General features: G+C 42.0%; 3 protein-coding genes and 6 long non-coding RNA genes across 12 annotated transcripts; 6 read left to right on the top strand and 3 right to left on the bottom strand.

Annotated features, from left to right (window-relative positions):
- The first annotated feature begins 15,952 nt into the window (after window positions 1-15,952).
- LOC113010412 (immunoglobulin superfamily member 2-like) lies at window positions 15,953-22,093 on the top strand. The gene is made up of 6 exons (XM_026149431.1): window positions 15,953-16,936; window positions 17,265-17,618; window positions 18,578-18,943; window positions 19,056-19,421; window positions 20,834-21,193; window positions 21,404-22,093. Exons 1-6 carry the CDS (start codon window positions 16,603-16,605, stop codon window positions 21,511-21,513), a joined length of 1,890 nt encoding a protein of 629 aa, XP_026005216.1. The 5' UTR covers window positions 15,953-16,602; the 3' UTR covers window positions 21,514-22,093.
- A 16,294-nt stretch (window positions 22,094-38,387) lies between these two features.
- Window positions 38,388-44,050, top strand: LOC113015116 (Fc receptor-like protein 5; the record flags this gene model as incomplete). Its single annotated transcript, XM_026157053.1, has 4 exons — window positions 38,388-38,521; window positions 43,059-43,066; window positions 43,484-43,744; window positions 43,824-44,050. Coding segments are annotated over exons 1-4 (630 nt in total), but the record flags the coding sequence as incomplete, so codon positions are not given.
- A 147-nt stretch (window positions 44,051-44,197) lies between these two features.
- Window positions 44,198-46,707, top strand: LOC113011198 (uncharacterized). 2 transcript variants are annotated; one of them, XR_003270485.1, is made up of 4 exons: window positions 44,198-44,290; window positions 44,721-44,798; window positions 45,371-45,433; window positions 46,510-46,707. It is a non-coding gene; the product is annotated as an uncharacterized LOC113011198 (long non-coding RNA). The 2 variants fall into 2 exon arrangements; XR_003270484.1 differs by having other exon boundaries at window positions 44,721-44,836.
- Window positions 46,708-62,357: 15,650 nt separating this feature from the next.
- Window positions 62,358-64,688, top strand: LOC113011078 (uncharacterized). Its single transcript, XR_003270450.1, has 4 exons — window positions 62,358-62,387; window positions 62,474-62,596; window positions 63,002-63,976; window positions 64,471-64,688. It is a non-coding gene; the product is annotated as an uncharacterized LOC113011078 (long non-coding RNA).
- Window positions 64,689-69,239: 4,551 nt separating this feature from the next.
- LOC113011121 (uncharacterized) lies at window positions 69,240-72,543 on the top strand. Its single transcript, XR_003270462.1, has 4 exons — window positions 69,240-69,270; window positions 69,419-69,490; window positions 70,996-71,069; window positions 72,150-72,543. It is a non-coding gene; the product is annotated as an uncharacterized LOC113011121 (long non-coding RNA).
- A 6,396-nt stretch (window positions 72,544-78,939) lies between these two features.
- On the bottom strand, window positions 78,940-80,983 carry LOC113010487 (uncharacterized). Of its 2 annotated transcripts, XM_026149573.1 has the most exons (3): window positions 80,751-80,983; window positions 80,422-80,600; window positions 78,940-80,331 (listed from the first exon to the last, which is right to left on the bottom strand). In XM_026149573.1, exons 1-3 carry the CDS (start codon window positions 80,872-80,874, stop codon window positions 79,339-79,341), a joined length of 1,296 nt encoding a protein of 431 aa, XP_026005358.1. In that variant the 5' UTR covers window positions 80,875-80,983; the 3' UTR covers window positions 78,940-79,338. The 2 variants fall into 2 exon arrangements, with proteins under 2 accessions (XP_026005358.1, XP_026005350.1); XM_026149565.1 differs by having other exon boundaries at window positions 78,940-80,600.
- A 2,003-nt stretch (window positions 80,984-82,986) lies between these two features.
- LOC113011135 (uncharacterized) lies at window positions 82,987-83,302 on the bottom strand. Its single transcript, XR_003270466.1, has 2 exons — window positions 83,257-83,302; window positions 82,987-83,030 (listed from the first exon to the last, which is right to left on the bottom strand). It is a non-coding gene; the product is annotated as an uncharacterized LOC113011135 (long non-coding RNA).
- Window positions 83,303-85,713: 2,411 nt separating this feature from the next.
- Window positions 85,714-106,016, top strand: LOC113011232 (uncharacterized). 2 transcript variants are annotated; one of them, XR_003270493.1, is made up of 4 exons: window positions 85,714-85,887; window positions 88,178-88,246; window positions 89,703-89,781; window positions 105,869-106,016. It is a non-coding gene; the product is annotated as an uncharacterized LOC113011232 (long non-coding RNA). The 2 variants fall into 2 exon arrangements; XR_003270494.1 differs by having other exon boundaries at window positions 88,175-88,246.
- A 16,660-nt stretch (window positions 106,017-122,676) lies between these two features.
- LOC113011116 (uncharacterized) lies at window positions 122,677-123,844 on the bottom strand. Its single transcript, XR_003270461.1, has 3 exons — window positions 123,776-123,844; window positions 123,324-123,429; window positions 122,677-123,001 (listed from the first exon to the last, which is right to left on the bottom strand). It is a non-coding gene; the product is annotated as an uncharacterized LOC113011116 (long non-coding RNA).
- Window positions 123,845-144,179: the final 20,335 nt, after the last annotated feature.

Here is a 144,179-nt window from a genome sequence, read left to right as displayed (position 1 = left end):
GTGATCATGGAGGATTGTTTTCAGCAGTCCAGTGATCAACATAAAATGTATTTATTTAATTAGTTTTCTTTGAGCCACATTATGTCTTCAGTTCTGTGGTTTCAGGTACAGGTTGAGCTTGTATGGCCCAGATGTCAGGCGTGTTTTGACTTTTAGCAGTGTGGTAACTGGATATTTCATCAAAAAGCAGCTCAGATGTTTCTACTCTCTGCTTTTGGCTCACACGCCGGTTATAAACAGGATAAATTTGTTATTAATAATAATAGGCTCAGGATGGAACATATGAACAGACTAAAGGTCTTTAACTGTAGGTTTTCAGCCTGTCAAAGTGTCCCTTTAATACAATGAGTCATTTTGACTTAAACGTCTGCATCTAAAACCACAGTAGCAGCTTCCTGCTGCCTGTTGTTCAGTCGAGTTAACCACAGCTTGAATCTAAACATTCTCACCATAGTGTGTGTCTGCTTGGCTAAGAATAGTTTTTTTGAAAACATGCTTGCTTCCTGCTCTGTGGTGAAGTGTATCAGTCACCATGAAGAAACAAAATAGCAGCTTTGTGGTCATCTACCTTCGTTTATTCCCACAGAAACAACACCCAGCTCTTTGTAGTCATTTCTCAGAAGAGCTGTTAAGGAGAGGTACAAACTGTGAAATTCAGTTGCTGTTTATAGAAGTTAAGCTCCGAATAGATAAAAATACATGAATAAAAAGTTAATCAGTATAAAATGTTTCCCTGTAGTTGTAATAATATACATTCGATATACCTGGAGAAATTTACACATCTTGCAAAAAGTAACCCAGCTGCAAAATAAGATGTCACGTATGGACAAAAAAAGTCAGAGGTCCAGCTGCTCTTCATCTTTCACTGTGGGCCGATCCTGTTAAATTTGATTGGATCAGTACTTCTCTAAAGCTGGACAGGGACATATTTACCACTGTGTAAAAGGCTGTAAACATTTGGTAATGAAGGAGAGTAAGGCTGTTCCATTCATATATAAAATAATAAATAGTTAGGTAAAAAGTAGGTTTTTAGCTACTCAGTTGCCCTGCTTCATATTTTTCATTTCATGATGGAACAAGTATTTCAGGTGGTCTGGATTCTGCTTTGTAGATGCAGTTGTTGTTGTTGTTGTTGTTTTTTTGTTGTTGTTTTTTAGCAGATTAGTGTTTCAGACTTGTTTTAAGTCTAATGGATCATCCTAAGAAACTGTCTGTGTAGGTGGAGAGAGGCTCCCGAATCAATTCAATCCATGATTTGATTCAATTTGAATCGGAAGAATTTGGCCTCAGGCAGTCAGAAATATTATAATTCTGATCACTAATCAGTACATATCCATATTTTTATAACTATAAAAAGAAAGGTGACACTTGTGAGACTTTATCAAAGGTGTAAGCATCAGAGCAGATGCCTTTGTGCCAAAGTAACTGAGGATAAAACTCAGAAAAACATGAAGGAGGAGGCCTGGGATTTTAAAGCAGGTAATCTTAAAAATATTCTGCAGTAGAACAAAAACTAAAGAAAACCGTGAATCGACATATGAACATTACCTGGACTGGTGAAGTGAAGCAAAGTTACAGAGGTTTTTATTAGAGACAGCTATGCATTTCGCATAATATTAAAACGTTTCTTGTCAGAAGTCATTTAAGTAAAAAAGAAAAGAAAAAAAAAAACACAGTGGCCAACAACGCTGTAAACAACTGTAGACTGCAAGTGAATGGGAAACTGTTTTTGTACTCGGACAGAGAGAGAGCTGTGCATGAAGTGTGATTTTTATCGTTGTGGGGACAAAACTGCAAGAAGGGATTCATGACGATGTTTATGTGAAGCGTAGTTTGGATCGTCTTTTGCTGCTGGTTCAGTGAATATTGTTTGGAGAGAGATAAAACCTGCAGCTTCAGAATCAGCACAAAAAAAGACGTAAACACAAAGTGCGGAATCGCCGACGCATCAGAATGAGTAAGCTGTCGGCTTTCTAATTAATGTCTTGTTGTATCTCTGTTGTGGTCAGTGCTATCCTCTATGCTGCTGCATGCTGGGGCAGGAGGTTGAGGGTCACAGATGAAAATAGACTAAATAAAGTGATCCACTGGCTCAGGGGGTTGGAAGCTCATCTTGTAACCGGAAGGTTGCTGGTTCAATCCCCCAGCTCTGTATGTCCTGGTCGTTGTGTCTTTGTGCAAGACACTTCACCCTGCGGTAACAGCCTCGCTTCTGTCAGTCTGCCCCAGGGCAGCTGTGGCTACAACTGTGGTTTGCCTCCACCAGTGTGTGAATGAATAGTGAAATTGTCTAGAAAAGTGCTATATAAATGCAACCCATTACTAATGTTGTGGGGATGGAGCTCTGTTAGGGTGGTGTCGGAGAGGCGAATGTTGTCCAAGATAAAGACAATGTTGGATAATACTTCCCACCCACTCCATGACATGCTGATGACTGATAACAGAGACGAAGACAAGGACAGGCAGAAACAGGGCTGTGTGTGTGTGTGTGTGTGTGTGTGTGACAATAATAAGCAACCGCTTTAATTAACGAAAAGAGGTTTAGGCTGTATTTCACATGGGTTACACTCGATGCTTCATTTAAACTCTGTAGCACTCCGATTGGAGAGTCTCTCTTATGGCGGTCTAGTGTGTGCCAAAGCGCAGCGAGGAAGTGTCTCGGTGTGCAGTGCTGCAAACCAGCTGATGAAATTGTTTTTACATGTTAATGTAAAAGCTACTCTTTTAGGCCAAACTCTGACCTCAAGGGTTATAACATCTGTAGAGTGTGGAACTGTAGATAGCATTATACTGCTAGCAGGCAGGTGTAACTGCAGGAGGAAAATAATTAGTAAGAAGCAGCATTAAAGGAAAAGGCAGCGCTAACTGCTGTTTAACACATTTTGGTAATTATAGACAAAAAGCAGAACTAGGTGATGAACTTGTTGCACGTCAAGACTCTGTATATAACCACTCACACTTTATAGGGGGGTAAGACAAGTATAATGAAAGAAACAAAATCCAAGTGTAGCACCTTAAAAGGAGGGTTAAGAAAATTAAAGGAAGGAAGAGATATTTAGTTCAAAACTGTGTATGAAGGGTACAGGAACACAGAGTACTAAAAAACAGAAAAGTAGGCGCTGAATGAGGAACTTAAATAAATGTAACAGATCGAGGGACTGCAAGGCTTTTGCGCTGTGCTTATTCTCCCTTGTACATGGGACAATAAAGAAGCTGTTGAAATGAAGAAGTCTGTCGGGACAATAACTGTATTGGTAAATCTTGTTACATGCTTTTGTTTGCTACCTGCTGAGTTTAGATACTAGCTGATTAAGCTCAGAAACCTTTTAAAAAACACCAATTGGGAGCTATGAGAATGTAGGATGTTGTTTTTATTCAATTATTGTTCCTTATAGTTTATAGGTTTATGTTTGTTTTACAAATGTTACTGGTGATGGTCGGTGTGATGCCAGCTGCTCGATGTGGTTAGCCAGCCCCACAAGCCACATCACAATAGTGGGAGGTATTAAAATATAGATACTTGCTTTGGTTACAATGAAATGATTGAGTGTGAATAGAACCACGATATTTGACGTTTTAAAAAGCATTTCAAAAGCATTACATTGTGAAGCATTGTAAACTAAGTGACATTTGGTTGTCAAGAGGTAATGAGGCTTTTAGGTACGTTTCCAAAGTTGATCATCTGGACGTAGCGTTTTATAGGAGCAATCTTTCGTCACTCATCCAAGTGACTTCTTCAGTCTCAGCTGACTGCAGGTTTCCCCAATCTTATAAACAGTACATTTGCATAATGACTGAAACCAGCCCACTGAAGGAACAATGTGCTGGGAGGTCAGTTCCTTAATCTTAATTATGCAAATTCACATGACTCTCATGATTCTCAACCACTGATCAATGGCCATGATGGTGTTTGCTCTGTGTTGTAGAGTCATAATGACACCCAGTTTGTGCTCAAGTGGATGATGAGAATCAAACCTTAGATACTGATCCATATGCGTAGGTTTATGGTACACGACAGCTTTTAGATGTCCCCCATTACTGATGGAAATCTCACAGTCTAAGAGGGCTAACCTGCCACTTTTCATATCCTCCCTGGTGAATTTGATGTGTTCGTCCACCAAATTTATCTGATCCGTGAAATGGAATTGGAATTTCGTCTGTTACTGTTACTATTTTTATAATTTCTTCTTGGAGCAACTGTAACCCACATAATTTCCTTAGGGATTAATAAAGGCTTCTGATTCATTCTGACTTCAAATCATTTAACTGTAAATTATACATTTAAAATTTTTAATGAGCCGTTTACCCCGAGTCCTAAAGTCTATGTTTATCTTCTTACTCTTCTTATATTTATTGCTTGTTTACTTGCACTGCTGTAACTGGAGCCTCGTCGTCTCGTCTCTCTATATACTGGACTGTATGTAGCAGAGATGACAATAAAGTTTACTTTGACTTCAGCAAGCAGGCGCACTGAGGGCTCTCGCGCTCACTTTTCGAGTATAGAATTTTGAAAAACCATCCGTGTAAATTATAAGTCTTATATGTATTGGTGTTTTCATGTTTGTTGGTTTGTTTTTATTTTGTCTTATTTTTACATTTTTGAAACCCAGCAAAGAAGGAAATGACTACAAATACAACTCAGTGTTCCCCATATCTGATGAAAAACCACAGACTGAGCAGCTGAAACGCATTATTATAATTTTTTATAATTTTTAAATAAATTTTTTGTACATTTGTACATTTCAAGGACTCTTCGATTTTTGGAGTGTATTTTTTATGCATCTGTATTATATTATACATACACATTAAATGTGAATCTCTGTCCAAAAAAATGCACTCAATTTACTTTTTACTCACTATGAGCATCATTCATTATTCTCCCCCAGTAATTGAGGTTAGGATATGTATTTTATTCCGATCCATTCTTCTTTTGCAGCATTTAAATTACCTTTATCAGATTTGATGGTTTTGTTACAGACTTTTCAAAAAAGTGTTTTGCTTTTCTTTCACAAATGTGGGGATTAAATTGTGTTAAAATGTACAAAACAGTGATGTCATGTTTTGTGACGAGGACCCAGGCACAGAGAGACTTGATGAATGATGACTGATAACAGAGACGAAGACAAGGACAGGCAGAAACAGGGCTTTGTGTGTGTGTGTGTGTGTGTGTGTGTGTGTGTGTGTGTGTGTGTGTGTGTGTGTGACAATAATAAGCAACCGCTTTAATTAACGAAAAGAGGTTTAGGCTGTATTTCACATGGGTTACACTCGATGCTTCATTTAAACTCTGTAGCACTCCGATTGGAGAGTCTCTCTTATGGCGGTCAAGTGTGTGCCAAAGCGCAGCGAGGAAGTGTCTCGGTGTGCAGTGCTGCAAACCAGCTGATGAAATTGTTTTTACATGTTAATGTAAAAGCTACTCTTTTAGGCCAAACTCTGACCTCAAGGGTTATAACATCTGTAGAGTGTGGAACTGTAGATAGCATTATACTGCTAGCAGGCAGGTGTAACTGCAGGAGGAAAATAATTAGTAAGAAGCAGCATTAAAGGAAAAGGCAGCGCTAACTGCTGTTTAACACATTTTGGTAATTATAGACAAAAAGCAGAACTAGGTGATGAACTTGTTGCACGTCAAGACTCTGTATATAACCACTCACACTTTATAGGGGGGTAAGACAAGTATAATGAAAGAAACAAAATCCAAGTGTAGCACCTTAAAAGGAGGGTTAAGAAAATTAAAGGAAGGAAGAGATATTTAGTTCAAAACTGTGTATGAAGGGTACAGGAACACAGAGTACTAAAAAACAGAAAAGTAGGCGCTGAATGAGGAACTTAAATAAATGTAACAGATCGAGGGACTGCAAGGCTTTTGCGCTGTGCTTATTCTCCCTTGTACATGGGACAATAAAGAAGCTGTTGAAATGAAGAAGTCTGTCGGGACAATAACTGTATTGGTAAATCTTGTTACATGCTTTTGTTTGCTACCTGCTGAGTTTAGATACTAGCTGATTAAGCTCAGAAACCTTTTAAAAAACACCAATTGGGAGCTATGAGAATGTAGGATGTTGTTTTTATTCAATTATTGTTTCTTATATTTTATAGGTTTATGTTTGTTTTACAAATGTTACTGGTGATGGTCGGTGTGATGCTAGCTGCTCGATGTGGTTAGCCAGCCCCGCAATATAGATACTTGCTTTGGCTACAATGAAATGATTGAGTGTGAATAGAACTACGATATTTGACGTTTTAAAAAGCATTTCAAAAGCATTACATTGTAAACTAAGTTACATTTGGTTGTCAAGAGGTAATGAGGATTTTAGGTAAGTCTCCAAAGTTGATTCTGTTCATCTGGACGTAGCGTTTTATAGGAGCAATCTTTCGTCTCTCATCCAAGTGACTTCTTCAGTCTCAGCTGACTGCAGGTTTCCCAAATCTTATAAACAGTACATTTGCATAATGACTGAAACCAGCTCACTGAAGAAACGTTGGGCTGGGAGGTCAGTTCCTTAATCTTAGGGTCTGCTCCAGTGACTGTAGAACAGTCATTGGTCTGCACAATGACATTTCCCTGACAGTATGCCTGATTCAAATTAATAATTTTCATTTCAATTTCTTATTTTGTTTTATTTTATTCTATATCTATGTATGGATGGATGAGTTGTACTGAGGCAATGAAGGTCCAAGTTGGTCACTTTCAAAACAACTCATTTTGTGAGTACACAGCAAAATCTCCAGTGTTAAATTAACACTAGAGAGTGTCTATATGGGTCCACACCTGAGTGTTAAATACAACACTGTTGAGTGTTAAATTAACACTTTTGACAGTGTTATATGTGGAATATTTCTAACATTTTGAGTTATTTTCCAGTGTTAGAAAATCAGCACTGCTCAGTGTTAGCCATTGTTAATCTTCAAAACTGACTAGGTTACTTTTAAACATATAACACTGTCAAAAGTGTTAATTTAACACTCAACAGTGTTGTATTTAACACTCAGAGGTGTGGACCCATATAGACATGCTCTAGTGTTAATTTAACACTGGAGATTTTGCTGTGTACCAAACTAGATGTCTAAGGTCTCTATTCAAATTGATATCCTACTGGTCATTTGTAAAGGTGCTACAGAAGCAAAAAAAAAGAAAAAATGTATGGAGGATTTTTTTAGAATCAAGTAACTCAAATTACTCTGTGAATCGGTGCAGCCCCACTGCACAGTTTGACCTGGGACTGTGTCATGCAGAGAGATTGGACATCTTGGAGTTCAAAGCTTGTAATCATATTTCCTGTTCTTTGAACTGTGTGTGTTTGTGTTCAGACTTTAAACCAGAACCAGATGTCGTCTACTCGTCACTGAAGTAGTCCACCAGTCCAACCACTGATGTCCAGCTGCTGGTCTCTTACTGGCCCATTCAGAACTTCAAACCAGAGGACATCCATGCATACAAATGATTACTGTGTCTGTTTGTTTTCACTTATTTGATTAAAAAAATCAGAACCTTAACCAGAGCTGTTTCAGTACTTAAAATCAACAATGATTTAAAAATAGCAAAACACATTTTAACATGTTTTATTTTGGCACTTTGTTCTTGTTCCCATGACAGTTTTACTGCATGATCAATAAACTTCTGTTCTCACTGTTTTTCTCATGCTTGTCTGTGTCAGTGGCTGTTCACAGCACACAAGGGCTTCAGTGCGACTACGATCAGCAACGTAACCATAGTTTAGAAAATTAGTTAGGATCAGAAATCTTCTCTTAACATGTCATATTAAAGGGGCAGCCCCTGTGATGCAGTCACCTCCAGAAAAGGCCACACTTCTGAAGACAAAATAGTTGCAATAGAAAACATATATTAAATAAATAATTAATAAAACTTCACTTAAAGGACAAAAAATATTAGAGTCTAAACTACCAGTTATCACTATCCATGTGACTCAACAATAAATACAATAGAAATAATAACTAATTAATAACATTGTACTCTGGAATAAACAGTGAAAGCATCACTGATGATCTGCTTGGAACTGTGTGGTAATTAAACTCAAACAGCTCCATCTAGTGGACATTCATAAAAGTTGCTATTCCAGTCAGTCATCAGCCTGTTTCTAAATGTAGTTATGTAGTTTGACCTCATAATGGCAGTGGCCAAAACTACAGACTAACATGTTTGGGAACATTAATATCAATGTTTTTAAGCACTTTAAGAATATTCTTTCTCTTCTGATAAAGATCTATTCAAAGAGTTTAATAACCATCCACACCACACAGAATTAACCTGATAAACGTGGTTTCAAAAGTCATGCAGAGATCAGTCCAGCATTGTTGATTTCTTCAGATGAGCCAATGATTACATTGGAATCTTTTGTAATCTAACCAGTCACTTACTCTGGTTTGTAATTTGAGGTCACAAATTATTAATTATCTGAGGAGGTTGAAGTGATTGAGGATAGAGATGATTACTAAGAGGGAAGAGAGCTTATTGAGAAGATGTAAGGAATATTTTGCAAAGCTCATAAATGAGAAATAGATAAATACCACTGAAGTCCCCCATCGCTAAATCCATCCAAGTTACATAAACCATGTAACTTGGATGGATTTGATGCTGGCATGACCACAGTGCACACGTCTGCTGTTGCTCACAGTGATCCAAGTTTGTATTTCTGTGAGGTGGCTCAGGGAGTTTGTGTGTTCGCTCAGACACATGAAAAATTAGAGGGAACATTGGATATCAGATGTGCTCTGGGGTGAACTTTGACCTGTAGGTATGAGAAAATGAAGCAGGTATAGCAGGAGAAACAGGTAAACAGAGTGCTCAGAGAGACATTGTTGCACTTTTCTACCATGTTAAGGTCCACATGTGAAAGGCAAAAGAGTCGCAAAATGATTACAAAGTTGCCATGAGAGATTATGTTTGTCCTGTGACAAAGTATTTGAAGAGGGGTCACTGAATAGTTGATTATGAAAATGGTGTGATCAAAAGATCAAAAGAAAAAAACAAAAAAAGGGGAAATGTTTGCATTATGTAATAGTATTTTAAATAATAAAAACCCCATTACAATACCATGAACATCTTTTGTATCCCCTCTGTCACAACAATAGAGTTTCTTCTTCTTCTACCTTTCTGTCCATAAACATTGTTCAAAGGCTAATCACACACAAAACAAATATCCAATGTCCAATATCTGTTGAAGACAACAGACCAGTGTCTTTCAAGACTAAGCAAGGTCTGCTTGCTTGTTTCATGACTTTAAAACAAAACGTGTGTGATACAGTATTATGAAGTACATACTTTGTTGGTGGAATCCATTTTCAGCACTGTGCCAAAAGTGGACAGAATCTGGCTTCGGTAATCCCTCATATTGCTGGCCTCTGCCAGCAGGAAAGTGTGGTGCAAGAGCCATGCAAAGGGAAGCTTTCTTGGAGGAAGTGGCGCCTGGAATGTGTGCCGTAAGGATGAGACGATACCCCCGGGCTCCGCAAAAGTCATTAGGAGTGTGGTGCACAGGTCCTTCCGCTGAAGGTACTCCTGCATGTGATTCTCCTGTATCTGCCGCCAAAGCTTGACCATAGTGTTTCCTTTGGTTCTGTCTCTCAGAAAGAGCACAACATTCGTATCCACACCGCGCCTGCAAGGACAGTCACAGCCAAGTTCTTGATGTTGAATTGAGTGAGTGATTGAGAACTTTTACAAAACAACAACAACAACAACAACAACAGAAACCCTACAAAAACAAACTTATAGCCTTTAAAATACAAATGAACGTGGTGATCATTTTACTCACTTGCTAGTCAGGATTGCCGGGAACATGGCTTGGTGTCCCTGAGTTGTGATAAAATTGCCGAGTCCCAGGCAAGCCACCGACCAACTTTTCCTCCTCCGCCACTTCTGCCTGCCTTTGTACATGTCCACAGCACGGGACCTCAGTAAGCATCGTGTACCAGTTGGACACGTCACAGATGTGACGTACCTGAAGTCTATAATGAAGAGAGGAAAATGACCAAAATAGGCATATGAATCAAGGATGGCAGTTTTACCATTTACATTTGAAGACTTGAGTAAAATATTTATGTGAAATTACCCTGGCGATAGCCAGACTTATATATGTGCACATTTTGTCCTTTACCCACACATTCGTCAGCTCGAGGACACTTCAGAGAGGACTTCCATACCCCAACAGGACCCCACAAAAAGACGTGGCTGCGAAGCAAAAGAGCTGTACACTGGGCACAGCAGCCCTGGCATAGCCAGGAGGTTCTGGTGGGCAAAACCACATGCAATCTGATTTAATCACCCGTCGCCTCTTTAACACACCAGTGACATCCTTGTATGTCTGAACAGGAGTAAACAGCCCTCTTTCAGTGTCCTCTTTAAGCCAGGAAATGTCAGCAGATGGGATACCATTAGGATTTTCCCAGAGACACACCGATCCCTCTAGCTCCACCTGAAACACACACATATGACATAGAATACTACAACAACACGCACGCACACACACACACTCTAACTGAAATAGTCTGATTTCAAATAAATATCACTTACAGGTGAATGACTCTCAACGGTAATTGTGTTGTATGATCATGACTGGGATGCAGATGACTTAGTGAGTCCAACAGTGTCAAGTTTTATGGACTGTGTGGCAGCCTCTGTGGACTCACAGTGTTTGGACTGCACAGTAGATTTGTTTTGTGACTGTACAGTGTTCTCAAACTCCTTGGACAGGTGAGCTGTGTCTGTGTTCCAGACGTCTGGGAGGAGGAAGCACCTCTGCTTGTCAGCTGTTGCTTTAGAGGTTGACTTGCAGATGTGGAGATGTGGACTTCAGTGAATCTATAAATGATATGAACAATTCGTTTTGTAATTATAATGACTTTGTACAAACAGTACAATGTATATTAACTCTGAATCTCACATACCTTCCACAGACTGGGATGCAGATATCAGTTCAGCATCATCACCTGGCCACAATGAAGGATCACACCTGGGGGTACTCGTCAGCCGTTGCTAAACAATACAGTTCATTGTGAGTACCGCGATCGATGGAAAAAATGCACATGCACACTTTGCCAAGATTAATCACATATCACTACCTTTAACTAAGTAATTTACTGCCCTGTTGTGCTGCACAGCACTTACTTGTTCCTGTCAGGTAGTGATCAGCTGATCACGGGGTCGGGTTTGAAAGGGAGACACCACCCACCTGTTCGCCGCTCAGACAGCGTTCTCTTCATGTCAGGAGCTCCTAATCCTTGCCCCTGTCACGATCGGGGGAAACGCACGAATTAAACACAGTAATTCGGCGTGCCTGTGTGGCGTGCTGGCTAGACCCAAACGCGGCGAAGGCTAGCGATGGGTTGGAACAGGCAAGCAGTTACTCTAGTAACGATCAGTGCACGAAGCCTGGCTTCGGAACTGGCGTTACAGACGGAGAGCGAGCGGAGCCGGGCTGAGAAAAAGGATCGAAGGGAAAAACGGTCGCTGAAGCAGGCGGAGACTGACGTCGGGAAGGATTCTCGAAGGATTTCCACAAGTTTATTACTGACTCTGTTCTCCCTAATCTTCAACTATACTATAAGGATGTTATCTTTGGCTGTTATAATTTTAAAGACACGGACAATGATGCTTTCTTCTTTATAAATTTGGTTTTATTTTTGGCAAAATTTCATATACACAAAAGCAAAGTCCTCGGCAGAAAGCCTGAACTTCTTGTATTAAAAATGGAAATTGCACAATACATAAGGACAATCTCCTCATCAAAAAACACCAAGGCCCTCGTGACTGTTAACATCTGTAACCGTTTGAAACTACTAACTTGAATTTGGCTCTTGCTAACTTTTGTTTATTTATGTTCCCCTTAATTTATTTTATTTTTTGTTCTCACTTTTGTCTCACTGTCCCTGTCACTCTCTTTGTTCCAAATTGTAATACCACAATGTCATCTTTTATGTGATTCCCGTTTAACTTGACTGTATGTCTAAAATGTGATAAATAAAGTGAAAAAACAAACAAACAAACAAAACTGTGTGCCTTCTGAATGACCTCCTTCTGCTCATCACTGAACTTCTCAGGTCTGTCCTTTTGGCTGCTGTACTGACAATATAATTCCCACATCTCTTAAAAGGTGTGATCTTCAAACCCTTTCTGACCATAGATGCATCTGTCAAAAGTTTTGTCAGAACACCGGCTTCTTCGCTGTTCCGCTGCGTGGTGTTGTTTTGGTGACGAAACTTCCATCGATTGGTCGCCTACATTGGGATTCGCCGCTCCTATTGGCACGAATCAACAGTGTTTACGCTCACCGGGCCAATAAAAAGACGTAAAGGTCTGCAGACTGCGCTACCGTAAACTCGAGTAAAGAGAAAGAGAAAGAAACACTCGTCTGTCTGGACCATCGGAAGAACAAGTTAACTGATTACTGGTATCACACTAAGAGACTTTCAGCTTTCTTTAAAAAAACATCAGATTTTAAGTTCAGGGATTTTTTAATTGTTGAAGAATACCACGATCTTTTGGACATTTATTACACTTTAAACGAAGGAGCAATGTCTGCTGTAACGTCTGCATTTATCTGCTGGACTTTACTGTCTGTCTGCCTCTCGTCTGCAGGTGAGATTAAATTTCAGATTTATAAATTATTAACACTCTTCAAGGATTCTGTTCATTGTTTTAAAGGTGTGTTTAACTGGGCTGTATGACCTGCCACATCTGCCGAAAGTTAAAGCTTAAGGACTGATCTGAGGTCTGTTTCTTTTCCAAGCAATTCTGTTAAACCAGAAATGTGGGAGGAGGAGCGCTGCGTCATTTAGCTTGTGAGCACTCTGTTTACCTGAGCTTGTCCTGTCTTCCTGCTACACCTGCTTCTTTTTCTCATACCTTTGAATTGAATTCAAAATCCTGCTCCTCACATACAAGGTCTTAAATAATCAGGCCCCATCTTATCTTAATGACCTTGTAGTACCATATCACCCTATTAGAGCACTTCGCTCTCGCTCTGCAGGCCTACTTGTTGTTCCTAGAGTATTTAAAAGTAGAATGGGAGGCAGAACCTTCAGTTTTCAGGCCCCTCTTCTGTGGAACCAGCTTCCAGTTTGGATTCGGGAGACAGACACTATCTCTACTTTTAAGATTAGGCTTAAAACTTTCCTTTTTGCTAAAGCATATAGTTAGGGCTGGACCAGGTGACCCTGAATCCTCCTTTAGTTATGCTGCAATAGATGTAGGCTGCCGGGGGATTCCCATGATGCATTGAGTTTTTCCTTTCCAGTCACCTTTCTCACTCACTATGTATTGATAGACCTCTCTGCATTGAATCATATCTGTTATTAACCTCTGTCTCTCTTCCACAGCATGTCTTTATCCTGTCTTCCTTCTCTCACCCCAACCGGTCGCAGCAGATGGCCGACCCCTCCCTGAGCCTGGTTCTGCCGGAGGTTTCTTCCTGTTAAAAGGGAGTTTTTCCTTCCCACTGTTGCCAAAGTGCTTGCTCATAGGGGGTCATATGATTGTTGGGTTTTTCTCTGTATCTATGAAGCGCCTTGAGGGGACTTTTGTTGTGATTTGGCGCTATATAAATAAAATTGAATTGAATTGAACTGAATTGAATACCTACAGGTCAAAGCTCACCCCAAAGCACATCTGATATCCAATGTTCCTAATTTTTCATGTGTCTGAGCGAACACACAAACTCCCAGAGCGGTACCTGGGACCACTGTGAGCAACAGCAGATGTGTGTACTGTGGTCACGCCAGCATCTAATCCATCCAAGTTATTTATTAAAATAATCAAATTACAGAATTTACATTTATGTTAGACTACTTTTAATTAACTGCTTTAGCCCACTTACAATGACCGGTGTAGTACGTTAACACTCTTTTATTTTATATAAATATAAAAAAAAAAAAAAAAAAAAAAAAAAAAAAATATATATATATATATATATATATATATACACACTCAACAAAAATATAAACGCAACACCTTTGTTACTGCTCCCATTCCCCATGGGATGGACGTAGAGACCTAAAATTCATTCCAGATACACAATATAACCATCCCTCCCAAACAGTGGTCACAAATCAGTCCAAATGTGTGGTAGTGGGCACATCTGCTATATTGAGATAATCCATCCCACCTCACAGGTGTGCCACATCAGGATGCTGATCTGACATCATGAGTAGTGCACAGGTGTACCTCAGACTGCCCACAACAAAAGGCCACCCTGGAATGTGCAGTTTTTTGCACTATTGGGGGTCTGGGGACCCAGAACCGGTCAGTATCTGGTGTGACCACCATTTGCCTCATGCAGTGCAACACATCGTCGCATGGAGTCTATCAGATTGTCAATTGTGGCCTGTGGAATGTTGGTCCACTCCACTTCAATGGCTGTGCGAGGTTGTTGGATATTCGTGGGAACTGGTACACGCTGTCGTATACGCCGGTCAAGCACATCCCGAACATGCTCAATGGGTGACATGTCCGGTGAGTATGCTGGCCATGCAAGAACTGGGACATTCTCAGCTGCCATCTGCCCTGAACAATGTGAACCATGATTCATCCGTGAAGCGCACACCTCTCCAACGTGCCAGACGCCATCGAATGTGAGCATTTGCCCACACAAGTCTGTTACGGCGACGAGCTGGAGTCAGGTCAAGACCCCGATGAGGACGACGGGCATGCAGTTGAGCGTCCCTGAGACGGTTTCTGACAGTTTGTGCAGAAATTGTTTGGTTGTGCAAACCAATTGTTCCAGCAGCTGTCTGGGTGGCTGGTCTCAGACGATCTTGGAGGTGAACCTGCTGGATGTGGAGGGCCTGGGCTGGTGTGGTTACACGAGGTCTGCGGTTGTGAGGCCGGTTGGATGTGCTGCCATATTCTCTGAAACGCCTGTGGAGACGGCTTATGGTTGAGAAATGAACATTCAATGCACGGGCGACAGATCTGGTTGACATTCCTGCTGTCAGCATGCCAATTGCACGCTCCCCCATTGCTTGTGGCATCTGTGGCATTTTGCTGTGAGACAAAACTGCACATTCCAGGGTGGCCTTTTGTTGTGGGCAGTCTGAGGTACACCTGTGTGTAACAGAGTCATAAATAACATTGTTATAATTACACAAAATGTGTTCTAAACCCCCAAACTTCTCCTTTTATACCTGACTTTTAGGACCTCCAAGCCTGTAGTTGTGTTCATTATCAGTTAGAGCCCCTCCTCATTCTTTTCTTCTTCTTTGGTGCAATACTATAAATACAGTGTACCCCTTTTGCCTCTCCCCTTTTTCCACAATTCCCCTGTGGGAGAGGAGCTGGAGTGGGCAAATTATTTACTTGGAGGTCTTTCTTTCTTTTACCTTTTTTATCAGGTATGCCAGATTTCATGTTGTTTTTGTTTCATCTTATGTCAAATATGTTACGTGTAAATGCATACTTTATGTTTAATGTAAAAATAAATGCCAGCCCCTTTTTCCACAATTCCCCTGTGGGAGAGGAGCTGGAGTGGGCAAATTATTTACTTGGAGGTCTTTCTTTCTTTTACCTTTTTTATCAGACACAACGCAGAATCACACCGGTTACATGTGCACTACTCATGATGTCAGATCAGCATCCTGATGTGGCACACCTGTGAGGTGGGATGGATTATCTCAATATGGCAGATGTGCCCACTACCACACATTTGGACTGATTTGTGACCACTGTTTGGGAGGGTACAAAAATACAATAACGTAAAACAAGAAAAATATAAGAATGGCTAAATCTGAGACTAATAAATATATGTACAATATATAATAGTATATGCATTACTGGATGTGTATACTAGATATGTTTTTCTATGTGTGTGTGTGTGTGTGTGTGTGTGTGTGTGTGTGTATACATATTTTACAAATTAAATAGAGTAAACAATAAAATAAAATATATAAAATATACAGAAGACAAAGCATAACAGTGTATTTATAGACTAAATAATAAGTAATTATGAAACAGTGGTGCTGTAAGTACAGTAGCCCTTCATTAAGTGAGTTCACACAATAGTCCTTCACTAGACAGTCAGTCTGTAATGTATGTTTGCACCGATTGCCGATCACGCTTCAACTGAGTCGTCCTCGGTCAGAAGGAATGGTACTCCACAGTGATGTAGTTCAAATAACTTTACTAAGGAGGTGGCAGATGACATCAACAGGATGTACAGCGTTGGTAGGGAGGCATTACAGTATTCACATGCAGGTAAAGGGGGTGTGAGTGTGTATATGGGTGTTGGGTGTGTGTGTGTGTGTGGTCATATGGTAAGCACGCACGCAGTATTAACTCACACTGAATGCAGGTAAATACATTACTCCTCCGACACACCTCTCATCTGTGCAGCACTGCGCTGAACATGTTCCCAACCGGAAGTACAGATACCGAGGTGCATCATGGGTAACGTAGTATAAAACAGCTACAGTGAACAAGCGGACTTTTAACACAGTCATTGACTGAATGTGCCCCTTGTGTTTGTCTGAAGCAATGTACAGTAAAAAGCTCCCTGATCTCCCAGTAGCTCAGGTTGTTCGTTGATCTCTTGAACCCCTCTGTTGTTTCCTCTTTCAGTAGAAGAAGTTATATTAGGTCAGACTGGAATGACCATCGCTCTGCCATGTCAAGTTCCAAGCAACAACAACCCCATTGTAGCTGTGGAGTGGAGCAGACGTGACCTGGAGCCAGAATATGTCCTTTTTTACCGGGACAATAAGCTTGTTCCAGATTACCAGCATCCATCTTTTAAGAACCGGGTGGATCTGAAGGACAGACAGATGAAGGGTGGAGACGTGTCTCTGATTCTGAAGGATGTGAAGACTGATGACTCGGGAGCATACGAGTGTTACGTCGTCCAGAAAGGAGCGAACCACAGCAAAACAACGAGTCTGGATGGTTACTACATCAGAGCCACCTACCTGACTGTTTCTCTTCAAAGTGAGTTGGTAGAGTTCAGTTTGTTAGTAGAGATGAAGCTGCTTCCTGGTTCTTGATGTCTGATGTTTCTGAGGTGAACAAAGCTTGGATCCTTGTACTTGTACCTTATACTTTAAAACTGGCTACAGCCTGTAAAAGACAGGTGCATTTGTAGACATCTGTTGTACTCAGATGGCCATAGCAACCTATACAATGTAGGTCTATTAGATCTGTCTATCTATATATATGTATAGATATTACTTTGTTTTCTTCTTTTCTGTGATTGGCTGCTGCTGTAGTGATCAGTTAGTTCTTTAACCTCTGTGCTCTATTTTGTTTCTTCTTTCAGACCACAATAACAACATAATTATTGGGGGAGACACGGCCACTCTAGAATGTCAAGCTCCAAACAGCAATGACCCCATCATAGCTGCATTTTGGATAAGACCTGACCTGGAGCCAGAATATGTCCATTTTTACCAGGATGATGAGATTGATACAGATTATCAGCATCCGTCTTTTAAGAACAGGGTGGATCTGAAGGACAGACAGATGAAGGGTGGAGACGTGTCTTTGATTTTGAAGGATGTGACAGCTGATGACTCAGGACTCTATGTGTGTTACGTTGACCAGAGAAAAACGAAACGAGCCAGTCTGTATCTTCACCCCATCAGCATCACCTACCTAACTGTTGTTCCTCCAAGTAAGTTTGAGTTTTACATGAAGGAAGGGTTCACATGAATAGGATGAGGGACCTATATAATCTTCTGTACCCGACATTTACACTGACCATGAAAAAATAGCATGCCATGCCATGATTGGTGACTCCGTGCTTTCTTCCGGTCCAGCTTTGTCGAGCTGCTGGTAGAATTTCAGGATGCCAGCCACTTCCTCTATCCGCCAGTACTACGTGCCGTGCAGGGGCCTGTTCTTCCATGATGGTTCATGGCTCCCCGTCCTTTCTTCTTTGGCTCTCTGGTACCACCAGTATTGGGGAGTAACGCAATACATGTACCGGTGTTACGAATTTAAATACAAAATATGAGTATCTGTATTCCATTACAGTTACCGTTTAAAAAGGTGATATTGAGAATACAGTTACTTTGTTGAAATAAATGGATTACACTGCGGTCTTTTCCTGTTTCATATGTTAGGCTGTGCCCTCTGTTTCTGGTAATTCCACGCCAGTGGAAACCCAAACAAAACATGCATTACAAGGCTTTAATGCCTGTGTCTCAATCTCGCGCCCCATGTCACCTCTACTTGCAGCCCACATAATGACATGAAGAAATGTTTTAAAAAATGTTTATTCCAAAAATGATTTAATGTGACGGAAACAGGCTGATTGTTGCAGGCATAGCCCTAACGAATGTAGCCTCATGGGCAGTGTAGTCCGTACTGCCGTGAGAATAGTTTGCCATACCCGCTGGGTGTCTATGAGCGAGGGAATGGGAAAAAGTAGAGTGGAAAAGTATGAGTGGATGAGTGGAAAAGTATATATATATGTATATGTGTATATATATATATATATATATATATATATATATATATATATATATGTATATATATACATATATAAAAAAATATAATTTTTTTTCTGTGACTGGCTGCTGTAGTTAGTTCTTTGATTTCTCTACTCTGTGTGTTGTTTTCCTCCTTCAGACCAGAAAAACATCACAGTTGATTCTGGGCAGAACGTAATTCTACCATGTCGAGTTCCACTCCTCGATTTAAAGTTTATCATGGTTGTAGTGTGGAAAAGAACTGACCTGGGAGAAGAATATGTCCTTTCTTACCAGAATCAGCGATTTCATCCAGAAAATCAGCATCCATCTTTTAAGAACAGGGTGGATCTGCAAGACAGACAGATGAAGAATGGAGACGTGTCTTTGATTCTGAAGGATGTGACTACTGATGACGCGGGAGCATATGAGTGTCATGTGGTCCAGAGGGAATCGTTGGGTTGGGAGATAGCCAGTCCGAAAAGTCGCCACATCAGCACCATCTATCTGAGTGTTGTTCCGTCAAGTGAGTTGGTTCAGGTTATACACACTCACATACACATATATATAAATATATATGATTGGCTGCTCTAGTGATCACTTCTCTTCTTTAACCATTCTGTGTTTTTCTCTTTCAGACAAAAAAATCATCATAGCTGTGATGGGACAGACGGTCACTCTGCCATGTCAAGCTCTAAGCAGCAACAACCCCATAATAGCTGCAGAGTGGAGCAGAGTTGACTTGGAGCCAAAATATGTCCTTTATTATCAGGACTACAAGCTTTTTCCAGATTACCACCAGCATCCATCTTTTAAGAACCGGGTGCATCTGAAGGACAGAAAGATGAAGGATAAAGACATGTCTTTGATTCTGAAGAATGTGACAATTAATGACACTGGAACATACGAGTGTTATGTGGCGCAGAGAGGAGTGAACCGCAGGAAGAGAGCCAGTCTGGATAGTTACCCCATCAGCACCACCTACCTGAGTGTTCTTCTTCAAAGTGAGTTGGTAGAGTTCAGTTAGTACTATTGTTAGTATAGATCAGGGGTAGGCAACCTTTCTGATTATGAGTGCCATCTAAAATTTCCTCAGAAGTCAATGTGCCATATGATTGCATTAGCAATAAATTTAATAACGCTTTATATGAATTATATATAAAGAATTATATATAATATAATATATAATTATATAAAAAATTATATATATATTACACACTATATAGAACCACTCTATAGGATTATTTTTGTTCGCAAATGTTGGCAGCTATCAGCGAATAGTTATCAGCTATTTTGAAACAAAACACAAGACTTTTTTTATCCATAACAGCAAATGAACTGTACAACAGAGAATGCAAATGCTTTTTATGGTCTCCTGACAACAATGATAAGAAAAATAAACTGGGCCAATATGGCATGTTTGTTAAAACAGAGATACACATGATAATGTGATCTCTGGTCTCCCAAACAGAGACACAGGTCTCCGAGTGTCCAGCATTCAGACGGCTACCTCAGGACACTTTTTGTGTCAGAGAAAATCTGCTCACACAGACATGTAGAGCCAAATACTGTCAACAAGGCCTCTGTAATGTTCTGAATACAGTTAAACTTGTCAGGTAGTGATGTCCAGCAGGTGAAAATGCAGCTCCATGAACACCACCCAGCTGTATAGAAACTCATGCTAGCTAGTACCCAGTACGAAAAAGTCAGCATAATGAAAATCAACTCCACCTAAACTTGGTTTATATCTGACCCAGATAGACTGCAGGTCATAACTTCTTACCTGAAGTTCAGTTCACCTGACACTCAGACCGGCAGCCGCCTCGCGTCTCTCTTCCTCCTGCCTCCCCTTCCCTCATCCATCTCTGGGAAGCTCTGCCATAGCCACCACCAAACAACTGAGTTATTTTTGCACCTGCCAACATCTGGCCAATCCACCATCTTTCAATTTTTATACCATTACAAAAAAAAATTAAAAATCATCGGCCCACCAAGCAAATACCCAGTGTGCCCGATGGCTACTCCAGATATGGTCGTGCCATCAGTTAAGCCTTCACATGCCCCAGGTTGCCGACCCCTGGAATACATATAGCTGCTTCTTGGTTTTTGATGTCTGATGTTTCTGAGAAGAATAAAAGTCTGAAGCTTGGATCTTTGTAGTCGTACTTTATACTTTAAAACTGGCTACAGCCTGCAGAAAAGAGGTGATTCACTTCTGTTATTCCTAAATGTTTATAGTAACTTAGACAAAGTAGGTAAAGGGCTGCACGTTGAAGAACTAGTTGAAACATGAGACATATACATATATAGCGTTGGGTCTTTTTCTTGGTTTGTATTTTTTTTGTCTGTGATTGGCTGTTGTAGTTATCAGTTAGTTCTTTAACCTCTCTGCTCTTTGTTTTTTTTTCTCTTTCAGGCCAAAAAAACATCTCAGCTGAGTCTGGACAGAACGTCACTCTGACATGTCGAGCTCCAAACACTGTCCTCATACCAGGTGTAGAGTGGAGCAGACGTGACTTGAAGGCACAATATGTCTTTTGGTACTGGGAAAAAGAGTTTGTTTCATATTATCAGCATCCATCTTTTAAGAACCGGGTGGATCTGCAGGACAGACAGATGAAGGATGGAGTCATGTCTTTGATTCTGAAGGATGTGACGACTGCTGATAGTGGAACATACGAGTGTTGCATCATCCAGGAAGTGAGAGACGGTAGAAAGATAGACATTTTAAAGACTGATCCCATCAGCATCATCCACCTAAAAGTTATTCCAAAAGGTAAGTCAGTCAAATTCATTTTGGCTTTGGACACATTCAGTTATTTTCCGAGGTGTCCGGTTGGGAGTCGAAAACTCAAGATACATAAAAAGATGTGATCAGAGCTGAAGCTTGTTTATTTTTAAAAATGTTGATGATGAGACTTTGTGTGTAGCAGCTGATCTTTGTAATGTGATCAGCTGATACCTCACAGCTGTTTCTCACCTGCAGGTCAGCCAGGGGGGCACGGAGAGGATGGGGCTGTTGGACTGAAAGTTGTTATTGTGCTTTTATTGGTTTCTTTTGCAAGTATAATCTACTACATAAAAATGACACAATAGACAGAAGGAGAAAAAAAACAGCACAACACAAATACAGCCAAGCACCAAGGTAAAACTTTCTCTTCATCTCACTCATCCCACCTTTCGTGGCAAAAAGCCAGATGCTCTGAGGACAGACATGAGTTCACAGTGATGTGAATCCAGCAGGAGGTAGTCAGCTGCAAATGTCTCACACAGCCCTTGTTTGTTTTTTAACGTCTTGGGGGGTTTTCTGGTTTTGATTGGAAATGTGTGGGGGTGGGCATATAGTCTATAAACTGTTAAAAATCAAGCAATATAAGAATATATTAAAAAGTTTTGATTACAATCATCATTATTTTCCCTTGGGGGAAGACTGAAACCTCTGTGGAGGACCCAAAACATGTTTTTAATGCAGGGAAAGTATGGGTCTTTGTGAAGGCTTTTCCATGTCATTTCCTTATCAGGTTTATTGTTTATTTCCCATGAAGGTTTAGTTGTTTAGTGCCTGAACAGAATTATTTAAATGAAAGAAGGGAAGGTTAAATTTATCATGTCTTTCATCATGTGCAGCTTCTGCTCTTTTTGGGTGTTTTCTTATCTCAATGGTTACATAACTTTCCTGTGCAAGCTTCTTTGTCATTTTTGCTTACTAATAATAAACAGTGATACTCTATTCGTGTCAAGTGTTTATTTATTTAAACTGATTTATTTAAAGTTATAGAATAATAATAGAATAAACCAGTTATAAGAACTATGGAGGACCACAAGAGTCATGAAATAAAGAATTCTGTGCTTAAATAATACATTTTAGAATAAATTCTGCATTCATAAATTCATTTTCAAATTCCAATTTAATAAACTGTTCAGCCTCAAGATTTGCACTCATCTCGACACGGATATGTGAAGAATGAAGGGACCCTGCAGTGAAACGGAGTTTACGCAGTCTGACCAACATTTGAAGGTAACGTGCTAACATATGCTAATGCTAGCATCACCGCAGGTAGCCCCGTTATTTTAAGGTCATTTTAGCTTGTGAAAGTTTTACGTCGCAGCTGTACGAGCTAGCTACGTGTTTTGTAAGCTGCTGTGCTCTTCACAAATAAAGCTGGAAGCAGCATTAGAACCAGCACTGAGGCCTGTTACATTTATACAGTGATAGAGCAACGGCTGCAGCCTACAGCCTTTAAACTAGTGATTAAAATGCTGACAGTAAACTCGTCAGTCCAGATGTTACCACATTACTTTGTGATACTTAAGAGTTAAAACAACTGTGACAGGCTGATTAAAATAACAGCTGTGAGTTCTCTCATTCCTTATACCAAGACTGGAGATCACACTACTGGTTTCAGTTCATTTAATATGTGAGTGCACAGATTCATTCTCAACTGGACATAAATGATGATCAAAGGTTGTACATATGATGAATTCATCAAATCCCAGCCTCTAACACAGTGCGCTGAATCTTTGCATTGAATTTGCAGTATATTCTAATCAGTGCAATTTAATTCAAATTAAATTTCATTCACTGAACCTACAGTGAACGCAAACCAGTGAACAAATTAAAGCAAGTACTGTTGAGAAACTATAATACATAAATTACAATTAAAATTCTCAACAACATGAACAACTGATGAAAATATAAATAATGTATAAACAACTTAAAACCCCCCAAAGCATCTAAGTCGCGTCATGTGACAGTGCAACATCTAAGCATTAGACAGGGGAGGGGGAGCAAAATGTGCCTGCTTTGCGCTGACACGGGAGCGGCAAGTCCTTTGCCCAGGCTAGTATTGATCCGATATTGATGTAGACTTGGTATCGATACAATCGATATTTGGATCAATCTGTCCACCACTAATTTCTAGGCGTAGCCAAGTGGCTTTCCCTTGGGTAGTCTCAGAAACGTGAGGAGAGGCCAGCATCCAGATGAGTGATATTACTGTGACGATGACAGAGTTTTCCAAGGAACCACTGAAGACACAAGAGAGCAGAGGTAAATACATGGACTGTGAAAAACATGAGTAAACAGGGAGTCATGCACTAACATAGGTTAGCAGACAATCTGGCACGGGCTGGTTGTGAATGCTGATCTTAAATAAAACGGGCTTAATTAGTCTTACGTGGTGATCCTGGGAGGGGTGATAAAGACTCTGCCGGGAGAAGGGGAGCAGGGGCTGTGGAAAATACTGTGACTCACCCAGACCATGACAGTTTTTGGTTGAATCAAGCCAGCTGACGCAAAGAAAGCCTGACTAAAACTTCACATCCGCCTCAGGTGGCAGAAGTATAACAGAAATGACTGCTCACTTGACAGGTTTCCAGCAGACCGTGTCCACATCCACAGCAAACAGTAATCCAGCCATTACAAAGCTTGAGCAGCATAAGACTGAAAAAGAATGAGACTAAGATCAGGTCACATATTTATTGAAGAAAACGTTACAAGCAGCATAGTTTAAACTCTATGTGCTTTTAATTCTGCTAACGCATTACCCTGAACCCTGTGATATTGAAATATGTAAATATATATTTTTTGGTTATAAAAAATGCTCACCAAAGTCACATAGACACAGGTAAACAAAAAAGAAAGAGAAAACCTTGAATATTACTGATCATGATGTGGCTTGATGTCACACAGTCCTTTACTTGAGTACAGATTTAAGTGTCGTGCTTACTGAGGAATGTTTTCTGCTTTCTGAGCACCAGTCAATTTTTACTGGTGCTGCTGTTTATTTTTTTCCTGAATATATATGAATATTGTACTATGTTTGCAATGGGCTGAAATAATAATAATAAATAATAATAATACAAACAGCTGTGTCTGGGCACAACATCACTCTGACATATTGAGCTCCAAATGAGCTGTGGAGAGGAGCAGAGCTGATCTGGAGTCAGATTATGTTCTTTTGTACTGGGACATTCAATGTGTTCCAGCCAAACAGCATCCGTCTTTTAAGAACTGGGTGGATCTGCAGGACAGATGAAGGATGGAGACGTTTCTTTAATTCTGAAGAATGTGACGATTAATGAAAATGGAACATACGACTGTGATAGTTTGACTCACATCAAAACCACTTTTGGTTTTACCTTCAGAACTGCCTTAATCCTCCAAGGCATAGATTCATTCGACTGCAGTGTTGACAAGAGTGGGAGTGATAGTTTGACTCACATCAAAACCATCTACCTGATTGTTTATCCTCCAGGTGAGTGAGTAGAGTTGAGTGTGTGTGTGATCAGAGGTGAAGCTGCTTCCTGGTTGTTGATGTTTGTTTCTAAAGATGTTGTTGATGAGACTTTGTAGAAAGCAGCTGGTCTGAGTGATGTGATCAGAGTGCAGTAGATAATGTCTGACAGCAGTTTGAAGAGGAAATGGATTCTGTTCTGTTCTTCACTCATCACCTACCTGACAGCTGACACCTCACACCTGTTTCTCACCTGCAGGTCAGACAGGAGACGACGACAAAGATGAAGGTGGAAGGAAGGAGGATGGAATAAGTAGAGGATGTGCTGGATTGCTAACAAGTGCATCAGTTTTTGGTAATCGTGTTGCTTTTAATGCTATTTTGTTGGTTTTGTGATCTAGGGAAAACATAAAGATTCATCAGGTAAGATTTCCAACAAACCTCCTGTAGACTGAAATCTCTCAGAACTCATCAAGTGTCACAGCTGGGGCGGCAGTCATGTGGCGGTGAGGAAGGAGAATCCAAAAGCAGACAGTGGAGGAGGTGCAAGCAGGTTTTATATACAGTGCACAATAACCAAGGTATGGGCAGAACTGAACATAAACCTAAACTGGAAAAGCTAATACAAAAGGAGGACGCGGAGCGGCGAGGCGAGACATTAAATACACGGCAGAAACACAGACAACGCCACGAGAAGCACAGGCAGACACAAACTATAAATACACACACCAGGTAATCAGGAAATGGCACACAGGAGGGGACACAGCTGGAACTAATGAGCATAACGAGACACAGACCTACAAAGTAAAACAGGAAACACACAGACTGTTTTACAACACTAAACTAGGAATACATGGTGTGCCATGTCATAACCAAAGACGACAAAGGATGAAGGATGAACAAACAGCTAACATGAAGGATGCAACAAAGGGCAAAAACACAGGGCTGCAAGACAGGAGGGAAACACAGCAGGGACAATTCAGGCATGATGACACAGGGGGAAACAATACTGACAACGGAAACATGGGAATTGGAATTACCAACGTAAAACAGGAAACTGAGACAAACACTATAGACACTAAAACGTGGAACATGGGAACATGAAGCAGAGATTATATGACACAGAAACCATAATCCAAGGACTAAGAATGTAATATAAGCAAAAGAATCATATGGTAATCATATGATAAAATATGGTAAATGGCCATTTACTGTATTTGTATAGTGCTTTACTTGGTCCCTATGGACCTCAAAGCACTTTACACATCCAGTCATCCACCCATCCACACACTGGTGATGGCAAACTACATTGTAGCCACAGCCACCCTAGGGCGCACTGACAGAGGCGAGGCTGCCGGACACTGGCACCTCCGGGCCCTCTGACCACCACCAGTAGGCAACGGTGAAGTGTCTTGCCCAAGGACACAACGACTGAGACTGTCCAAGCCGAAGCTCGAACCGGCAGCCTTACGATTACAAGAGAATAGTTGGAACTATTAGTTCAATAATAAACCAAAGGCACTGGGTTCATGACCCAGTACCGTGACACCGTTATTTAAAATCAAGTCATTACTTATTTATTTAGTTATTTATTTATTTTTTAAATGTATTCATTTTATATTGACTACTGTGCCAGAATGATGTTGAGAAACACATATGTGTTTTAGAAAGAATAAAATATCCCAAATTGTTTGTTTTATTTCAAATGTGGTTTTTTAACACATTTGGCCACAACTAATGGTGTGGAGGTAAACACAGGCGACACGAGAGCTCTCGATAAACACTGCTCGTTTATTGCTCATCACCACAGAACTGAACACTTTCCCTCCAAAACACAGCAACAATACTTCCTGAGAAACTGGGTGTGAGTGGAGCCCTCCAGTGGTCCACCACAATGGTGTAGTTTCAGCCTCTGGAACACTTTGGACCTTGTGTTGTGACATTTGGCAGTGCCATTACTGAGCATTAAATCCCTCAACAGAGTTGATTAGGATTTAAAATGTAAACAAGTTGTTCACATGAAGACTTCATTGTCAGTACAAGGTGTCTAAGGAGAAAAACTGACCAGGCTTAATCTACTATGATACAATACATTACTTTCACTTCTGAAACCACAAAAACAACTTCCTGTTGTTGACACTAGTTAACTGTAGTTTTACTGTGATGAGACCTCTCACCACAGTGTGTCCTGGTTTGGCTAACAGAAGTGTTCATGTTGTGAGAAAAAGTTTGCTTTGTGCTCTGTGGTGAAGCGTCTCAGTCTGCATTAAAAGAAGATGGCACCTTTGTGGTCGTCTGACTTCCATTTTCTCAGAAACACCCACTGGTCCTTTTTAATCAGATGTTTTTCAGCAGAGGTGGTAAGCTGCTTAGAAAAGTTCAGGATATCAAACTGGACATCTCTCAGAAAGGGAAAGTTTTTCTGTCATTTTAAATAATTCAAATAATGCACTTCGAAAAAAAACAATGGAAAGTAAGAGTAATAAATTTGCTGTAACATAACCTGCATTCTGTGGTCAAAAAAACCCCTTGAAACTCGTCAGTTAACAAATAATAATTATTATTTTGGATAAATAAATAAAGCTTTTTCGGTATCAAGGTGTCTTCAGGCATTCACACCTCAGCTTCGGTGCTGTTGTTCTGCACACTGGAGGCACAGCTCAATTCCCTCTCCCAGAGAATGCAGCACTCATGCCACCGACACTCTTCCTTCACCAAGCAACTCCTGGTAGGGAGTGAAAATGATTTCTTTTTTCATGTTCCTCCTGAGATGGTTAATACCAAAAACGTAAACACTCTTCAAAACCTATTAAGAACATCAAATCTAAAATCGTTTATTCCAAGGCTGCTGATTCGTTGGGCTAAAAAGACTGCTCATTCTCCTCATTTTGAGAATACGAGAATGGAGAACCTGGAGTCCCAGATTTAAACCTAGAGGGTCCCCCCACAGAGGGACAAAAGGACCCCTGAACCTTCACAGACAAGTTACATCTTAAAATTAATCTGTTAATAACATACATAAAATAATAATATTTACACGATGAAAAGTAGTATCCCACCTCTGTATTTGAATCTATAGAAAGCTGGTGCTCAGGGGAAGAGGGCGGGCTTTACTTGGTGTCAGTGAGAGAAATGAAAAGAAGCTCAAATGAGTGAGAAGGACGATGAAGGAAACATCTGTGCTGTGTCTGCTCTGTAAGTAGAATCTCTGTGTTTGTTTGAATTCTTGTACTTTGACTGTCTGCTCTCCTGATAACTGATGATGGAGGAGAAGACATGAAAAACAAATCAGGCTGAATTCAAGTTCAAAACACCACGAGGACCAACTGCAGGTCTGAACTGACTCTGTATCTTTGCTCAGGAGTCGATGAAACACAGCAGGCAGTGAAAAGATCAAATCATTCACTCATTATATCAACACAGCTGCACAGTGGACACACGACCTTGCTGTGTCATTATAAGTAGTGGATATTTTCGATGTAATCACAGTGTATTCAGTGCACATGACTGTAATCATTATGATCACTCTAAGACAGGGGTCGGGTACCTTTTTTGGCTGAGAGAGCCATGAACGCCATATTTTAAAAATGTAATTCCATGAGAGCCATACACTAGGTTTAAGCACAACAACATTTTCTACCCTTGTAAGGAGAATGTTATGGTCAACCGTATTAAAAGTAGAAGTTCGATCTAATAAAACTACAGAGCGCGCCCTGAAAACAGGATAAAGACATGTTGTGGAAGAGAGACAGAGATTAATAACAGATATGATTCAATGCAGAGAGGTCTATTAATACATAGTGAGTGAGAAAGGTGACTGGAAAGGAAAAACTCAATGCATCATGGGAATCCCCGGCAGCCTACGTCTATTGCAGCATAACTAAGGGAGGATTCCGGGTCACGTGGTCCAGCCCTAACTATATGCTTTAGCAAAAATGAAAGTTTTAAGGAATTGAGCATTAAGACCTGCAGTGTGAACGTAGCCTAAGACATTCCTGCAGTTTAACTAATTGGTGTGTGTTATCTGGCTTCATGGACAGATAGAGCTGGGTGTCATCTGCATAGCAGTGAAAATGTATGCTATGTCTTCTAATGATACTGCCTAAGGGAAGCATGTATAATGTAAACAGAATAGGTTCTAGCACTGAACCCTGTGGAACTCCATAATTAACCTCAGTGTGTGAAGAGGACTCTCCATTTACATGCACAAACTGGAGTCTATTAGATAGATATGATACAAACCACTGCAGCACAGTACCTGTAATACCTACAGCATGTTCTAATCGCTCTAATAGGATATTATGGTCAACAGTATCGAATGCTGCACTGAGGTCTAGCAGGACAAGCACAGAGATGAGTCCACTGTCAGAGGCCACAAGAAGATCATTTGTAACCTTCACTAAAGCTGTCTGTGAAGGTTCTCAGTCATCCAGGTCATCGTAGTCAAAGGAGCTTGCAAAGAAAAGCGTCTGGACTTCTTTAAGTTGCCTGAAGACGTTTCACCTCTCATCCGAGAAGCTTCTTCAGTTCTAAGGTCAAATGGTGGAGAGTCCCAGATATAAACCTAGTGGGAGTATCCCCCACAGAGGGACAAAAGGACCCCCTGATGATCCACTAATGATCCACTAATCACCCAAGCCAAGGTGTGAAATTGGGTGTGGGACCCAATCAGCCAGAGTTTCGGGTGTGTTCATTGTGAATCCTGGCCCCACCTTGTCATGCGAATTCCTGAGGTCAGATGGCCCAGGATGTGAGTGGGCGTTAAGGCGTCTGGGAAGGGATCTCAAAACTGGATTATAGATGGCAGAGAGTTGGTGTCGTAAACCCCCGCCTCTGTTCAAAGATGGTCGCTCACAGTGGACATAGATGGCTTCTTTCACTCCTCTTTCAAACCATCTGTCCTCTCTGTCCAAAATGTGAACATTGGCATCCTCGAAAGAGTGTCCTTTATCCTTAAGATGCAGATGGACTGCTGAGTCTTGTCCTGTGGAGGTGGCTCTTCTGTGTTGTGCCATGCGCTTGTGAAGTGGCTGTTTGGTCTCTCCAATGTAGAGGTCTGAGCATTCCTCGCTGCACTGTACAGCATACACCACGTTGTTAAGTTTGTGTTTTGGCGTTTTGTCTTTCGGGTGAACCAGTTTCTGTCTGAGTGTGTTGCTGGGTCTGAAATACACTGGGATGTCATGCTTGGAGAAAACTCTCCTGAGTTTTTCTGATACACCGGCTACATAGGGGATGACAATGTTGTTGCGTCTGTCCTTCTTATCCTCCTTCGCTGGTGTCTGGTCTTCTTTTCTGTGCCTCTTTGCTGACTTTAAGAACGCCCATTTAGGATAGCCGCACGTTTTGAGTGCTTCCTTTACATGTGTGTGTTCCTTCTTTTTTCCTTCAGGCTTAGAGGGAACATGTTCTGCCCGGTGGTGTAGGGTCCTAATTACTCCAAGTTTGTGTTCCAGAGGGTGATGGGAGTCGAACAGGAGGTTCCGGTAAATTTCGATGTTGAGTTTGCCGTTCTCTTCAATGTGCACGGCGCAGTCCAGGAAAGGCAAACAGTTGTCCTTTGTGTCTTCCCTGGTGAACTTGATGTTTTTATCCACAGCGTTAATGTGCGCAGTGAAGGATTCCACTTCTTGTGTCTTGATTTTGACCCAGGTGTCGTCCACATATCTGTACCAGTGGCTGGGTACTCTTCCTTTGAAAGAGCCAAGAGCCTTCCTTTCCACTTCCTCCATGTAAAGGTTGGCTACAATAGGTGACAATAGGCTCCCCCGTGTCACCTATTGTAGCCAATTGTAGTCATTTCCTTCCACATATAGCTTTGCTGTTTGTGTGGAGTTGTTCTTTATGTTCACCTCAAATCAACCTGAGTGTCATTTCTCTTTAGTTCTGATCTCACTGCTGAGCTGCACAACAAACCAAGGTCAGTAACCTTCTTCTGTCACAGTTTAAACCTGAGAAATGCTCACTGATATGACCTGATGGGGTTCATGTTTCACAATGGATTTTGAATAAAAAACTGTTGAAATGAAGCAATAATTCCAAAATTTGCAACAGCAAACAGATCATCAGTTTTTTTTTTTATTTTAACCCTCACAGCTCGTCTGACTGTGAGTCCCAGCAGATCTCAGTTCTTTAAAGGAGCCTTTGTGTCTCTGAGCTGTGAGGAGGACGACAGCTCTGCTGGATGGACTCTGAGGAGAAACACAAGCACACGACAGAGGACTCAGTGTGGAGATGGGTGGGGAAAACCTGCTGGTTCTTCCTGTAAGATCAGTAACACATATCAAGTGGACAGTGGAGTTTACTGGTGTGAGTCCAGAGAGGGTCCCATCAGTAACATGGTTAACCTGACAGTCACTGGTAAGCTGAGTGTGTGGAGTTAGTGTTGATGAAGCTGTGTGTAAATGGATGAAATGCTGTAGTTTGTCTCTGTGTTGAGGTGGATCAGTGATCCTGCAGAGTCCTGTCCTCCCTGTGATGGAGGGAGATGACGTCACTCTGCTCTGTAAAACAAAGACCACTCCCTCCAACCTCCCAGCTGCTTTCTATAAAGATGGCTCCCTCATCAGGAAGCAGCCTACAGGTCACATGACCATCCAGCATGTTTCCAGGTCTGATGAAGGCCTCTACAAGTGTGACATCAGCGGTCATGGAGAGTCTCCATCCAGCTGGATCACTGTCACAGGTGACACACTCACCTGTCTGTGTTTCTGCAGCTTTCAACATTCACAATGTGACGACAACTTAATGACTGTGTTTGCTTTATTTTAGGGAAACACACCACCACACCTCCACCTACATCCACCTGTCCTCCTGGTTCCACCTCCATCATTTTTCCTCCATCACTCTCTCCTCCTGTTCTCTCTGTGCTTTCATTTGTTGGATCAGTCTGTGTTGTGGTTCTACTGGTGTTACTGGTTCTGCTGGTGAGACGATGTGTTCACAGGAAACCTGAAGGTGAGACTCAGACTTCCTGATCTTTCATGTCTGAGTTTGTTTAGTAGAATAAAGTTCACATTCATGATGATCACAGTAACAACTTGATTAAATGTAATCTCTGTTTAGATATTTAATTTGAAATATTTTTCATTTTGGAAAATTTCAGCAGATCAACAAGCTGGAGAAGATGACATCATCACACGTGTCATGTACCGTGCTGTCAAAATACAAAGTAGAGGTATCGCTGTGTTTCCTTCACTCGGTTTTTAGTGTTTTGTGTCTGTGTGTGTTTTGGGAGTAGATGTGTGGTGTGTTTTATAATGTGAGGACATTCATAAATATTTAAGGCATACTTTGCTTGAAAGTTGTAGTAACAAACATGATGGTTGCAACGCTCCGAAAGAGCAAATCAGCAGCTTAAACACAAAGTATATGAACATCAGAAAGTTTCAGCTTCTTTTTTTCATAGTAAGGATGGAGTTCAATATACTTATGGTAACTTCCTGGATTACTGTGTGGGTAATAAATTATTTTAGGAAAGTGAATATTAGAGGAACAGCAGCTTTTTGCACTTGTTCTTTTCACCTCTGCAAGTTTCTGCTCAGTCTGTTTATTGTTCTAATCTAAGACTTATTAGAAAATCCTTACTAGAAGACCAGCTCACACATAAAGAGTAGAAGTATAACTTGTGTGGTTTACTTATTTATTTTCAATGACAAATTCATCAAACCATTGAATCAAGTTTTATCAGATGGTGTCTGGTGATTCTGCATCTGTCCTTGTTGTTTCACTTTCATTTAGGCAGAGGTTATAAAATAACTTCACATTTCTGCTCAGACCCAATATAAGACTGCTGCTGAGTGTTTGACTGGAGGTAGAATTAGATTTAGTCCATGAAGACTGTTTATGACTTTGGTGATATGATGAATTTTGAGGACATTATGAAGCAATGAGGGATGATCAGAATTGTAGAAATGCAGATTATTGTAACAGTAAAACTATTTTTGATCAAAAGCCTGAAATCATAACAATTAAGTTCACACCTTTATTATAATCGGTGTCCTTTGATTAAACATTGGCTAACTTAGACGAATGTTACCATGTGTGTTTCACACTGTACTTACTGAGTTGCTCACTGTGAGCTGGACTGTGTGTTTGTGGTCTGTGGTTAACTGAGGCTAACAGCTCTGCAGTCGTCCAGCATCCTGTTTCTGATAGAAAGAAAACACTTCAGCTGCAGCTGTTTCAACACAGAGCTGCTCATTCTAAACACAGAAAGGAACGTGGAGACATCATTTGGAAACTCTGCACACAAAGGATACATTCATTTGATTAAGATCTTCTTTTAACATTCACTATTTATTTCGAATTTAGCCTTTGAGTTTTTTAAATGACAATAGCATTTTAAATCATATCTACATCAGTATATATATTTGCATTCTGAGTGTCACCTTAACAACATTAATATTTTGCTAGTGTCTTTGACACACTAATATGTAAAACAGATCCATTCATATTGATATTGATTCTAGTTAAATATAGTCTTAAGCTGCTTCTCACTGCAGTGCATTGTTATTTGGCCAATCATAATTCAGTTCATTTCAGATTTATTTATATAGCACCAAATCAGAAAAACAGTTGCCTCAATGCACTTAAAGTGGTCGTGCTGTGAGAAGATTTTTGCTCTTTGCTCTGTGGTAAAGAGCGTCGGTCTGCAATGGAAGAAGAAGGTGTGTTTGTGGTTGTCCACCTTGTTATTCTCAGAAACTCTCCCCAGTTCTTTGTGGTGGTCTGTGTTTCTCAGCAGAGCTGTTAAAAAAATGGAAACTTTACAAAGGTTTTAATCTTTATAAAGAGTTGTCAGTTAAACTTTTCATGATGCAACTTTACAAAAAATATGATAATACTACAAGTAACAGTAAACTTTTTGCTCTAGTGTGATAATATCACAATGCTGTAGCTGTTGTACCTGCAGTCATTTAAATGTGTTTTATTTTACATCCAGCTGCAGTCCATTCAGCAGTGAAAACGTACCAACCAGAAACCATCTGAACAAAGAAGGCCCAGGTACAACTGCTCTTGACTTTTAACTTTGAATAAAGGCTACTCTGTTTCCAGACATCCTCCTAACCTAAGCTAACACAACCACATCATGACTCAATTTCAGATCTCAGATTTGTGAAGGATATCACACTCACACTTCTTATCTCTGAACAAGCACACAAACCTGTTCCTGTTAAATGAGACATGGACAGCTAAACATTAGATCAGAGATAAAAGAGCCTCCCCCCTTCTCTTGGAACAATACTTAAGAGTTTTATGTCACATAACATGTAATTCAAGTGATTCTGTAATTCTAAATGGATGACTACAAACAAAAATCAGCCTCCTGATAGACACACCTGTGGTATCACTTTCATTATCCTTTGTCACATTGAGCTCAATTTATTGCATTTACAGATTTTCAGAAAACTTGACTTCTGACCTTGAGGTCAATGATACTGAGATTTGAACTTGTCGGAGATTTTTAGTAGATGAGCTTGGTATCATTTTGAAACTCTGTCCCCTAGATCTCAAGTTGTCATATTCATCAATGCAGGTGTCCATGCTGTCCGTCAGCATGCCAGCTGGGGTGATGACAATGCCTCATCAGCTTTTAAGGGGCATTTTGCACAGCAGAAAGAGGAGATTCTGAGGGCCGCCAGGTCCCGTTTCTACTATAAGCTAACAATGATTGTGCTCAGGGTTGCACAGTTTTGTGATGGTTAGCACTGTTTCCTAACAGCAAAAACGTCCTGAGTTCAAATCCAGGCTCAGGCCTTAATGTCTGGAGTTTACATGTTCTCCCTGTGGATGTGCAGGTTCTCTCCCACAGTCCAGTACATGACGGGTTTATTTTTGTTTGTGATTTCAAACTGACCCTAGGTATACATGTATGAGTTAATTTCAGCTCTTCGGGTTCCTGTTTGACTTGCTAATTTCACAGTGCTCTGATTTGTGTCTGAACTGGTTCCCAGTAAAGTCTGAACTGGGACTGTGTGTGATGCAGAGAGGTGGAGATTTGAGGTCTTTATTGAACTACAAAGTTTGTAATCATGTTTCCTGTTGTTTGAACTGTTTGTGTTTGTGTTCAGACTTTAAACCAGAGCCAGACGTCGTCTACTCTTCACTGAAGTAGTCCACCAGTCCAACCACTGACATCCAGCTGCTGGTCTCTAACTGGTCCCCCAGCACCTCAGACCAAAGGACATCCACATGTTCAAAAGACTTTCTGTGTATTTTATGTGTTTCTTTGGCTTATTTAGACTCACATACTTCAAAAATCAGATAATCTTAATTGATATAGGTATCTAAATTCAGCAATGATAATAAAAGTATGCTAATATGTTTTATGCTTACAATAAGGTCACTTTTGTAATGCTGGTAGTGGTTTAGTTTGTTTGCATCATTAATAAATGCACTTTTAGTCTGACTTTGTTACTGTGAAAGTATCACAGTAACAAAGTATCAGACGGGAAAAATATGTAGTGGTTTGGTTTTCCAGAATTGATACACGAATCTTTTTTTTTTTTAATGCATAAAACAAACAATTAGTAATAAAACCCCAAAACAAACAGTCCCAGCTTAAAGCCACCATCTTGCCAGGGTCTCTGTGTGTAGAGTTTGTGTGTTCTAACCATTTCTGTGTGGGTTCTGTCCGGGTACTCCGACTTCCTCCAACAGTCCAAAGACATGCAGTTAGTGCGATTACCATAATTGATGATTCAATAGGTGTGAATTTAAGTGTAAACGGTTATCTTTATTGCTGTGTTGGCAGAGTGGGAACATATCCTGAGTGTACCCCACCTCTCTCGCACTGTGGGAGCTACGATAGCCTCCAGTTCATGCATGACCTTGATAAGCCGAAGGGGATGGATGGATAGATTTCCAGCTAACCACGCGTGCTTCAGTCACTTCTTATATAATCCCAATTCATAACAACAGTCTGGGAATTTCCTCTCAGGGAATTTCATCACAGCTCTGGTCCGTATGTGCCTAGGCCTTTTTCAAAGTAGGGTTTCAAAGTAGCACGGTGGCACGGTGGTTAGCACTGCTGCCGCACAGCAAGAAGGTCCTGAGTTCAATTCCACCATCAGGCCGGGGTCTTTCTGTGTGGAGTTTGCATGTTCTCCCCGTGTCTGCGTGGGTTCCCTCCGGGTACTCCGGCTTCCTCCCACCGTCCAAAGACATGCAGCTTGTGGGGATAGGTTAATTGGATAATCCAAATTCACTAGGTGTGAATGTGCAAGTGAATGTGAGTGTGACTGGTTGTCTGTTCCTGTGTGTTGGCCCTGCGACAGACTGGCGACCTGTCCGGGGTGTACCCTGCCTCTCGCCCTATGACAGCTGGGATAGGCTCCAGCGCCTCCCGCGACCCTGAAAAGGATAAGCGGAAGCGAATGGATGGATGGTTTCAAAGTAAAAGTCATTTTTACAATGTTGTTTTGAAAAAAATGTTGTGGTCCTACTGTTCACTGCACATGTTAGATGTGTTCCTTGTGCTCTGGAATAAACTGTGGAAGCATCAGTGATGACCTGCGTATCTGCTTCTAAACTAAAACACCTCCCTCTAGTGGCCAAATCTGACAGGTTTGTTCCAGTCAGACTTTAAATGCAGTTATCCAGTTTGACCTGCATACTATTCTTTCTCTTCTAATGAAGATGCATCCACAAGCTCTCCAGACAGATGGGTTGTAGTTCCATCATTCATCTCTGAACTCTGACTTTTACTGATAACCTCAAAAGAAACCACTTAAGATTCTTACAAACATTTGGATTATCATGGTCCTTTCAGACCACATAGAACGCTTTTAATCTGTTGCCAGAGATGAATGGATTTAACCAAGGACCTTCTTGTTGTGAGGAAAGTGGAAAGTGGAGGGAGAGAGAAAAAGAGAGAGAGAGAGAGAGAGAGAGAGAGAGAGAGAGAGAGAGAGAGAGAGAGAGAGAGAGAGAGAGAGAGAGAGAGGGAAAGACATGGCAAAAGGCCACAAGTCGTATTCAAACCCGGGCCAGGTGCTCTCATACAGTAACCTGCTCGTCCCAGTGAGCTTAATCGGCTCCTATACATATGTTTAATACAAGAATAATAAGATGTCTTAATAAGAAGAAAACCTGTCTGTACTTTTTATGAATGCTTTGAAGAGGAGAAAAAAACTACACTGGCATGTGCAGGCCGACTTTGAAATGAAAATCATTTTGTCTATTTGAGTTTAGAGCTTGTGGAAAATTAATCAAATAATAAAACAGCCCATTTTCAAATAAATCAAACATAGCAGTGGCCCAATAATTTTAAAATAAAAACAATAATCAGGAAAACTGTATGTACTCAGCAAACAGCTCAGGGTGGAAAATATATACAAATATATATTACAAATTTGTAATAATATAAAGGTCACAAAACCATAAATACATGTGGTAAATTGCCTGATACACAGAGATCACGTTGCAGGCCCACGTGATGTTTTGAGACAAATTTAACGTTGCACTTTCACACAGATCCACAAATTTCAGCTGCATTCAAGTCATAGTGTGAAAAACAGTGGAACAATCTTTGCTTGTTGATCATCATCAACCTTTTTGACACATATTTATCTCCATACTGAAAGCATGCTTTTTCATGTTGTCAGTGTCAGAATGGCACATTTATCTTCAGATGTGCAGATCTGAACCCTAGTACAGAGACCTCTGCCGATACTTAGCTTGACTTGTAGGTCTGGAGATGGTGAACACACCTTTGTGACAATGGACCTGATGCACACAGCAGTCCAAGATCAACAGTCCTCAGTATTTATTTCCACTGTGTTATTGTGCAGTTTTTCAGCTCATGTCTCCAGCACAGAAAACTAAGCAGGTCCTGGTGTCTAACTCAAAAGGAGAAGGCATGAGGAGGCTGAGCCCCATGCTTGCACCACAACCTGAACACACTTCTTCTGAGAAATCTGCACCTGTTTGAAGCTTTTATAAAAAGCAGCACTTCAAGTGAATGTTGAATTAGGTGTACATCTTTGATAGTTCAAATCTGGCAGCATGTTAGAAATGAAAGAGTATATACATTTTAGATTTTAATAGGTCCATGTATATTTAACACTGTACATGTTGATTTGACCTCCAAGAACAGAAGCAGAACACTCACAGGTCATTTAAACAAGGTCATAGACTATTTATGAGATGCTTTTTCAGCTGCTTTAAATGCAGCCTATGATTTCTAAAGATTACAGGGAACACAGCTGTGTCCTCCAGTAGAAAAGAGACAGAAACAGAAACTACTAGCAAACCTGGAAAAACAACATTCAAGATGTTGATGAGGTCACCAGCAAGGTGTATCTCCTCCACATTCCTGAGGCTGTACTAGCAAATACAGCAAAAGGATGATAGCACATGTGGATGTGCCTTTCTGGAGAAGTTGTGTCACGGGGTGGAAAGGGACAAGTTATCTAAGTTTTTCTACTATGCATGTTTTGCTGCGTTTTACCTTTTTAATATTTTAATATTGTACACTGGTTTATTTTTATGAGTTTTACTGCATGTTTTAATGGTATTTATTTGGTGACTTGTCCTGGAAAGACTCCGCCCCTACCTGATAATAAACTGATCACACCTGCGAGAGATCCCAGAGAGGCCAATAAGAGGGCCTGGCAGACCAAAGGCAGGAGCTCGACCGAGAGGCTTGAGAGACGGGCAGGCGTAAGTGGTGCCAGGCGGCGGCACCCGCAAGCCGAAGGGGCTGGTGGAGCTGGACGTTAGGGAAGGACGATGCACGACCAGCGCGGAGACCACCAGCAGGAGGACCAGCGCGCAGAGGCACCAGCACGCAGAGAGCGACAGTACCAGCGCAGAGAGCGGAGACAGCACCAGCGGAGGCTACGAGACGGCTGTGCCGATTTCCAGTTTTAAAGAAGCGGCGGGCGGAGTTGAGAGCTCTGCCCACCCGGGGTAAGTCTCTGACTTATCCCTTTTTTATGAAGTAAACCTGTCTGGAAAGAATAGTGACTGCCGCTTCCTCTCCTTCTTCAGCATACCAGGACGTGAGTGCGAGAGGGAGGCGAGGACTCCGCTGGTTCCTTTGGTTATACCACTTGCTGGATTTCTTAGCTCCCTGGGACTTTTAGGTTGTGGCGCAGGCCACTGGACTTTTAATATTGTGTTTTATTGACTTTTATTGTGCTACCCCTTGGCCAAGGTTGTGTTAATTCATTTTGCATTTTTAACTATCCATCCATCCATCCATCTTCATCCGCTTATCCGAGGTCGGGTCGCGGGGGTAGCAGCCTAAGCAAAGAGGTCCAGACCTCCCTCTCCCCAGCCACCTCCTCCAGCTTGTCCGGGGGAATACCAAGGCGTTCCCAGGCCAGCCGAGAGATATAATCTCTCCAGCGTGTCCTGGGTCTGCCCCGGGGCCTCCTCCCGGTGGGACATGCCTGGAACACCTCACCCAGGAGGCGCCCAGGGGGCATCCTTGTCAGATGCCCGAACCACCTCAGCTGGCTCCTTTCGATGTGGAGAAGCAGCTGCTCTACTCTAAGCCCCTCCCGGATGGCCGAACTTCTCACCCTATCTCTAAGGGAGAGGCCAGCCACCCTTCGGAGGAAGCTCATTTCCGCCGCTTGTATCCGCGATCTCGTTCTTTCGGTCACTACCCACAGCTCGTGGCCATAGGTGAGGGTAGGGACGTAGATCGACCGGTAAATTGAGAGCTTCGCTTTTACACTCAGCTCCCTCTTCACCACGACTGACCGGTGCAGCGTCCGCATTACTGCAGCCGCAGCCCCAATCCGTCTGTCGATCTCCAGCTCCCTTCTCCCATCACTCGCGAACAAGACCCCGAGATACTTGAACTCCTCCACTTGGGGCAGGAACTCATCCCCGACCCGGAGTGGGCACTCCACCCTTTTCCGGCTGAGAACCATGGCCTCAGATTTGGAGGTGCTGATCCTCATTCCCGCTGTGTTACACTCGGCTGCGAACCGCTCCAGTGCGAGCTGGAGGCCCTCACCCGATGAAGCCAACAGAACCACATCATCCGCAAAAATCAGAGATGAGATTCTGAGGCCACCAAAGCGAAAGCCCTCCGCCACTTGGCTGCGCCTAGAAATCCTGTCCATAAAAATTATGAACAGAACCGGAGACAAAGGGCAGCCCTGGCGGAGCCCATCACCCACCGGGAACGAGTCCGACTTATTGCCGGCAATGCGAACCAAGCTCTTGCAACGGTTGTATAGGGATTGAATGGCCCGTAGCAATGGGCCAGACACCCCATACTCGCGCAACACCTCCCACAGGACGCCCCGAGGGACACGGTCGAATGCCTTCTCCAGGTCCACAAAACACATGTAGACTGGTTGGGCAAACTCCCATGCACCCTCAAGTATCCTCGAGAGGACAAAGAGCTGGTCCAGTGTTCCGCGACCAGGACGAAAACCGCATTGTTCCTCCTGTATCCGAGGTTCGACTAGCGGACGAACCCTCCTCTCCAGCACCCTGGCATAGACTTTCCCGGGGAGGCATTTTTAACTATTTAAATATAATAAATTATATTTTAATCATACAGTTTTTAATGTGTGCTTCCCCTTGGCGGCTCCACTGCTCAATCCGTTTGGAGGAAGGTTTCCTTCCTTCGCACAAAATCACTGTGGAAGTAAAACCAGCCTTCCGCCTCCGTTACAGTTGGACTACCTGAAAAACCTTGGTGGACTGCAGGTACTCATCTCATGAAGATATCTGATGACAAGAGGACTTATAAGAAGAAAAACTACACTACATTCTTAAAGTATGGTAATAAACCATTGGCCCTTGGAGGTTGTCTTGTGATTGCAGCACTTTCTTTTGTTCCAAAACAGGTGAAAATGACAAACAATACTTTCCTATTGAGCAGACTGACATTGATGAAGTTTAACTAGCTTTGTCTAACTCCGATAGTCAAGTGATGTTTCAGGGTTTTAAGCAAAGGATGTCAAATCAAAATCAAATCAAATCACTTTTGTCACATCACATGTGCAGGTACATTGGTACAGTACATGTGAGTGAAATTCTTGTGTTCGAGCTTCACAAGCAACAGTTGTGCAAAGTACAATAACGTAAACAAGCAAAATACAAGAATGGCTAAATCTGAAACTAATAAATATATGTACAATATATAATAGTATATGCATTGTTCACTGTGTTCTGGAATTACTGTTCTTCATTTTACATTCAAGGAATTAAGGCATGATCAGGAAGAACAGGCACGGTCTTATTCATCTTTATTCAAAATTATTTAAAACTCTACCATTATATTAGGAGCAGAACATGCTGAGCATGTTAGTGTTTAAAGTCCAACATCTCCCTCTAGTGGCCATATATAAACATGTGTGAGGATGGTGTTAATGTAAAATGTGAATCATAGTGTTCCAGTCAGTCATCAGTGTGTCTCTGCACAGCTGTAATTAAAATGTGTTCAGAGGGCCTCAGTGTCTGAATGGTTCCAGTTCAGCTCCATAACAGCAGCGTCCCTGGTTTGATTCCTGTGTTTCAGCTGCGTTTGATACAGTGGATCATGCCATTTTACTCTCTCATTTGGAAAATTGGGTGGGCATTAGGGGAACAGGACTGGAGTGGTTCAGGTCTTAAATGGCAGGGTGAACTTGGGAAGCGCATCGGTAATTACAGGATGCTGTAAACGGACCAAACTTCAGTCAGGAGAACAACTGAGATAATCCATCCACAATACAAGGTTAGTCATTAATATACTGCAGCAACATGGGAAGAGAGCAGCTGCGAGAGAATTCAACATTAATGGATCAATGGTACAGAAGTGGAGGAAGCAAGAAGAATTAGTTGAGTAAAATTTGACTTATCTCACTTTTTGTTTTTTGCGCTTTACACTCTGGTGACCTTATGATCCAAAAAATACGGTACTGTTACGTTCCCCTAAAAGGGCCCAGGCAGTGAGAGGGAAGTAACAAAAAGTGTCCGGGTCAGAAAAAGGAGTCAAGGAGGCAAAAGGGTTAAATTAAAGACTTTTATTAAAGTAGCTCAACTAAAAGAGACGGACAAGCCGCTATCACCATTTAAGGAAAACAAACAAAACTCAAGCGTTGGTCAATAAAGTAAAAAGTAAGTCAAAAAGAGAGCAGCTCACTAGCTGCAACCACACAGCTCACTAGCTGCAAACACACTAATGGCAATCTGGCCCAGAGCTCACCTTTCCCTGGGCTTAAATACTTTTAATTACTGATGAGAGTCAGCTGCACAAAAGGGAAAGGTGGCACCTCAGGTAGAAGAGGTGGTGGGACACGCCCACACAGGCACCTTCAGGAGGAGGCCCTGCTAGGGCCGTAACAGGTACTCATCTACAGAGGGTGCAAAATGCTGCAGCTCGTCTTTTAAATGGAACTCGAAAGTTTGAACACATTTTCCGTGTTTTAGCTTCACTTCACTGGCTACCCATTTCTTTTAGGATTCATTTTAAAATTATTTTATTTGCAGCCTTATACACCGGGTATCTCAGGTCAGCTGATCAGCTTTTCCTGAATGTACCCAAGACTGAGCGTAAACTTAGAGGCGATTGTGCTTTTGCTGTAGCTGCTCCAAAGCTGTGGAATGATTTCCCTTTAGAGATTAGACAGGCCTCTTCTCTGCCTGTTTTTAAATCACTTCTGAAAACCAATCTCTTTACCTTGGCCTTTGACAACGTATGAGATGTTGGTTTTAGTTTATTTTTATTTTTGTAATTTTTGCTGATTCTGTGTTGTAATATCTTGTTTTTTTCAAATACAGGGCTGTTTTAATTTGTATGTATTATTTGTTTTATTTTTTAATGGTTCCTTTTATGCTATAGTTCTTAATGTATTTATTGTACAGCAGTTTGGGCCTGTGCTGGCTACACACACACACACTGACCACTCACTATGTCTTGAACCAATAGAAAGCTGGTGCTCAGAGGAAGAGGGCGGGCTTTACTTGGTGTCAGTGAGAGAAATGAAAAAAAGCTCAAATGAGTGAGAAGGACGATGAAGGAAACATCTGTGCTGTGTCTGCTCTGTAAGTAGAATCTCTGTGTCAGATTTTAAATTTGATGTAAAATGTTAAAACATGTTCACTTAACATTTCAGGCTAATCATGGATTTGTTTTATGTGTTAACCCTGCATTGGACCAGTAACATCTGAAATGTTACTGGTCCAATGTCATGGTAAGCGAGCGACAGTTGGGCTCTGTAGACCCAAAGATCCAAATTTAGTAGAGAAGATGGATGTTCTCCTACCAGATGTTCCTTTTTTTGTTTGTTCAACTTTAAACATTGTCCTTTCTCTTTTTACGAGCGTTAATTTAAAAATGAGCAGATATATCACAGAGAGACGAGTTTGTTTGTTGTTCTTTATGTTCACCTCAAATCAACCTGAGTGTCATTTCTCTTTAGTTCTGATCTCACTGCTGAGCTGCACAACAAACCAAGGTCAGTAACCTTCTTCTGTCACAGTTTAAACCTGAGAAATGCTCACTGATATGACCTGATTGGGTTCATATATTCACAGTGGAGCTCACATCTGAAACTGATGAAATAGAATAGAACAGAATGCCTTTATTGTCACTATGTACAATCAGATATTGAGCATCTCCTATTCAGTGTAAACATGTAGGGGGAGGGGGATGCACAGTTCTGCATCACTGTATACAGATGAACAGTATCAACTGAAGAAATTATATAAATTGTACAAATATGCAATCTGGTGTAAACAAAAACTAAATATACAAATAAAAAGTGTTTTGTATACACAGTTTGAGTTATTGCACAGTGCAGTGAGGGAATAATTATGCCATTGTTCTCACAAAAGTATAAGTAACCATCCGTTTTTAAATTTAACCCTCATAGCTCGTCTGACTGTGAGTCCCAGCAGCTCTCAGTTCTTTGAAGATCGATCTGTGTATCTGACCTGTGAGGAGGACGACAGCTCTGCTGGATGGACTCTGAGGAGAAACACAAGCAAACAACAGAGGACTCAGTGTGGAGATGGGTGGGGAACATCAGCTGCTCCTACCTGTAACATTGTTGTATTCCCATATGACAGTGGAGTTTACTGGTGTGAGTCCAGAGAGGGTCCCATCAGTAACATGGTTAACCTGACAGTCACTGGTAAGCTGAGTGTGTGGAGTTAGTGTTGATGAAGCTGTGTGTAAATGGATGAAATGCTGTAGTTTGTCTCTGTGTTGAGGTGGATCAGTGATCCTGCAGAGTCCTGTCCTCCCTGTGATGGAGGGAGATGATGTCACTCTGCTCTGTAAAACAAAGACCACTCCCTCCAACCTCCCAGCTGCTTTCTATAAAGATGGCTCCCTCATCAGGAAGCAGCCTACAGGTCACATGACCATCCAGCATGTTTCCAGGTCTGATGAAGGCCTCTACAAGTGTGACATCAGCGGTCATGGAGAGTCTCCATCCAGCTGGATCACTGTCACAGGTGACACACTCACCTGTCTGTGTTTCTGCAGCTTTCAACATTCACAATGTGACGACAACTTAATGACTGTGTTTGCTTTATTTTAGGGGAACACACCACCACACCTCCACCTACATCCACCTCTCCTGCTGTTCTCTCTGTGTTGTCATGTGTTGGATCAGTCTGTGTTGTGGTTCTACTGGTGGTACTGGTGAGACGATATGCTCACAAACATCTTAAAGGTGAGACCTAGGATATCTAGATTTCAAATGCATGCTTTTGGTTTGGTGAAAAATCAAAACATTTATTAAGTGGAAATGTCTTATTGCTTGCATGTCTTGATGCTGATTGTTAGAAATGACAAATATAGATTTTTTTTGACATTTTTATCTGAACTTTGGTGTTAAATTTGGATCATTAGCGCAGCTCAAAACAAAGATTCAGAAAATAATGTCACAGACAACATCATGTAGAGCAACAACACATCACATAGTGAAAAACAGCCGATTAAAAATCGTACTGGTAATATTGTGAGACACTAGCTGTTTTGCCATTAGTGTAGATGTTGGGTATCGAAGGGTCCACATTTTCCTCATGCTCTTCATGTTACACCTTCCACTGGGGCCAACAGTGGCCTCTTCTCATCCCTTTTTCTGTGCCTTCCTATTCCAGTAGTCAGCTTCTCATCAGTGTGTCCTGGTTTCTCGACACCTGACACAGCTCTTGGTAATGCGGGTGACGCCCAAGCTGGTATGGCTTCTGTTATCTGTCTCTTGTTCATACCTCAGGTAGGTTCGGTTAGCATGGGGGGAACTATCATAGGGAACCTTACTGGAAACAGACACCCTGGTGTGTGTGTGTGTGTGTGTGTGTGTGTGTGTATATATATATATATAATATTTACTTTTGACTTCTTTCTGTGAAACCACTGAAGCAACTTCTTTTTGTTGACACCAGTTAACTGTAGTCTGAGACTGATCAGACATCTCACCACAGTGTGTCCTGGTTTGGCTAACAGACGTGTTCATGTTGTGAGAACACGTTTGCTTTGTGCTCTGTGGTGAAGCATCTCAGTCTGTATTAAAAGAAAACGGCAGCTTTGTGGTCATCTGCCTCCTATTCTCACCACTTCTGTCTGGTAAGATGTTTTTCAGCAGAGGTGGTAAGAAGTGGAAAAAAACAACAACTGTGAAAACCCACATCTGTGTATAATTTTAATTTCTGCATAACCCAAAATAAAACCGTACTGTTACAGCTATAGTGTAATAATAAAACAATACTGTCATCATTGTACATGCAATAATTTTTGTTTGTTTGTGCAGTGAGTGATTCAACTGTAATCTACTCATCAGTGAGGACAAAAGCCACACCAAAGAGGACCAGAGGTACAGCGCCTCCTTATTTTTAACACAGCCGAGTGAGCTGCTTGTTTCCAGACTATTTTCAGTCTTTTTTCCTGCCATTTCAAACAATTCCTCTAAAGTTTTTCAATCACAGAAGTAAGCATTATAAATATGCGTTAAGAAATATCTTGCACTATGCAAGTGAAACTGAAAGCTCTCAGGTTTTTATTAACATGTAGCTAAAAAGTAATAATAATTTTTTAATAAATACGAATTTGTTGAGGTAAAAAATAAATAAATAAGTAAAGTTCTTAGGGGCGACCGTGGCTCAGTGGGTTGGGAAGCGCATCTATAACTGGAAGGTCGCCACAGGGCAGCTGTGGCTACAACTGTAGCCTTCCTCCACCAGTGTGTAAATGTGAGAGTGAATGAATAGTGGTATTGTAATGCGCTTTGGGTGCCTTGAAAAGCGCTATATAAATGCAATCCATTATTTTTTTTATTTTTTTTTTTTGTTGTTAAAGTCAATACCTGTTCTTCTGGTGAATGCTCAAATTAAACATTAACATTAATTGTTTTGAGTTAAGTAATGACTCCCAAAGAAATGAATTTGTTACACTAGTTACTGTACAATGCTTCTATTACTGTAGCATTTCTCTGTAACATGGTGATAAGATGTACTTTCACATAGTTACCAGCTCTTTATATAAACTTGATCCTTCATAGTTGCCCTCACATCCTTGTTACTAATCCCCTGCACTTCCTGAGACAATAACGGCCCTCTATCTGACCTAATTTGCCATTTTCTTGATTTTTGAATCAATAGATGACAACACAGTATTTTGGACAATCAATGAAAATGATTGAAAATGTGGAAACAGTGACTATATGGCTTTTTAATGTCATTTAATGCTTTTCATAAGCTAATTGCTACAGATCTGTTCGTTTCAGGTTTGTTCTTTGCACATTTTAATCTTTTATAAAGCAGCTGGTTCCCTGTAAAGTCTGAACTGGGACTGTGGATGATGCAGTGAGGTGGCGATTGGAGATCTTGACTGAACTACAAAGTGTGTAATCATGTTTTCTGTTGTTTGAACTGTGTGTGTGTTTGTGTTCAGACATTGAACTAGAGCCAGACGTCGTCTACTCTGTACTACCAGTCCAGCAGTAGTAGTCTAACAGTCCAACCACTGACGTCCAGCTGCTGGTCTTTAACTGGTCCCCCCAGCACATCAGACCAAAGGAGATCCACATGTTACAAAGAATTATATGTATTATGCATTCTATATCTTCTTTTTCCAATTATTTAGCCACTTCAAATAAGATGTATTTTTAGCAGAGTTTTAAACCTAGTTTCTCTGTGAGATTAATAAAACTTTTTTTCCATTTTGTTTTCTCCATGTGATTCTGTGGGTTTCACCAAAGTGTCATATGGAAAATTGGGCTTCTCCCAATGTAGTTGTGGCTAACAAATACACGCCTTTCACTGGAGAAAAGAAAGCATAAGCATGTAACTGGAATGGCAGCAAAATTCTGTGAATGTAACCTAAAAAGATGAGGTTAGTACGAGGGATGGGTATCGTTTAGGTTATATCCAATATCATTGCCAAAACGGTACTTTTGAAATAGTGCCGGTGCTTAAACAGTGCTCGAACCGGTGCTTAAAGAATAGAATAGAATAGAATTCAACTTTATTGTCATTGCACATGCACAGGTACAGGGCAACGAAATGCAGTGTGCATCCATCCAGAAGTGCTTTAGTGATATAGATATATTACAATATATATTAGCAATAATATAGATGTGTAAGTATATTACAGAAATGGGTCTATTATGGTATGTTATAATGTACACGGTATGAAGTATGTTATGAATATGCTATAACTACAAGTATGTACAGGCTGTAGTGAGTACAAGCTATGTACAGGCTATGAACAGGATATAAATATGAAAAACTATACAGAATATCAAATAAAAACTATACAGAAATATGAGATATACAGTTATACAGAAATGTGAACTATGCAAGTTATGAACAGTTGTAGGATTAATGTGAGGTCTCGCAGCAAGCTATCAAATACGATGCATTTGTCAGCTTTTAAAAAATGCTATGTGTCGCCAGGTTTGTCATCAGATTCGAGGTGTTACCTCCTTTGCACAGTATCGCAGTATTAGCTTAAAGCACTTGTTGCAGGCTGCTGAGTTTGCATCTTTTGCTGTGAAGTACAGCCAGACTTTTGAACACTTTGCCTTGGGCATTTTTAATCTGTAGATCTACTCTAAAAGAATGTACATACCTCGGCCCGCCTACTATCCTTGCAAAGGTAAAATGATTGGCTAGAATCCAAAGTGTATGGCATCTCAGGAAAAAAAAAAGCACAGAAATAAAGCACCGAAATGTGCACTGCTTTTCGGTCTGGTTACTACTGTTTATGGCAACCTGATACCGGTAACCATCACTAGTTAGTACTAAGAGTATGTGACTGAGGAAATAAATGTCATAATTTTTCTGTGTCACTAAGAAATTAGCTGATAAACTCTCATTGTACTGTGTATCGTTAATTGTATTTTTTTCTCTTAATTTTAGGCAGATGAGAGAAACAAAACAGAACTCTGGTAGCAGCTTCAAAGATATGAATCCTTGCATCTCCACATTTTTTAAATATATTGATTGTAATTGATATAAACTAAAGTAATCTTTACATGTTAGGTTGGACGTTTATAAACTATTTTGAGTTGTGCTTGAGCATAATAAAATATAGACAGAGAGAGCTTAGTGTTTATTGATAAGTAACAAACTCATGAACATGTGACCCAGAGTGGATCTCCTGAACCAGCACGGAGCTCAGACAAGTTTGAAACGGTCACAAATCCTATTTTGAAGTGTGCTGCAACCTTTTGGTAAAACAGGTTACAGCAGAGCTACTGCTTTATAACAAAAGTTTTGACATTTTGAGATCCACGAGTTAGACTATAAAACCAATGTAACCTATGTATAGGTTTAGGTTACATTTTACATTCATGCTAAAGAAAGATTAAGTGGAATGAATAGAAGGGTATCATGAAATAACAGCAAGATATGTGCTATTTTATCATTATTAGTTTTTAATTTTTAATTTCATTTTTCTTAATTAAAAATTATTCATGTGGGGAAGGGGTTTGTGTGTCCCAGGGATCCCAGGGGCTATGTTATCTGGGGGCTTTGCCCCCTGGTAAGGTCTCCAATGGCAAATTAGTCCTGGGTGAGGAACCAGACAAAGAGCGATTCAGAAGACTCCTATGATAAGACTATCGAGGGAATAGTTCACCCTTCCCGGGATAGGGTTACCGGGCCCCACCCTGGAGCCAGGCCCAGGGTAGGGTGCTTGAGGGTGAGCGTCTGGTGGCCGGGCCTTAGTCAATGGGGACAGGCCGGGCACAGCCCGAAAAAGGGACATGAGCCCATCTTTCTGCAGGCCCACCACCTGCAGGAGGCACTGTAGGGGTCGGGTGCATTGTGAGCCAGGCGGCAGCCAGGAGCAGATGTCTTGGCGGACTGATCCCCGGCTACCAAGACTGGCAATTGGGACATGGAATGTCACCTCTCTGGTGGGGAAAGAGCCTGAGTTAGTGAGTAAGGTTGAGAGGTACTGGCTAGATATAATTGGGCTCACCTCAATGCATGGCTTGGGCTCTGGAACCAGCCTCCTGGAGAGGGGCTGGACTTTGTCTCAGTCTGGAGTTGTCCCTGGTGAGAGGCAACGGGCTGGGGTGGGTATTTTGGTATCCCCTCGGATTGCTGCTGTATGTTGGGGTTTCTGTGACTGGGAGGAACGGCCTCCCAGATCTGAACCCGAGCAGCGTTTTGTTATTGGACCTCTGTGCAAACCACAGTTTGGCTATAAAGAACACCATATTCGAACATAAGAGTGTCCATAAGTGCCCATGGCACCAGGACACTCTAGGCCACAGGTCGATGATCGATTTTGTAATCGTATCACCAGACCTAAGGTCATATGTTTTGGACACTCAGGTAAAGAGAGGGGATGACTTGTCAACTGGTCACCACCTGGTGGTGAGTTGGATCAGGTAGCGGGGGAGAACGCTGGACAGACCTGGCGCAGAGAGCTTAGTGTGAAAGCAAAGCTCTCAGTTTTCCGGTCAATCTATGTCCCTACCCTCACCTATGGTCACGAGCTGTGGGTAGTGACCGACAGAACAAGATTGCGGTCGGGCTTCGTCCGAAGGGTGACTGGCCTCTCTCTTAGAGATAGGGTGAAAAGTTTGGCCATTTGGAAGGGGCTCAGAGCAGAGCCGCTGCTCCTCCACATCGAAAGGAGCCAGTGTAGGTGGTTCGGGCATCTGACAAGGATGCCTTCTGGGTGAGGTGTTCCGGGCCAGTCCCACGGGAGGAGGCCCCGGGCCAGACCCAGGACACGCTTGAGAGATTATATCTCCACCCGTCGACCCGGCCCCAGGTAAGCGGAAGAAAATGGATCGATGGATGTTTATATTAGAAGTATTACAGCCTAATCTAGAAGCTTCTGAAACTCAAGATTTTCACAGACTGTTTCAACAACATCCTGGCAAAATCTTTTCATTAAGTCAATCTTTATGTACAGTTAAACATAAAATTGTCAATACACATGTATAAACATCTCCCTCTAGTGGCCAAATATAAACCATGTGTGAGGATGGCGTTAATGTAAAATGTGAATCATAGAGTTCCAGTCAGTCATCAGTGTGTCTCTGCACAGCTGTAATTAAAATGTGTTCAGAGGGCCTCAGTGTCTGAATGGTTCCAGTTCAGCTCCATAACAGCAGCGTCCCTGGTTTGATTCCTGTGTTTCAGCTCATGTCTGCCAAGAGGCAGACATGAGCTGGTTATGGTTATGAGCTGGTTTTAAACTAAAGTCTAAAATACTTAGTTAAATTTAACATTATATAGTTCACATATAAAACTATGAATTGTAATTTTAAATGGTTTAAAAGCATGTAGAATAGCATATGTAGGGACGTAATGTAACACAGGCTAAAATAGTTAAAAGAGTTCATGACTATGTTCAACCGGATAATAATCCTTAATGTGACTACAACCTGTGTAACATTCAATCTGTGATCTACTTGTCGAGCCTGGGAAATAATCCATGTGATTTAGTGATCATGATTGATTAGTTATGCCTGCTGTTGCCGGAAGGGGGAGCTCTGGCCACGATGCCTCATTCGCAATGAAGCTGCTGAAAGAGAAGCATCGTGTCTGAGCGTCGTCATTGACTTATCCCCTTTTCAGGTAATAATTGTGCAATTCTGCTGTTGGACTTTACAAATATGTATGTTGAGTTGTACTGACCGTGTTTCCAAATGTACCAAGAGGTTACTAGGAATACTTAGATGACCTGTGTTAACTGTGATGTTAGGATAAGCTATAAGCAGCAAGCTAAGCTAAGCGCTCTGTTGGTGGCTAGCATGAAGCATTATCGTGCCAGACTGTGTATGAAACATACATTGTGTGCATTTTGCATTTGATCTGGACGAAGAACATGTTTATTTTGTATGAAGAGACAAATGCCTATTAGTGTTTTTTTGAATATTTTTTTATTTCTGTACATTTCAGTTTAATGATCTGTTTGTCTTTGTTCATCCTGTTTTGTATTCTTACTTCTTTAATCTGTAATATAGAAAAGGAAGAAAACAGTCTTGATATATTGTCTTACAACTAACAGAGACTGTACATCGTTGTTAGGATGTTTAATACTTTGTATGTATGTTTATATTTTGAATCATTCCTGAAGCTGCTGAAAGAGAAGCATCGTGTCTGAGCTCTCATTGACTTATCCCTTTTCAGCCCTTTTCAGGGTGTAACGTAGGCAAGTATATTTCTCCTTTTTTATCAAGAAGCAAAGACAAAAAGGGGGAAAAAAGAAACAGGGCAGGGTTTGTTGGTTGAATCATCCGTCCCTACCAAAGCCAAAACCAAATCTACGCCTGTCAGGCGTTGTGTGGAGGCGAGGAGGAAGGAACCCAAACGCAGGACTCGCAGGTAGGTGAAGACTGGTGAAGGTTTATTATAAGGAGTGGATGAACAGAACAGAGGTAGAAAATGGCTGGCTGGCTGGACGACTGAATGGCTGGCTGACTGAACTGAACTGAACACACGACAGGAACGACATCATCACATGTACATCAATGACACGACAAAGAACTGGTGAAACAGAGGAACTAAATACACAGGTTGAATGATGACAGTGATTGGAAACAGGCGAGTACAGGGCTGAACATAATCTGACTAATGACACGGGGGACAAGCTGACACGGGGAAAAGACAGGAAGTGAGAACATTAATGTGGCGAACTAAACTGAACATGAACAAACTGAAATCACTGGGTCAACGACCCAGGAACCCTGACAACGCCCTTGGTTATAATGCTTCTATATACTGAAAAAGTCTTTCTGCATGGTGGGCTAACTCTCCCTGTTGCTGGTATTTTGCCAAAAAGAGACTTGAACGAATTCCGACTGTTGATAAAGAGAGGACATTCTTGACGACAGACCTGGTTTTCAGTATGTTTATTTCAGTCTGTGTTAGGGTTGGGCAATATGTAAAAATTTTCCAACCAACAATCTTCAGTCCAATAATCGACGATGGGCAATATATTCATGCATGCGCAGACTGATTTATGCATTTACAACACAGAAATCCAAACATGGACGAACTATTCCCCCCCTAAAAAAAAATAGGGCAGTGCTAATCACTTTAATACGGAGTTAACGCGGGTATCATGATTAACGTCGTTATTCGCAGAAACTCCCTGACTGAGATTTTGACTGTGTCTGCACTCCAGGTGGGTTAATTGTTAATCGTGTTACGATGTGTTCACACCGAACGCGATAGACGCGGCGTACCAAACGCCCCTAATTTGATGCATGCACATTCGCACCTCAACGCGTGTCCAAGAAAAATCCATCGCGCCTCAAAATTGCATATTTTGACACGCGTGAACCGGAAATGTGAGAGGAATGTGGGAGGAAGTTGTGCCAGACGGTATCTTTGCAAGATGGCAGCTGTCGAGCTAGCATTTGAAGAGAGAGTCTCCCTTCTCTATCTACTGTGGAGAGCAGAGCAGCGGCGTAAAGGACGCCCTCACCGTACCTGGGTCCATCAGGTCCTCCAGAGGTGTGAGCAGTTTGGTGAGTTTCACCACTTGCTCCAGGAGCTACGCCTGGATGACGGCGATGACAGCGATACCACCATCTTTCCCTCGCCCAGTTTGAGGATCTGCTGTCCCGCGTTGGTCCAAGCATCGCCCGCCTAGACACCAACTACAGGCGCTCAATCCCACCTGCAGAGCGCCTGGCCATCTGCCTGAGGTTAGTAAAAGTGTTTAATACGTAGTCCTTTATTGATACCTGTGCTAATATATGCTAAACTATCCATTTATACACTGCTAACATGGATGTGCTATGCTATCAATGAATGCCGTCGGTGTTTACTGTTAGCAAACTGTGGTATGGAGACGACTGTTTATAATATTTCTAGTGATAATCAAAAGGTCTCATCAAGTCCCGATTTAATTCAATTTATGCTGTTATCAGTGTTTGCGATGATAGCATGGCTGTGGTGTCATAGGTATGCTCTCGGTGTTTGCTGATATCAAACTGGTACGAGGACCACTGTGGGTTAATCTTTGTTGTGATACTCACTCCTTTTTTTTATTCAGACCTGGTTTAATGCTGGTATAGATGAATATTTGTATATAATTCCTGCAGCTGTCAGACTCTATAACAGGGGTCACCAGCCTTTCTTAAAACTGAGAGCTAGATAAAACTGAACAGTTTGGTTCATCTTTAGTTATATGGGTCTATCTAGCATATTCTATCTTGATATGCTGTCCTATTACAGGTTAATCTTTCAAAAATATTAACAATGAATTAAGCAAGGAAAGGGCTACATGTCAACATACAACTCTTTATTCCTATTAATCTCTTACTTCATTCCTACCTGATTGACATGTTTAGGAATTATGAGTGATTGGCTTACTGTAGTTGTAAAAGTTGTTACCGATCAAATTATATGTTAAAGTTAAAACAAAACACAACTGATTGTTTTATATTATATCTAATATATATTATGTAATTATCCTTATAAAATGTTTTATGTAAGATTTAAGTTTTGTGATTTAAATCTGACATCACAAAAGTATTTTGGAATTTGAATAATGTATTTTGTAACTGCAGTACACATAATATTAATTTTGAACAATTTTGTCCAGGTTCCTTGTCACCGGGGACTCCTTCACGACCAAGCGTTCAGCTTCAGAGTCGGTGTGTCCACGGTGAGCCAGATCACCCCCCAGGTAGCGACGGCCATCTGGGACTGTGTAGTGGACGACTTCATGGCTGTGCCTTCACCTGGAGACTGGCGGTCCATCACAGAGGGATTCCAGGAGCGCTGGAACTTTCCTCTCTGCTGTGGAGCTCTGGATGGGAAGCACGTCCAGACAAAGGCACCCCATATATCATATAGGAGACACACACATTGATATACACTGAATATTCATTTCATTTCTTTTTTGTGGTGCCCAAATTTATGCACCTGCTTGATTTTGTTTAAATAATTATTGCACACTTTTTGTAAATCCAGTAAACTTCTTTTCACTTCTCAAATATCACTGTGTGTGTCTCCTGTATGATATTTAACTGACATTTTTTATTGTAACAACCAACGATTTATACAGGAAAATAATGTCTATTAACAAGGTTGCCCAAACTTTTGTATCCCACTGTATTAGTATATTTTGTCATTAGTATAATATGAAATAAATTCTACATGTGTCAAGTCGTGTGCCAACATTTGCTGTGTAGTAGAACTGAGACATTAGTCATTATAAAAATGTATTTGAAATAATATTAAAATTCTCAAACAGAAAAACATTAAACATAAATATATAAAATATAAGAATTTACAGAGAGAGAGGAATAAAAAGGACCAGCTGCTCTCCAGAGCAGGAACAAGGCTGAGGAGGAAATGCTCCATTGGAGACTGGTGTGGACTCTTCACGGACACCAGGGTGGCCAGCTCCACCACCGATGGACCGTCCTGGGACCCGTGCCTCATCTGCCTCGAAGCCGTCCTCCTCTGTGGGCCTGTAAAACAGCACAAAACACAAAGAAATGAGAAGGCTGCTACTGGATTTTAATTTCAACATTGAAAAGAAAAAAAAAAAAAAAACAGGATATAATCAGATTGGTTGTAGATTTTTTAGTCAAGCTGATCACAAGGCAATCCCACCGAGTAAAAAGCTATCAGTGCTTGCTGTACCTGTGGGACTGGGAAGCCAGGAGAAGCAACAGGGGATGCTCTGCTGCAGAATCAGTTGGTTCTATCAAGACAATATTAAATGTTAACAGGTTTAATTGTCACGGTCTGGAGGGCAGACCGTGGGGATGTGGGGAAAGGAGGACCCAAAACGCAGACTCTGCGATGCAAACAGTGCTCTTTATTTACAGTGGAAAGCTGTAAACACAATAACTCCCCGTTGCTCCCTCGAACCCCATGTGCGTGCTTCCCTCTGACGTCTGTGCTCGTGCTCCCCGCTGTTGTGTTACTGCACACCCTGTGCGTGCTGCCCTTCTGGTCCCTCGTTTCACCTGCAGGACAATACAGAAGCAGCCGTTAAACACTGAACCCGCAGCTGACGGTATGGACACACACACACAGACACACACACACAGACACACACACACACACACACACACACACACGCCGCACTTCCTAATGCTACACACTGACTTGGAGTCTTAGCTTAATGATCCCGCGCCGGTGGGAGCTCCAACTCTCTCATAAGTAGCTCCCCCGACGAGCCCTGATCACCAACAGGTGTGGCATGAACTTCAGGTGTGGCCAGTCCTTCCACAGGGCCACACCCCTCAGGCCTGCAGGTGGCTGAGCTCCATCCTCCAGCCACACCCGCAGACATACACACCCATACCCTGCCTATACATATGAGTGGGACACAGACTAACACAGCACAGTGCAGAAAAACACACACATCACCAAAATAATAATAACAACAATATCAACAGTCAAAACTGCTCACGGACCCCGAGTCCTCCAGAGCTGGGTCCGTGACATTAATACAATAATCATAGAGAAAGTATATACAGTGGTCCCTCATTTATTGCAGCAGGGGTTCTCAGAATAACTAGCCCCTGGCCACGCACTTTATACACTTTTTTCCACACACACACATGAACATTACTCACAGTTCTCACAAGTTGATTCTCAAAGTGCAAACCTTTGTAGATTGCAAAACGTAAAAGTATTATTATGCCGCGGTTTGTCTTCATCTGCATCTTTCGTGCGCCTTTTTCCCTCGCGGTGCAGGTGTCTATTTCCGAACGAGGGTCATAGTTATGGGTGTTTTTGTGCTGTTTTTTTTCTATTGGACGTGATGGTTATCAAAACCAAACGTGATAAATTTGGCAAGCGCAGGAGACACGGAGGAGATTTGTCAATCAGCCTGCAGAATGCAATGCTGTACTGTGCAAAAAAAAAAAATCAGCGAAAAAGCGAAGCAGTGACGGATGAGCGGGACCACTGTGTGCTGTTTATTAATAAACAATAAAATATATTCCTAAATGATAACATGCCTAAAAGCAGAACGGTATTTGTACATCAGTGGGAAAATAGCGGTGGCTTACTAGCTTTTGTGCGGCTTCCCCGGGTCAGTGAAAACTTTCAAAAGAGAAATAAATTAACTTACCAGGTTGCCCGATCTCTTCACATATCATCCTCCAAGCTCGTCCTTTATATTCCTGTCTCGATACAGAAAGCAGCTCCAGGTTGTTTGCTACAGCGTTGATTAGCCTTCCCTCCATTGAAGAATAAAGGGCTTTGGCTGGATCTGCGCCTTTGACCTAGGTCACAGCCACGTCACCAGGCTCCTGATTGGTTGTCGCGGCGCGATTTGACGCTGGAGTTCAGATTTTTCCAACTCGAGCACAAGACGCGAAACACACGTATGCACAAAATGCAACACAAAAACTCATGCGCTGGGTTTTTTTTGCGAGTCAAACGCGCCAGATGCGCTACACTGACGCGCGTTTCATGCGTTTTGGCATTTTCGCGACGCAAATCAGCTTCCGAATTTTCGCGGGACCCGCAATCGCGTGTCATCCTGCTTTTGCATTGACTTTACATGTAAACCTGATGCTCTGGCCGCCTCTATCGCGTTCGGTGTGAACACAGTCGTGATGACGGCACGTTAACGCTGACATCACAAAAGCATAGTTGCCAATATGGGATTTCTTTAGCTTTAAACCAGATGAAAGAAGTAAACCTAACGATGTACCCAAAGCAGTGTTCCACTTCTGAAGATGAACGTGTAGGTATCCCCCATCCATCTGAGTATGCTAGGCTTTTACCAGCTCCATAAACAAGCATTTGGGCTCTGAGGAGGTGCATTTGCTCACAGATAAAAGAGGGTGCCTGTAGAGCAGCGTTATTATTATTTTTTCTGTTGACTACTCTCTGTGGGGCGATCGTGGCTCAAGAGTTGGCAGTTTGTCGTGTAATCGGAAGGTTGCGGGTTCGAGCCCTGACTCGGAAAATCTCGGTCGCTGTGTCCTTGAGTAAGACACTTCACCTACTGGTATTGGCAAGAGGGGCCGATGGACACAATATGACAGCCTGGCTTCTGTCAGTCTGCTTCCACCAGTGTGTGAGAATGAATGAATAGTGCGCTTTGAGGGTCTTGAAACTTGCTATATAAATGCAATCCATTATTATTATTCTATTGGCTCCATCGTTATTAGCAAACTTACTCATGGGCAAATAAATGAATAAATCGCTCTTGTAAAAACAATCAACGATGGGCTCAGCCTATCATCAAGAGTATATATATTTGTCCAATCTATGAACAACATGTGGTCCTCAACGTCACATGTTGTTCATAGGATTCAAATTGCTTACAACTGATATGGAAAAGCACTCTGTTCCAGGACATATGTTACATTTCACATACAGATGCTTGCCTTTTATCTCTTTGAGAGAAAAAAATAATATCTGTACCTCCACTTAACTTTTTGGTGAAAGAGGTTACAGCAGAGCTACTGCTTTATAACAACAGTTAAATAGTTTAAGATCCACTAGTAAGACCATGAAACCAATTAACTGTAGGTTTAGGTTACATTTTACCTACATGCTGAAGAAAAATTAAATGGAATGAATAGGAGGGTATCATGAAATAACAGCAACCTACGTGTTATTTTATCATCGGCAGTGTTAATTTAAGTAAGTTTTTTTTAAGAAAAATAATTCTTCCATTGTTTATATTAGAAGTATGACACCATTTCCACAGTCTGTTTCATCACATCAGGCTTTACCAGGAACTGCACATGTGTGAGGACAGTGTTATTGTAAAATGTGAATCATACTGTTCCAGTCAGTCATCAGCAATTTTCCCTCTAAGCGTGTGTGTGCATGTGAGCAATCGCGCACTGCTGACATGGACTCCCCACACAGAAAATCTGCGCTGCGCACAAAAACAAAATCCAGCCTGAATTGGAATTAAAGTAAACACATGTATTTATTTTATGTCGCTGATTTTCTGTGCGTGGAGTGTCAGCAGTGCGATTGCTCACTCGCTCAGCTTAGAGGGAACAGTGGTCATCAGTGTGTCTCTGCACAGCTGTAATTAAAATGTGTTCAGAGGGCCTCAGTGTCTGAATGGTTCCAGTTCAGCTCCATAACAGCAGCGTCCCTGGTTTGATTCCTGTGTTTCAGCTCATATCTGCCTCTCTCACTGAGGGGGACGTCCACTACATGGAAATGGATTTGTTCATCAACCAAACTACAGATCACTGAGAGCAGAGGAAACTTGAGTTTGTTATGTGTGTGCATATATGACTGTATAAAGGCAGGTTGGATACATATTCTGCTGTCTTTTTAAAACACTGCTTATTTTTTATATTGCACGGGTTTTTATGTCTGCTGGTCATTATGTTTAACACATCTTAGTTATGAGACAGGCAAACTGACAGGCAGATTTTAAAAGCTGTCTACCGATATAAGGTGAAATAATGTTAGCATTTGTACCTTTACATGAAAACAAAGGTGAGTCTCCTACCACTGTTGGGGACTCATTATTTCTTGTGCCAATAAGAACAAACCACAGACTCAGAGGAAGAGGGCGGGCTTTACTTGGTGTCAGTGACAGAAATGAAAAAAAGCTGAAATGAGTGAGAAGGACGATGAAGGAAACATCTGTGCTGTGTCTGCTCTGTAAGTAGAATCTCTGTGTTTGTTTGAATTCTTGTACTTTGACTGTCTGCTCTCCTGATAACTGATGATGGAGGAGAAGACATGAAAAACAAATCAGGCTGATTTCAAGTTCAAAACACCACGAGGACCAACTGCAGGTCTGAACTGACTCTTTATCTTTGCTCAGGAGTCGAGGAAACACAGCAGGCAGTGAAAAGATCAAATCATTTTATTTTTCTTACACAATTTCCTTTTTTTTTTTTTTTACGTCTAAACCTCTTCCTGCGGGAAGGAAGTATGTAATCAGTTCTGTTAATTTCTGTTGTCTGTCTGTCTTTGTTAGCAAATTAGCATTCACGATTTTTCAACAAAATTTTTCAAGATAATATTTACAAATTATTTACCAAAATTTACCAAAATTATTTACCAAAATTTACAAAAACATTTACAAAAACATGTAATGATAGAGACCAATAACAGCTCAAGCTGATTTCATTTTAGTAAAAATTGCTCTCAAGGTCACACTGATATATATATATATATATATATATATATATATATATATATATATATATATATATATATATATATATATGTGTGTGTGTGTGTGTATGTGTATATATATGTATGTATATTAGGGGTGGGGAGGGAAAAAAATCGATACTGTGTAGTATCGTGATATTTTGTTTGCTAATAATGTATCGATACAGGGACAGCAGAATTCAATATTTTGTTACAAAAAAGGTTTTTGTGCTCTGACTTCAGAGCACGTTGATCAGCTCCTTTTTCTGAGCAAGAATCCTGACATTCCTTCACTGTCCAAATGTGTTTAACTTTTTTTGGCAGCAATAAACATGACAGTTTACTTATTTTAATTTAAGACATGTTTTATTTTAATTAAGTTTAAAACTTTTTTATCTAATGTAAAATTATATTTTGTTTTAATTTACTTTCAAATTCTTCAGTTGCTGAATGGGCTGCATAGTTTTCATAAATTGCATAGTTCAGAATAGCTATAATTGTACCAGATGGTTGCATTCAATTAAGTTGGACTAGACTGTAATACAAACCGTTCAGTTTGTCAACAATAAAACTGACTGAAATGAAAGAATGACTGAGTGCGAGACTTTGATATTAGATAAAATGAATATTGATGAAGTGTACCTTTATGTACAGAATCTGAATATCGCAAAATATTTTAAAAAAATTGCAATAATATCGTATCGTGGGATATATGGTGATTCTCACCTCTAATGTATATATATATAAATATTTGCCAAGGCTCACCAGACATTTGATTTTAATTGTTAGCGCCCAATGTCAAAGTCATGATTGCTGATTATTTTTAAAATATGAAAGAGCATGGAGGAAGTTTTACAACACAATTAACACTTTGATTTGATTTGATATACCTTTATTAGTCCCACAAGGGGAAATTTCATAAGGCTGCCGACCTATTGCACGCAATGGCGGCGCCATCTTACCCTCCGACCATACATACATTACACAAACATCACATGGGGAAGACAGGTCAGAGAGGTATAACAATGGAAAATGCACCACATGAGGAAAGATAAGGAGAAAAAAATAACTCCCCCCAGACTGAGCTCCAACAGGGAGATCAGTTTGAGAACAGAAAAAAACACCTCTGCACAAAGCACATGAAAAAACTCTTAATACACCAAAGAAACACATGACAAGCAACAGGGGTGGGTAAAGGGTGCAGCATCGGAAGGGAATAAGCGTCGAAGGCGTTTGGAAAGGGAGGGGGGATGAGTGTGTGCATATCAGTGTATGTGTGCGTGTCCATAGTTCAGCTGAGACAGTGTCCTTCGCCCTGCCAGGCTAAGTAAACAGTCTTCCCGCCAACCCAGGTGGCCTTGCATGGAATGGGAAGGAACAGACTAAACACAGTCGTTATCAGGGTGTTGTTGTTCAGCTCCAGCCTTGCAGCTGGCGCCAAAGGGGGTATCTGCATAAGTGATGGTATTTTTTACTTTAGTGTGAACAGCTCATATGAATTTCAAAGCAGTTCTACAGTCTAACACTAGCTTTGCCATGCTTGCGTTCTATGATGTTGTCATTTCTTGTGCTCAAGGAGCTGATTTCTGAGAACTCACGGCAGTGTGCCTCCCCGAGATGTCATCCAATTTGCGCCCAGAGATGTTATTCCGAGCTAGCCCTTCCGAGATGTATCCAGTCTGCAGTCAGAGATCTTATTCTGAGTATTCAAAGCAGCCGTAGCCTCTCCAAGGTCTTATCTGTACTGACTCAATGAGCCCATTTTGAGAAACTCACGCCTCTTCCCATCGTTCCAATCCCAGCGAGCAGCCTTGTGGGGGTTTGAACAGCCGGTTCCGCTTCCTTAATTCTTCGATAAGTCAGGGCCAAGCCAGCTCCGATCAGCCAGAACCCTGTTACCATGGTTCAGAATAGGTAGATATCTTCAGCACTCAGGCTCACCCAAGCCCAGACTTCTCGTTGAGAAAGGGGTGTCAATTGCATTTAGGGACCAGTTGATCAAATCCACAATTCCTCTTTTAGGTTTTAGAGAACAGACTCTGAGAGAGTGTTCCAGGGAAAATACAAAAAAAAAAACCATGAGACTAGACAAGGACATAAGAGGCTAAGCAGGGAAGCTAAGGGAGAGGAGAAAAGTTATGAGTACAATACCCTATGACGTCACAAAGACACCAAAAAATTTCACAAACTCATTTTTTTTACAGATTATTTTACAGAAAATGTCTTATAACATCAACATTTTAGTTTAGCCCAATCTCTCAGAGGTGAGTTATTGACAATTTGCAGGCATCAAAACAGAAAATGAGCAGATACGTGAGAGAGATGAGTTTGTGTGTTTGTCAGCTGTTTGTGTGGAGTTGTTCTTTATGTTCACCTCAAATCAACCTGAGTGTCATTTCTCTTTAGTTCTGATCTCACTGCTCAGCTGCACAACAAACCAAGGTCAGTAACCTTCTTCTGTCACAGTTTAAACCTGAGAAATGCTCACTGATATGACCTGATTGGGTTCATGTTTCACAATGGAGCTCACATATAAAACTGAAAAAAAAAAAGTTTGATGAGATAAATCTTCCTGCAAAATACCATTTTAAAATGGTTTTGACAAAAATCTCACAGTGATCATCAGTTTTTCATTGTAACCCTCACAGCTCGTCTGACTGTGAGTCCCAGCAGCTCTCAGTTCTTTGAAGGAGACTTTGTGTCTCTGAGCTGTGAGGAGGACGACAGCTCTGCTGGATGGACTCTGAGGAGAAACACAAGCAGACGACAAAGGACTCAGTGTGGAGATGGGTGGGGAAATCCTGCTGGTTTGACCTGTAACATCACTGTTTTCTCTCAGGACAGTGGAGTTTACTGGTGTGAGTCCAGAGAGGGTCCCATCAGTAACATGGTTAACCTGACAGTCACTGGTAAGCTGAGTGTGTGGAGTTAGTGTTGATGAAGCTGTGTGTAAATGGATGAAATGCTGTAGTTTGTCTCTGTGTTGAGGTGGATCAGTGATCCTGCAGAGTCCTGTCCTCCCTGTGATGGAGGGAGATGACGTCACTCTGCTCTGTAAAACAAAGACCACTCCCTCCAACCTCCCAGCTGCTTTCTATAAAGATGGCTCCCTCATCAGGAAGCAGCCTACAGGTCACATGACCATCCAGCATGTTTCCAGGTCTGATGAAGGCCTCTACAAGTGTGACATCAGCGGTCATGGAGAGTCTCCATCCAGCTGGATCACTGTCACAGGTGACACACTCACCTGTCTGTGTTTCTGCAGCTTTCAACATTCACAATGTGACGACAACTTAATGACTGTGTTTGCTTTATTTTAGGGGAACACACCACCTCTCCTACTGTTCTCTCTGTGTTGTCATCTGTTCGATCAGTCTGTGTTCTGGTTCTACTGGTGTTACTGGTTCTGCTGGTGAGACGATATGTTCACAAGAAACCCGAAGGTGAGATATTAAATATGTGCTTTAACCGAAGCATTTATTATCACTACATGTCTTAAATACACAATGGTTAGAATATATAAATATGGGAAATTTTTCTCACATTACATTTTTTTCTAAAAATTTAAATTTAATCTAAAAGATTAAAACAAAGATTCAGAGAATAATGTCACAGACAACATCATGTAGAGCAACAACACATCAAATAGTGAAAAACAGCCAATTTAAAACAGTACCACAGTAATACTGTGAGACGCTAGCTGTTTTGCCATTAGTGTAGATGTTGGGTATCCAAGAGTCCACATTTCCCACATGCTCTTTATGTTACACCTTCCACTCGAGTTACTTATGTTGTAGCATTGAACAGAGGCCTCTTCTCATCCCTTGTCCTGTGCCTTCCTATTACAGTAGCCAACCTCTCATCAGTGTGTCCTGGTTTCTCAACACCTGACACAGCTCTTGGTAATGCGGGTGACGCCCAAGCTGGTATGGCTTCTGTTATCTGTCTCTTGTTCATACCTCAGGTAGGTTCGGTTAGCATGGGGGGAACTATCATAGGGAACCTTACTGGAAACAGACACCCTGGTCGGGAGTCTGAAACTTCAAAGGCGAGTTGTGTTAACAGTACACTATCCAGCTGCATATATACATATATACACAAATGTGTTTTAGGAAGAATAAAATATCTCAGACCTGTTTAGTTCAACTGTTGCAGATCTACAGGTTTTGTGACTTTTGACGGAGCCATAATTGAGCATTAAATCTCTCAGCAGAGTTGACTATTATTTAGTTCGTATCAGGTAGACTTTACTATCACCACGATGTCTAAAGAAACAGACTCTTCACAGTTAATCATTCATTGATACAATGAAGTATTTTTACTTCTTTCTGTATGAGAAACCACAGAAATGACTTCCTTTTGTTGACACCAGTTAACTGTAGTCTGAGACTGATCAGACCTCTCACCACAGTGTGTCCTGGTTTGGCTAACAGAAGTGTTCATGTTGTTAGAACAAGTTTGCTTTGTGCTCTGTGGTGAAGCGTCTCAGTCTGCATTAAAAGAAAATAGCAGCTTTGTGGTCTTTTGACTTCTATTCTCACTGCTTTCTGGCAACATGTTTTTCAGCAGAGGTGGTAAGAAAGGGGAAAAACAACTGTGAAAACCCACATCTGTGTATAAAAGCTATCATTCTGCCTAACCCGAAATAAAACCGTACTGCCGCAGCTATAGTGTAATAATAACACAATACTGTCATCATTGTACATGCAATAATTTCTGTTTGTTTCATTGTGCAGAGAGTGATTCAACTGTAATCTACTCAACAGTGAGAACACAACCCATCAATTATGAACAAGTAACGATCACAACACACAGGACCAGAGGTACAGCTACTCCTGTTTTTTAACTTTGGATGCAGCCAAGTGAGCTACTTGTGTCTGATTTCAGTCTTTATGTTAATGTAAGCTAATCTTGACCCAAGTTCACGATATCAAACTGCCCATCTCCCCGAAAGGAAACAGTTTTCTAGTTTTTTAGAACAATTGAGTTGGTCGGTTTACAAGTCTGAAGTGACACCACTCAATCAGCCAGTGAACAGAGCAAAGAGAAAGAGAGACAGAAAAGGTGGAATTATATGGCTTTTGTCATTTAATGTCATTTAATGCTGTTTATAAGCTAATTGCTACAGATCTGTGGGATTCAGGTTTGACCTTTGTGAATTGCTTCAACCTTTTATGAAGCAGTCGTAAATGAGCTGGTTCCCGGTAACGTCTGAAGTGGGACTGTGTGATGCAGAAAGGTGGTGATTGGAGGTCTTGATTTAACTGCAAAGCTTGTAACAATGTTTCCTGTTTGTACTGTTTCTGTTTGTGTTCAGACTTTAAACCAGAGCCAGACGTCATCTACTCTTTACTACCATTCCAGCAGAAGTAGTCCACCAGTCCAACCACTGATGTCCAGCTGCTGGTCTCTAACTGGTCCCCGCAGTACCTCAAACCAGAAGACATCCACATGTTACCTGTATCTTCTTTTTCCAATTATTTCGCCATTTCAAATTGGATGTATTCTGAGCAGAGTTTTAAACGTGGACTTAAAATCACCAATAATAATATAATGGTTTCTGTTGCTCTCATAGTAGTGATCTGTTTTCTATGTTAGATTAATAAAACGTTTTTCTAATTTGTTTTCTTCGTGTGGTTCTGTGGGTTTTACTGAGACCTCATATGGAAAATTGGACTTATCCCAGTTTAGTTGTGGCTAACACTCAGTTTATTTAAATCCAGGTTGAAGACCCACCTATTCTCAGCTGCATTTGAATAAAACACTAAATACACACTTTTAAGCTTAAATTACAAAACTTACATTTAACTACTGATTTTATCTACTGTTCTGATTTTATCTACTGTTTTTTTTTTTAATAAATTTTAAGTCATGCTTTTTATTTTTTTAAATGTCTCTGTAAGGCACTTTGAATCACCTTCTTGTTGAATTGTGCTATATAAATACATTTTCCTTGCCTTTCCTTGCCTACTATCCTTGGAAAGGTAAAATGATTGGCTAGAATCCAAAGTGTATGACGTCTTAGGGACAAAAAAGTATAATGTGCGCTGCTTTTCGGTCTGGTTACCCTTTATATCAGAACCATGATGCCATAATGGCACCGGATACCGGTTCACATCCCTAGTGCTGATGCAGCAGATCAGGAGGGTGACCACGTGGAAAGTGTCATGGTCCTGGGCCATGTTGGCCCAGTATTCTTAGTTTTCTTGTATTTTTGTATTTTGTTCCTTAGGCCATGTTTCCTGAGTTGCCCTGTTGTGTTGTTCCCTAAGTGTTTCCCCTTCATGGCTTTTACCCCCTGTGTGCCCCTCTGTGTATCTGTGAGCCCTCGTCTCTCCTTATGTTTTATTCCATGTTTCCCCTGCCCATTATGTCTGTGTTTTCCCCTTGCTCTCTCTCCTCCTGTCTGAACCTCTGTACTTCCTGTTTGACTCTGCCCATCTCCCGTCAGTGTTATGTTCACCCCGCCCTGTCTCGTTATGGTTATCTGTGTCAGCTGTGTTCCCCGTGTGTTCCCACTTTCCTCGTTAACCCTCTGTGTATTTCTGTCTGCGTCTCCCTCTGTTCGGCATCGCATTCTCCCTCATGCTGCGTGGATTTCCCTGTGTCTCTCTCCCCGAGTGTTAGTTTACTTTTCCCAGTTTAGTTTTGTATTTTCCTACGTTCTGCCTCTTCAGCAATAAAGCTGTTTTTTGAGTTCATCCCCTGAGTCTGTGAGTTTTGCGATTGGGTCCTCATCCTGCCTGCCACACAGCGACCATGACATAAAGAGGCAGTGGCAATGGAATGACTGGTCACACTTGGACTGCTTGGTTAGCGGCTGGCGGCGACATGGGTGGGTACGAAGACCGTCAGTTGGCTTGGCTGGCAGTGTTAATGTGACCTCTCGTGGGTTTCTGTGGACGGGCTGTCTTGACAGGCCCCAGATGAAGTCCTGCCAGACGTGGACGTGGTTTGGCTGTAGGACCATACAAGGCAGGACCAGATGGCGGCGTGGCAGCCGCAGACAAAAGCATGGAAGCTGCTGGTGGTGGCTGAACGGACTCCCCAGAGCTATCAGCGGACATGGGGAGGTGCTGGACAAGCTCTCCAGAAACCCCAGCTGACAAGGCATGAAGATTGTGTTTGTCTTTCTTTACTTTATTTCCTTAAAACATCTTACAGCCTATAAGGTCTGTGTGGTCTCCCACTTCCTTGTCAAATCCTTAGAGCTGGGTAGTGACATTCTGTACATATAACAGGTCTAAAATAAAAACTTTTGTTCAAAGGAAAAATAGACAGGCATTTTGAAAGGTTTTTACAGAGACAAAGTTAAATAATGTTTCTCTACACGTGTTTCTTTACATTACAAAAAAAGTGGGTCCCTCACCCCTGTGGTGTATTCATTATGTCTTGTACCAATAACAAGAAACCACAGACTCAGAGGAAGAGGGCGGGCTTTACTTGGTGTCAGTGACAGAAAAAAAGCTCAAATGAGTGAGAAGGACGATGAAGGAAACATCTGTGCTGTGTCTGCTCTGTAAGTAGAATCTCTGTGTTTGTTTGAATTCTTGTACTTTGACTGTCTGCTCTCCTGATAACTGATGATGGAGGAGAAGACATGAAAAACAAATCAGGCTGAATTCAAGTTCAAAACACCATGAGGACCAACTGCAGGTCTGAACTGACTATATTTTTAATCACTGATTTCCAGAAATCAGTGATTACAAGCATATTGCGATTCCCTGACTTACTCTTCTTAACGGGTCCAACAAAATCCATTCCGAGGCGCTCAAATGGGGTACCAATAATAGGCAGTGGTTGGAGTGGAGCTTTGGAAGGGACTTTGGAGGATGTCATTTGGCACTGAGGACAGCTCTTACAGAAGTAGGCTACATCTCTGTGGAGGCCAGGCCAGAAAAAATGTTGTTTAATGCGAGCTGTGGTTTTGTGCTTACCAAGGTGGCCAGCCCAGGGAAAAGACTGTCCCAAATTAAGCACTGTCTCTCTAACTTCTTGGGGGACCACTAGCTTCAGAAGTGAGCCCACCTGATGGTAAAGTATGCCATTTTGCAAGACACAGTCACTTTTGTTAATGCCTGCCTCCTCTACTTTGTCTTTGTCTATCGCTCGCTGAAAAAAGAAAGCTAAACTAGGATCAGTTTTTTGCAACTCTATTAAATTGACAGGAATTTGAAGTCACAAAGCACTTCAAATTCCTTCAATGCACGGGCGACAGATCTGGTTGACATTCCTGCTGTCAGCATGCCAATTGCACGCTCCCTCATTGCTTGTGGCATCTGTGGCATTTTGCTGTGAGACAAAACTGCACATTCCAGGGTGGCCTTTTGTTGTGGGCAGTCTGAGGTACACCTGTGCACTACTCATGATGTCAGATCAGCATCCTGATGTGGCACACCTGTGAGGTGGGATGGATTATCTCAATATAGCAGATGTGCCCACTACCACACATTTGGACTGATTTGTGACCACTGTTTGGGAGGGATGGTTATATTGTGTATCTGGAATGAATTTTAGGTCTCTACGTCCATCCCATGGGGAATGGGAGCAGTAACAAAGGTGTTGCGTTTATATTTTTGTTGAGTGTACTTAGCAGGCCAAAAAAAAGAGGTCAACTTAATATAACTCTACGGAAAGTAATTTCCAGAAACTTAAACAAAACAAAGTGACCTGATTACAAAGACAAACGAGGGTAGCTTTTATAATGATTTGGCCAAAACATTTACACACAATAGGGGGAAAAACAAAAAAAACACAATATTAACTAAGCACAGAATAATTTAACTAAACCATTTATCAGCTGGTGATAAATGTTTTCTACTGGCCACTCAAATACTTTTATTCTCCCTCATGGTGAAGTCTTTAAGAGGATGGATGTGGATGGACCTTCCACCATTTAAACACTTTTTTTTTTTTTTTTTTTTTTTTTTTAATTCAAACTTGGCATCAAATAGAAAATGAGCAGATATATAAGAGAGATGAGTTTGTGTGTTTGTCAGCTGTTTGTGTGGAGTTTTTCTTTATGTTCACCTCAAATCAACCTGAGTGTCATTTCTCTTTAGTTCTGATCTCACTGCTGAGCTGCACAACAAACCAAGGTCAGTAACCTTCTTCTGTCACAGTTTAAACCTGAGAAATGCTCAATGATATGACCTGATTGGGTTCATGTTTCACAATGGAGCTCACATATAAAACTGGTGAAATGAACAATTAAAAAATGTTCCTTGAACATTTCTTACAGCATGTAGCATGATCAGTTTATAATTTTAACCCCCACCGCTCGTATGACTGAGTCTCAGCAGCTCTCAGTTCTTTAAAGGAGACTTTGTGTCTGAGCTGTGAGGAGGACGACAGCTCTGCTGGATGGACTCTGAGGAGAAACACAAGCAGACGACAAAGGACTCAGTGTGGAGATGGATGGGAACATCTGCTAAGTCTTCCTGTAACATCAGTATAACAGCACCACATGACAGTGGAGTTTACTGGTGTGAGTCCAGAGAGGGTCCCATCAGTAACATGGTTAACCTGACAGTCACTGGTAAGCTGAGTGTGTGGAGTTAGTGTTGATGAAGCTGTGTGTAAATGGATGAAATGCTGTAGTTTGTCTCTGTGTTGAGGTGGATCAGTGATCCTGCAGAGTCCTGTCCTCCCTGTGATGGAGGGAGATGACGTCACTCTGCTCTGTAAAACAAAGACCCCTCCCTCCAACCTCCCAGCTGCTTTCTATAAAGATGGCTCCCTCATCAGGAAGCAGCCTACAGGTCACATGACCATCCAGCATGTTTCCAGGTCTGATGAAGGCCTCTACAAGTGTGACATCAGCGGTCATGGAGAGTCTCCATCCAGCTGGATCACTGTCACAGGTGACACACTCACCTGTCTGTGTTTCTGCAGCTTTCAACATTCACAATGTGACGACAACTTAATGACTGTGTTTGCTTTATTTTAGGGGAACACAACACCACACCTCCACCTAGTTCCACCTCCATCATTCTTCCTCCATCACTCTCTCCTCCTCCTCTCTCTGTGTTTTCATTTGTTGTATCAGTGTGTGTTGTGGTTCTACTGGTGTTACTGGTTCTGCTGGTGAGACGATGTGTTCACAGGAAACCTGAAGGTGAGACTCAGACTTCCTGATCTTTCATGTCTGAGTTTGTTTAGTAGAATAAAGTTCACATTCATGATGATCACAGTAACAACTTGATTAAATGTAATCTCTGTTTAGATATTTAATTTGAAATATTTTTCATTTTGGAAAATTTCAGCAGATCAACAAGCTGGAGAAGATGACATCATCACACGTGTCATGTACCGTGCTGTCAAAATACAAAGTAGAGGTATCGCTGTGTTTCCTTCACTCGGTTTTTAGTGTTTTGTGTCTGTGTGTGTTTTGGGAGTAGATGTGTGGTATGTTTTATAATGTGAGGACATTCATAAATATTTAAGGCATATTTTGCTTGAAAGTTGTAGTAACAAACATGATGGTTGCAACGCTCTCAAAGAGCCAATCAGCAGCTTAAACACAAAGTATATGAACATCAGAAAGTTTCAGCTTCTTTTTTATCATAGTAAGGATGGATTCAATATACTTATGGTAACTTCCTGGATTACTGTGTGGGGAATAAATTTCTTTAGGAAAGTGATTATTAGAGGAACAGCAGCTTTTTTTCACTTGTTCTTTTCACCTCTGCAAGTTTCTGCTCAGTCTGTTTATTGTTCTAATCTAAGACTTATTAGAAAATCCTTACTAGAAGACCAGCTCACACATAAAGAGTAGAAGTATAACTTGTGTGGTTTACTTATTTATTTTCTATGACAAAGTCATCAAACCATTCAATCAAGTTTTATCAGATGGTGTCTGGTAACTCTGCATCTGCCCTTGTTTCCCTTTCATTTAGGCAGAGGTTATAAAATAACTTCACATTTCTGCTCAGAGTCAATATAAGACTGCTGCTGAGTGTTTGACTGGAGGTAGAATTAGATTTAGTCCATGAAGGTTGTTTATGACTTTGGTGATATGATGAATTTTGAGGACATTATGAAGCAGTGAGGGATGATCAGAAGTGTAGAAATGCAGATTATTGTAACAGAAACTATTTTTGATCAAAAGCCTGAAATCGTAACAATTAAGTTCACACCTATATATACATCTGTGTCCTTTTATTAAACATTGGCTAACTTAGACGAATGTTACCATGTGTGTTTCATACTGTACTTACTGAGTGTTGTTCACTGTGAGCTGGACTGTGTGTTTGTGGTCTGTGGTTAACTGAAGCTAACAGCTCTGCAGTCGTCCAGCATCCTGTTTCTGATAGAAAGAAAACACTTCAGCTGCAGGTGTTTCAACACAGAGCTGCTCATTTTAAACACAGGAAGGAACGTGGAGACATAACTTGGAAAAGCGTTTCTCTAAACTCTGCACACAGACCATCAACTCATTGATGATAACAATTCATTTCAATTTAATTTATATTGTGCCAAATCACAACAACAGTTGCCTCAAGGCACTTAACAATGGTCATGTTGTGAGAACATGTTTACTTTGAGCTCTGTGGTGAAGAGAGTCAATGTGCTTTGAAAGAGATGCAGCTTTGTGGTCGTCCACCTTGTTATTCTCAGAAACTCTCAGCAGTTCTTTGTGGTCAGTCTGTGTTTCTCAGCAGAGCTGTTAAAAAGAAAAAGAAACTGTACAAAGGTGCTGATTTGTTTAAAGAGATGTCAGTTAAAGTTTTCATGATGCAAGATTAAAAACATTGTACTACAAATAATAATAAAATAAAGTTAGACGTAGTAGTTGTACCTAATGTGTTTTTTTTTTTTTTTTTTTTTTTAATGTATTCAGCTGCAGTCTATTCAGAAGTGAGAACTGAAGACATCACTTACCAGCCAGGAAGCATCAGAACAAAGAAGGCCCAGGTAAAACTGCTCTTTACTTTAACTTTGGATAAAGGTCACTCTGCTTCCAGGCATCCTCCTAACCTAAGCTAACACAACCACAACACGATTCAAGTTCAGATCTCAGATTTGTGAAGGATATCACACTCACACTTCTCATCTCAAAAGCAAACACATAATATATAAAAACAAAAAACCTGTTCCTATAAAAAGAGACATGGACAGAAAAACGTTAGATCAGTGATAGAGGTGCTGTCCTTCTCTTGAAACAACAGTCAAGAGTTTGATGTTACATAACTTGTAAGATTTAAAGACATTTTGTAAATCTAATTGGATTGACTGACTGACTACAAACAAAACAGCCTCCTGATAGTCACACCTGTGGTATCCCTTTCAAAATCCTGTCACCTTGTCCTCCAGTTGTTGCATTTACAAGCAACAGCTGAAGAAAATTTGACCTCTGATCTTGACCTTGGAGGTTAATGATACTGAGATCTGAACTGATCCAAAAGTGTCAGTAGATGTGTCTATGATATCAATTTGAAGCTCATATGCCACCCTGCTCAAATTATCATATTCACAAAATTAGGTGTCCACACTGTCCACCCGCCAGGGTGACAACAATACCCCATCAGCATGTTACATCTGAGAGGTAAAAACTATTTTGCACAGCAGGAAAAGCAGATTCTGACAGCAGCCTGGTACTGTTTCTATATAAGCTAATAATGATTATCCCCCAGGGTTGCAGTTTTGTGATGCTTAGCAGTATTCCTAACAGCAGAAAGGTAACAAGTTAAAATCCATGTGCTTTTATGTGTGGATGTGCATGTTCTCTTGCATAGTCCAAAGACATCCATGGGTTTATTTTAATTTGTGATTTCAAACCGAACATAAGTGTGAATGTGAGAGTTTGTTTCAGGTCTTTGGGTTCCAGTTTGACTTTTGGGAACTTCAAAAAGCTCTGTGATCTGAGCTGGTTCCCAGTAAAATCTGAACTGGGACTGTGTGTGATGCAGATAGGTGGAGATTGGAGGTCTTGATTGAACTACAAAGCTTGTAATCATGTTTCCTGTTGTTTGAACTGTGTGTGTTTGTGTTCAGATTTTAAACCAGAACCAGACGTCGTCTACTCTTCACTGAAGTAGTCCACCAGTCCATCCACTGATGTCCAGCTACTGGTCTCTAACTGGTCTCCCAGCACCTCAGACCAGAGGACATCCACATTATATTATCTTTTTTTTTTTTCCTATTCATGGTCACTTAACTGTTTTTTTTTTTTTTTTTTTAATATTTCATTGTGTATTTCACCAGTGTATCACATGGAACATCACACTTCACTGATTATCAGTGCAGATAACAAAGAATATGCATTAAACCAGAACCACACTCAGTCATCATTCAGTGGCTGCACAGAAATGATTGAGTAGAGGATGTATGTGTTTGAGAATGACTTTGTTTCCTTTGTCACCCAGAAACCAAAAGCAGCCACTGACACGACAATGATTCCTTTTGTTAAATTTTAAAAGCAAAAATTAAATAAAACTCTCTGGTTTCAGGTTTCTAATTGTGAGTTCTTGTTTTTTTTTTTGTTTTTTTTTTTTTATGATTTCACATTCAAAATTCAGAGGAATATTGACTGTTAGTCAAATCAAATTAGGCAATTTGAACAGATGCAATTGGACTACATGGATATTTTTTCTGTTGTGATTCATCACAAACATATAATAATAGGAGTCAGTCTTTTCAATGTTAAATGTTTATCTGTCTATTTATTTCTAACATCCCTGTGAAGCATTCAGTGTCACACTCAGTAGTTCAGATTAAAAGCAGAGCTGAAGTGTTAATGGCTAATAAACAACAAACTCACGAACATGTGACTCAGGATCTCAAAATCTGAACCAGCCCAGAGCTCCTCCTACTAATCTTGTCAGTGAAGCTTGAAATGGCCATAAGTCATTTAAAGTCTGCTGCCATCTACTGGTAAACTACTAACTTAATAATTTTCATAGATAACCATTTCAAATTACTTGTCAATTTTATAAGAAGCTATAGTTCTTCATTTTTCCCAGGCAATTCCTTCATTTGTGTCCTTAGTGAGATGACAGCTTTTTAACAACATCTCTAAAGACATGAACAAAAACTCTACTAGCTCACCTGGAGGAACGCTCTGTTGATGATGTCATATATGAATGTGCCATCCTGGAAAATGTTTCCAGTCTTACTGGACTGCAAGTACCATCTTATTAATCCAGGGCTGATAAATACACAGAATAGGCAAAAAGTGAGTTTTGTTATTTTTATTTAATGGTATTCTACATATAGCACTTTATAAAATATGCTTCATATATATATACATATATACACACACATATATACATATATACAATAACAGCAGCCGTACAAGTATTAAATGGAATTGAAGAATATAATGTCCAGTGTTGTGCAATCCACATTTGTAAGTGTCTTGTGCAGTGCAAATATGCTTAAAGTGATTTAGTGATGAAGTGATTCGATTAGATGACCACGCATCTAACCGAATTAGTGTAAACAATGTCCAGAATGTCCAGTGTGTGTGTAAGAACCATATGTGTGGGTCAGTACTGTGTGGTGGTGTGATTGAGAGACCATATTGCCTGCGTGAAGAAGCTCCTCCTCAGTCTCTCTGTGTTGGTCTTCAGGGAGCGGAATCGCTTTCCTGACCTCAACAGAAAGAACAGTCTGTTGTTGGGATGGCTGAGGTCCTTCACGATCTTCCTGGCCTTGGTCCAGCACCGCCTGCTGTAGATTGAGTGCAGGTCAGGGAGCTTGGAGCGGATGGTGCGCTCAGCTGACCGCACAACCCTCTGTAGAGCTCGTCTGTCCTGCTTGGTGCTGTTCCCGAAACAGGTTGAGATGTTTCCCGTCAGGATGCTCTCTATGGTGCACGAGTAAAAGTTCCTGAGCACCTTGGAGTGCAGTCGGAAGTCTCTCAAGCGTCTGAAGTGGTAGAGACGCTGTCGGGCCTTTTTCACCACGGTGTTGATGTGACAGGACCATGACAGGTCCTGCGTGATGTGAACTCCGAGGTATTTGAAGCTGTCCACTCTCTCCACTGGGCACTCGTTGATGACGGGGGTCTGGTAGTTCCTCTCCTGCTTAGTGCTGAAGTCCACTATCAGCTCCTTTGTCTTACTGACGTTTAGAAGGAGGTTGTTCCTCTGGCACCAGTTCTCCAGATTCCTAATCTCCTTCAGGTAGGCCGTCTCGTTGTTATCAGAGATCAGGCCCACCACGACGGTATCGTCAGCAAACGTAATGATGGTGGTGGAGCTGGTAGTGGCCACACAGTCATATGTGTACAAAGAGTACAGCAGGGGGCTCAGAACACACCCCTGGGGGGCTTCAGTGCTGGGAGTGATGGAGGCTGAGACATGTCCGCCCATCCTTACTGCCTGTGGTCTTCCAGTTAGGAAGTTGGCGATCCACTGACACATAGATGGGCTGAGTCCCAGATGCTCCAGCTTGGTGGTGAGTGTGGAGGGAATTATGGTGTTAAATGCAGAGCTGTAGTCTATGAAGAGCATTTTAACATAATTCCCCCTTCTAGTGTCCAAGTGAGTGAGTGATGTGTGGAGGAGATGAGAGATGGCATCGTCTGTGGAACGATTTGGACGCTAAGCGAACTGTAGTGGGTCCAGTGTGTCTGGTAGTGAAGAAATGATGAAGTCTCTGACCAGGCGTTCAAAGCACTTCATCACTACTGAGGTGAGGGCTACAGGGCGATAGTCATTGAGAGAAGCAGGGTGGGGTTTCTTCGGGACAGGAACAATGATGGACTCTTTGAAGCATGTGGGGATCACAAACTGAGATAAAGAGATGTTGAATATCTCAGTGAACACAGGTGCTAGCTGGTCGCAGTCTCTGAGGATACGACTTGAGATGCCGTCTGGTCCTGCTGCTTTCCTGGTGTTCACACTCTTGAAGGTTCTCCTCACGTCATGCTCGGAGATGATGAGCACGTTTCCGGTGTTGGCAGTATCTTCCTGTCTGCGGCCGTTAGCGCCGCTAGCACTAGCATCGTTGGAGTCCTTAGCTGCAGCCTCGAAGCGAGCATAGAAGGTGTTCAGCTCATCTGCCAGGGTCACGTCCGCATTCGTCATACCGGTTGTTGGTGCTTTATAATCCGTTATTGTCCTTAGTCCCCACCACAGGCTCCTAGAGTCACTCTGTTGGAGTTGTGACTGTAGTTTCCTCCCATAGTGCTGCTTCGCCTCTTTCACCGCCTTCCGCACGTCATATGATGCGGCTTTGTACAGGTCTAGGACTATTTGTCAGGCCTTGAGGCATCCTGTTATATTCATGAAGGCCAAATGGGGAGGAGAATGCCGTGTATTTTTTGTCGTCCTCGTGGAGTCTGACATTGTAAAACCCCGATGTGAGATCCATTGTAGAAAAAAAAAAACCATTCCCACCAAGTGCTGTGAGGGCGTCTGACTGATGAGGCAATGGATGTGCATCTTGAACTGTTCTTGCATTTAACCATCTAAAGTCATTGCATATGCGCAGGTCACCATTTGGCTTAACAACTAAGACAAGGGGGGATGAGAATTCACTCTGGGACTTACGGATTATCCCTGACTCCTCCATCTCATCTAGGGCAGTGCGAAGCTTCTCGTAATGGCATGGTGGGACCCGTCTGTATGGCAGTCTGAAGGGCTTGTCATCCACCAGGCGGATTCTGTGGAAAAAGTCAGCAGCCTCACCGCAGTCCATTTTGTGCCTTGAAAAGATGGACTCATACTGCTCAACACTTAGAGCCCCCGAGAGCAGCCATTTGGCTTTTCTACCTTTAAAACCCGCCTTCCAGCCAAATGGCTGGTAGGCTTTTAGCTAGGCTTTAGCTTCAGCCAAGTGGAAGCTAAATTGTCTAGTCATTCATATGTAAATTAGGTTGTTATCTGGGAATTCTGGAGGGGAGTGGGGGGTGTGTGAATGAGGGGGTGGGGGAGCTGCTAAAAGCTGTGAACTTCCTTTTGTGTTCGTCTTGATGCATTCTCAATCATCCAGGGAAATAAATCTCCAAAATTCACCAACTTGGAGTGTTTCAGTTTCAGCAGGGAGCTTAGCCCACACTAAATGTTCAGACAAGGGCTGCAAGGTGACGCGTCTCTTAAGCTTTGCAGTGCCAAAACTTGGAGGCATTGCTCTGCCATCACAGTCATCAGAATAGGACAGCAAAGTTGCCAAATGAGGAAAAGCATCATCCTGGGTACCAACAGTCATTTTTAACTGTGAAATAAGCCACTTTATCGCATTTCTGCCCAGAATCATGTCATCAGCCTGGCCCGGAACCACCAGAACAGGAATCACCACCTTAAAGCCATATATTGACACTGTAAGATCATACGTAGCAGAAGGTGTAACGAGGTGACCCCCACAACCAACAATGACAACGTCTTCACCTGAATGTCTCTCAATATCAGGTATCGATTGTGAAAGTTTCTCATCAACTGTTTCACTTATGGTGCACGCCATAGATCCACTGTCCACTAATGCTTTAAGAACTTGTCCACTACTAGTAGTCACTGCAGAGTAGAATAAGCTATCAGTGTTTGAGAGCCTATGCAAGCCCTGTGCAATCAGTGTTTTATTTGGTGGGACAATGCCACTGTAAGTGGAATACAAAGTGTCATAATCATTAATATCAGTCATGTCCAAGATGGGATGCTTACTTGCTGGATCTGCGCTGTCCTCCCCTCCACGCAGATCGTTCAGTTTCCCTGATGACCACTGGAAGGAGTACACTTGCCCTCTGAGCAGTTAAGTATCGAATGACCAGGTAGGTGACACAGGAAGCACAATCTGTTTTCCCGACAGTGCGTGAGTGTGGAGTGGGAGCTATCTCTGCAGATGGAACATGGTGTGTCATCTAAGCCCGGTATTCTCGGCAGTCGGGCACTCTGTCGCCTGGCATTAGCTCAAGCATAGCCTGGGCCTTGAAGCAGCACCTTCTCTAGCATGCTGATCAACCTCTCAATAGGGCTTCGGAGTTGACGTCACGCCGCAATGCATTGTGGGAGCGCAGCTCCATTTTCGGGGTCTACGATCCAAACAAATACACTGTATTGGAACGGCGACTACGACAAGAAACATGCTTAAAAGCAGCTCGAAAGAAAACGGACGGTATAGAGATCGATTGCGTCCAGAGGCGAAGCAGCGGTATTTGAAAAAAATAGAGTGCATCGCAAATCTGGACCCATACGACATACGGCAGTGGAGTAAAGACCCAGACGACTTACCGCCACTGTCCTACCCCGATATCTTCACCTATCTTGTTTGTGGAGTAAGTGCTTACACTGCGAACCAGTTTCGTAATTACAAGTCACTGGAGGTGCATATCCAATTTACAAATGGCTGGGTGCAAGATTTGGCTATTTTCAAGCCGCCAAAATCTGAGTACGTCGTCATTCATACCAAGGTAAGTCAGCTGGAGTGCATCGAGTGACATAGCCATTTTCCACCCCCCACCATAATTAATGTTAAATCTTTATCATTGAACTGTTAAAATATCGTTATCATATTATGTGCCCATAATTGTAAAGTAGATGCAAATTAACACATTGATAATCGGGCAAATTATTAACGCCAATCAGTGTCCTCCCTGTCTCATTTCATTTATTGTCTTTACATCAACCTTGTCCTTGCATGTTACAGGTACTGCACTCCCAAAGATTGAATGAACCTGCATTACGACCATGGGTAATTGTAAGCACCACAGGGAAGGTCGAAACTGCACACTGCACCTGTATGGCCGGAGTTGCTGAGACCTGCACCCATGTCGCTGCACTTCTGTTTAAAGTGGAGGCAACAGTGAGGATACGTGGCACAAAGACAGTCACAGATGAACCAGCCTACTGGGTTTTGCCGGGGAACACAACCAAGATACAGCCAGAGGTTGGCCATAACATTGACTTTACATCTTCAGCAGCACAAAAAAAGACTCTTGATGAAAATATAAACGGACCGTCTGTGGTGAAAGGCAGAAGAAGCCGTCCTTCAAAAAGAAAGATTCCCTCTGCTACGTTTGAGGAGTTGTCACCAGTGTTAGACACACTTCAAAAACACAATAAAGCAGTGTGTTTGTCTGGATTGGAGAAATACTACACATCACACACTGTACAGTCATCCACATTACCACTGTCTCTGGCGTGTTTGCACAGCACAGGTGCACAGTCCCTTGGCCTTACCGAGCTACAACTGCACTGCGTAAAGTACATAAACACAGCTAAAGTAACTGAAGAACAGGCAGAAGCTATTGAGGAACGCACAAGACTGCAACACAAGAGCCCAGAATGGTATGTTTGGCGTGCTGGGAGGATCACAGCTTCAATGATGCACGCTGTGTTTGCCACCACTGTAGAAAAACCCGCCATTACTGTGGTTAATCGTGTTTGCTACCCTGTTAACTCTGTCTGTAATGTGCAAACAACTTGGGGACTGGAGCATGAACAGGATGCTCGACATGCCTACACCCAGGTAATGTCAGCATGTCACAAAAACCTACAGGTCCGTATGTGTGGTTTCCTTGTTAACACGGCTTTTCCTGAAGTAGGAGCATCTCCTGATGGACTAACCACGTGTGAATGTTGTGGGAAGGGGTGCCTAGAAATTAAATGTCCATTTAAATACCGATGTGACAGCATTCAGGAAGCGTTGAATGCACATGACAAAGACTTCTGCCTCGAATTGACAGCAAAAGGACTTAACTTGAAGAAGACACATCGCTTTTACTCACAAGTGCAAACACAGGTCTTTGTGGCCAACGCAAAGAACTGTGACCTCGTGGTATGGACACAAAAAGACATGGCAATTTTACGCATCTTACCAGATGTGCACTTCTGGGAATCACATTTAAAGAAAGCTCAGGAGTTCTTTCAGAAGGTGTGCCTTCCTGAACTTGTAGGAAAACATTTCTCTAAGCGAAATGCAGCCCCGTGTGGTCACAACGTTTTTTCTTCTGGTGTCTAGTTTTTTGTCAGAAGTGCATTGAAATATGTATAACTTGATTTCAAACGTGCAGCACTTACCATGTACCAATTGTCAAAGTGTGAAATAAAGAGTGCAAAGCAGTTATTTGTTATCTTGCTTTTATTATAACGTAATTTTAGTGAAACAAAGAGTCCAAAGTGATGATAAACTTTCGCTTATAGTATACAGGTACAGAAATGGTTACATAACGCAATGTCAATGTGTTCATACAGTCACACATACAAAAAACTAAAAAGGTTTTCCTTTTCTAAAAAATTATTAATTAACAAGTACAAGTCTCATGTGTGCCTGGTTTCACTACCACACTGGGGCACATGTTAACCAAAACACAACACACCCTCACAATTTTATCAAGGAAGGTAACGTCTTCACCCTCACATGGAAGAAGAGAACGGATTGGCATGGTAGTATGTAGCATTTTGAATTTGTTGCGCAAACTGCCAATTACTCGTTCAACATGGATTCTTAGGTGTGCAATGGCTCGTGTATTTTCTATGTCCTTGGCATCTAGTTGACAGAAGCCCCTTGTAAATGCTGGGATCTTTACCTCCGCACACATCATTCCCACCGCATCTCTGATGTCAAAGCCTCTGTCAGCCAAAACTACATCCCCTGGTAACAGCTTGTTAAGTATGCCACATTGCTCTGTGATGTGTTTATCTGATGCACGGCCCCCCCACCCCTTAGAAATGAATGAAATTGCACCTTGTGGAGTAATCCTGATCAGATATTTCATGGTGTGTGTACCCTTGTAGTGTGAGTACGTTTGAGCACGAGCCTTTAAATTAGATGGTCGTTCTGTACGAATTTCAAAACAGTCTACAATGATGGCTACACGATTTCCAAAAGTGTCCGTAAATTGTGGTGGCATTGTTGCTTGCAAACAGTGCCTCTCTGGCCAGTGTACAAGTATTCCAAAGCGAGCATGCAACACGTCAATTGTATCAGAAAAGACAGAAGAAAGAGTTTTGTAGGAGACATTGAATAGATAACTAAGATGCTGGACAGGAAGATCAAGTCTAAGTCGCATAAGTGTGAGTAAAAGCATTTGGAAATGCGGCAGTTTCTTTGATGCTGTTAGGAAAGCTTTTACATTCTCGAGCACGGACATAAAAATAGCAAAACAAGTAAAACCGGTGTAATATTTCACTTTTTCCGTGTCACCCTTTAAAAAGTTTTCATTCAGCTCTGTCTTGTCCAACTTTGATTTAAGCTTTCTGTTCTCCTCCAGCAGCCGGTTTATTTCTGCTCTGCTCTGTACACAGTGCACACAATCATTTGTCAGTTGTTGATCTTCTGTCTGTTTCTCTCTGATATCAATGTTTTCTGCATCAGCACCCGTTACCTCTGCTTCTACTTGTCCAGCACAAATTTGTCCCTCAGCCAAAATAACAAGGTTGTTATGGTGTTGCTCTTCGGTGGTGTCCATCTCTGGCTGCTCTTCTGTGGTAACTTCTGCTGAGGCTTCACCTTCACACTCTGCTGAGGCTTCACCTTCACACTCTGCTGCTCCATTGTCAAAGCCTGTCCAATAAAAAGAGTGCAAATACACAAGGGAACTTTTAAATGGTTTATACATTAAGGCCGTATGAATACTCAAAAATGTTTGTGTTAATTGACTAAGATCAACTTTTAAAATAAGAGACTGTGGCTGGGGGTGCGGTTGTCGTTTACCTCCAAATAGTACTTTATTTTGTTGACGTTGTGTTCGCCTCCTGTGACGGTCTGAATGTGATGTTCGGATTTCGGAGTGCCCCATGTGTAGCGTTGGTACCCAGTCTGGATTTGTTTGATCCATTTCATAGGCAGGCTTCCCTACAGTTGTGCGAAACAATTAGCGAATCGTTACATAGCACATATGTCTGCAAAGTCACTCCATTCGATGTTTGATCGCAATTTCTATAACTTCCGAGACCATCAACGGTAATATTATTCAGCTATAAAGTGTGATAAGAACATATTTAGAACTTACCGGAATGAAAATGTCGTGAGCACACCAACTGATATCTGGAGACGTAACAGAACTTGATATCAGCTCGTCTCACGGCTGCTATCCAGGCTAGACGCCTTCGTTTGGTAACATCCGATACATGAGCTCCTTCACGTTGCTTCCAGGTTGGGAAAGCATAAAAAGACAATCCAACCTTATTCCCGTGCCGGTCGTAAGATCGAACATTGCAGCCGAGCACACAGCAAGTACGAACCATGGCTATGCTATCGCTCCTAGCTTAGACCCCCAAAATGGTGAATCGGGCCAAAATCCTTTCCACGCCCACCCCCGTGACATCACGCTCCGAAGCCCTATAGCAGAGCCATCCTGACTCACAGCTGGCCTCTGCTCATGGTCAGCCAAGCAAGGAGTAGCATTTGTGCTAACCTCTGCCTTATTCACAAAGACACAGTTACCCTTCTGTGGAGGAGACTGGAACCCCTTACCCAGGTGATACTCATCCAGTACCTCCTGAACTTCACGAGATGACCATTTATCACATGTTTTGGTTCTAAAAAAAAGAGCAAAGTCTCTGCAGGGGCAGTGTCTGATGAACATGCGTGCAACCTCCACACCAGAGTTCTCAAAAGATTTCCCCTGCTCCTTAAGACAGTTGCCAACAACATCAGCAGCCTTGTTCAGCCTCAGCCAATACTCATATGGATCCTCTCGGTCCTTCGGTAGGGTGGAATAAAAGTCAGCCAGGGGCACAGACGAGCACTGGGTGGAACTAAAATGTTTGTGCAGAAGTCTGTAGATAGCTTGTGGATTATGCTGGACATCAATTCCACCATTCCTCACACCAAATTTCACAACATGTTTTGCCCTGCCTCTCAGATGCATCAAAATCTCCTCAGCTTGGTTTTCTCGAAGAATGCCACTCTTCTTTATGTAACTCTGCATGGCTTCCTGCCACTCATCAACAGACAATGAGTCCGAACTCTCCCCCCGAAACACAGGTGGGTCTTTAACCTGTCGTGGAGCCACCAGCTGGACTTGAGAGAGATCTAGTGAGCGGCTGGAGGGGAGACCTGTTGTTTCATGCGCCACCTCAAGACATGTATATGTAGCAGATGCAGGGCTCGAAGTGTGTGGCGTAGTCAGGTGTGACAGAATGCTATCAGCCAGGCGTTGCCCAATTTGTTGCACAATGTCGCTCATTTGGTCGACTAGACTCACATCAGTTATTGGGGGGTCTGAGGTAGATGACTTAGTGCACTGTACTGACTGCGACTCAGCCACCAGCTCACAAGAACTATCTGCTGCTCTATGCCCCACCCGACAGTCACCCAGTGAAAAAGGAACAGTTGTGAACCCTCTACCCCTACCCACAACAAGGGAAGTCACATTTGGGGTGTCATCAGAGTCACTTAGATCCATATCTAGCAGGATATTAATAGAGCTAAGGTGGACTTAATACAATATGGCAATATACAAAGCCAATATAAAAGTATGTCCAACAGTCCCCAAAGTTTGATTCCGTTACTCAACAGGCTAAACAATAAGGAAGCTGATGCTCCACGATGATGCTGCGATGAGAAGACACCAGCCCGATTCAGCAGCGTCACGAACAAGTCACGGCACCAATGTGACCTCTGTGTAGGGTCTTCTCTGGTCTGCATTCACAACAAAAAGGCAATGGTTAGAATGCTCTCTTTTTAATGTCGTGCGCAATCAGCACAAAATCTCGCAGGAATCCTCCATTATTCTCAGGATTACATTTCCACTTGCAGTGTGATCGTATAGTGGTTAATTTATACAACCAAAATAGAAAAACTTCAACACCATTAACATTGCATGTTAAATTTCCCAAATGAAAGGAATATAGAAATATATTTTAAAGCTGTACATGAAACAATGTAAATTCTCTAAACAGTGTGGCACAGTCACATAGCTGCATTCACAACAAAAAGGCAATGGTTAGAATGCTCTCTTTTTAATGTCGTGGGCAATCAGCACAAAATCTAAACGGGAAAACAACAACAGAGTTAGCTAACTATGCTCCCATTTTGTTTCCTCTCCTCCCAATAAATAAATCTCACATAAACGTGCACTCAGTTCAACATAAAGACTGGAGAAATGACCCGCAACAAATGATGTATAAACAACAAAAATAATCGGGTCAGACTGTATTACTTTAACAGCCTGCGATATTATTTTTCCTCCCCACGACATTTGTGCATTCCTTACCTCGCAGGAATCCTCCATTATTCTGAGAATTACCCAGAATCCCTTGCCCTTTGTGAATGTTGCAGGGTGACTTTTTCAACAGTAGGTGGGACCAATGTCCCATTTAGCGGGATTTAACTTCAACTCTAATTAACTATGTTACACATGTCCCCCGCCGCGAGTCCCGTGTTGTAGGCAGCGGTGCGGGATCTCAGAGTGTCGCGGATGGTTTTATCCACCCAACACCAATAAACTAACAACCTTCAAATTAGTAGATAACCTGTTCTTCCTCCTGAGCTACAGGCACTCCTACATGAAAGCATCAGGTTATTTGGGGCTATCTTGATGCTGCAGCACTTTTAGATGTGTCAAAACAGATAAACTTGATTCACATTAGTTTGTGGTTCCAATTCAGCACATTAATATCTAATATCGATTTAGTCGTTATCAATCTCTGGCATCCTTCCACAGCAATTCTTTTTGCCCCATCTTCTATGCCTCACCCCCAACCAATCAAGGCAGCTGTCTACCCCTCCCTGACCCTGGTTATGTTGGAGGGTTCTTCCTATTAAATTAGTTTTTCCTTACCACTGTCGCCAAGTGCTCACTCAAAGGAAAACATTTGATTGTTGGGGTCTCAGTGATTTATGTTCAGAGGCGAGTAAAGCCCGCCCTCTTCCTCCTGCTCAGAGGAAGAGGGCGGGCTTTACTTGGTGTCAGGGACAGAAAAAAAGCTCAAATGAGTGAGAAGGACGATGAAGGAAACATCTGTGCTGTGTCTGCTCTGTAAGTAGAATCTCTGTGTTTGTTTGAATTCTTGTACTTTGACTGTCTGCTCTCCTGATAACTGATGATGGAGGAGAAGACATGAAAAACAAATCAGGCTGAATTCAAGTTCAAACACCACGAGGACCAACTGCAGGTCTGAACTGACTCTTTATCTTTGCTCAGGAGTCGAGGAAACACAGCAGGCAGTGAAAAGATCAAATCATTCACTCATTATATCAACACAGCTGCACAGTGGACACATGACTTTACTGGGTTGTTATAAGTAGTGGATATTTTCTATAAAATCTGTGTATTCAGTTCACATGATTGTAATCATTATGATCACTGTAAGAACTATATTTTAGATCAAACTTGTTTAGAAAGCAGTGAAGACTCCAACCTATGCAAATACTTTAATATCCATACAGGTTTTCCAGAAAGGATTGGATTTGTTGAGAAATGTTAATGAAGCTAAGTGATCCATAAATTATATTTAACGGTACAAGTGTCACAGAGGTGTAGTGGTAGTCATTCCAAACATCAGCTGGTGATTAATGTTTTCTACTGGCCACTCAAATACTTTTATTCTCCCTCATGGTTAAGTCGTTAAGAGGATGGATGTGGATGGACCTTCCACCATTTAAACACTTTTTATCATTTTTTTCTTCAAACTTGGCATCAAATAGAAAATGAGCAGATATATCAGAGAGACAAGTTTGTGTGTTTGTCAGCTGTTTGTGTGGAGTTGTTCTTTATGTTCACCTCAAATCAACCTGAGTGTCATTTCTCTTTAGTTCTGATCTCACTGCTGAGCTGCACAACAAACCAAGGTCAGTAACCTTCTTCTGTCACAGTTTAAACCTGAGAAATGCTCACTGATATGACCTGATTGGGTTCATGTTTCACTATGGAGCTCAAATATAAAACTAAATGAAATAAGTAACCCAGAAAACACCTTTTATATTATTGTATCACATTGTCGGTTTGTTATTTTAACCCTCACAGCTCGTCTGACTGTGAGTCCCAGCAGCTCTCAGTTCTTTGAAGGAGACTTTGTGTCTCTGAGCTGTGAGGACGACAACAGCTCTGCTGGATGGACTCTGAGGAGAAAGACAAATGCAAGACAGAGGACTCAGTGTGGAGATGGGTGGGGAAAACCAGCTGGTTCTTCCTGTAACATCACTTTGATGATACCTCAAGACAGTGGAGTTTACTGGTGTGAGTCCAGAGAGGGTCCCATCAGTAACATGGTTAACCTGACAGTCACTGGTAAGCTGAGTGTGTGGAGTTAGTGTTGATGAAGCTGTGTGTAAATGGATGAAATGCTGTAGTTTGTCTCTGTGTTGAGGTGGATCAGTGATCCTGCAGAGTCCTGTCCTCCCTGTGATGGAGGGAGATGACGTCACTCTGCTCTGTAAAACAAAGACCACTCCCTCCAACCTCCCAGCTGCTTTCTATAAAGATGGCTCCCTCATCAGGAAGCAGCCTACAGGTCACATGACCATCCAGCATGTTTCCAGGTCTGATGAAGGCCTCTACAAGTGTGACATCAGCGGTCATGGAGAGTCTCCATCCAGCTGGATCACTGTCACAGGTGACACACTCACCTGTCTGTGTTTCTGCAGCTTTCAACATTCACAATGTGACGACAACTTAGTGACTGTGTTTGCTTTATTTTAGACGAACACACCACCACTCCTCCACCTACATCCACACCTCCACCTACATCCACCTCTCCTCCTGGTTCCACCTCCATCACTCTTCCTCCATCACTCTCTCCTCCTGTTCTCTATGTGTTGTCATGTGTTGGATCAGTGTGTGTTGTGGTTCTACTGGTGTTACTGGTTCTGGTGGTGAGACGATGTGTCCACAGAAAACCTGAAGGTGAGACTTCCTGATTGTACATGTGTATAGATTTTCCATTCTGTATAGATGCATAGTTTTTAAATGGTTTTTATCCTGGATTTAAAGACCACCACTGAAACTGATGTGAAAAGGGAGATCATTCCAAAGCTTAGATAATCAACAACATCAAGAACAGATTTACATAGTACATGTCACGGCCGAGGCCGAACCCGACAACCAGACTCAAATGCAGATCATACTCAGAGGCAGGGATGAGTGTAATTAACAGAACTTTATTTTCTAGGGCCTGACAAATACTGTGAGCTATGAGAAATAACATGGGACTTCAATTATGGTGGTAAACAGGAGTGATGCTAAACTATGAGAAATAGTTGATTTACAAAAGCACCAGAGGATTGTGACGAGGGGATATGTACAGGGGCACGGGGCAGGAAACATGACCTGGAGGCTCTAAACTTTTGGCAGGTGGAGGAATGGCAAAGAAGGAGTGAGTGGTCAGAGTGAGCAGTTTTGGCCCGATTGAGTACTGTGACAGGAGGGCAAGCAGGTGAGTGAATCCGAGAGGTGCTGTGACACAAAGAGCTGCCAAGCACAAACCAGCTTCAGGATGAAAGCGTGTATTGCCAGGAGATGGAGGTAGCAGACAACAGGATAATGTGGTTAGCTGAAGACCTGGCGAAGAGGAAGAGGACTGGTGAGCGCTGGTCTTAAGTACTGGCAGCTCAATTGCCAGCAGGTGTGGAGACGTGCAGGAAAGCAGCGACTCTGCCCAGGGGTGGAACTGTGACTGAGTGGAAAAACCCAAGGACTCACCCAGACCATGACAGTCCAGATGAAAGAGTAATCCATCTGAGCTGGACAACTTAGAACGACTGGATTCAAGTTGATCGAACAGTGTAGAAAAATGCTCTGCTGTATTTGAGCCGAAGCCTCAACAGCGTTGGACAGGTGCAACCTGTTTAAGAGCAGCACCAAGAGCAACAAGGAGCAAACCAGGTGCTTTTTAATGTTCCAAAGACATTTTATAAATCCAGAGCAGCGAGTGTCGGGAGGTCAGGCAGGCTCCATCCCTTGCTGTTTTCAAAACTTGTTTAAAAACATCTCTTCTCCTTGGGTTTTAACCTAATTTGGGTCGTGATCTGTGTTTAGAAATATAGTGAAAGTGATAAATAAAATGGGCACATGGTCAGAGAATGTAGCATCCTCGACATGTAAGTTACAGACAAATAACCCATTCTTGAGTGCCACCCTTAACAGATTAAATAAAATGAAAAGAGTTTATGAAGTCCATGAAGTCCTTAGCCAGGGGGCTTCCCTGGGCAACAGATGTGAATATTAAAATCACAGAGTAGCAGGATCTGGTCATATTGTGAAGCACTGTCAGCAAGAATGTCAGAGAACCGAGATAAAAAAAATATTATTATTATATTTAGGAGGCAGTTAAACCACTGCACACAGCAGCGAGTGGCCCAGTTCACACAAACAAAGTTCAAAGGTGGTGTAGCATCTTCTTGAGGATAGCTGCTTAAAGGCAAAGTGTGCTTTAAAAACAACAGCTAACCACAAACAGAAGATCTCGGAGCGCTAAAATAAGCAAAGCTAGCTGGCAGTAGTTAATAAAAGGTGCTTAACTCACCAGGTGAAGTCCAAGTTTCTGTCAGACAGAGGAAATCCAATGCATGGGAAGAAAAGACATTTTCATTTGCCACTGATCTGACATTTATTAAACCCAACCTGAGGGGAGCTGGGTCGGAGACTTCCCCTGCACCAACAACCTGAGCCACAGGTCGAATGTTGGATAAAGTCGCTCCCTACCAACGCAAATGGCGAAGAGGCAGGGATTGAAGAGGGCTCCTCTTGATAGAGCCAACAAAGGGAACCAACCAGGAGTCCGCAGGGTCCACGTCATGGCACCAGGATTCATGGAAAAGATTGATGAATGAAGTGAAGATTGTTGGGAAGGTAAGAAATCCAGAGTCTCAGCTTAGCGAGGTGACCTCCACAGGTACCCCGTTTCCTGCGTCTCTTGCGCATAGACAGCTGCCTTTTTTCAGTATCTGGCAATCGCAAGACAGTGTGGAACTGAGATGTTGTACAACGTTGGCTAAAAACAATAAAATGAGACAAATAAGAGAGAGCGGTAGATGGCGTGCCAACCACAGGTGCCATTTTGAATCACACGAATAACAACAATTATTACAATACATTAAAATGTAGGAATGTTGACAAAATGTTTTTTTTTTCCTTGAGTAAATTTCCAGTGACAATTTTTACAGTAATTGATCTTAAATTTGGTTCATTTCAGCAGAAGAAAACATGACATACTGCAACATCAAAACATCACACTGTCGAAAACATCCAATCAAGCAATGCAGAGGTAATGTTCATTCTTTTTGGGTTTTTCTTTTCTTTTTTCATGGTCTAGTTCTTGTTGTTTTGAGATCAGATCTGTCAGAAGAGAAGGGTTATTTTAGAAAATTGGAACACTGTTGGAAAGGGGTGGTTTTTGCAACCAAAAGTGAATAATTTGTATTTAGAAAAGCTTTGTTTTAAGCTAAATACATTGATATTATGTGGTCAGACACAGATGGCTGCTAACTAACCACCAAAACTGGAGCTCAGACTTTGTGAATAGTCTGGTAGTACAGTTAACTACACACCAGCCATATTATTGGCCAGAATAGAAATTGCATTAAAAAAGCTCAGACGGTACAGTAGTCCAGTGGTCCACTACGGGGGATTCCCATTAGGTAGCAGACAGCTCACAGCTACAGCCTACTGCCTGTGTCATCAGCAACCTGTCTGTCACAGAGGCCACCGCCCAGTTAATGCAAACTTTAAGAATTTTGAAAAGTTTGCATACATTTTACTACTAAACACTGAAAAAAACAAAACAAAAACCTAAAGACATAAAATGTATAACTGCTGAGTTGTTAGAATTGCTTCCTTTGGCAAAAGTCTTTCTGACTTGGTTTAAGTTTGATGCTGATTGTGATTACGGTTGATATATATATATATATATATATATATATATATATATATATATATATATATATATATATATATATATATATATATATATATATATATATATATATATATATATATATATATATATATATAATGGATGAGGACATTATGGAGTATGCGAGTGAAAAAAAATGTGTGATGTAACAAGAATTGTTTTAGTTTACATTTATCCTTTCACTTCCATTGATGCATACTTTTTTTATTTGCTTCCTTGTCCAAAATGTAACACCTTGATTATTTTAATCAGATATGATATGAGTTTGTCTTTAAAGTTTGCTGTCGCGTATTATCCGTTACCATTTCTGTACAGGACTGTGTGTTTGTGGTCTGTGGTTAACTGAAGCTAACAGCTCTGCAGTCGTCCAGCATCCTGTTTCTGATAGAAAGAAAACACTTCAGCTGCAGGTGTTTCAACACAGGGGGGTTAAAAAGACAGACAAGTTAATAATGACTCTCATGAATACGCTCATTAATTCATTTACTCTGGTATTATTCACAGTTTACCTTTGGGTGCCCTTGTTCCTTCATATTAATGTGACACCAATATTTTGAATTCAGCTTATGTCTGTGTCTATTTTCAAAATTCTGAAATGTTTGAAACGTTTATATTTTTTTAGTATCCTGACATGCTGACTCAATACACTAATCCTGATGATGAACAGTCATGTTTCCAGTGTTTTCAATTACTTTTTGTATCCAAATTGTTTCTTGTCTAAATATTTCTGCAGTAGCATTAATATATATCCTTTGCTATGAGTTGTTCTGCCTGCACTGATGTCTTCTGTGTGTCCTTTATTGTGCAGGGAGTGATCCAGCTGCTGTTTACTCAAACTGGTGAGAGCACTTATGAAGAAATCATGGTGAAAGAAAGCCAAAATAAAGGTAAGTCTGCTAGTGATTGTTTTCATCATGGTTCATGTCTACAGAGTGGCCTTACACTGTAATGATTTCCACGTTTATCTAACACGCGATAGAGTCTCAGTTTGATTCTGGGAGGAGACACAAATCCAGAGCTCCAAGTCATTATCTCTCAAAAAACATTAGACACAAGAACAACACTAAATTATTCTTTTTTGACAAATTGTCAGGCAATCTATGGATTCCAGATAATCACAGGGAACCTTCCCAATGCCTGACAGATAAAGAATTCCACAGATAATTAAGGCAGCTAAACTTCATTTCCAGGAATAGTTGTTTTCCCCATGTGAGCTGGTCATTTAGCAGTTCTATCAAAAAAACACAGGCTGAGAAAGAGGCAGAAATCTTCCACTCTACTTTACTGATCAACCAACCAACATATATGTGTAACAACTTTAACATTTTCAACTTTTTATTTATTGATTGACTCAGTTGGCTTCTATCGAAATGTAAATGAGCCCAAGTCCTAATCACACTCTAGATCTTGTGCTGACTTTTGCTGATTTCATGAAACCCCTTTTTGGTCTTCATAGCTTAAAAATTGGACAATAATGGACTACACAACTCTGCTGATAAGTCATCTCTATCCAATCAGTTTGACTACATTTAGCTGGACTTAAGCAGACAGTAGGTCTCTGAACACCTCATTCAGCTGCTTCTGTCCTGTGTCACATCATCAGTAACAAACACTTTGTTTGTTTGACACTTTGAGTCAATTGTCCCATTTTGTTTGGTCTGTTTGAAAAGAGGGTGTCACATGTTAAGGAGCTGAAACTCCTAAACCTTTCAGCCATTATTTTTATTTATTTAATCATTTTTCTTGTTATTTCTTTTTTTTTTTGTACAGCATGTATTCAAGATCAGGTTCAACTGTTACATGATAAACATATATGAAAATATATTTATATTGAAGAATATCAATATAGCATTGGTTGGTCCAAATGTGCAGTTTACTTTGGTCAATTTTGACTAATAATCTAGACCATGGTATAGGCTGACCTTGTATGGCCCAGATGTCAGGTGTGGTATGACTTTTAGAAGTGCTGTAACTAAGCAGTTAGTCTGAAAGCAGGTCAGGTGTATCTTCTAAATCTACTTTTGGCAGCAGGATGTAACCAGGATGAATTTGTTGTGAATGTGAGGCGTATAATGAGACATATGAACAGACTAAAAGTCTTTAACTGTGTGTTCAGGGTGAAAAACTGTCCCTTTAATACAATGAATCATTTTGACTTCTGCATGTAAAACCACAGCAGCAGTTTCCTGCTGTTGATTCTAGTGAACCATAGGCTGAAAACACTTTCATACTGTGTTGCTGCTTGGCTAAAAATAGTGTTGTGAGAACACACTTGCTTTGGCCTCTGTGGGGAGGGGTGCCAGTTTGCATTAACAAAAGATGACAGCTATGTGGTCGCGCAGTTTTACTCACACAAACACCCCCAGTTTGTTGTAGTCTGTTGTTGTTTCTCAGCAGGTGTTTAAAAGTGGTAAAAACTGTGAAGAGAATAATTGTTCCTGTTTCCTGTTTTTATTTTTTATTTTCATTAAAATACGTAACCAACAGCTTGGAAAATAGATTATACATTTGTATCATACTAATTATATTATGATAAATGGCCTGTATTTATATAGCGCTTTACTAGTCCCTAAGGACCCCAAAGCGCTTTACATATCCAGTCATCCACCCATTCACACACACATTCACACACTGATATTATCAATCAGTTTTCCATTCATATTTAGAATTTTATGGCAGGGTCATATGAGAAGTGCGGAAGTGAGAGGCTTGTGAAATGGGATGCTTCGTCGCACTGTTCAGGTAGCCTAGCAACCATGATACTAACCGCGAGACACGTTACATACAGCATTGTTTGACAGAAATGAAGGAGAAAAATGTTTTGTTGGTCATTCATTTTTGTCATGACATCACTTTGATTAGTTGAGTATCTGAGGCTGAGACCACGGGACTGTAAAACATGATTGTTGGGCTTCATTTCTGTGCTGAACAGTCGTTTAAGATTAGTTAGTAAATAACAATCAGTTAATGTTGTTCATGAGACCAAAGTCATCTCACTGTGATAATGTAAATATAATATGGACAATATTATAGTATTGTCAGATTATTATGATATATATATATATATATATATATATATATATATATATATATATATATATATATATATATATATATATATATATATATATATATATATATATATATATATATATATATATATATATATATATATATATATATTAGGGGTGCAACGATACACAAAATTCACGGTTCGATATTTTTTCGATACAAAAAAATGTTCATGCCTTTTTAATTTGTCATTTATTAAAATTATAAATATATATTTTAACTCAAAAGTACAGTACAGAACTGCACCCAGACCCACCTGGGTCTGGGTGCAGTTCCCCCCTCCAGGGGCAAGGGTACCTAGACCCGGTTTGTAGAGTACGCTTGGGGAGTGTGATCGTGTGTACAGCGTCTCTTTATGTCTGTCTCCACGTTGGTTGAGTGTGGAGTAAGTGCACATGAGAGCATGAGGGTGGGAATGAATGTTTGTGTCTGTGTGTGCCTGTATGTCTGTGTCTATATGTCAGGTTGGGTATCAGACGCCACCTCTCTGGGGACACCTCAGGCCCTCCAAGGTTTGGAGGCCTATCTCCACCCACCACCACTTCCCCTGCCGGTGGCGGACTCCCTCAGGTGTCGGTGCGTTGGTGGTTCTTTGTGTCTGGGGGTGGGCGTCCAGGTACACACCTTGGCGGCCGCTTATCGGGTCCTGGAGCCTGGGGCTCGCTCGGGCCCCTTCGGAGGTGGGGTGCCCCCGGCCTCTCGGCCTGGGGCTCGGTCACTCAGGCACAGCTGGGGGCCGGCGGAGCTCATGGGCGCGTCACTGCAACTCCCCCTGGCTTCTGCTCCGCAGCTGCTGAGTGAACCCTCATCTGGGACTCTCCTCAACTCTTACTGGAACAGTGGCACGGCTGCCCCTCTGTTGGTCTTCCATGGTCTCTTGTGTTCTGGGGGCCTCTGGATGTCTGGAGTTTTGATCTCCTCCATACCCGCTTCACACCCTGGAGGACGGGGCTGTGGCCCCCCCACACTCCCTAGCAGATCGTTACATGGAGAAACCTTTGGAATACAAGCGCGCTGATCCACACAGGTATGCACACGGGTGTTCACTGCTCGTAGACCCAAATTACACCTTTCTTGGCTGCTACTTCGAAGCACATCTGTCCTGCGTGCTGCACAACAACATTGAATATTTAGTATTTACTGCTGTTTACACTTAGCTAGATTAATGCGATGGTGTTGTGTTTAGTATGTTGCTTTGTTTTTTTTGCTTGTTTTCTATTTTTCTCTCAACAGGTGATCCAGGAGATTTTTATTTTTTTTCTCCCCCCCTTTCTCACTGTCCCTCTCCCCTTCTGTTTTTCCTTTCCGTCCTCTTTCTTTCTCCCTTTCCTATCCCTCACTCATGTCTGTCCCATCTGTAACATCTGAAAATAAAATATAATAAATAATAAAAACAAAGATCGACCAAATGGACCAATACGGCAATGCCACGAAGATCCATTTGGCAAAGTAAATCCATTGGGTATCCTTGTTGGTCTTCAGACAACAATCCTGATGGCTAAAGAACCAAATGGGACAGGCAAAAAAAAAAAAAAAAAAAAAAAAAGACTGCTGGGGTTGGGGGAAGGCTCTCATGCATTAACGCAGACATAAGCATGTCTACAGTACACTCAAGAGTCCCACCTCCTTGCGTGTTACACCCACGGGAGGCATCATCACTCTCAGAAGGAAACAGGCCAGTAAGTGAGCAGTCTTTCCTTCACTCACACCCCCGCCTCCTTTCCCCCAAAACAGAAAACACACTTATCTATGCTGGGGCCACCTGCCAGCGCCAGCTTGTCCTTTGTGTAGATATCTGTATAAGCCTGCGATTCTGTTACCCTGCTCCCCAGAGGGTTCAGGCTCTGCTGCAGCCAAGCTCCCCTGTGGCTGGATGCTTGAACAGTAAGACACTCGCGCAGGTCAATCACAGGTGGAAGTACACCACTTGTTATCTGTGCGTTTAGAGCTTAAATCCCTGAACACGTTCAGGCCAGCTCATCTTGCACTAGCTCATTGCCGAAGTCAACTTCTCAACAAAGACTGGATCAGATGTTGTGCACGAAGTGTGAAAACATGTTTGTGGTTTAAATTGAAGTATCATCTCCCTCTTTGCTTTCTCTTACATTTAAACATCCTTATATTTTGTAGGCATTCAACATCTGGTTTGGGATGTGGGTCAGGGTCATGGGGTGTGCTGCAGCGGCGTGTTAATCAACTCGCTTTAATTATTATTTGAATTAAGGTATCATACAATGTAATTAATCCTCCTAAAAAATGGTAGAACTTGAATCCATTAAATTCTCTTTCCCAAAATTGCTAGTGATCATGCATTAAGGTTATGTAAGCTAAGCTAGCAAGGTTAAATGCTTCATATCAAAGCAAATATAAAAATAAAAAACAGCAGCGGTGAGACTGAGTCTGAAGTTTACACCTGCTCTTTTTGAAACACTGCTGTTTCAGAGGCCTGAACTTAGCTCCATCAGTGAACCTGAACTCATTTAACTTTGGTAACTGTTACCTAACGGTATATTTGAGAAGCTGGAGAGAAAATGTTGGCCGAATGGGTAGAGCAGCTTGGCATTAAGCAGAAACATGACATTTCTCTGCCAGTATTCTGTGTATCTGAGTTAAGTTACACACTTGAGGTCTATATGCCTAAAATAATATGTTTTGGGATCTGAGTCATGCAAAAAAAGAAAAAGAAAAAAATGTGCCAGGCATGCTGGGATCTTGCTAGTGGTTATGTGCTGCTGGGCTATTCTGTGATGTTGCGGTTAATTGTGTTAACACGGTTGTTCCAGCGACTGTAAACGAACATACTCATACAGTAGTATAGATACACAGATGGAGGCAAACATGATCTTAGGTTTAATCCTCCAGACCAACTGTCAAATGTAATTGTAGGAAAGTATTTGGAGGACGGCTCTTTTTCCTTACATCAATTGAAATTATATAATCATAGGTCTCCAGCAGGAGTATATACGTAAGAAGTTTAATGACTTTTGCATGTCTGAATTAAGGAGCTCTCAGCCTCAGAGGTCTGAATTGGAATTACAGCCCATCTGCTGAACAGGGCAGCAGGGATAGAGATGATTGCACCCTGGGATCATCCATTAGTGCTGTCATCTGGAATTCACAGTGGGACCACAGTGCAGTGAACTGCTATGCCTGGACCAGTTCATTTAGCAGCACACAGCATTTACAGCAGCAGCAGTCTATCAGCAGGTCAGATGTTGCTCTGAGCAGCACAGCCCCAACTTTCTGATGAGGCATCTGTTACTTTTCTGATTGAAGCACTTTACTTCTCCTCCCAGCACTGATGCCACTGCAGCTTTTTCTGTCCCTTTTGGTTGTTCCTTGTGGTCATCATCGCTTAGCACTATTTCTGTAATTTCTTATAATTACATTAATTATAATAACAGTGGCTCAGGAGGTCTTCCGCTAATTGGAGGGTCAGTGATTCAGTCCTCTGCTGTAATGCACTTTAAGTGGTCAATAAGACTTGAAAAAGTCAGTCCATTTACCAGGAGATCATATCTGTTTCATTTAAAATGAGTCCGTTGTAATGACGACCCACTTAGACAGACACCTGAAGGCAGGAGAGAACACAGTGGATATTTTATATTTAGCAAATATATTTCAACTCCAAATTACTCCTTAAAAACAAGTGTTTGCTCGCTTGCTCTCAATAACACTTTAAGATGACATGGCACTGTCTGTAAATCTTTTGCTCATGTCATTTTTGTCCCTGTTTAAAATTTTAATACCTTCCTATAAACACAGTGAGAGTGAAAATAAAGTTATTAAAATGACAGTTTTATGTCAATATATCATACATGGCATATCTGTCAATAGATTTAAATCTTGTATATTTGATCATAAAATTGAAATGAGAGTGCCACATCTAAGGGATTGGACACCATGGCGTCTGCCTTTGACTGCCACCCAGCCCACAAAGCATCAGAACACCAAGCCTCCTCCTGCAGGTGATGGCCCCACAGGAACAAATCAAGCCTGTGGTACATGATAGCGGATCGTATCAGGAGTTTGGTTATTCAGGATTGGCTTATTGTAGAGTTGCTGCTCTCCCACATCAGAGGGAGCCAGTTAACATGGTTCAGGGATCTAACTACAGTGCCCACTGGAAGCCTCCTAAGCAAAGGTGCTTAACATACGCACATCTTATCTTGGACACTATGGAGACAGAGATAGATGGATGTTAGTGGTGTGGATGTCAAAACACAGCATGATAGAATATTATCACAATACTTCATGCATGATACAATATTAGTGCAATTTGTAATTTTGTAATATGCTGATTATCATAATAACAAGTGCAAACTGCAAATTATGTGCTCAAAGTGAAACTTTGTCGATATATGTTTTATATCTGTAATATCTGTAAGATGAATTTATCTCACTTCAGTTATTATTTTTGCTGCAAAAAGAGATCGTCTGAGTCTGCCGGCTGACAGCCTACAATTAAATGGGGTCAATTAACTATGATAAACTGTTGAAAATCATATCATATCTGTTGCTGTCTACACGAACAGAAATGTATATCATATGTATAGTCATATTCGTTGTGTTCCCACTAGTGCTTTCAGGTTAATCTCGTTGAAATGACCTTAACGCCACAACACGGCAAATCTCCATTAACGAGCTACCGTCGATCGCCCCGTGCATGGGGCTAGATGGCCAACACGTTAACGAGCTAACTGCGCTAACACACTAGTTCCCACCCATGTAATTGAGCATTGCATGGCACATCCAACATACTGTTTTACTTTAGTCCATGACTCGCTTACCTTCAGGGTCATAACTGTTAGATATTTTAGTATTATGGGAGCATGTACTGGGTACTTGTTTTTATGATATTAGACAAGAAGATTCTGTGACTCAACAAGGCTCTTTATGTTAACCGTCATTTTCTCTTGCTTTGTCAACTCAAGATTTTATGGTGTGAAAGTAGATACTAAGGTTGGAGGGAAAACACCAACAAATCACTCTTTTACTTATCACTCCCTTGCAGAAGATGTTTATGTGAAGACCATCTGGGTTGTGTCAGAACTCACGGATGTAGGAGACCTCTGTATAAGATTTATAGGCCTTGAGAGTGCATCTTACTGCAATTGTAGAACAAAGGATTCTAACTGTCTAGTGTTGAACGGACCTGTCAAAGGTGTGTTGAGATACGATTGTAGAAGGCCTCTTTCAGAGTGGGGGGGACCTTCCTTATATGGTTCTAACTTGAAACTTGTTGACACACGAACTTTCTGCCTATAAATACCGCTGCACAGAAGAATAAAACTTTGAGTTTTGGGAAAGCAACCTGAACAGTCTCTGTATCATTTTGTTCTCCTAACTGCTCCTGACGTCGTAACTAACCCGCTGACGGCATGTCGCGGCCTTTTACGTTCCAAACACCAAAAAAGTCCAAAAAAAGGCCGTGGGTGGCAACGGGAGGTTTGTTTTAGAACGCACTTCTGACTCCATTGTTTAAAAATCATATGTGGTTTATTTCGTGCAAAATTATAAACAAAAATCAACCAAATAACTTCTTTAAACTTAAAATTAAACGAAAGCTAATTTAATTTGCTTTAACAACTTCAAAAGTGGTCAAAAAATCATTTTCTAACCCTCCCGTCTTCCCATCTGACATTTGGCAAACAAAAAACGAAAACCTCTTTACCACTCCCATCCAGGGTGCTCTTAATCTCTTGATTAATGGGAGGGTCCATAAGCTAATAAACCAATCACTTTCCAAAAGCTTCTCCAATAAAATTAATTACAAATTTACATAACAAAACCAGGTCAGAATATTCTTACACCTTTAAAGAAAAAACAAAAATGAATACAAATTGCATTTTATAAACATTCAACAAAAATGGCCACAACACGGCATATCTGAGTGTTACTTGAGAATATATTGCTGAGTGTTACTTAAGAATAATTTTGAATCTTATAGGGTAAAGACGAAACTCTGGTTATAGACGCCCACGCCTCGGGGAAACCCGATCCACGGACCAGACCCGGGACGGAGTTTCTTGCAATATGTCACATGAAAACCAAAATAATTCCAAACGCCAGATCTGAATGAGGGTGGGGGAGGTCCATGTTGCAAGGAGAGCTTAACTTCTGTCTCGCTAGCTTGCCCTGCGCTCTTCCTTCTGACGATGCTGTCTGTGTTGAGCGCTCAGTGGATCTGCGCTCGACAGTGCAGCCTAGGCGGAGTAGTCGAGCGCAGATTCACTGAGCGCTCATCGGGTGGCTGTAGCTCAGGTGGCAGAGCAGGTCAGTCACTAACCAGAAGGTTGGTGGTTCGATCCCAGGCTGCCTCCTGGCTGCATGCCAAATATCCTTGGGCAAGATACTAACCCCGTGTTTGCCTACTGGTGGTGGTCAGAGGGCCCGGTGGCGCCAGTGTCCGGCAGCCTCGCCTCTGTCAGTGCGCCCCAGGGCAGCTGTGGCTACAATGTAGCTTGCCGTCACCAGTGTGTGAATGGGTGAATGACTGAATGTAGTGTAAAGCGCTTTGGGGTCCTTAGGGACTGAGTAAAGCGCTATACAAATGCAGGCCATTTACCATCGTCAGAAGGAAAGTTGATAAAATAAATTACAAATTTTGTATTGTTCGATACATAAGCGTACCGAACCGAAAGCACTGTATCGAACGGTTCAATATCGATATGAATATCGTTGCACCCCTAATATATATATATATATATATATATATATATATATATATATATATAACCTCTTTGGCCGCTCCTTTCTGCTGTATTTTGCGGCAAAATTATCCACACCCACCACCGCGCTATGAATTGTGGGATATATGGGACCACCTGTCAGACCATCCGACAGGTAAAAGGAGCCATCCTCAAAACAGAAAAATCCCACTACTTTGGAGGAGTTGTCACTGCTATTGGATACTTTGCTGGAACACAGTAAAGCTGTGGGTCGTGGGAATGAAAGGAGTTGTCACTGCTATAATGCCATAATGTTTTATCTAGGGGTCTAGATTCATGCCTGTAGTGCACTGGCGTGTAAATAATTAGCATTTACTGAATATGTACTGACTGAGTCCCACTGTTCAAAAGTTGAATAAACAAACAAACTAATTTTTGCCTCTTTTTTAAAACTTAAAACCATTTTATAGAACATCACATCAGTTACAGTGTAGAATCATGTCATTTATAGTTTACAAATGACAAAATGTTTACACAAAATCATGAGTGTTTACATGATATCACCCACTACTAACATTACTTTATTTACTCTATCTTTTGAAAAAATACAGCAATTTTAACAGCACAAGACTTTAGAATATTTAACAGGAGCAGGTTTCATTCTTCCCTGGTTTTATTATCACACTGTTCAACAAACGCAGCAAACCTTCACCATCTTATCCAGAAGGGTCACCTCTTCACCCTCACATGGAAGAAGTAATCTGATTGGCATGGTGGTTTGTTTGAAGCAGGTCCCTTGTGTAGTGCTGGAACCCAGTCCCGATGTTTCATCCATTTCATAGGCTGGTTTGCTGCAATAATGCCAAATTATTAGCAACTCTATAAATAGAAGGTAGTTCTGCAAAATCACTCAGTAGGATGTTTGTTCTAATTTGCTATGAGCTCAGAGCGCATCGAAAATAAAACTAATAGGCTATAAAGAGTGATATGAACATATTTAGAACTTACCGGAATGAAAATGTCTGGAGCACCAAAAGATATTTGGAGATGGAAGAGAGCTGCACGTCAGCTCGTCTCACAGCTGCTCTCCAGGCTAGACGCCTGAGTTTGGTAACATCGATACACGAGCTGCCTCATGTTGCTTCCAGGTTGGGAAAGAATGAAAAGATAAACAATTTTCAAGATTATTCTCTTGCCCACACAGCAAATACAAACCATGGCTGTTGTGTGTGCCTTCGCTCCCTTTTCACTTGCGCTAGACCCCCAAAATGGCGGATCGGGCCAAAATGCTTTCCACGCCCACCCCCGTGACATCACGCTCCAAAGCCCTATTGGGACACCACCACTGTGTTTCATTCAGTCTGTGTCGCGTCGTCTGTGTTCCATGCCCTATGTCATGTCAGGTTTCAAGTCTCTGTGCAGGTCATGACTCATGATGCTTATTGTTATATTTCATAGTTCCTTCATGTTCTGGCACAGTCTTGTTCATGGTCTCACTGTTCTTCCCAGTTTAGGTTCCTGTTTAGTTGTTGTCCCTGTTCAGCTCTTGTTTAGTTTAGTTCATGTACTCCAGCGTCAAATAAATGCTCGCCTTTGTTTAAAATTAATTTTGTCTGCTCATCTGTGTCCGCACCTGGGTCCTCCAAACACTCGACCACACGGTCAGCCACTGCGGACCGTGACAGTCTGACTCTTGTAACATAATTGGTTTTGTGGGTTCCAGGTTTTATTTTATGTATTTATTTATTTAGTTTTATTTCAATAAGCAGCTAAAGTGTAGGCAGTGCAGGAAGTAAAGTATTTTATATCTGAGCTCGTTCCCAGTAAAGTCTGAACTGGGACTGCACGTGATGCAGAGTGGTGGACATTTGAGGTTTTATTTAACTACACAGCTTGTAATCATGTTTTCTGTTGTTTGAACTGTGTGTGTTTGTGTTCAGACTTTAAACCAGAGCCAGACGTCGTCTACTCTTCACTGAAGTAGTCCACCAGTCCAACCACTGATGTCCAGCTGCTGGTCTCTAACTGGTTACCCAGCACCTCAGACAAGGAGACAACCACAAGTTCAAAAGATTACTCAGATTTTTTTCCACTTATTTAAACTCATATGCTTCAAAAATCACATAAGTTTAACTGGAATTATTTTAGTACTTAAAATAAACAATGATAATAAAGTCACTCTATGAGTTTGGCACTTTGTTCTGTTTCCCATACTAGTGATTTTGTTTCACTATAGGATTAATAAACCTTTGTTCACACTTTTTCTTCTCATGTGGTTCTTTTGTTTTTGACAAAATATAAAGGATAACCATTTTAATAAAGTCAAAACCAGAAATTTTAAAACCAGAAAATAATTTTATTTTGTACAGTTTCCTCCTTTTAAAGAAGCAGCTGTGTGTATAAATATGGAGGCTCAATGCTGTCTGTGTAAAATAAAGGAAAGCAAATAATAAAAATACAGAATCATTCTTACACTTAATGTGAAATTAGCCAGAGGGATAAAATTATTTACTTCATGACTCTGGCCCTAAACCAAGCAGTTATCAGCCCTCATATGAGTCCTGCATATAGTTGTCATTTAGATTCAGTGGATTAACTGATTCACTTTTATTAAAGCTTCACTTTACTATTTACAGATAAACATCATGTGGAGTTAGTGTAAATCATTTGAAACACATCATATCAAATGAATTCAATCAGTTTTATCATCTGAAGAACCAGAAGCTCTCAAACTTTATCTGAAACAATATCAAGAAGAAAATCACCTCAGTCACAAAGAGGAAATGTACTCAGTTACTCTCCTGTACTCTAATTACAGTCATGTGATTTCCAGGAAGTGCTGCAGAAGCTGCAGGTGCTCTCTCTCCCTGCAGACTATTTGCTGCTGCTCATCTTTTCCGTTTTTTTCTCTGTTTGTGTTTCTGCTGCTTCTTTGTCCTCACTGTAAACAGTTGTACTGAGAGACTCCTGCACTGATGTTTCATAGGACAGTCCAAACAGCCTCACTGGCTCTCTGTCTCGTTCATCACAGTTCTAAACACATATTTAAGTGAATATAATCTTCACCCTCAGTTAAAATAACTTTTATTAAGAACAGCACATCCTCAGTATTACTATAAAATAATTATTGATGTTCTGATGATCCATGTTAGTATTTAAAGTCACACTTCTCTCTCTAGTGGCCATATATAAACCACGTGTGAGGATAGGGTCCATTCTCCTCTACTTGTCCTTAACAGGGTCCTAGTGGACAACAGGTCAGCAGGACTAACACAGAGAGATAGATATCCATGTGCACTTAAACTTATGGGCAATTTAAAATCACCAATTAACCCAAATAACTGTTTTGGACTGTGGGAGACAGTCAGACCTGACCCATGCAAACACAGGGTGAACACTCCACACAGAAAGGCCCCAGTGAGATGGTGGAATCGATCCCAAAAGCCACTGTGTTGCCCTGGGAGGATGGTGTTCATGTAAAATTAGAATCATAGTGTTCCAGTCAGTCATCAGTGTGTCTCTGCACAGCTGTAATTAAAATGTTTTCCATACGTCATCCATCTGTGCTTGGTGCCAAGGCTGAGATAAACGAGGAGTTTTCTCATAAAGAGGAAGAAACAGTACTCCAAGAACAGACAAAGCCCAGCAGAAACCTTGAAGAGGAGCCTCGCCTGCCCCCACCCCGGAAGAGCTTCAGAAAGGAGAGACATCTGAGGCAAGAAGAGGGGTCCCTATTTGCCTCCAACTCTCTCAACAACACCAACGACCAGGACCAGGGACCACGATCTTCCCCAGTCCCCCAAACCCCTGACAGGCCATCACCCTCCTCCCCCTCCCTTTCTCCTCCCTTTCTCCCTCCTCCCCACACCTGAAATTCACTGAGGAGATGATGGAGCAGGACAATGCTGGGCTCAGATCTACCTCCCGGCCCAATCCCTTTTTGTCCCCCATAAACCCCCCACCAGAGCAGCCAAAGGTTCGCCATCGAGCCCCACCCTCAACAGAGCAATCGAAGTTACATTGCCCAGCCTCGCCCCACTTAGTTCCTCCTTACCACCTTCATGCTCTGTCTCCGCAGTCTGATGTGTGATGTGTGGAGGGTCCGGGCTGCGAGGATTATGGCAGTGGTGACTTTTCCCAGGAGAAGCTGGGACCCTGTTTACTAGAAGGTTTTAAAATCTCTGTACTCTTAGGTGACAGAAGGAGACATGTGGCCTGGTCAAAACACAGAGAGCTGCACTCTAAAAGATGTTTAAATATAGTAAACATACCTTGTGTGCCACAGACTGCTCCCAAACACGAGGGGACAAGTAATGCCTCTAAAACACTTAAGTTGGCTTTATTAAACGTTAGATCTTTAGCTGGGAAAACATTTTTAATTAATGATTTAATCACTGAGCACAGGCTTGATTTTATGTTTTTAACTGAAACTTGGTTGGACCAAAGTAACAGTGGAGCTGTTCTCATCGAGACGACCCCTCCTAACTACAGTTTTATCAGTGAGGTCAGGGCGAGCAGGAGAGGAGGAGGGGTTGCTGTCTTATTTAATGAATCATTTCAATGTAAGCAGCTATCTCCTGGAAGTTTTCAGTCTTTTGAATATGTGGCTTTACAGCTGAAGGCCCCATCCAAGGTTGTGTTTCTTAATGTTTACAGGCCTCCCAAATACTGCACAGACTTTTTTAATGACCTCGGTGAACTGCTGTCTGTGATCTGTGTTGATTTTGACTGTGTAATTATTGTTGGGGATTTTAACATCCATGTGGACAACCCTCAGGACAAAGGGACTAAAGACCTGAGTAACACTCTGGGCAACTTTGGGCTGACTCAGCATGTAACAGAGGCCACACATAATAGAGGACACACTCTTGACCTACTGATCTCCAAGAGCCTGAGCATTTCAAACATTACTGTGTCTGATGTGGGCCTGTCTGATCATTACTGTGTTTTCTTTGAAAGTAAAATTTCAGTAAAATATATCAACAGCAGTGATCACAAAACGGTGTTGATAGGTTTGTAGCTTGAACCTATTCGCTGGAACGTTGAAGGCAATATAATTACACAGCAAGCAAGACACGAAGTAGGCAAAGTTCTTCTTGTTACTCATGCATGAGGGAGACCTGCCTGGAGCCAAGTGTCGTTCCACCACTTGACCTCCGTCAGACTCTCAGCCAGGTTCCTCATAGCACTCCTCTTATTGTGGTTACATGAATATGCATAGGGTCATTAACACATGACGTCTACATACACACAAAGAGTGTGTGTGTGTGTGTGTGTGTGTGTGTGTGTGTGTGTGTGTGTGTGTGTGTGTGTGTGTGTGTGTGTGTGAGGAAGTCCAGCAGTTCATCACAGATTATAAAGAACAACAAAATAAACTACCACAGCTATGCAGATGACACACAAATATATATCACAATGTCACCGGAAGACCGAGGCCCTGTACAGGCTCTTGGTAAATGCATTGAGGAAATTAATGACTGGTTGTGCCACAATTTTCTCCAACTAAACAAAAACAAAACTGAAGTAATAGTCTTTGGCGCCAAAGAGAAACGATTACAGGTCACCAGAGAACTTCAATCTATACATCTAAAAACCACAAACCAGGCGAGAAATTTGGGTGTAGTGATGGATGCAGACCTAAACTTAGAAAAACACATTAAGACAATAACAAAATCAGCTTACTATCACCTCAAGAATATATCAAGGATAAAAGATCTGATGTCTCAACAGGACCTGGAAAAACTAGTCCATGCATTCATCTTTAGTAGGCTTGATTACTGTAACAGCATCTTTACAGGTCTACCTAAAAAATCAGTCAGACAACTACAGCTCATTCAGAACTCTGCTGCTCGAGTCCTCACTAAGACCAAAAAAGTGGACCACATCAGTCCAGCTCTGAGGTCCTTACACTGGCTGCCTGTCCGTCAGAGGATAGACTTTAAAGTTCTGATGCTGGCCTATAAAGCTCTGAATGGTTTAGGACCAAAATACATCAGTGACCTCCTGACCCAGTATGAACCTTCCAGATCCCTCAGGTCATCTGGATCCGGTCTTTTATCAGTTCCCAGAGTCAGAACCGGACACGGAGAAGCTGCATTCAGCTTTTATGCTCCTTATATCTGGAACAAACTCCCAGAAAGCCTCAGATCAGCTGAAACACTCAGTTTATTTAAATCCAGGTTGAAGACTCACCTGTTCTCAGCTGGATTTGAATAAAACACCAAATCTACACTTTTAAGTATAAATTTCAAAACTTAAATTTTAACTACTGATTTTATCTACTGTTTTTTTAATAAATTTTAAATCATGCTTTTTATTTGTTTTTGTTTTTAATGTCTCTGTAAGCACTTTGAATCACCTTGTTGTTGAATTGTGCTATATAAATAAACTTGCCTTGCCTTGCCTTACTTGGCCAAAGATCCAGGACCATGAATCATCATTATTTGTACATAATATGTTTTATAATTTGTAGATTTCTGTCTTTTAAATTCACTGTTCATGATATCTAAGAAATCTATCAAGATGAAGAGAAGAGTGTTTTGGAATTTTTCCATTAAATAAAGCCTGCAGACGAGCGGTGAGCATTAGCTAACATTCTTTAATCAAAAAACAAAGATCAGACAACCAAGCTTGTGGAGAGCCTGCATGATCTCGGGGCAAACGGTCAGCAGTCGCCCGAGTCTAGCATGGCTCTCAGTTAAATACCTTCTTCAGGAACAAAAGGCAGTACACAGCTGTTTCACACCTTAAGGTTCACACTCCCTTGCTACCTCCCAGAGTCCTCAAAGAGACAAAAGACTCTTCCTGTGGAGTTGTCTGCTTCCCCCAACTTCCTTACTACACCCCCACCATTTGTCTTACTGTATGAGTGTGAGACTTCTTAAAATCCAGTGGCACAAAGGCATTATAGGATAGAATAAATTGATTAATACATAAATAAAAGAAATTCCTATACAATTGATAGAGAAGTGTTTGACTTTTTAACTTCATCATGACAAAATAAGTCTGCTACAGTTGATGTAACCCAACACTGACCAACCACTGTGCACCAGTATGGGCTCTTTATCCCATTACAAACTACCAAGTATTTTCATGCAAAATTTGAATAAGATGAAGTTAGTATACTAAGTTTGTTTTGCAGAATGTTTCACTCCATGAAAGTAATTGATTGAACTACAAAGTTTGTAATCATGTTTCCTGTTGTTTGAACTGTGTGTGTGTTTGTGTTCAGACTTTAAACCAGAGCCAGACGTCGTCTACTCTTCACTGAAGTAGTCCACCAGTCCAACCATTGACATCCAGCTGCTGGTCTCTAACTGGACCCCCAGCACCTCAGACCAGAGCACATCCAGAGGCTTTTCTATTTATTTTTGTCTTTAATTATGTAATTTTAAAAAAACACAGGAGTTATTCTTAAGTACTTAAAACCAACCATGATAATTAAAGTATGTTAATATGTTTTATGGGCACAGTATCTTCACTGTTATTAATACTTAATCTATGCATCCGGCACTTTGTTCTTGTTCCCATGTCAGTGATTTAGTTTCACTGTTGGATTAATAAACTTTTGTTCTCACTTGTTTTTCTCATGTGATTCTTTGGGTTTCACCAAAGTCTCAGATGTAAAAATAAGAATTGTGTTGGTCAATTGATACAAAACTCTTCAGTGCAAAAATTATAATTAAAACCCAAAAACAGGAACTTGTCAGTGAATGGCACAAAAACAAGCTTCAGAGGGGAATAAAGTATGAGTAAGACTATAGCCAGGATTTAGAAACGAGTGAGGACCAGAATTCTTCTCTTGATGTATCATACTAAAAGTGCAATCCTGTCATCTATTCACCAGGATAAAATGTCACACTTATAAAGAAACAAGAGTTGGAATCAAAAACAAAAAGTTTAAAGAATTTTAATTTGTTCTATCCTTTTGCAGGAGCAGCTGTGTATGTATAAATATGGAAGATGAATGTTGTCTGTGTGAAACAAAGGAAACAAAACATTTAAAAAATGCAGATTAGATTAATTATTTTAACTTGACATGAAATTAGCCTGACTTACTTTATGCCTCTGGCCCTACTGAGCCTCTGATTCACTCCTGGTGCCTGAACCAACAAGTTAACCAGTTAATAACCTAAATATAACCCAGTGAGTGGCAGGCAGGCCAAAACTTTACAGAATTCTCTACTTTAAAAATAGTGGTTTGTGCCATTTTTCCATCTTATTCTGAAATAAAAGAAAAAAAAGAAGGTTTAAAGTCTTGACCTCAGTGATCTTATAGTTCATTCTGACCATGATTGTGTGAAATGTCTTAATGTCTTTACTACATTACTCAGCAAGAAACCATACAGAAGGAGCTGATAAGACAAAAAAAAATCTATTTTATTTACTGATTGTTTCATTTTAAGCACAATTGAACAAAATAATATTTTGCTTTCCTAGAATTAATATTAAAATTAACTAAAATAAAAATAATAATAAAAATGAAATAAAAGAAGAGGATTGAATGAATGTTGTGGTGATCAGCAGGAGAGTACAGCAGAAAGTAATTTTGACTGTTCACAATAAATATGTTCATTCGTAATAAACTGTGGAAGCGTCATTGACGATCTGCTTATATCCATGTGGTAATAAAACTATAACACCTCCCTCTAATGGCCACATGTAAAACTTGTGTGATTACGTGAAAGTTTTAAAGTTGCAGAGAATTGTTTCTCCTCTGATGAAGAGCCATTCAGAGGCTCGTTAGAGAGTTTGGTTTCAGTTATATCATTCTTGTGAACGGACCTGCTGACTATTAAAACTAGAAGATTTTCATTATTAATCTTTAAAACTGAGTGACAGATTCTTCTGAAATGTCAATATTTAGTCGTTCACATCACATAGAACACGTTTAATCTGTTAGAGATTTTGATATAAGAGTGAAATTATTTAAAGCCAATTCATAACGGTTTTTATTCATTTATTTAAACTTTAAACAATTTAAAGTTCAGCCATTTAAAGTTCAGCCATAAACTGTTCAGACTGCTTCCATCAGGAAGGAGGTTCTGCAGCATCCGGTCCCGTACCAGCAGACTGAGAGACAGCTTCTTCCATCAGGCCATCAGACTGCTGAACACGTCATAGACACCTCAGCTTCACTACTGGAACTTCAACATTATGCACTCCACACTGTATATAAATGCCACTTGTTTTGCACATATTCAACTCTGTATATTTTATATATTTTATTATTATTATTATTATTTTATTTTATTTTATTTTTTTACTATTTAATTTGTAAAAATGTGTATACACACACACACACACACACACACACACGTAGGAAAATATTTAGTATACACATCCAGAAATGCATACACTATTATAAATTGTACATATATTTATTAGTTTCAGGTTGGCCATTCTTGTATTTTGCTCGTTTGTGTTGTTGTGTTTGCACATCTCTGTTGCTTGTGGGGCTCGCACACAAGAATTTCACTCGCATGTGCTGTGCCAGTGTGCCTGCACATGTGATGTGACAATAAAAAGTGATTTGATTTGATTTGAAGTTCCCTAAATTTTAAGTGAAATGTCTTTTTGCCGAATTATATCATGTAATGTTTTACTTGAACCTCATGGTGGCAGTGTTGCTCACTGTTAGGTTACTTGGAAGACAGTGCATCACAGACATCATGTGTTTAAACATTAGGGTGCATTTACTGCAGAATCAATGTACTTTAGTGTACTTTAATCTTCATCAGTGTTGGATCACATTATATTGGACATTATTAGTTTCGTCGACTGAGAAAATTGTCGGGCGGTGGAAGGAATACTTCGAGGACCTCCTTAATTCCACTGACATGTCTTCCGAGGAGGAAGCAGAGTCTGGGGATGAGGGGAATGACCCGCCAATTTCCGGGGGCGAGGTCACTGAGGCAGTTAAACAACTCCTTGGTGGCAGAGCCCCTGGTGTTGATGAGGTCCGCCCCGAGTTCCTGAAGGCTCTGGACGTTGTAGGGCTGTCCTGGTTGACACGCCTCTGCAATGTTGCGTGGAGATCAGGGGCGGTACCTGTGGACTGGCAGACCGGGGTGGTGGTCCCCATCTTTAAGAAGGGGGACCGGAGGGTGTGTTCCAACTACAGGGGGATCACACTCCTCAGCCTCCCTGGGAAAGTCTATGCCAGGGTGCTGGAAAGGAGAGTTCGTCCGCTAGTCGAACCTCAGATACAGGAGGAACAATGCGGTTTTCGTCCTGGTCGCGGAACACTGGACCAGCTCTTTATCCTCTCAAGGATACTTGAGGGTGCATGGGAGTTTGCCCAACCAGTCTACATGTGTTTTGTGGACTTGGAGAAGGCATTCGACCGTGTCCCTCGGGGTGTCCTGTGGGAGGTGTTGTGGAAGTATGGGGTGTCTGGCCCATTGCTACGGGCCATTCGATCCCTATACAACCGTTGCAAGAGCTTGGTTCGCATTGCCGGCAATAAGTCGGACTCGTTCCCGGTGGGTGATGGGCTCCGCCAGGGCTGCCCTTTGTCTCCGGTTCTGTTCATAATTTTTTTTGGACAGAATTTCTAGGCGCAGCCAAGTGGCGGAGGGCTTTCACTTTGGTGGCCTCAGAATCTCATCTCTGATTTTTGCAGATGATGTGGTTCTGTTGGCTTCATCGGGTGAGGGCCTCCAGCTCGCACTGGAACGGTTCGCAGCCGAGTGTGAAGCAGCGGGAATGAGGATCAGCACCTCCAAATCTGAGGCCATGGTTCTCAGCCGGAAAAGGGTGGAGTGCCCACTCCGGGTCGGGGATGAGTTCCTGCCCCAAGTGGAGGAGTTCAAGTATCTCGGGGTCTTGTTTGCGAGTGATGGGAGAAGAGAGCCGGAGATCGACAGACGGATTGGGGCTGCAGCTGCAGTAATGCGGACGCCGCACCGGTCCGTCGTGGTGAAGAGGGAGCTGAGTGTAAAAGCGAAGCTCTCAATTTACCGGTCGATCTACGTCCCTACCCTCACCTATGGCCACGAGCTGTGGGTAGTGACCGAACGAACGAGATCGCGGATACAAGCGGCAGAAGTGAGCTTCCTCCGAAGGGTGGCTGGCCTCTCCCTTAGAGATAGGGTGAGAAGTTCGGTCATCCGGGAGGGGCTCAGAGTAGAGCAGCTGCTGCTCCACATCGAAAGGAGCCAGCTGAGGTGGTTCGGGCATCTGACAAGGATGCCCTCTGGGCGCCTCCTGGGTGAGGTGTTCCAGGCATGTCCCACCGGGAGGAGGCCCCGGGGCAGACCCAGGACACGCTGGAGAGATTATATCTCTCAGCTGGCCTGGGAACGCCTTGGTATTCCCCCGGATAAGCTGGAGGAGGTGGCTGGGGAGAGGGAGGTCTGGGCTATGCAGTGCTGCAACTTTTAAGCAAGCATTAAAACTCAGTGGCTGCACATTAACAGCAAAGAACAGTCTGCAGTCTGCAAAAAGAAAGCAATTTTTACTTCTGACTCTGATTATTAAATATGTTTACTGTACTGTACAGCTGATCATTCATTATTATCAGGATGTCCAAAAAACTCACTCAAAAGCCTTCAGCTAATCCAAAATGCTGCAGCAAGAGTACTGACAGGGACTAGAAAGAGAGAGCATATTTCTCCTGTTTTGGCTTCCCTTCATTGGCTTCCTGTTAAATCCAGAAATGAATTCAAAATCCTGCTCCTCACATACAAGGTCTTAAATAATTGTCAGGGTTCCTGGGTCGTTGACCCAGTGTTTTCTGTTTTGTCATGTTCAGTTTATTTTCACATCTGTTTTCCGTGCCAGCATACCGCCTGCGTATTGTGTTCCAGTTATTTCCATGTATCATTAGTCAGACTAAGTTCAGCTGCGTACTCAACGGTTTCTAATCATTCATCACCCAGCGTGTATTTAAGTCCTCAGTTCCATCCGATCGGTGTCGTGTCATTGATGATGATGTTGTTCCTGTCGTGTGTTCAGTCCAGTCAGCCAGCCATCCATCCTATCATCTGTTGTCTACTTATTCAATAAACCTCGTTCTGCACTAAGAGTCCTGCATGTGGGTCATCCCTTCCTCGCCACCGCACACAACGCCTGACAATAATCAGGCCCCATCTTATCTTAATGACCTTGTAGTACCATATCACCCTATTAGAGCACTTCGCTCTCGCTCTGCAGGCCTACTTGTTGTTCCTAGATTATTTAAAAGTAGAATGGGAGGGAGAGCCTTCAGTTTTCAGGCCCCTTTTCTGTGGAACCAGCTTCCAGTTTGGATTCGGGAGACAGACACTATCTCTACTTTTAAGATTATGTCACGGTCCTGGGTCTCCTGACCCAGCGTTTTTAGTTCTTTGTGATTTTCGTATTATTGTACTTGTGTGATTTATTCTATGGCTTCTAGTTTTGATCCCTTGCCCTTCATGTCTCCCTGTGTGCCCCTCTATGTATTTATGAGCCCTCGTCCCCCTTCGTGTTTATTCCGTGTCTCCCCTGCCTGTTATGTTGGTGTTCTACTCGTGCTCTCTCTCCTCCTGTCTGAACCTCTGTGCTCCCTGTTTCACCTCTCCCGTCAGTGTTCAGTTCACCCCGCCCTGTCTCGTTATGGTTATCAGTGTCACCTGTGTTCCCCGTGTGTTCCCACTCCCCTCGTTAACCCTCTGTGTATTTCTGTCTGCGTCTCCCTCTGTTCAGCGTGACGTCGTCCCTCATGCCGTGTGTGGATCTCCCTGTGTCTCTCTGTGAGTTCTTAGTTTGGTTTCCCAGTTTAGTTTAAGTTTGTATATTTGGTTCTGCCGGAAAATAAAGCTGAGTTTTGAGTTCATCCCCTCGTGCCTGTGAGTCCTGCATTTTGGGTCCTACTCCTGCCTGCCGCACGGCGATTCATGACAGTACGACGTCACCAGATATGGACCCAGCAGACTTACCCGGGGAGAGCGATCTGATACGTGTCCAACGCCTAGTCGAGTGGATAACTCACACTTCCAATACAAGGGCCAAGATTGTGGGGATAAATGCTATCGAAGCAATCCTCAAAGGAAATTCTCATCTCCGCCAGGTCAGTGGATGTTTGGACCTATTGGCCAATTTGAATAACGCCCGGGAGGCGGCGCGAACTCGGGAAATATCAGACTTGGCCCAGCAGCAACAGACAACAGCCACCCTGGAGCAGCCGCGTCAGTTTCACCGGCCGGATGTGGTTTTTCCCGGCCCTTTGGAGCCATCTGCGGGGAAAAAGAAACGGCATTCACGCCGCCGACGCGCCACCCCACAGCCGGACATTCAGCCTTCTAATTCACCTTCTGTGCTGCCAGAAGCTCCGTTAGCTCCCTCGCCGCCACCCGCAGCTCAGTTAGCTCCCTCGCCGCCACCCGCAGCTCAGTTAGCTCCCTCGCCGCCACCCGCAGCTCAGTCTCCTGTGTCCCCGCTAGCTCAGCCATTAACTCCACCACAAGCTCCATTTTCACCTCTACCATCGCTTCAGTCATCAGTTCGGTCTGCCACTCAGTCGCCCTTAGCTCCATCATCCACACTACCACCTGTTTCTCTTCCACCACAACCGTCACTACACCCAGCCACTCAGGCTGCTACTCAGTCAGTCATTCAACCCATAGCCCTGCCGTTAATATGCTCTGTAGCTGAGCCACTAGCCGCCCGACCCGCAGCCACTTCAGCCACTCCTCCACCCGTCACACCTCCACTACAACCATCACTGCAGTCTCTAGCGCAGTCACCTGCAGCTCTGCTTCCCCCAGTGCAGCCTCCAGTGTCCCCAGTGCAGCCTCCAGTGTCCCCAGTGCAGCCTCCAGTGTCCCCAGTGCAGCCTCCAGTGTCCCCAGTGCAGCCTCCTGCAGCCCTGCTTTCCCCAGTACAGTCTCCAGTGTCCCCAGTGCAGCCTCCTTTAGCACAGTCACCCACTCAACCACCAGCACCACAACCGTCACTACCTCTAGTTCATTCCCCTGTGAAGTCATTAACTCCACCACCGACTCCACTCTCACCACCACCGTTACTACAGACATCAGTTCAGTCCCCTGTGCAGTCATTTACTTCTCCACCGTTAGCAGCTCAGGTCCCCGTGTGTCCAGCAGCTCAGGTCCCCGTGTGTCCAGCAGCTCAGGTCCCCGTGTGTCCAGCAGCTCAGGTCCCCGTGTGTCCAGCAGCTCAGCTCGCACCTGAACCTTTGGCCCAGTTCCCCGTAGCAGTGCGGTTTTCTAGCCAGCTTAACATTGAGCCCGGGGTCCCAATCCTCTCTGGCTCTACATCGGCTCCTGCTGGAAGCTCGGATGAGCTCATCCAGGACTCCGTGGCTCCCACGCCGCCATCTACCTCGTCCGCTGGGGGTTCCAGTGAGCCCGGCCAGCACCTCCTCGTCTCCGCTGGAGGGTCCGAGAGGCCCGTTCAGCCTCTTGTCTCCGCTGGAGGGTCCGAGGGGCCCGTTCAGCCTCCTGTCTCCGCTGGAGGGTCCGAGGGGCCCGTTCAGCCTCCTGTCTCCGCTGGAGGGTCCGAGGGGCCCGTTCAGCCTCCTGTCTCCGCTGGGGGGTCCGGGGGGCCCGTTCAGCCTCCTGTCTCCGCTGGAGGGTCCGAGGGGCCCGTTCAGCCTCCTGTCTCCGCTGGAGGGTCCGAGGGGCCCGTTCAGCCTCCTGTCTCCGCTGGAGGGTCCGAGGGGCCCGTTCAGCCTCCTGTCTCCGCTGGAGGGCCCGAGGGGCCCGTTCAGCCTCACGCCGCATCAGCTGGAGGGCCCGAGGAGCCCGTCCAGCCTCACGCCGCATCAGCTAGAGGGCCCGAGGAGCCTGTCCAGCCGCCATCTGCGACCGCCTCGTCATCACCTGGCCCGGCTACATCCGCCTGTGCTTCTGCTACGCCTGGCCTGGCCTCAGCCTCTGCAACCTCGCCTGGCCCGGCCTCAGCCTCTGCAACCTCGCCTGGCCCGGCCTCAGCCTCTGCAACCTCGCCTGGCCCGGCCTCAGCCTCTGCAACCTCGCCTGGCCCGGCCTCAGCCTCTGCAACCTCGCCTGGCCCGGCCTCAGCCTCTGCAACCTCGCCTGGCCCGGCCTCCGAGTCTTCGTCTGCTGCAGCCTCTTCAGAGCCCTCGTCTGCCGCAGCCTCCTCATCAGAGCCCTCGTCTGCCGCAGCCTCCTCATCAGAGCCTTCGTCTGCCGCAGCCTCCTCATCAGAGCCTTCGTCTGCCGCAGCCTCCTCATCAGAGCCTTCGTCTGCCGCAGCCTCCTCATCAGAGCCTTCGTCTGCTCCAGCACCCTCATCAGCTGCTTCGTCTGCTCCAGCATCCTCATCAGCCGCTTCGTCTGCTCCAGCATCCTCATCAGCCGCTTCGTCTGGTCCAGCATCCTCATCAGCCGCCTCGTCTGGTCCAGCATCCTCATCAGCCGCCTCGTCTGGTCCAGCATCCTCATCAGCCGCCTCGTCTGGTCCAGCCTCCTCTTCTGCCGCCTCGTCTGGTCCAGCCTCCTCTTCTGCCGCCTCGTCTGGTCCAGCCTCCTCTTCTGCCGCCTCGTCTGGTCCAGCCTCCTCTTCTGCCGCCTCGTCTGGTCCAGCCTCCGCTTCTGCCGCCTCGTCTGGTCCAGCCTCCGCTTCTGCCGCCTCGTCTGGTCCAGCCTCCGCTTCTGCCGCCTCGTCTGGTCCAGCCTCCGCTTCTGCCGCCTCGTCTGGCCCTGCGCCCACCGGGCCATGGCCGGCACGCCTGGGACTGGAGGGCCGTCGCCGCCGCCGCTGCCTTCCGCGCGGTCGGCCTCCTGGACTGCTCCGTCGTCGCCGCCGCCGCTGCCTTCCGCGCGGTCGGCCTCCTGAACTGCTCCGTCGTCTCCTTCGCCGCCGCCGTTGCCTTCCGCGCGGTCGGCCTCCTGAACTGTTTCCGCGTCTCCGCCGTTGCCTTCCGCACGGTCGGCCCCCTGAACTGCTCTGTGTTTTGGGTTGTTTTCTTGGGCTCCGGTGTTTTCTATGCTCTTTGTTTTCTGTTCCGAGCCCTCCGTCCTGGGCCCCCGCCGCCCGCCCTGGGTTGTTTTCTGTTTGGTTTTGTTTTTCTGTGTTTGGGCTGTCTGGAGCCAGCCCTTGAGGGGGGGGTACTGTCACGGTCCTGGGTCTCCTGACCCAGCGTTTTTAGTTCTTTGTGATTTTCGTATTATTGTACTTGTGTGATTTATTCTATGGCTTCTAGTTTTGATCCCTTGCCCTTCATGTCTCCCTGTGTGCCCCTCTATGTATTTATGAGCCCTCGTCCCCCTTCGTGTTTATTCCGTGTCTCCCCTGCCTGTTATGTTGGTGTTCTACTCGTGCTCTCTCTCCTCCTGTCTGAACCTCTGTGCTCCCTGTTTCACCTCTCCCGTCAGTGTTCAGTTCACCCCGCCCTGTCTCGTTATGGTTATCAGTGTCACCTGTGTTCCCCGTGTGTTCCCACTCCCCTCGTTAACCCTCTGTGTATTTCTGTCTACGTCTCCCTCTGTTCAGCGTGACGTCGTCCCTCATGCCGTGTGTGGATCTCCCTGTGTCTCTCTGTGAGTTCTTAGTTTGGTTTCCCAGTTTAGTTTAAGTTTGTATATTTGGTTCTGCCGGAAAATAAAGCTGAGTTTTGAGTTCATCCCCTCGTGCCTGTGAGTCCTGCATTTTGGGTCCTACTCCTGCCTGCCGCACGGCGATTCATGACAGATTAGGCTTAAAACTTTCCTTTTTGCTAAAGCATATAGTTAGGGCTGGACCAGGTGACCCTGAATCCTCCCTTAGTTATGCTGCAATAGACGTAGGCTGCCGGGGATTCCCATGATGCATTGAGTTTTTCCTTTCCAGTCACCTTTCTCACTCACTATGTGTTAATAGACCTCTCTGCATTGAATCATATCTGTTATTAACCTCTGTCTCTCTTCCACAGCATGTCTTTTATCCTGTCTTCCTTCTCTCACCCCAACCGGTCACGGCAGATGCCCGCCCCTCCCTGAGCCTGGTTCTGCCAGAGGTTTCTTCCTGTTAAAAGGGAGTTTTTCCTTCCCACTATTGCCAAAGTGCTTGCTCATAGGGGGTCATATGATTGTTGGGTTTTTCTCTGTATCTATGAAGCACCTTGAGGCAACTTTTGTTGTGATTTGGCGCTATATAAATAAAATTGAATTGAATTGAAATTGAATCAGGATGTCCATACATGTTAAAAATTAGTCTGATCATCATATTTATGAACACATGTCACACAGTGGAAATTTGTGTTTTTATGTTTTATCAATCTGTGTATTGGTACATAGTGTTGATTTTATGATATTTATTTTGTGATATTTATATTGCATGTTTGTTTATTTATATTTATACGGCATGGTTTTATCCTCATATTTATATTATGTGTGTTAATGTTGTACCATGTTCCTTTAATCCACTGTGGACTAAACAGACAATTGTAGCCACCTGTGAGGTGGGGGCGTTCCCCAAGGTGGCCTATCAGCCGCCAGGTTGACCTGTTAAAGGGGATAGCGAGCGCAGAGACAAAGAGAGGAGTGACACACGAAAGGTGAGCAGGAGAAAAAGGAACGTGTGCAAGGCCGCACGTGTGTTGAAGGAACTGCTGCCTGACTGTGGGGTGCTGTTCGGCGATCCAGTCCCAACGGCAGGAACAGCAACAGTGGGTGGCGATGGCTGCAATTCACAACAGGGCATGGATGCCCTTCTGCCTGCATCTGACGGTGAGACGAGGGATGTCGTGTTCAGGTGTGGAGTGGGGCGGGACTGTGCGGCAACGCACTGTCAGGAGGAGACAGGTCTGCGATAGGAGCCTCCTCCCTGGTCTGCTGCTGGCGTGTTTTACCATCCCGGAAGAGAAGTTCCTCTCCTGTCTCTTTCAGATAAGGACCATTCGCCCATGTGTGGCTGGACTGTGGGATTATGGGACTGTGGGAGGGTAATTTTAGCATATGGAAAACATGTTTTAGCCTTGTTTTAATAGTGTATAGTTATTTCTGCCGGCAGGGTTTTTAGCGGGTTGCAACACTATTTTTATTGTATACGGGGAATTTTATCTTGTATTTGTGACTGTTTTTTTTTATTTTATGGAAATAAATGGTGTTTGAAGCCAGCTTAGTTTCTGTGCCCTGAGCGCTGACCCGCTCACTCCCCTTTCGCTTGTATGTATAAAGAGGTGGTGGTGAAGATTTAGGTCCACCAGTCTTAGCGGCATATTTAAGTAAATATATTTTTTAATAACGCGTTGAATAAAATACTGACATTTTATTAGGAACTGCACATGATCAGCTCGTTTATTCCTCAGAACAAACTGAGGAAGCATCACTGATGAGCTGCTTGTATTCATTAAAGTGTTTAAAGTCCAACATCTCCCTCTAGTGGTCATATATAAACCATGTGTGAGGACGGTGTTAATGTAAAATGTGAATCATAGTGTTCCAGTCAGTCATCAGTGTGTCTCTGCACAGCTGTAATTAAAATGTGTTCAGAGGGCCTCAGTGTCTGAATGGTTCCAGTTCAGCTCCATAACAGCAGCGTCCCTGGTTTAATTCCTGTGTTTCAGCTCATATCTGCCTCTCTCACTGAGGGGGACGTCCACTACATGGACATGGATTTGTTCATCAACCAAAATACAGATCACTGAGAGCAGAGGATAGATTGGATAGACGTTAGGTCCTCTTTAACGTTTGTGAATAAACTGTGAAGTTTCACTGAGTACAATGTGCTTTATTGATCCTCATATAAAACTTATTACTTTTTAATACATGGGCATTGCAATGTGACATATTTAAGAATAGATTCTTTAATGAAACGGCACTACTTCCGGGGCATCAGTTGTACCACCGTGTCTGTACTAAGAAAGAAACAGGACATCTTCAGAAGAAGACGGAGGACTTTACTAGGTGTGACGGTGACAGAAATATATACATGTGTTTTTTATAATGTTATCACATGTAGTGAGACACCCACAGTCTTTGTACTTATAGATAAACCACAGACTCAGAGGAAGAGGGCGGGCTTTACTTGGTGTCAGTGACAGAAATGAAAAAAAGCTCAAATGAGTGAGAAGGACGATGAAGGAAACATCTGTGCTGTGTCTGCTCTGTAAGTAGAATCTCTGTGTTTGTTTGAATTCTTGTACTTTGACTGTCTGCTCTCCTGATAACTGATGATGGAGGAGAAGACATGAAAAACAAATCAGGCTGAATTCAAGTTCAAACACCACGAGGACCAACTGCAGGTCTGAACTGACTCTTTATCTTTGCTCAGGAGTCGAGGAAACACAGCAGGCAGTGAAAAGATCAAATCATTCACTCATTATATCAACACAGCTGCACAGTGGACACATGACTTTACTGTGGTATTTTTTAAGCTAATATATTGTGTATATTCACAGTGTAGTCACGTGAACATATATATTTTTATTATTAATATATTCATATAATTTTGTTAACTTTCAGAGCTGCTATTTAAAAATGCCAAACTAGAGGTAGAAGAAAAAATTGTGAGATTTTGAATAGTTGCTTTTCAGCATCTGCTGTTGAAATGATTGTAGTATTAGAGGCATCATAACGGTCCAGTTGTTAGTGCTGTTTGTGTTGAGTTGTTCTTTATGTTCACCTAAAATCAACCTGAGTGTCATTTCTCTTTAGTTCTGATCTCACTGCTGAGCTGCACAACAAACCAAGGTCAGTAACCTTCTTCTGTCACCTGATTAATACTCACTGATTTGACCTGATCTGGTTCAAGTAGTGATAATGTCATATGTCAGCACTCGAGATGTGATGCAGAGGCAAGTTGAACTGAAGGCTTTTTATCAGCACTTTATTGAGCTGATAAAAAACAGATTTTGACAAAAGCAAACAGTGATCATCAGTTTTTCATTTTAACCCTCACAGCTCGTCTGACTGTGAGTCCCAGCAGCTCTCAGTTCTTTGAAGGAGACTTTGTGTCTCTGAGCTGTGAGGAGGACGACAGCTCTGCTGGATGGACTCTGAGGAGAAACACAAATGCAAGACAGAGGACTCAATGTGGAGATGGGTGGGGAAAACCAGCTGGTTTGACCTGTAACCTCACTGTTTTTCCATGGGACAGTGGAGTTTATTGGTGTGAGTCCAGAGAGGGTCCCATCAGTAACATGGTTAACCTGACAGTCACTGGTAAGCTGAGTGTGTGGAGTTAGTGTTGATGAAGCTGTGTGTAAATGGATGAAATGCTGTAGTTTGTCTCTGTGTTGAGGTGGATCAGTGATCCTGCAGAGTCCTGTCCTCCCTGTGATGGAGGGAGATGACGTCACTCTGCTCTGTAAAACAAAGACCACTCCCTCCAACCTCCCAGCTGCTTTCTATAAAGATGGCTCCCTCATCAGGAAGCAGCCTACAGGTCACATGACCATCCAGCATGTTTCCAGGTCTGATGAAGGCCTCTACAAGTGTGACATCAGCGGTCATGGAGAGTCTCCATCCAGCTGGATCACTGTCACAGGTGACACACTCACCTGTCTGTGTTTCTGCAGCTTTCAACATTCACAATGTGACGACAACTTAGTGACTGTGTTTGCTTTATTTTAGACAAACACACCACCACACCTCCACCTACATCCACACCTCCACCTACATCCACACCTCCACCTACATCCACACCTCCTCCATCACTCTCTCCTGCGGTTCTCTCTGTGTCGTCATTTGTTGGATCATTCTGTTTTGTGGTTCTACTGGTGTTACTGGTTCTGCTGGTGAGACGATATGTTCACAGGAAACTCGAAGGTGAGACTCAGCGTTGTTCATTTTAAAAACAGGAAGGATCATGTAGACATCATTTGGAGTTAAAGATCATTTTAAATTCCTTCTCAGCGTCTTTACTTAAATTCTTAGCCTGACTTTAATAAAGTTAATAATTTTGTAGTTTCTGTGACATCCTAATGTGTTGAAACTTCACCCTGATGATGAACGCTTACAGCTCTGTGAGTGTGGTTGGTCACTTATGCCTGTATTTCCTATATTTAATGCATCAAAAACATTTCCCGGCTTCTCTGCTCTCTCTGTTCCTCCTGATGAACGCAAAACTGAATTTAACAACCAAAATCATATTTTTTTAGTCTTTCTCCTAAAACACTCGGTAAACGTTACTTTCAAACTGAACAAAATTAATTTGTTAATGTTTTTTGTCTTTAGCAAAATTTTGTGTGAGTCACAGCAACCTGCAGTGTGTTTTCATGATAATGAAGAATCAACATCACCTCTTCATAACACCAGCTACATATACTCAGAAGCACAAGACACTTCTCTTTTGGCTAATAATAGTGTTCATGCTGTGAGAACATGTTTGCTTTGAGCTTTGTGGTGAAGCGCGTCAGTGTGGAAATAATGGCAGCTTCGTGGTTGTGCACCTTTCTTGTTCTTAGAGACACCTCGCTTTTCTGTGTGCTTGTTGGCAAAAAAAAGAAGAAAAACTGTAAAAAGGTGCATAAAAGTAATTAATATTAAATAATAAAACTTATTTATGTGGCTGTATTGCAATAATATCACAACGCTGTTGCAGTTGTACCTGCAATAATTTTAATGTGTTTTATTCTACAGAGAGTGAACCAGCTGCTTTTGATCTGTCACAGAGAACTGAATATGTCAGTTATTGACTAAAAACCATCAGAACGTGGTCCAGGTACAGCTGCTTTTTATCTTTCACTTTGGACGGAGAAAAGCTATCTGCTCACCTTGTTTCCATTCACCATGCTAAGCTAAGCTAACCGCATCAGGACTTGTGAAACAGACTTCTCATCACTGTCACACAAAAAAAATCTTTTGCGTTAGTACCGACTCAGATCGACTCAACATGATTTGATTTGGATCAAGTAATTTTTTCATTATAGTCTAGTACCATAGACTATAATGGTACTAGACTCACATTATAGTCTAATGTGAGTGGTCATCGCAACAAAGGTGGGTGACAAGGCCATAATAGACCTGCTGCTCGGTCTGTGGCTCTTCATCAGATTTGGGGACCACAGCGTTGTTTTTTCTTTGCTATTTCAATTTCTGGGTTTCACAAATGGTGTGACGCTCTCAAGACTCATCGAGGGACGGCACAGACAGTCCAATCGGTCGCATGCAGTTTGTTGACATGATACTTTCAGATGGCCTTGGATAGTATCACAGTGCAGTAGATACTAAAAAAGTACCGGATACCAGTTACTATGACCTAATGGAAAACCCTGACAGATGTGGCGAGCTAACCTGAGTAGGTACTAATGGAAAAGTATTTCCTGAATAACTGACCTGCTCCTTTAATGAGATATGAGCAGCAGGAAGTGAGGGCAGTTACAGATGTGTGTTCCTCTTTATTCCTCTCAGAATAAAACTAGCTCCTACAAGTGTATTTTGTGTCACACTAAATATAATGTTTTTGTGATAATGTTCTAGAAAACGTTTTTGTCTACTTTTTGATAAGTAAGAAACACTTTGGACAGTACAAACAGAACCTGACAGAAGCCAGTTTCTATTGAAATGTAAAGAAGAAGAAAAAATGGTGATAATCTTTGTTTACAGAGGACCTGTTCTGGTGTTTCTTATTTTTTTTTGTCATATGCCTCATGTTCCTCTTGTGGATGTTTGTATTGAACAAAGTTTCTATTAATGGGTTCAGTGTATATAAATGTAACTGTGAACCTAAAGCTCAGGCTGCAACTCTAAACTAATCCCTAATATGACAGATAAGCTCCAGGGAACAGAGGGAAAACAGACAGGGAATGCAGAGGGAATAAATTCAAAGTAAAAATTCAAGGTAAAAACTGAAGCTGAGAGAAGAAACAAACTAGAAGAAATCATGTGATCAAAGTTAAAGATCAGCACAGATCTGTGAGCTCTAGGTTTGAAGAAGCAGCTAAAGTGTGAACAGAATGGAAGCTCTGTGATTTGTATCGGAGCTGGTTCCCAGTAAAGTCTAAACTGGGACTGTGTGTGATGCAGAGAGATGGAGATTGGAGTTCTTTACTGAACTAAAAAGCTTGTAATCATGTTTCCTGTTGTTCTAACTGTTTGTGTTTGTGTTCAGACTTTAAACCAGAGCCAGATGTCGTCTACTCTTCACTGAAGTAGTCCACCAGTCCAACCACTGATGTCCAGCTGCTGGTCTCTAACTGGTCCCCCCAGCACCTCAGACCAGAGGACATTCACATGCTAACAAGACTTCTGTGGGTTTCACAAAGGTCTCAGATGGAAAACTGGAGTTCTGGTTTGGTTCTGGCTAAATGACACATACCTCTATTAACTGAAGAAAACAAAGAATAAAGACTAAACCACAACCTCAGCCTAAATACAACCGGAGCATCAACCTGTGTCTTTAAATCTTCTTTTATTTGTGTTTGAGACTGAAGAGTGTTATCTCTTTGTTTACTCAGTCACCTAGAAACCAACCAGCAGCCACTGGCATGGTGAAAAAGTTTTATAATTTTTCCACTTTTCTGAGTAAATAAATATAATTGCCTGGTAGTAGTTATTTGTATTTTTTCCACCTCTTCAATTAATTTTTAAATATTAATAAACAAGTCAATAAAGAATTATTTTTACTGATGGTATGAGTTGCAAGATCTTTGGGTTGATATTGTTACAGCATCACCTTAATCACAAACTACGCCATTGTTGATCTAAAACTCATCATAAAATTCAATGAGATAAGATGGGTAAAGGAGAGACATGAAATGATCATGAACAAGCATGTCCAATTCAGCTTTGGAGACAACAGTCCTGACTTTAGCCATATTTCTTAAATGGTAAAAGCTAGAGTGGGTTACAGACTTGATGTGAGCATAAAAAGTCAAATATTGGTCAAAAAATAACCAAAGAGTCTGAGCAGCAGCTTTTACCATGGATGAGAAAGAACCCAGATGTGAACAGTGTTCTTCAATAGTTGACTTTAGTTTCCACAAAGCATTGTTGTTACAGCAGAACGGCTGATGTTTAACAACAGTTTAACCCTTAATTGACCAAGGTTCCAAGATAATTAATTGCTATGAACTGGTGGTAGTGTGGACTTGAGGCAGCCAGGTATCCCAGAATGCATTTCAATTCAATTTTATTTATATAGTGCCAAATCACAACAACAGTTGCCTCAAGGTGTTTTATACTGTAAGGTAGACCCTACAATAATACATCATTTCAATTCACAAGCAACAATGGTGGTGGTGATCTAAACTGTAAGTAAAAGTTTTAAAATTTTTCTGTCACCAACTACACTTTAAATATTGTTTTGATATTGAATGTAGTGGCGTAATCTTCACATGTGTGCTCAGGTTGTCAGCATAGAACGTGTTCGCTAAAGTGCTCCATTCTTTTCGGTAATTTCGTTAGCTCTGCTAACAGTCAGCTGATAGTTCCATATGTTGCATCTGCAGATTCTTATTTTCACCAACGTGTCATGATTCGGCTGTGGCGTGGATCTAGGAACCAAATGCAGGACAGTCAGACGGAGGAATAAACTCAAAGAGGCTGCTTTACTGCAGTTGCAGAAAAATTCCATAAACAATAAACTTGCAATAACAAACCAATACCAATGCTAAATACTGAGAAACCTTGAGAAAAGAGACTAGGGACGAGAAGCATGGAGGGAAACACACACACACACAGAGCGTAAGGGTACGAGGCAACAACGAGCACTGGAGGACATACACACAGGCAGGAACATGAGGGAACAGGTGGAAACACAGCTGGAACTAATTTGGCAGGACAAGGCAAGGTAAGTGTAACGCAATCTGTACTTACGCCAAACCTTTAATGCGTGGAAATCAGGACTGTTGACCTTGGGCAGTTCACTAGGTGTCAGTGTCATCAATTTCACCCCGATGTTTAACCCAGAATCACAGTTTCTCTAAAAATAGGTTACAAGAAATCAAATGTATCCCAAATACCTGTATCCTGTCAGAAGCTAGTTTCGTAAAGGAGATTGGTAGTAGCTGCTCCACCACAGGAACAATAAGGCTTCCAGCACACAATGGACACCACACTTACTTAACATAAACACATTTATTAGACACAATTTTAAATAATAAACCCCTTTTTTTGTAGTGTCTTTCCACTCAGTGTCATGAGAAAAATAAAACAAATAAATAAACAAAATCAAATATGTATCCTTTAAGGTCCTTTGGCCAAAAGAAAATCACCTGAGCTCAGGGAAAAATAAAGCGCATCGTTGGGGCCCTTTGAATTGTTCCTACCGCTCTGTTGGAACGGTGTAGCATCCAATAATAGCATCCAGCAAGCAGCAACGACCATCTATTTGCCAGGACGGTCCGGCAGAGTCATCAGATGAGGACTTCCACAAGGCAGTTCATCCAGTAGGATCCAGGGCACCAAAAGGGCAAACAAACCAGCCTACACACAAGTGTGCAGAAGAATTAACTGAAATGTTCATAAGTCTCAGTACCACTGACTCAGTGTCCATGTCACTAACGGCTTATTTAACAGACTTACCATTATAATAATACAGGTTTGTCAAAATAAAAATATAACAGAACATAAATGCTGTTAACAATGCTTATTAATGCTGTTCTCTTAGGCATAACATAATAACACTGTAACTGACCTCGTGTCGGCCGCCATTTCAGGACATTAGCTAGGCTCACTTAACGGCTAGCTTGCTAACAGTCAGCCAATAACACACGTTGTACAATATTTAGCCTCTTTCTTAACAACATGACAGCGGTAGATTTGATACCTCGCTGCAGTATAATAAGGCACAAAACATTTCATACGAACATGAGCTGCACGCTAACTCACCAGAGGAGTTCGTGTAATGGCGAATGCTGTCGGACTCAGCTCCGCTTCACATTTGTAACCGCTACAAGACTTTTTCCCGAATTTCCAGCTCGTAGAGGGCACGAGAGCAGTATGCGCCTCATCGGACGAACGGAAGGAAAAACTCTGTAGCTGGACTAGAGAGTGGCTATGCGCACGGCACAGTGGTGCGTTCAGTGACCACAAATAATCAGAAATCCCATACTCAAACAATGATCTGGGTTACATAAGCAAAAGAGAATACACTGACATGAGACAAAGACCTTCAAAGTAAACTGAACCCAGGTGCCCAACACACTAAATTTGCAAAAAATAATTTTATTGTGTAATTTATATCTTTGTACAGCACTTTGGCCAACACTTCTGTTGTAATTAAACTTGCTTTATAAATAAATAAACAAAACAGTACAGATAGAAACACATTGGCAGGAAAGACTAGACACAAAAAAACCGAGGGAGCACATAACCCAAAACCTAAGAACTAGAAAATCTTAACCAGAATAACACCAAAATGAAAAGATAATAATAATCAAAACAAAACCACTGAGTCCGAAAACTCAGGACGATAACAGAATGGTTGTCTCTTTCTGTCAGTGGTTCATCATGTGGTTTAACAAGATTAAAGACTCAGCAAAAAAAGGTCTCCATCCTCTCCAGCTCCAACAAATACATATATCTCTCAATATTATCTTCAGACAACAATTAAATTATTTTAATTGAAATTCTGCCTGGTCTACTGTCTCTATGTTTCAGTCATATACCGTATTTCCCGGACTACAAAGCGCACCTAAATATTAGCCGCACAAGCTAAAATCAGGGGAAAATCCTGTTTTGTACATACATTAGCCGCACCTGACCAAAAGCCGCAGGTGTTTCAATGTTAACTTATCATATGTAAGAGAATATGCACAAAGGGAATTGTCAGGAAAGAGATGGCTGTTTGGAGACATCACTTTTATTAATATTTTGAAAAACAAGTTATGGGTACATATTTGCACATGTAGTACATAACAGTAGCCTACAGCACACCAGAAAAATAGATTCGGACTACCTTTTAGGCTCAGGTGCAGTGACACAGCTTTAACAAGAAGAAAAGTCAGTCATTCACCACCATCTTTCTCTTCTTCCTGCGCACTAAAACCACCAAAGTCCTCTTCTCCAGTGTCGGATACAAACAGGCTCAGGATGGCTTCGTCATCCACTCTTCTTCTCTCCTTCATTGTCACTTTCAAAACCAAAGAAATCCTCATTGTCAGTGTCAGAGTCGAACACCCTCAGAAGGGCCGTGGCGGTGTCCTCCTCTCCATCATGCAGCAGTACAGCCCTTCAAAATCCGTTGGTGATCGTGGATGTTTTCACACTTTTCCACGCTGTCAGAATCCACCGGTGGAGTTGGGCATAACTTGCTTTTTGGGCATAACTTGCAAGTTTATCGCCGCTCATCATCCACGCCTCCCGCTGAATGCGTAGCGCTACTTTGAAGTTTGTTTTTCGCGCTACTTCGTACGGCACTACGTTGCCTGGCGGACGGACATGTGACTAACATACCACTCTTGAACCCCGATCCTTCCGCCAGGCAACGTAGTGCCGTACAACAGCGGAACACACAAAACAAATCGTCTTACGATATGACAAAAATCACGGACAATCCATAGAAAAGCCGCACCTGACTAAAAGCCGCAGGGTTCAAAGCTTGTGCAAAAAGTAGCGGCTTATAGCCCGACATTTACGGTAAATAATGAGCCAACATTTTCCTCACGACACAACCAATAAGCTCGACAGAGCCTCAGTTTACCTGCATACATCCTGGTCACCTGTCAGCTGTTTAACACTTCTGCTGATTCAAGAAACACACCCATGTTACCTGGTGACAGTCACAGTTTAACATGGGCAGCTGCTGCTCGATATAATGTAATGTTGGCACGATATTGTGCACAAGATAAGTGAATGCTGTTTGTTTCCAGAGCGCAGAACTGCTGGATTAAAGATGAAAAACAGGATTGAAATGGACGAGACTGATACTGAGAAAACTACAGAGCACTTTATCTTTATCTCTATTATCTGGTGTTCATATGAGTTGGAATTTTTTAACTGTGAATTTTGAGTTAAAACTAATATTAGTTTTAACTCTCTCGAAATATTAAATCATCTGTTTTTTAATAGTTATTCAACTGTATTCTAAGTAACAGCTGTCTGTTAGAATGTTCATGTTAATAAAATAAAAATAAGTAAGGTTAACATATGATTCATGTCAGTTGTTTTTTTATGTTGGTGTTTCGGTCATGTTACGTTTAGCTGTCAAAGGTTTTGTCAAAACTATGAAACACATCACAGACTTTTGGATTTTGGAAGACAATTGGTAATGCTCATGAATGAGGCTAAAGGCAGTAAGCTGCCCTTTATAACAAAACATGTTAATAGCACCTCCACATTTATATTGTAACAGACTGGGTTACAAGTTAGTTGACCGTTGTGTTATCAGTGTTTTGTGTTCAGAATTGCCACTCACTTATGGCATAGTTGATCCACACCGGTAGCAATGTGATTTACTGAGTGTCTTGAATCGGTAATCGGCCTGTCAGATAAGCTACCTATGACAGAGAGTCTTGAGGAGAGCATGTGTGTGGTTTGGCTGATAGTGTTTGGGGGGTGGATGTTAGAGAGTGTTGTCGTTGGTGTGTGCGGGGAAAAGGAGCACAAGTTGGGGCAGAGAGTAAGTGGGGGTTTGTTTTGATTCAGAAGAGCATGTTTTTTCCTGTTTTTTTGGTGTTGGCTGCAGTGTTGGTCAAGTTACTTGACAAAAGTAATCAGTAACTAATTACCGATTACTTCCCCAAAAAAGTAATCCCATTACTTTACTGATTACTTATTTTCAAAAGTAATTAATTACTTAGTTACTTAGTTACTTTTTAAAAATACGATTTACAACCTGAATAGGTGATAAAGCGATAGATCTTTCAGCCCAATTCTACTTTATCTGCATAACCCATCATACAAAATGTAATCAAATCAAATGGAAAAGTCTCTTTTTAAAACTTGTTTTATTAGTTTTAATCTTTTAACTTTATGCATCAAGCAAAAATTTAATTATATGCAACATTGTCTGACTTGAATAAATTAGTTTAACATTTAAACCTATTTTCTGCACATTCCAGCCGGCGCTAGCCGCAACCTGAACTCCCCTTCCACTGTTTATTAGCTCCTGTGTCACAGTGCTGACAGGTAAAAGCATATGCTTGGAACTCTGACACATTTCCCCAATGCAGCCGAGCTACGAAAGGAGCCCTGCTGGCCGCGTTAACCCACAAGCTGCGGGCAACACGTCAGGCAGGCTAACCGGCTGGAATGCTACTCGCATGCCGGCTAACGATAGCTGGCATGAACCATAGCATAATTCCCCACTGTTTATTCCCACAGTGTTAAGCAGGCCAACAGCGAACGTTTGGAATGCTGAAGCCGTATCCCCTCTGTGTTAACACATAGCAGCCGAGCTGCACAGTGCCAAGGCGACAGCGTATGCTTGAACGCTGAAGCCGTGTCCCTGCCGTGTTTCCACACTGTAGCTGAGCTACTCGCTAGCCGGCAGCTGCACAGCATGGTCCGACCACCGCATAAGCCTGTTTTTTTTTTTCGAGGCGATATGCCGGGGAAGGGGGACCAACATAGGGGAAGCAAGGGCCAACTAGGGGGAACCAAGCTAAGGGATACCAGGGGAATACCAGGGCTACCAGGGGACCTAGAAGGAAGAAATACATCGCCCACGAAAGATGCCGAAGCACGCTCCAATAGACGCGCACACACAGTACTCTCAAGGTAAGCACTCTTTTGCACACACACACAACAAGTGGAGATCAAATGATCACCGGTGTCACGTCTGCACAGCTGTTTTATATGTAAGTTGTGGAGCATAGCCGGGCGTGCCGGAGTGTCTTAAAGAAATATCCACACACCACGACCAAGGGGGGTCATACCCCGTACAACGAGGACCTCACTTGGAGCACACATACGGAATTCCTTATTAGTAAAGTGTGATATTATTCTGTTATTATATGTTACCTTATATATGTAATGAAAGTAGTTGAATTAGAATACTGCTGTAGATCATATTATACCCTTTAAAATAGAGTGTGTGATCTGTATGTAGTTTAGTTCTCATTATACTTTTGAGTTAACAGAACATATTCACATATTAGTTCATTAGATAAATGTGCATCACTCTGTATCCTTGATCTGCTGGGAATGTGTTACACTGTTTTCTTGACATGCTTAATTGTTGAATCATGAAGAGAAGGTTGTAAGCAGGAGACTCTGTGTCTAAAGACAGGGGAGCTAGACAGACCACATTCCACACCCCCACCTTACAGAAAGCAGAGAAACAACTGCCGAGGTCATAACTTAGGCGCTGTAACAGAGAAAAAATGTGATGTTTTGGCTTTTACGACTAGCTGGGGGCCACTAGAGACTATAAAAAGCTGAGCAACCCGTCACCATTTTGAGACATGTGCCTGACCCTCTGGTAGCATCTCTCCCGTCCGGACGTTGTAATGCTCTGACTGTTGAATTGTATGGAAATAAATGATTGTTGATTGAGCATTTATACACCGAGTATTGTCCCTCCTTCAGCCCAAAGATTCAAAGAACTGCGTGTTTTCAACAAAAGGCAGACAGCGCCTCTATCACCTGAGGCGTCTAAAGAGGTTTAAGATCTCCAAGAACATACAGAGGAGATTCTACACTGGTGTCATTGAGAGCATTTTGTGCAACAACATCATGGTGTGGTACGGGAACTGCACAGTACAGCAACAGAAAGCCCTGCAGAGGGTTGTGCGCACAGCTGAACGCACTATGGGAACACCTCTACCAGCACTGCAGGACATCTATGTTGAAAGGTGCAGTTCCCGGGCCATCAGGATCATTAGGGACTCCAGCCATCCAGCCCATAAATTGTTCAGGCTGCTGAGGTCAGGGAAACGCCTCTGTAGCCTGAAAACAAGAACAGAAAGGTTCAGGAGGAGTTTCTACCCACAAACAGTGAGACTCCTCAACCAAAAACGCAAACCGGATAATATGCTGGACAATCTCACACATAGTACATAATTCACACTTTACTTTTTTCTTTCCTGAATCTTATCTTATCTTATTTTATCATATACATTTGTACTTATGTAAATATGTTCATTTTTATAGTTTTCTTAGTTTAGTTTATTTTAGGTAAAAGTTTTTTCTAGTATGTTTCTCACAGTCGGGGGGAGTATTTTTTAGCCAGGAAAAACATTTCACTGTATGTTGTACTAGCTATAACTACATGTGACAAATAAATAAAGAATTGAGAATTGAGAAAACATATGGAATATGTAACGGTGTGAACGTGTTACTGCCCATCTCTGGTTGGCTGTGGCCCACAGTAGCCTGTGTTACTGTTTTTAATAAACAGCTGGTAACGTCTTGATGCATGCTCAATCGTCCAGGTAAGTAAATCCCCAAAAGTTTTTTTCTGTTCATCTGGACATAGCATTTTCATCGGGAGAAACGTTTTGTCACTCATCCAAGTGACTTCTTCAGTCTCAGCTGACTGCAGGTTTCCCAATCAGTACACTTGCATAATGACTGAAACCAGCCCACTGAAGGAACAATGGGCTGGGAGGTCAGTTCATAATCATAATTATGCAAATTCTCATGTCCATTGATCAACAACCACTGATCAAAGCTCACTGATCAATGGCCATGAGTACCGATTCTCCGAATCAAGGAGGGGGCCTAAGGGTACATCTTTCACCATCTTATAATGCTGTGATTGCAGCCATTCCCCAACTCTCTGTTAATGGTACTCATGGCCATTGATCAGTGGTCTGGCCACTTTGATGTCAATAAAACACTCCGCCGCCTCTGGTAGGAATTTTGTTGGGCCTGACATAGGCAGGATGTAGTGGACTTTTGCCACCAGCTGTACAACACTGAAGAGTCTCACAGCCAAATTATATGCTCAACTCCAACAGGGTGGATGTAGAGGGGGTGGGGATGGACATCCTGGGTCCATTCCCCTGCACAGAAAGGGGAAACCGCTATATCCTCACAGCTATGGACTATTTCACAAAGTGGCCAGAGGCATACAGCTTACCTGACCAAGAGGCCCAGACAATTCGAATGCTGTGGTCGAGGGGATGTTCAGCAGATTTGGGGTGGCTGAAGTAATTCACATGGACCAGGGCAGGAATTTTGAGTCCCGCGTGTTTGCGACCATGTGCAAGAAACTAGGCTCCCATAAGACCTATACAACATCCCTCTGACTACAGAGTGATGGACTCGTTGATGGATGACAGAGCAACTGGCGCTAATGACAGTTAAACATCAAAGTGACTCCATGTCGATGAAGGTTCTCAGTCATCCAGGTCATTGTAGTCCTAGGAGCTTGGAAAGAAAAGTGTCTGGACTTCTTTAAGTCGCTTGAAGACGTTTTACCTCCGAGAAACTTCTTAGGTTCTAGGGTGAAATGATGGAGAGTCCCAGATTTAAGCCCTGTGGGAGAATCTTCCAAAGAGGGACAATGGACCCTCTAATGATCCTCTACCTAATCAGACAAGTCAAGGTGTGAAAATGGGTGTAGGTCACAATCAGCCAAGGCTTCAGGTAAGGTCATTGGGAAACCTAGCCCCACCCTATCATGTGATTTCCTGAGGTCACATGGCCCAGTATGTGAGTGGGTGTTAAGGCGTCTGGGAAGGGATCTCAGAATCAGAATCAGAATCTTTATTGTCATTGTCACAGGTGCAACGAAATTAAAAATGGTCCCCGATCATTGCATCATCCCTAACGATATCAAAATATAAATAAAACAATAGAATTCAATAGTAAAATAAATAGAATACCTAAAGTGCTAATAAGAGGTATCAACAAACATTCACATACATTCCCACATACATGCTTCAGTCAGCGCATAGATTAATACGAGACTGGCGTGATTGGTGATTGGCAACAGTTCAAACAGGGAGTGACCAGGATGTGAGGTATCTTTTATGATGTTTTAGGCCTTTTTAAGACAGTGGGTGTTGTGTAGATCTTCCAGTGTGCAGAGGGCAGCCGGTGATCCATTAGAGTGCTTTCCTCTGAGCCACTGTGCAGCAAGTGTACCAGATGCATATGCAATAGGTTAGAACACTCTCAATGGTGGCTTTGTAGAAGGACACCAGCAGTCTCTGTGTGATGTTCTCCTGTGAATTCTCAGGAAGTACAGTCTCTGTACCTTTTTCAGTAGCTTGGAGGTGAAACTGGATTATAGATGGCATACAGGTGGTGTCATAAACCACCGCCTCTGTTGAAAAATGGTCAACTGACAGCGGACATAGATGGTTTCTTTTACTCCTCTTTCAAACAATCTGTCTTCTCTCCAAAATGTGAACATTGGCATCCTCGAAAGAGTGACCTTTGTCCTTTAGTTGCAGATGGACAGACGAGTCTTATCCTGTGGAGGTGGCTCTTCTATGTTGTGCCATGTTTTTATGAAGTGGCTGCTTGGTCTCTCCAATATAGAGGTCCGAGCATTCCTCGCTACACTGTACACCATACACGACATTGTTAAGTTTGTGTTTAGGAGTTTTGTCTCCTGGGATGAACCACTTTGCCTGAGTGTGTTGCTGGATCTGAAGTAAACTGGGGTGTTGTGCTTGGAGAAGACTCTCCTGAGTTTTTCCGATACACAAGCTACATAGGGGATGACAATGTTGTTGCATTTGTCTTTCTAATCCTCCCTAGTTGGTGTCTGATGTTCTTTTCTGTGAATCTTTGCTGTCTTGATGAAAGCCCAATTAGGATGTTTTAAGAGCGGGCTTTGTGTGTGTGAGCTTTCAGAAGCCCAGGGTTAATAATCAGGACCTACAAAACCGGGCAGAAAATGTTCCCTATGAGCCTGAAAGGAAAAAGAGGGAACACACACATGTTCCCTTAAAACATGAGGTTATCCCAATTGGGCTTTTAGCAAGTTTCCAAATGCCGTTTGTTATTGTGGAGAAACACCTACTAAAGAGAAGGGCCACCAGGCCAAAGCAAAGGTTTTGACTCAATCAGCGTTAACTTTGTGTTAAAATAAATTCATGAAGACAGCCGAAGGGTCAGGACTGCCAAAATGAATTAAATAAATACATCATTAAAGTTGATAATACTGATGATGTGCCCCTGGACACATCATCAGTGATGTAACCTGGGGTCATTGGGGGTTTCGGGTCTTTCAACAATCAGACCCCTTCTCCCAGGAGACCCAGCCAGGGTTGATCAAGCCCCAGCTTGTTACCTTGTTCTTAACTGAGCAGGTGCTCTTACTATGACTGATCCCACTTCAGATCAAATCCGCTACAGCCTACAGGACTTGATCGTGTTGCCAGCGATATTGTCCTTGGGCCAGGGCTTTTGGGCAGCAACTTAAAATGTGCTCCAGGGTTCCTCTGTTCTGACAGAGAAGACAGCCTGGTGTCTCTACTTTCCCCCAAGTGAAGAGATTTGATGGACTTGGTAGCACATCATATACTGCGTGAATCAGGAATTTTATCCGCTGGGGTTCTGCTTTCCACAGATCATTCCACGTGACCTTGCACTTGTAACCTTGGGTTGTGTTGCGTGGTTGAGAGGAGGCGGCAAAACACTTAGCAGGCTAGTCGGAAGAACACACACCCACGCTGGTATCGGTAATCCACGGTGGTTCTTTAATACGCCTTCTTCAACAACCATATAAAAGCCTGGCAGTGGCACAAACTGATGACACCATCAACCCTCGACCTGGATGTCTTAAAGGGACACCACACCATAGTGGCTTTTACACACTCTACAACTTGCTCCGATTTTGTCCAAGCCCCCTGCTGCCTCAATTGCACGCTGACTTCCCCTCAACTCCTGCTCGCACCTCCTCACGGATCAGCGACCGCCTATCTTTCCCCTGTGCCTTGTTGTAGTTAGGTGTTCTACTGCTACCCAAGCCCACTCTTCCCTGGGCCACTGTACCCACTATCACCCTTTGCTGCAGCCTTGATACTGTAATCTCAACAGCCTCAGCAGCCCTCCACTTCCACCCGGTCCTAACCTCTATTCCAGCCAGGGCAACCCGGGGGTCACTGGACTCCCAATATTGGAGCAGCTCCCTGGAACGGCTCACCATAAACTCCTTGCTTAGGCTGCTAAAGTGGAGCTTCAGCTTGTTGTTATGACCATACAGAGCGATGCTACTAAGGCTTCGAGGCAGACCCAACCACCTGCGCAGAAACCTGCTGATCCTCATCTCGAATCCTTCCACTGTTGAGATGAGAACTTTATAGACTAAGAGGGGACACAAAATCCGGGTTAGAATTTCTTGCTGATAAATCCAGGCTTTAAACTTGCCAGGAAGGCCAGATTTATCCACTGATGAGAGCCAGGCCTCCAGGTCTTCGTTGGTTGCTTGTATAATTAATTAAATGGGTCAATAATTAATTAAATGTGTTAATTAAATAAAAATTTAAATAAATAAATAATTGATTGATTGAATGTTTTAAATGAAATTAATGGCCATTTAATTAATTATTGTAATATTTGTATAATTAATTAATTCCAAATGTAATTAATTAATGAAAAAATAATTAAATATTTAAGGGTCTATTTAATGAATTCATTTTGTCACTCCTGGCCCTCCATGGCATACTATTTCCTGTAGTATCAGCTGTACCACTGTCTCTGTACAAATGAAGGAAGAGGACATCTTCAGAGGAAGAGGGCGGGCTTTACTTGGTGTCAGTAACAGAAATGAAAAGAAGCTCAAATGAGTGAGAAGGACGATGAAGGAAACATCTGTGCTGTGTCTGCTCTGTAAGTAGAATCTCTGTGTTTGTTTGAATTCTTGTACTTTGACTGTCTGCTCTCCTGATAACTGATGATGGAGGAGAAGACATGAAAAACAAATCAGGCTGAATTCAAGTGCAAAGCACCACGAGGACCAACTGCAGGTCTGAACTGACTCTTTAGCTTTGCTCAGGAGTCGAGGAAACACAGCAGGCAGTGAAAAGCTCAACTCATTCACTCATTATATCAACACAGCTACACAGTGGACACATGACTTTACTGTGTTATTTAATTACACTGAATATTTTGTAAATACCCACAGTATAGTCAGTGCAAATAAAATAATTATTTTAATTATTGCTGTTAAAACAATGTTGCTCATTTTCAGAGCTGCTTTTTAAAAATGCATGCCAAACTAGAGGTATGGGAAACAGAAGGTTCGTGAGATCTTTCAATAGTTGCTTTTCAGCATCTGCTGTTGAAATGATTGTAGTATTGGAGGCATCATAGCGGTCCAGTTGTTAGTGCTGTTTGTGTGGAGTTGTTCTTTATGTTCACCTCAAATCAACCTGAGTGTCATTTCTCTTTAGTTCTGATCTCACTGCTGAGCTGCTCAACAAACCAAGGTCAGTAACCTTCTTCTGTCACAGTTTAAACCTGATTAATGCTCACTGATATGACCTGATTCTGTTCAAGTAGTGATAATGTCATATGTCAGCACTCGAGATGTGATGCAGAGGAAAGTTTAACTGAAGGCTTTTTATCAGCACTTTATTGAGCTGATGAAAAACAGATTTTGACAAAAGCATATCATAATTTTAACGCTTACAGCTCATCTGACTGTGAGTCCTAGCAGCTCTCAGTTCTTTGAAGGAGACTTTGTGACTCTGAGCTGTGAGGAGGACGACAGCTCTGCTGGATGGACTCTGAGGAGAAACACAAGCAAACAACACAGGACTCAGTGTGGAGATGAGTGGGGAACATCAGTTAACTCTTCCTGTGACATCAGCTACACCGTTGAACGAGACAGTGGAGTTTACTGGTGTGAGTCCAGAGAGGGTCCCATCAGTAACATGGTTAACCTGACAGTCACTGGTAAGCTGAGTGTGTGGAGTTAGTGTTGATGAAGCTGTGTGTAAATGGATGAAATGCTGTAGTTTGTCTCTGTGTTGAGGTGGATCAGTGATCCTGCAGAGTCCTGTCCTCCCTGTGATGGAGGGAGATGACGTCACTCTGCTCTGTAAAACAAAGACCACTCCCTCCAACCTCCCAGCTGCTTTCTATAAAGATGGCTCCCTCATCAGGAAGCAGCCTACAGGTCACATGACCATCCAGCATGTTTCCGGGTCTGATGAAGGCCTCTACAAGTGTGACATCAGCGGTCATGGAGAGTCTCCATCCAGCTGGATCACTGTCACAGGTGACACACTCACCTGTCTGTGTTTCTGCAGCTTTCAACATTCACAATGTGACGACAACTTAATGACTGTGTTTGCTTTATTTTAGGGGAAAACGCCACCACAACTCCACCTACATCCACACCTCCAGCTACATCCACAACTCCATCTACATCCACCTCTGCTGCTGTTCTCTCTGTGTTGTCATTTGTTGGATCATTCTTTTTTGTGCTTCTACTGGTGTTACTGGTTCTGCTGGTGAGACGATATGTTCACAGGAAACTCGAAGGTGAGTCTCAGGGTTGTTCATTTTAAAAACAGGAAGGATCATGTAGACATCATTTGGAGTTAAAGATCATTTTAAATTCCTTCTCAGCGTCTTTATTTAAATTCTTAGTCTGACTTTAATAAAGTTAATAATTTTGTAGTTTCTGTGACATCCTAATGTGTTGAAGCTTCAGCCTGATGATGAACGCTTACAGCTCTGTGAGTGTGGTTGGTCACTTATGCCTGTATTTCCTATATTTTATGCATCAAAAACTTTTCCCGGCTTCTCTGCTCTCTCTGTTCCTCCTGATGAACGCAAAACTGAATTTAACAACCAAAATCATATTTTTTTAGTCTTTCTCCTAAAACACCCGGTAAACGTTACTTTCAAACTGAACAAAATTAATTTGTTAATGTTTTTTGTCTTTAGCAAAATTTTGTGTGAGTCACAGCAACCTGCAGTGTGTTTTCATGATAATGAAGAATCAACATCACCTCTTCATAACACCAGCTACATATACTCAGAAGCACAAGACACTTCTCTTTTGGCTAATAATAGTGTTCATGCTGTGAGAACATGTTTGCTTTGACCTTTGTGGTGAAGCGCGTCAGTGTGGAAAAAAATGGCAACATTGTGGTCGTTTACTTTTCTTGTTCTCAGAGGCACCTCGCTGTTCTGTGTGCTCGTTGGCAAAACCTGCATAAAAGTAATTAATATCACAGCACTGTTGCAGTTGTAACTGCAATAATTAAATGTATTTTATTCTGCAGAGAGTGAAGCAGCTGCAGTTGATTCATCTGTGAGAACTGAATATGTCAGTTATTTACCAAACACCATCAGAACATGGTCCAGGTACAGCTGCTCTTTATCTTTCACTTTAGACAGAGACATGCTAGCTGCTCACCCTGTTTCCATTCACCATGCTAAGCTAAGCTAACCACATCAGGACTCCAGCTCAGAGCTCTGACTTGTGAATCAGATTTCTCATCACTGTCACAAACAAAATCCCCTTTTGCATTTTGTCAGACTTGGGGACCACAATGTTTTTTTGTAGCTATTTCCATTGCTGGGTTTCAAAAATGGCAAGATGCTCTCGTGACTCATCGAGGGACGCCGCTTACCATCCAATCGGTGGCATGCAGTTTGTTGACATGAGATTTTCAGTTCGCCTTGGATAGTGTCACAGTTAAGTAGATACTAAAAAAGTACCTGTCAAGAGATGTATTCTGAAACACTTCTTCAGCAGAGAATCAGAGAGGAGAAACACACAGGTTTTCTTGATAGCAAGGGCAGCAACCAGAGCATTCGCACATGAGTGAGGGCTCAGAGCTCTCAAGAGTAGCAAACCGTCCAGCTCCCGTTAGACAGGAAGTAATGAGAAGTAGCACTTCCGGTAGGATGTCAAAATAAAATGAACAGTGTGCCAGAAACAAATAAAGATTCCATGAACTTATATAACATTACATAACATGAGGGGCGACTCTTAAGAAGCCAGAACATAATGAATTACAGTAGTCCAGCCTGGAAGTAATAAATGCATGAACTAGTTTTTCAACATCACTCCGAGACAAGATATTTCTAATTTTAGAGATGTTGCACAAATGTAAGAAAGCAGTCTTACATATTTGTTTAATATGTGCGTTGAAGGACATGTCCTGGTCAAAAATGACTCCAAGGTTCCTCACAGCGTTACTGGAGGCCAAGGTAATGCCATCCAGCGTAAGAATCTGGTTAGATACCATATTTCTAAGCTTTTCAGGGCCGAGTACAATAACCTCAGTTTTATCTGAATTAAGAAGCAGAAAGTTAGCGGCCATCCAGGTCTTTATGTCTTCAAGACATTCCTGCAGTTTAACTAATTGGTGTGTGTTATCTGGCTTCACGGATAGATAGAGCTGGGTGTCATCTGCATAGCAGTGTAAATGTATGCTATGTCTTCTAATGATGCTGCCTAAGGGAAGCATGTATAATGTAAACAGAATTGGTCCTAGCACCGAACCCTGTGGAACTCCATAATTAACCTCAGTGTGTGAAGAGGACTCTCCATTTACATGTACAAATTGGAGTCTATTAGATAGATATGATACAAACCACTGCAGTGCAGTACCTGTAATACCTACAGCATGTTCTAATAGCTCTAATAGGATATTATGGTCGACAGCAGAGATGGGCAGTAACGCGTTACTTGTAACGCGTTACTGTAATCTGATTACTTTTTTCAAGTAACGAGTAAAGTAAGGGATTACTATTGCAAAAACGGTAATTGGATTACGGTTACTTTCCCGTAGGAACGCTGCGTTACTGCGTTACTAAAACCGTGATTTTTTGCGAGAATGTCTCACGACAGTGACGTAAGCAAGTGCGCCGTTAGTGACAACAGCTGTGTGCAGAGCAACAATGGATCATATGATTGTGGGAGAGAGTATGAGCATGCAGCGTTTAAAGCGTGGAAGTACTGACCTTACTTTGAGTTTGATTCCATAAAAAGTGACAAAAACATTAGCGTCCATCGTGCGTGGGAAGAAAACTTCTTTTTACAGCGAAAAAAACCCCTAAACTTCCAAGCAAGCACCGAGTGTGCTATGACGTAATGGGAAATTCACAGAGAAACTCGCAGATTCTTCAACTGACCGCGGCACACCTGCACCAGAGTAAACCTCCGCCTACCGCAGTCCTGCTTTACAGGTGAAAATAGAGCAACAGGACCGCTGAGTCTTTGACTTTATTTATTTTCTGCTGTGTTTTACTTGCATCTATTTGAAAGAGTGAGTGTAAACACAAAAAATATTTTATTTTATGTGCTGGAATGTGTAGAAAATAAGTTTAAATGTTAAACTAATTTATTCAAGTCAGAGAATGTTGCATATAATTAAATTTTTGCTTGATGCATAAAGTTAAAAGATTAAAACTGATAAAACAAGTTAAAAAAAAGAGACTCTTCCATTTGATTACATTTTGTATGATGGATTATGTTGAAAAAGTAGAATTGGGCTGAAAGATCTATCGCTTTATCACCTATTCAGGTTGTAAATCGTGTTTTTAAAAAGTAACTAAGTAACTAAGTAATTAATTACTTTTGAAAATAAGTAATCAGTAAAGTAATGGGATTACTTTTTGGGGGAAGTAATCAGTAATTAGTTACTGATTACTTTTTTCAAGTAACTTGACCAACACTGGTCAACAGTATCGAACGCTGCACTGAGGTCTAGCAGGACAAGCACAGAGATGAGTCCACTGTCAGAGGCCATAAGAAGATCATTTGTTACTTTCACTAAAGCTGTTTCTGTGCTGTGCTGAGCTCTGAAACCTGACTGAAACTCTTCAAATAAACCATTCCTCTGCAGATGATCTGTTAGCTGTTTGACAACTACTCTTTCAAGGATTTTTGATATGAAAGGAAGGTTGGAGATTGGCCTATAATTAGCTAAGACTGCTGGGTCTAGAGATGGCTTTTTGAGTAAAGGTTTAACTACAGCTAGCTTGAAGGCCTGTGGTACATAGCCGATTATTAGAGATAGGTTGATCATATTTAAGAGTGAAGAATTAATTAATGGCAGGACTTCTTTGAGCAGTTTTGTAGGAATGGGGTCTAAAAGACACGTTGATGGTTTGGAGGAAGTAATTATTGAAGTTAACTCAGAAAGATCAATTGGAGAAAAAGAGTCTAAATGAATATCAATGGTACTAAAAGTAGCTGTAGATAATATTACATCTGTGGGATGATTATTGGTAATTTTGTCTCTAATGATTAAAATTTTATTTGTGAAGAAATTCATGAAGTCATTACTAGTTAACGTTAAAAGGATGGTTGGCTCAACAGTGCTCTGGCTTTTTGTCAGCCTGGCTACAGTGCTGAAGAGAAACCTGGGGTTGTTCTTATTTTCTTCAATCAGTGATGAATAGTAAGATGTTCTGGCTTTGCGGAGAGCTTTCTTATAAAGCAGCAAACTATTTCTCCAGGCTAAATGATGATCCTCTAGATTTGTGACACGCCATTTCCTCTCCAGCTTACGAGTCCTCTGCTTTAGGGTACGTGTTTGAGAATTATACCACGGAGTCAGGTACTTCTGATTAGAGACCTCAGTTTTCACAGGAGCTACAGTGTCCAGTCGTACGTAGTGAGAATGTAAAATTATTAACAAGATAATCGACCTCTGTTGGAGTAGCGTTCAGATAGCTGCTCTGCTCTATGTTGGTACAGGGCATTGAAGATGATAACAGTGGGTGGATTATATTCTTAAACTTAGTTACAGCACTTTCAGAAAGACATCTACTTTGATAAAGTCTCCTCTCCACCGCTGTGTAATCAATTATTGTAAATGTAAATGTTATCAGGAAATGATCAGACAGGAGAGGGTTTTCAGGAAACACTGTTAAATGTTCAGTTTCTATGCCATATGTTAAAACAAGATCTAGAGTGTGATTAAAGTGGTGGGTGGGTTCTTTTACATTTTGAGAGAAACCAATTGAGTCTAATAACAGACTAAATGCCATGTTGAGGCTGTCATTTTTAGCATCTACATGGATGTTAAAATCACCCACAATAATTATTTTATCTGAGCTCAGAACTAAATTAGATATAAAGTCTGAGAAATCAGACAGAAACTCTGTGTAAGGCCCAGGTGGACGATAGATGATAACAAGTAAGACTGGTTTCTGAGTTTTATAACTAGGGTGGACAAGGCTAAGTATCAGGCTTTCAAATGAATTAAAAGTAACTGTGAGCGTAAAGTTCAGGCTGCAGACTACACTAAACACATCTGAAGCTGAGAGAAAGAAACACTAAACCACAGTAGAAGAAATCATGTGATCAAGGTTAAAGATCAGCACAGATCTGTGGGCTGTTCGAAGAAGCAGTTAAAGTGTGAGCAGTATGGAAGCTCTGTGATTTGTATCTGAGCTGGTTCCCAGTAAAGTCTGAACTGGGACTGTGTGTGATGCAGAGAGGTGGAGATTGGAGTTCTTTACTGAACTACAAAGCTTGTAATCATGTTTCCTGTTGTTTTAACTTATTGTGTTTGTGTTCAGACTTTAAACCAGAGCCAGATGTCGTCTACTCTTCACTGAAGTAGTACACCAGTCCAACCACTGATGTCCAGCTGCTGGCCTCTAACTGGTCCCCCCAGCACCTCAGACCAGAGGACATCCACATGCTAACAAGACTTCTGTGGGTTTCACAAAGGGAAAACTGGACTTCTGGTTTGGTTCTGGCCTAACAACACACACGTTTCTTAACTGAAGAAAACAAAGAATAAAGATTAAACCACAACCTCAGCCTAAAAAAAAAGCCAGAGCATCAATCAGTGTCTTTAAACCTTCATTTATTTGTGTTTGAGACTGAAGAGTTTTGCCTCTTTGTTTCCTCAGTCAGCTAGAAACCAACCAGCAGCCACTGGCATGGTGAAAAAGTTTTATAACTGTTTCACTTATTTATTTGTATCACTTTCACCTCTTCTTAAAGTCAATAAAGAGTTGTTTTTTTTTCTACTGATGGCATGAGTATGAAAATCTTTGGGTTGCTATTGTTACAGAATCATCTTGATCACAAACTATGCCACCACTGAACTAAAACACAACATAAAATCGGGTATATGGGTAAAGGAGAGACATGAAATGATCATGAACGATCATGTCCAATTTAGCTTTGGAGACTACAGTCCTGACTTTAGCCATATTTCTTAAATCGAAAAAGCAAATAGGTCACAACCTTGATGTCAGCATCAAAAGTCAAATATTGGTCCAAAAAATAACCAGAGTCTGAGCAGCAGCTTTTACCATGGATGAGAAAGAACCCAGATGTGAACAGTGTTCTTCAATAGTTGACTTTAGTTTCCACAAAGCATCATGCTTTATTCATTCCTCCTTCACTTGGGAAACATTCATAGTGACTCAGTCTGTAGTGTTTTAGTGTCTGATAAACTACGAACTAATGAACATGTGAATCACACTGGACTTCCTGAACTAGCTCAGCTCACAGCTCCTTCCATTAACCCTTTAAAACTGATCGGAGCGGGCACGCTCTGTTTTGCATAACTATTTTAAAATCCCGGTAGCACTGCAACGGCGTAAGCTAGCGCAAAAAATTTTTTTGCATATGAAACCGGAGGAGTTGTACTTACATCTTATGCCATCAGCTTGTCCTAGGTCACGGTTTCCTTCCACATATAGCTTTGCAAAAACTGCATAAAAAGCACTTGCAGCAACAAAAACATAATATTCCAGAAACACGCTTTGCCGTTCCAATCAGCTGTTCATAACACTTCCTATGTTGGAATAGACGTCAGCGCGAACTTTCACATGTCCGCCATGACCTGCCTAAAACCGGAAGTGATGTCATTTTTGCGGAAATGTAGTCTTTTTTACCATCAGGGCCTCAGGGCCTATACTGGTGTTTTTAAAAGTTATGTTTTCTGGGATGCTTAGGACTCATATTGCACTGCTGGAAATAGTTTATTTTGATGCATATGCTGCTTTTTTGCAAATTTGTACTATAATATTTATTTTCGTTTTTCCTGCAGTGTATAAAAATTGGTGTATTTCAAAATTAAACTATGAAGACACTCAAAATAAATTTTCTGTGGTGGGAAACTATTTTGTGCAACTTTTTTGTATTTAGGGTTTTGAGGGATAAGCCTCTTAAATTTCTCTAACTAGAAATATATGTTAAAAAAACAAAAACGATTTTCAATTTTTTTGTAGTTTATTGCACTTTTTGCAATTTATGTAATTACTGTGCACTTAATGCAGACATATTATTGAAATTTGCGCTATAATGGTTGTATTGATGTATAGCAACTTGAAATGCTCCCAAAAATGGCTCCACAGCATGTAAAAATATAATATAAGCTCTGGCGGACTTGGTTCTATGGTAGGTCTTATATCCAACAATGATGAGACAAACTATAGGACAGAGGTGCAACAACTAGAGTCATGGTGCCACGACAATATCTTGGTCTTAAACACCAAAAAGACCAAGGAGATCATTGTAGATTTCCGGAAGAGGGGTCATAACAACCATCTGCCTCTCTTCATTGGCAGTGAGGCGGTGGAGAGGGTGAGCAGTTTTAAATTCTTGGGGGTAACTGTGACCGAGGACCTGTCCTGGGGCAACCATATCACCTCAGTTGTACGGAAGGCCCAACAGCACCTCTACTACCTGAGGAGACTGCGGAGCGCACACATTCCCAGATCTCTGATGTTGAACTTCTACAACTATGCCATCAGCAGCGTTCTGACGTATGGATTTCTAGTGTGGTTCCCCAGCTGCACCAAGGCCGATCAGCAAGCACTCCAGCGGGTGGTGAAGGAAGCTGGCAGAATTATTGGAAGTCTGCCAGAGATCAGTAATATCTTCCCCACTCGCTGTCTGAGGAGGGTGCACAGTATCCTGCGGGACCAACATCACCCTGCGCGCCACCTTTTCCATCTGCTGCCCTCAGGGAGAAGGTACAGGTCTATACAGGCCAGAACATCCAGACTGGCCAACAGCCTGTATCCACAGGCTGTGAGGCTCCTGAACTCTCTGCCCCCCTCTCACGGACAATAACCATATCCAACTTCTTAATAGCAATGAACTGGTCTGCATTGGTGCATCATATCTTTATTCTCTTCCCCCTCCTGCCCCCCCCCCCCCTCTTTCTTAAATAGATAACTATCATATCTGATATCATATCTCACAGTACAATAATATTGAATGGGTTGCATTGTTGTATTTTGTCATGTTTCTCAGGTCTTTGTCTGAATTTCTACAAACATTATTGCTAAGGATTGTCTTATTGCATTGGAGTCACACTGGGTTAAATATGTACACTTGGGTTTTAAGGGGTATTTATTATTTTCTTCTTTTTTTTGGGTTGTATGGAAGCCCCAAACGCAATTTCATTGTTCTTGACAATGACAATAAATAAATAAATACTAAATACTAAAAAAATACTTAAAGGGTTAAACATGTCAGTGAATAAAGTATTTATCTGCAATTATTGACTCTGAGCAAACAATCTTGGTATCAAAATAAAATTTCATCAGAGGTGTAAATATTAAAGCAGATGTTACTATGTAGAAATCACAGAGGCTGGAACATAGACAAATATGAAGTTTTTCCTCACCTTTCCTTTTTTGTAGTTTATAGCAACCCCATTTGTAAATATGCTACTGTATCCTAAGCAGTGTTGGGTGTAACACCTTACTAAGTTAACTAAGTTACTGTCCTTTATAAGGCATCAAGATGGCGCCAGTGTGTACGGCTTGCCGTCTGATTCTGTTTGTACTAGTGTTTTATTTTTACTTTGTTTTAAAACATGCTAACTCTCTGCTTGTATATGATCGTCAAATGCTGCTGCTATAAGATCCTCTCAGTTAAAA

Source organism: Astatotilapia calliptera, chromosome 3 (assembly GCF_900246225.1).
Source record: "Astatotilapia calliptera chromosome 3, fAstCal1.2, whole genome shotgun sequence".
Classification (NCBI taxonomy): Eukaryota; Metazoa; Chordata; class Actinopteri; order Cichliformes; family Cichlidae; genus Astatotilapia; species Astatotilapia calliptera.
Note: the sequence above shows the minus strand (reverse complement) of the source record. Positions and strands in the feature narration are given on the sequence as shown.

Bases quoted from the DNA above. Each gene is read 5' to 3' on its own strand.
- LOC113010412 (XM_026149431.1), top strand. From the start codon at position 16,603: ATGACCATCGCTCTGCCATGTCAAGTTCCAAGCAACAACAACCCCATT. The intron at 17,619-18,577 runs GTAAGTTTGAGT...TTCCTCCTTCAG, and splicing joins CCTAACTGTTGTTCCTCCAA to ACCAGAAAAACATCACAGTT. The intron at 18,944-19,055 runs GTGAGTTGGTTC...TTTCTCTTTCAG, and splicing joins TCTGAGTGTTGTTCCGTCAA to ACAAAAAAATCATCATAGCT.
- LOC113010487 (XM_026149565.1), bottom strand. From the start codon at position 80,874: ATGGATCAAACAAATCCAGACTGGGTACCAACGCTACACATGGGGCAC. The intron at 80,601-80,750 runs GTAAACGACAAC...TTTATTGGACAG, and splicing joins AAATAAAGTACTATTTGGAG to GCTTTGACAATGGAGCAGCA.